Consider the following 140,134-nt stretch of genomic DNA (forward strand, 5'->3'; position numbering starts at 1 on the left):
GGCTTCCTCAGGAGGTGGTGGGCTCTCCTTCCTTGGAGGTTTTTAAACAGAGGCTAGATTGCCATCTGACAGCAATGAAGGTCCTGTGAATTTAGGGGGAGGTATTTGTGAGTTTCCTGCATAGTGCAGGAGGTTGGACTAGATGACCCTGGAAGTCCCTTCCAACTCTATGATTCCAAGTACAGGAGAAGAATTCTGGCTCACCATCACCATCCACAATTCTTGAGGCACCAGTCTCTAGCTAAAGTTGACCACAGTTCTCAAGATTCTGTAGTGTAGCTGATTTCACATCTCCTCATGAAGGAGCTACAGAAACTTGAGGACTGTGTGTTTTGATGAATTACATACAAATTGACTGTTGTATACAAAATATTAGGCTGATGAAGATTGCCTATTCTAAACATTGGCCAGATCTGCCAGTGAGTAGCATCAGCTGGGCAGTTTCAGTGAACGATTTATTGGCATAACTGCACCAGCTTGCAATATCTAAGATTTGGGCAGCTTTAGGAATGATGATTATAGCTGAAGCCCATTGAACTGATGTTAGCATAAGGAAATTAGGTTCTGTTGACATTTAGTATCGGATCCGGAATGGTCCCATGACGTATGTAATGAATATGGACTCTCAAATTAGCATTTGTCCTTATCAGAAAAGGTTTCCATCTGTCAGACCTGCTCTAATTCTCATATGCAGAAGTATTTTGAATTAGATCAAAAAATGATTCAAAGGACCTTTTAAGTAATGCACACCCAAGGGACAACTCAGAACAACTTCTCCTTGCTGGAAGAGCTATAGCAACCTAATGACTAGTTTTCTTAAATCATTAAATGGTGCAACTTGACTCCTGCTTTGTTCATTAAATGCATCTGTCTCTGCTAACTCTCAGCCAATTGGTGAGATTGTTTACAGTAGCATTCAGCAACTGGCAACACCTTGGAAGTGTTAATCCTGTGAACAAGGCAAAAGCTCAAAAGGGAGAGGATGAAGTAAAAAGCTCAAGAAAGTGATGAGTAAGCACAAAGGACTCCATGGAGTTGGAGAGGGTTGGTGGCTCAGTGGTAGAGCATCTCCTTGGTAAGCAGAAGGGTCCCAGGTTCAATTCCTGGCATCTCCAACTAAAAAGGAATCAGGTAGTAGGCATGAAACACCTCAGCGTGAGACCCTGGAAAGCCGCTGCCAGTCTGAGACAATACTGACTTTGATGGACCCAGGGTCTGATTCAGTAGAAGGCAGCTTCATACGTTCGTATGAGTGCTTGCAGTTTTGTTCTGTTTTTCTTTTCTTCAGAGTGCAAGAAAGGAAAGAATACATCCATTATGCTTGGGTATCCTCAGTGTTTCCAGACAGTTTATTAGCTGACAGTGTTTTAAAAAAAAAATTATATCCATACTTGTGTTAAATTTTTAACTTGCAATATTAAAAGACGTAGAAACTTTTGTATTGTGGGTAGAGGAATAGTTTTTAACCTTTAATCTGATGTTTGATGTTTCCCTTTGGAGCAAGGGTGGCCAAACTTGCTTAACGTAAGAGCCACATAGAATAAATAAATGCCAGATGTTTGAGAGCTGCAAGACGGAAGGAAGGAAGATAGAGAGGGAGGAAAGGAGGGAGAGGTAGAAAGGAAGCAACTTTGAATGTGTTCTCTAAACTGAGGCTGGCTTGGCTTGGAGAAGCGATTTAAAGAGAGAAATGCCTTCTCCAAGCTGGCTGATGGGGTGGGGTGAGGCAGGCTTCGAAAGCCACACGATGTGTGTGAAAGAGCCACGTGTGGTTCCCGAGTCACAGTTTGGCCACCCCTGCCGGGGTACGAAATATTTTTTAAAAACAACTCTCATTGGATTCTCCCTTTGAAGTTCCGTTATAGGAGGACTGCAAATTGAGGTTTTTGTTTTGAAGCAGCCCCCTTTTGTAACACCTTTGTGTCACACATATCCATCAGCCTGATGGATTTTTTCCTCCAGTGCATCTGATTAAAATCTCTGACTGACTCACAAAGGCTTATTCTGGATTGAATTTGTGTTAGTCTTCCGGATGCCATGGTCCTCTTTTTATTCTGCTGCCGGAGACCAACAGGGCTACTCATGTGGGAATTTGCAATGAGGGTTTTGGGAAGGGAAGTAAAGGTGGCTCCATTTGCTGCCTTTCTGCTCACAGTGGGGCAGCAGCTTTCTCAAAAACAGAATTTCATATCTATAGCATCAATAGCTTTTCCCGTCTCGCAGAACATCCTCACTCTGAATATATATTCATCCCCTTCAGGTGCCAGGGCTGCAGGAGGAGCTGTCTGCTGATTTTCCCATCTCAGACCTGAAACCTCCAGAGAGCCTGAAGATGGCGTTCCCTATAGAGGTCAAGCAGGAGGGTGACTGGGAGGCCAGTTTGCTAGGTAAGATGTTGTGTCCCTTGGTTAGTAGACAGTCAAGAGACTTTGTGATTATAGTTACTCTGGTGCAGTAAAAAACCCACCAGTCTGCAGTGACGAATTCTGGAGAAAGGACTGAGAATGCAATTAGAACTGTTGTGAGTGGGAACGTGCAAGGACTTGTAGGAGGCATAAGGACATAAGAGAAGTCATGTTCGATATGGCCAGTGGCCCATCCACTCTGTGTCACACAGTAGCCAAAACCCAACTGTCATCAGGAGGGCCACCGGTGGGGTCAGAACTCCAGAAGGTCTCCCAGTTTCCCCCACAAGCACCAAAAAGACAGAGCATCAGTGCCCCAGACAGAGTGCTCCATGTATATCTTGTAGCTAATAGCCGCTAAGAGACCTCTGCTCCATATATTTATCCAGTCCTGTAGCTGCCACCATTTCCTGTAGCAGTGAATTCACATGTTAATCACTCTTTGGATGAAGAAGGACTTCCTTTTCTACTGATCATCCGTTTCACTGAGTTCTTGTACTGTGAGAAAAGAAGAAAAGTAATTCTTTCTCTACCTTCTCTATCTTATGCATAATTTTGTAAACCTCTATCGTGTCACCCCTCAAGTCATCGTTTCTCCAAGCTAAAGAGCCCTTTCTTCATAGGGAAAGTGTTCCTTCCCCTTAATCATTTCAGTTTTTCACTTTTTACAGTGCTATAGTATCTTTTTTGAGGTGCGGCGACTAGAACTGTACACAGTATTCCAAATGAGACCTCATCATAGATTTATACAGGGGCATTATGATACTGGCTGATTTGTTTTCAGTTCCCGTCCTAATAATCCCCAGCCAGGGCCAGCACATGGGAGTAGGCCAAGTAGGTGGCCGCTTAGGGCGCCCCTTGGCCTAGGGGCACTACAAGGCACCCCTTCTCCCCACACCGCTGCCATCCTGACTTTGCCGAGCTCTCCCGAGGCTCAGGCCTCAGTAAAATTGGGGTGGGGGGATGTGACATCATAATGATGTAATCAGAGCGTGCACGGAAAAAAGAGGGGGTGCAGTAGCAGGGTCCGCTAGCACTGGGCCTGTCCCCAGCATAGCATTTGCCTATTTTATTGCAGTTGTGCACTGAATCGACATTTTCAGTGAGTTATCTACCATGACTCTAAGATCTCTGTTCTGGTCAGTTACCATAAGTTCCTAGGCTTTTAGCTCCCTATTTCCTCTTTTTAACTGATCCTCACCAAAGAAGAGCATTCATGCTGGCTAGATTTATTGCATTACCATCGGCCATCCTTTTCGGAAGATACCACAGAATCCCCCGCAATCTTAGACGATGCCCTTGTAGTCAAGGAGTCATCGAAACGGTCCCTCATGTTCTTTTGGACTGCCCTTTTTATAGCAGTCCACGTGCAAGATATCTAGATGCACTGCTTTCTGACCATCAAGACCTTTCTGACAATGCCAAGGTTCGTTTTTTACTCCACGGGAAACACAACTTTGTCACTACTCACGTTGCTTGCTTTTTACAGGTTGCGATCCAAATCAGAGAGGCTTTTACTCATGCATAGCCTACTGCTATTTTATGTCATTTAACTTTTGCTGTTTTTTTAAGGTTTTATTATATTCTATAGTGTCACTGTTGGTTTTAAAGTATACTGTATTCTTGTATTAATGCCAATAAAGGTCTATGGTATGGAATAAGAACAGAGTACCCCACCAAAGTGTATGTATTTTATTTTATTTATTTTATTCGATTTTTAGCCTGCCCTTCCCATAGCTCAGGGCGGTTTACAGTTGGTATTTTTGCCTCCAATGTGAATTACTTTGCACTTGTCCACATTGAACCTCATTTGTCACGTTGATGTCCACTTGTTCAGCCTTGACAGATCCCTCTGGAGCACCTCACAGTCCTCCTTGGTTTTCACTCCCCTGAACAACTTGGTGTCACTTGCAAGCTTAGCCACTTCACTGCTTCCTCCCAACTCCCATCATTAATGAACAAGTGCAAAAGCAGTGGACCTAGTACCGAGCCCTGTGGTATCCCACTGTTTACCACCTTTCCCTGAGAAAACTTCCTATTTATATGTACTCTGTTTCCTGTTAATTAACCAGTTTTTAATCCACAAGAATAGTGGTCCTGTTATCCCATGATTGCTGAGTTTACTTAGGAGCCCTTGATGAGGAACTTTTATCAAAAACTTTCTGGAAGTCTAGGGGAGAAGCATCCATTAGGTCACCCTTGTCCACATGCTTGTTCACCCCCTTCCCCGCAAGAACTCTAAAAGGTTAGTGAGACAAGATCTTCCCTCACAGAAATTTGCAGATGATACTAAATTGGGAGGGGTTGCAAACACAGAAGAAGACAGAAACAGGATACAGGATGACCTCGACAGGCTGGAAAACAGGGCTAAAATCAATAAAATTAATTTTAACGGGTAAATGTAAAGTTCTCCATTTAGATAGGAAAAATCCAATCCATGGTTATAGGATGGGGGAGACTTGTCTTAGCAGTAGTATGTGCGAAAAGGATCTAGGGGTCTTAGTGGATCATATGCTGAGCATGAGTCAACAGTGTGATGCGGTGGCTAAAAAGGCAAATGCAATTTTGGGCTGTATCAACAGAAATATAGTGTCCAGATCAAGTGATGTGATGGTATCTCTTTACTCTGCTCTGGTAAGACCTCACCTGGAGTATTGTGTTCAGTTTTGGGCACCACATTTTAAGAAGGATATAGACAAGCTGGAATGGGTCCAGAGGAGGGTGACGAAGATGGTGAGGGGTCTGGAGGCCAAGTCCTATGAGGAAAGGTTGAAGGAGCTGGGGATGTTTAGCTTGGAGAGGAGGCGGCTTGAGAGGTGATGTGATCACCATTTTCAAGTACTTGAAGGGCTGTCATATAGAGGATGATGTGGAATTGTTTTCTGTGGCCCTAGAAGGTAGGACCAGAACTAATGGGTTGAAATTAAATCAAGAGTTTCCGGCTCAACATTAGGAAGAACTTCCTGACTGTTAGAGCGGTTCCTCAGTGGAACAGGCTTCCTCAGGAGGTGGTGGGCTCTCCTTCCTTGGATGTTTTTAAACAGAGGCTAGATGGTCATCTGACAGCAATGAAGATCCTGTGAATTTAGGGGAAGGTGTTTGTGAGTTTCCTGCATTGTGCAGGGGGTTGGACTAGATGACCCTACAGGTCCCTTCCAACTCGATGATTCTATGAATCCATGCTGATTCTTTCTCAATCGCTATTGTTCACCAGTGTGCTTACTAATTTTGTTTTTAATAATGGATTCCACCAATTTACCCAGTTTTGGCACTAGACTGACCGGCCTGTGATTTCCTGGATCTCCTCTGGAACCTTTTTTAGCTGCCTTCCAGTCTTTGGGAGTGGAAGCAGATTTTAGTGACTGCGTATCTTTGTCAGAAGATCCACAAGTTCACATCAGAGTTCTTTCAGTACACTTAGATATACACCATCTGGGCGTGGTGATTTATCAGTTTCTAATTTGTCCATCAGCCATAGGACTCAGGTCTTCCCTTCCAAGATTGGCAGTTGTGGAGTGGGCAAATCTTCCCTTAGTAATCCTTTTACCACCACCACCCTGGGTCATCCAACGGCCTCACTACCTCCCCAGCTAGTTTCCAGCTACTAATTTATTTGAAGAAATTTTTATTAGTCTATGTTTTTTGCAATATGTTCCTCATAGTCCCTTTTTGCCTGTCTGTTCACCAACTAGTATTTTATTTGCCAAAGACTGTACTCTTTTTTTATTTACCTCACTCAGACTAGCCTTCCACAGCTTAAAGGAGTCTCATTCCCCCCCACCCCGCACACACACATGGTTTCCTCTTCCCCTTTCTTCAAAGACCTCATTGTCTCTCTTCTTTTGCTGGTTCCTTCTGTCCTTCTAGGGTTTTCAACTTCCAGGTGGGGCCTGGAGATCTCCTGGAATCATAACAGAGCTCCCAACTACCATCATCACCCCCCCCCTTAGGATTGCCAACTCCAGCTTGGGAAAATTCATGAAGATTTGGGTGTGGAGCTTTGGAAGGGCTAGGTTTGGGGAGGGAAGCAACCTCAGCAGGTATAATGCCATAGAATCCACCCTCCAAAGCAGCTGTTTTCTCTCAGGGAACTGGTCCCTGTCGTTTAGAGTTCAGCACCAATTCCAGGTGGTCTCCAGCTCCAAGATGGAGGTTGGCAAACCTAGTTCCCATTGAGGATATGAAGTCTATGGCGTTATACTCTTCTAAGGCCCTTCCCATCCTTAACCCTCCTCTCAAATCTCTAGAAATTTCCTAACTTGGAGTTGGCAACCCTGTTTCCTTCCTACCCAACAGTCAGCCTACCTTTATCTGCCTAAAATCTCGATAACCCAAAGAGGAGTGCTGGATCAATGATCTGCTTCTCCTTGTGTCCAAGGAGAGCCTTTGTCAGCTTCTAAACCCATCTGCCATAGTGGTAATCACAGTAGGAGTGGATTTTTCTCTCAGCATGCTATGTGATTGACTCAAGGTGCAATTCTGCTTTTATTCTGGCAGGTCATGGAAAAATGAGTGAGGAGGAGAATCGTCTGCAGGGAGGACCAAAGCAGAGTGAGCTCAATGGGGTGTCAGTTGCTGCAACAGAAGGAGTTGTGTTACGTGGAGCAGAACTTCGTGAACTACGTAGCAGTTGGCAGAAGCCAGAAAGCTGTGCTAATTTTCGTCCAGTCACCACACAATCTCTTTTGAGAAACGAAAGTTCAGTTGAAGCATCCTCCTGTGGGAAAGAAACGGGAGACGCTCAAGGTGGGGAAAATATCGGTCAAAGCTCCATCTTTCTGAAGATCAAGCCAGCCCGCAAAAAAAATAAAACCTTTGTATGCCTGGAGTGTAGGAAAAGCTTTGTTTCAAATTCGGCTCTTTCTGACCATCAGACCACCCATACAGGCGAGAAGCCACATCAATGTACAGTTTGTGGGAAGGGCTTTGGATATAAAGTGCTTCTCGTGAGACATGAACTATGCCATGTGGACGAAAAGCCGTATAAATGTTTAAAGTGTGGGAAAACCTTTGGTACCAGTACCATCCTCTCAGACCATGTAAGAATCCATTCAGGAGAGAAACCCTATACTTGCATAGAGTGTGGGAGAGACTTTGTTAAGAGACATCATCTTCTGAGACATGAGAAGACCCATACAGGAGAGAAACTCTATCCATGCTCAGTGTGTGACAAAAGTTTCAGTTGTAGGTCCAACCTTACAATCCATGAGAGGACTCATACTGGAGAAAAACCATACAAATGCTCCGAATGTGGGAAAAGCTTCAGTCAAAAATCACATCTTGGAACTCACAAGAAAATCCACACCGGAGAGAAACCACATACCTGCTCACAGTGTGGGGCCAGTTTCTGTCAAAGATACAAGCTTCTTCTACATGAAAGAACACATACAGGAGAGAAGCCTTATCGATGCTCAGAATGTGGGAAAAGGTTCACTCAGAGTGCTCACCTTTTTGTACATGAAAGAATCCACACTGGAGAGAAACCGTACAGATGCTCGGAATGTGGGAAAAGCTTTCGCTGGGAGGACAGTTTGACGATGCACATGAGAAACCATGCTGGAGACAGACCATACCTCTGTTCACTTTGTGGCAAAACTTACAGTAAGTCATCCCACCTTATACGGCACAGGGAAACCCATACAAGAGAGAAACCACAGCAGTGCACAGACTTGAACAAAGTCCACCCAGAAGCACCAGGAGGTCCTATACAGAAGAATCCGTGCAAGAAAGACAGTCCTGCAATGCACAAAATGTGACAGTTTTTCATTTGGAAAGTAGCCTTTAAAAACATGAGAAAAAACGAACATGGTGGAGAAAACCATATGAGTGCTTAGCCTGTGGGGAATTATTTTAATTTTTTAAAATTCTTTTCATTTATGGAACATAAAAGACTGCACATAACAGAAGACATAAATATGTAGGCTCTGGAGCAAGTTTTCGCTGAACATGTTGTTAATCTGTCAAAGGATATGCACAGGAAAGAAATAAATATGATCAGGTTGTGGGAAAAGCCTCAACTTCAGTCCATAACACACATACAAGAATGAGCACAGGTAGGGGGAAACAAGGGGAAACTCTGAGAAGGGGTGTGAAGGAAACGCCTTGCCACTACGTTTCTAATAAGGGAACAAAGTTTGAGTCCAGTGCCATACTTCATCAAATGCACACAAAAGCACACATCCAGAATTAAACTTTTTTATTATTATTATTATTATTGAGAATTTTTGCATTACAGAGAAGAAACAATCCAAAAACTAAAAAGAAAATCTACAAGCAGTAAAATCTTATTACAAACATAGAACCACATGACCTAACTTATCAGGGAACATCGTGACTCAATATGAGCACATCTTATGAAATATCTATAGTATAGATGAATCAAAAGAGAAGGGAAATCGCACCTTACAACATAAGCCACACTCTATATTCATTATTTCTAGGCAAAAATTTATTTTCGCTGACATAATCTACGACAGGATTCCACACTTCCTCAAACAACTTCTTATCTAAAGGGAGGACCGATGCAACAAAAAATGATTTCGTACTTGTGACGGAACCGGCCTGATTCTGCCTTCAGACCCAGTCCCGTCAACTCCCTATTGAGTCGCCAACTCCTGGAGGGAGCTATTTCTCCTTCAGCCACTAGGGCTCGCTGCCACCACCTGCTCAGTCTACGGGTTCGGATTGAGAGGAACAGGACTCCCAATCCCCCTCTCCAGCTCTGAGGCCAGGCCTCGTCCTCTGCCACCCTGTACTTGGGGTTCACGGAGACCACAGCACTTCTTCGGGGAACCCCTGGAGGATTGGCACCTTATCCAACCACAGGCCTTTCCCCGGGGCCCCCTTCATAAAGCGTGGTCTAAAGCAGTTGGGGATCTATGTGGTACAGAGTTTGACTGCCAGCATTCAAAACAGTAAAAATATTTAATTAAAAGAGAACAAGAAAAGAAAAGAAAAACAAAACAAAAACAGTTGCATGTAAAAGTTTAGCACAGCACAGCAGAGCAACCAGCATGACAAATAAAAGGTTGATTTAAACGCATCCTACTGTCCCTGGTCTAAGCTTGCCCTTCCTTGTGGATGACTTACTCGGTCTGCCTGCCTGGGGTTCTTTTCCTCTTGAGTAGGCCTCTCCCACAGGCAGGAGCCCCACACTAGCCACCTCTTCCTTTTGAGCGCCAGCTGAGAACTGAACTTTTCCCACCTCACTCCAATAAAACAAAAGAACTTCCTGCCCCTCTAGGAGGCTTTCCCCCTAGAGTTGATGGTTTAACTCCAGAAGGGAGGGGGGGGGAGTAAAGGGAAGACTAGGCCGCAAAGCCTGCCTAGCAGTTTCATGTTCCCTCCCAACCAAGCATCATCATGAACTAAGATGGCATTTCTCCACAGTACTATTTTATCCACGAAACAGATTTCCCATATTTTCCCTTGCCACTTTTCTACTGTTGGACCTCTAGAATCTTTCCAGCATGATGCAATAACTAAACAGGCTGCCGCTTAGAATTAAACTTGTTGATCTTCTTCGTGGTCTCTGTGCAGTCCCACACATGAGCTTAACCATCTGAGTAAACAACAAATCAATACGGTACGACACTCTGTGGGTTGCTCCTCTAGGTCTATGGCGGCTGCGGTGGCACTATGCAGGCATGCTTGGTTATGCTCATCAACCTTACAACCAGACATAAAGGTTAAGATTGAAGACCTTCCTTTTGACGGGCAAGGACTCTTCAACGCAACCACTGATGACATCCTAACTACAGTGGACGGCAGCAGAAAAAGGGCAAAAAGGCTGGGAGTCAATCAGCAACAGCCTTAACCCAATAGACAGAGGCCTTGGAAGACACCTTTCTTCAAACGTCCTCGTTCTCCTAGGCAATCAGACTACTGGAAGCGTAAGGCACCTCCACCTAAACAGCCCTTCCATCAACGCCAACGACCTCAGCCAACCAAGAAGACTGCTACGGCTACAAAGCAGTCTCTGACTTGGTTACCCTGCCACCACCACCACAACATCCAACTGCATCCAGACTCCTCCCCTTTCTTCCTGCATGGGAGTCAGTAACAACAGACTCTTGGGTGCTAAATATTATCCACAAAGGTTACTCCATAGAGTTCGTTTCGCCCCCGAAGAACCTTCACTTCATACCTACCCCCCCCCCCGGCTCTACAGGAAGAAGTCACCACCCTTCTGGCCAAACAGGCCATAGAGCCAGTTCCACATCAATACCATCGCACGGGATTTTACTCCCGATACTTCCTAGTTCCGAAGAGGGATGGGGGACAGCGCCCAATATTGGATCTTCGCGAACTCAACAAACACATACAATACAAAAATTAGTGCCACCGCAGCCGCCATAGACCTAGAGGAGCAACCCACAGCGTGTCGTACCGTATTGATTTGTTGTTTACTCAGACGGTTAAGCTCATGTGTGTGACTGCACAGATGACCACTCGAAGATCATAAGTTACAGGTAAGCAACCTGTTTGTCTTAAAGGTGCCAATAGACCCCCAAAAATTTTTCTTGCGTTTCACCAATACAGATACCCACCTGAATTTATAATAAGGACTACAGCTCTGTTTGGTAGCACCTATTGCAGGAGAGCCAGTTTGGCGTTGTGGTTAAGTGTGCGGACTCTTATCTGGGAGAACTGGGTTTGATTTCCCACTCCTTCACTTGCACCTGCTGGAATGGCCTTGGGTCAGCCATAGCTCTGGCAGAGGTTGTCCTTGAAAGGGCAGCTGCTGTGAGAGCCCTCTCAGCCCCACCCACCTCATAGGGTGTCTGTTGTGGGGGGAGAAGATATAGGAGATTGTAAGCTGCTCTGAGTCTCTGATTCAGAGAGAAGGGCAGGGTATAAATCTGCAATTCTTCTTGTCCTGAATTAGGGACTGAATTCAAATTCTGCATCTTCATAAATGGACTCTCTACAGTCTCAGACTATTTCTGCCTCTGTGAAGTTCTTTTGAAGGAACAGTAACCTTGAAATATGTCACTGGGAGGTTGAAATGTTCCCCCAGTGGTCTCTGAAGTGATTTTATTGCCTGCCTCGTGTCCATTTACGCTTTTGCAGAGAGGCTGTTGTATTTGTCCAATGCAGAAGAGCAATGTTGACATGATGGTGTTTATTAGGATGAGTAAATGGATGGCCCCAAAATGGTGGTGGTAGAAAGTGTTGTCAAGTTGCAGTTGGTTTATCATGACCTCATGGCGTTTCCAGGCAAGAGATATTAGAAGGTGGATTGCTATTGCCTGCCTTTGCCTAGCAACCGGGGTGGAATTCTAGCAGGAGCTGCTTTGCATATTAGGCCACACACCCCTGATGTAACCAATCCTCCAAGAGCTTACAAAAAAGAGCCCTGTAAGCTCTTGGAGGATTGGCTACATCAGGGGTGTGTGGCCTAATATGCAAAAGGAGCTCCTGCTAGAATTCCACCCCTGCTAGCAACTATCTACTCTCCCATCTAAGCACTAACCAAGGTGGGCCCTGCTTAGCTTCTGATTAGATTGGGCTAGCCTGGGCTGTCCAGATCAGGACAATCAGAAGAGAACCAGGATTTCGTTAAAGTGTGCCGACCTTGGAATGTATCAAAAGTTTCTGTTCGCAACGAATTGTACTTGTTCCTTTTCTATAAATTGATTTAGACCTTGACCTTGTGACTCTTAGATAACTGCCCAGCTCCGGGGGAGTGAAACAGTGCCTACCTTGACTCCTTTTGGGTTCCTAGAGCCATGGTGTCTAGCAACCAGGTAGTTGCAATCCATTCAAGTAGAGTCCTTGATTTGCTCCTGGTGAACATGGGGAAGATGAACTTCAGCTGTCTCTGCATCCTCACTTTAGCCTGACCTCAAGTCATCTGCTTAGATCACCATCAGTTGACATAATCCATCTGAGATCTGGTTGGTCTAAGGGCCCCAAAATCATGTTGGATCTTACCAGTAAAGAAATTTGCTTTTTGCTTTGTTACTAAGTTTTTGAGCTTCCTGCTGTTGAGCTTCAACCTTATTAACATAAGAGAAGCCATTTTGGATCAGGCCAATGGCCCATCCAGTCCAACGTTCTGTGTCACAGTGGCCAAAAAAATCAGACACCATCAGGAGGTCCATCAGTGGGGCCAGGACACTAGAAGCCCTCCCACTGTGCCCCCCAACCACCAAGCACCAAGAATACAGAGCATCACTGTTCCAGACAGAGTTCAAACAATACACTGTGGCTAATAGCCACTGAGGGTGGCAAAAATGGTGAGGGGTCTGGAAATCAAGTCCTGTGAAGAAAGGTTGAAGGAGCTGGGCATGTTTGGCCTGGAGAGGAGGCGGCTGAGAGGTGATATGATCAGCATCTTCAAGTACTTGAAGGGCTGTCATATAGAGGGTGGTGTGGAATTGTTTTCTGTAGCCCCAGAACCAATGGGTTGAAATTAAATCAGAAGTTTTTGGCTGAACAGTAAGAAGAACTTCCTGACCACTAGAGTGGTTCCTCAGTGGAACAGGCTTCCTGGGGAGATGGTGAGCTCTCCTTTCTTGAAGGTTTTTAAACAGAGGCTAAATGGCCAATCTGGCAGCAATGAGGATCCTGTGAATTTAGGGGGAGGTATTTGTGAGTCCTGCATTGTGCAGGAGGTTGGACTAGATGATTCTGGAGGTCCCTTCCAACTCTTTGATTCTATGCTCTATATGTTTATCCAATCCCCTCTTGAAACTGTCCATGCTTGCAGCCGCTGCAATCTCCTGTGGCAGTGAATTCCATGTGTTAATCACCCTTTGGGTGAAGAAGTACTTCCTTTTATCCGTTCTAACCAGACTGCTCAGCAATTTCATTGAATGTCCAGCTTCATGCTGGATGGCGTATTGCTGATTGCTATTGGTCTGTGCTGACTTGGGACTTTGACTGCTGATACAACCTCAGCTTCTGGAATGTTTAACATCTGATAACTTTTGAGCCAGTATCTTTACTGTATAGGAGTGGGGAATCAAACCTGGTTCTCCCAGATAAGAGTCCATGCACTTAACCACTACACCAAAGTGGCTGGAAGCTGGGGGGGGGGGGGGGGCGGCAGTGGTCAAGCAGGCACGTGCAGCAAGGTGTGTGTGGTCAAAGTTGTCAAGAAACAGGAAATGGCTATAGGACATGGCTAAGAGGCTGAGGTAAAATTGTGGGGGAGGGCATGGCAGAAGAGGTGGAGAAAGAGGAAGCACAGTGTTTTTCCCCTCAGAGCAGCAGTCTGCCAATGAAAGGACAGGGCCAGAAGTGGAGAGAGAAGGGCCGGTGCATTGAGTGGAAGGCAATTGGGCTGTCTGTGTGCAGCTCAGATGGGAACCTTGGAAACAAATGGAAGGTAAGAAGGACTCCTTTAAGCTGTGGAAAACCAGTCCAAGTGAGATTAATAAAAGGGAACACAAGCTGTGGCAAATCAAATGCAAGACTGTGATCAGGCAGGCAAAAAGGGACTATGAGGAGCATATTGCAAAAAACATATAAGACCAACAATAAAAATTTCTTCAAATATATTAGAAGCAGGAACCCAGCCAGGGCGGCAGTGGGGCCCTTGGATGACCAAGGGGTCAAAGGATTACTGAAGGAGGATAGGGAAATGGCTGAGAAGCTGAATGTATTTTTTGCCTCCGTCTTCACTGTGGAAGGTGAGAAGTGTTTGCCTGCTCCAGAACCACTTATATTGGAAGGGGTGTTGAAACACCTGAGTCAGATTGAGGTGACAAGAGAGGAGGTCCTACAACTGATAGACGAATTAAAAACTAATAAGTCACCAGGTCCAGATGGCATACATCCAATGGTTCTGAAAGAACTCAAAGGTGAACTTGATCTCCTGACAAAAATATGTAATCTTTCATTGAAATCTGCCTCCGTTCCTGAGGACTGGAAGTAGCAAATGTCACCCCCCGTCTTTAAAAAGAATTCCAGAGGAGATCCAGGAAATTACAGGCCAGTCAGTCTGACTTCAATACTGGGAAAGTTGGTAGAAACCATTATCAAGGACAGAATGAGTAGGCACATTGATGAACACGGGTTATTGAGGAAGACTCAGCATGGTTTCTGTAAGGGAAGATCTTGCCTCACTAACCTGTTACATTTTGTTAGGGGTGAACAAACATATGGACCAAGGAGACCCAATAGATGTTGTTTACCTTGACTTCCAGAAAGCTTTTGATAAAGTTCCTCATCAAAGGCTCCTTAGAAAGCTCAAGAGTCATGGAGTAAAAGGACAGGGCCTCTTGTGGATCAAAAACTGGCTGATTAATAGGAAGCAGAGAGTGAGTATAAATGGGCAGTCTTTGCAGTGGAGGACGGTAAGCAGTGGGGTGCCGCAGGGCTCGGTACTGGGTCCCGTGCTCTTTAACTTGTTCATAAATGATTTGGAGTTGGGAGTGAGCAGTGAAGTGGCCAAGTTTGCAGATGACACTAAATTGTTCAGGGTGGTGAGAACCAGAGAGGATGGTGAGGCACTCCAAAGGGATCTGCTGAGGATGGGTGAGTGGGCGTCAACGTGGCAGATGAGGTTCAATGTGGCCAAGTGCAAAGTAATGCACATTGGGGCCAAGAATCCCAGCTACAAATACAAGCTGATGGGGTGTGAACTGGCAGAGACTGACCAAGAGAGAGATCTTGGGGTCATGGTAGATAACTCACTGAAAATGTCAAGACAGTGTGCGATTGCAATTAAAAAGGCCAATGCCATGCTGGGAATTATTAGGAAGGGAACTGATAACAAATCAGCCAGTATCATAATGCCCCTGTATAAATCAATGGTGCGGTCTCATTTGGAGTACTGTGTGCAGTTCTGGTCGCCGCACCTCAAAAAGGATATTATAGATTTGGAGAAAGTGCAGAAAAGGGCAACTAGAATGATTAAAGGGTTGGAACACTTTCCCTATGAAAAAAGGTTGAAACGCTTGGGGCTCTTTAGCTTGGAGAAACGTCGACTGAGGGGTGACATGATAGAGGTTTACAAGATAATGCATGGGATGGAGAAAGTAGAGAAAAGTACTTTTCTCCCTTTCTCACAATACAAGAACTCGTGAGCATTCGGTGATATTGCTGAGCAGTCAGGTTAAAATGGATAGAAGGAAGTACTTCTTCACCCAAAGGGTGATTAACATGTGGAATTCACTGCCACAGGAGGTGGTGGCTACAAGCATAGCCAGCTTCAAGAAGGGATTGGATAAAAATATGGAGCAGAGGTCCATCAGTGGCTATTAGCCACAGTGTGTGTGTGTGTGTGTGTGTGTGTATATATAAAATTTGCCACTGTGTGACACAGAGTGTTGGACTGGATGGGCCATTGGCCTGATCCAACATCGATTTATACAGTACTCCAAATGAGACCGCACCATCGATTTATACAGGGGCATTATGATATTGGCTGATTTGTTTTCAGTTCCCTTCCATCAGTGGGGCCAGGACACCAGAAGCCCTCCCACTGTGCCCACCCACTGCAAGCACAAGAATACAGAACATCACCGCCCCAGACAGAGAGTTCCAACAATTCGCTGCAGCTGGGGATGAAGGAGGAGAGGAAACAGAGACCAAGAGAGTGATTGTAGCTGTTTAGGTTTTGAGGCCAGGAGTATGAAAAACTACCCTATTTACTTGCAAGGAAGATGACTTGTATCCTAAAGGTGCTACATATAAAAAAAAAAGTAACTAATTTGTTATTGAAATGTAAGATACCCTCCTTGGGGGCAGGGGAGCCCTAGTCTTGCATAAGACTAAATACATTTATTGGGCCTTTTGTGTATTCCCCAGCAGATCAATTGCTTTTGTTTATATTTTGAGTGAAAAAAATTGTTATAAAGCTTATATTTCTGGTATCTGGCATTACATTTTATGGCATACATAGCCTGGCCTGGCCAAGAGAATTTATGTCAGATCCGGCCCTTGTAACGAATGAATTTGACACTTCTACAGGGTTACCATTACCTTCAAGCCTCTTTCAGGTGTGCAGTACACAGCAATGTACGAGCCGCCCTGAGCCCGCCTTCTGGTGGGGGAGGGCGGGATATAAAAATAAAATTTGCTTTGCTTTGCTTTGCTAGCAATGGCCGCCTCCTCCAAACCTCAGTATTCTGTCTGCTTTGATCAAATCACTACAATAGAGCCCTTTCTCCTTGCTCCCAAGAATTTTGTCATCTCCCCTTCTCATCCCACTGACCAGGTCAGGCTAGGTCAAAGAAGCTTTTCCTGAAGTCATGGAGCTCTATCTTTACACTGCGGTTGATTGGCACCTGTTTGGGGTTTTTTGGCCACTGTGTGACAGCGTGTTGGATTGGATGGGCCATTGGCCTGATCCAACATGGCTTCTCTTATGATACTTGAAAGAAGCATAAAGTTTTGAGCAAGAGATAGCACAGCAGACTTAAAGACTGCATGGGTTCCTCCTTTGGGCATCCTTTGGAGTAACTTTCAGTTTACAAGTGGTTACAGTCCAAGCTGCAGTACTGCAGTCCTAGCTCTCTGCTCACGACCTGAGTTTGATCCCGGCAGAAGCTGGGTTCAGGTAGCTGGCTCAAGGTTCACTCAGCCTTCCATCTTTCCGAGGTTGGTAAAATGAGTACTCAGCTTGCAGGGGAGGGGGGTGTAGATGACTGGGGAAGGCAATGGCGAACCACCCCGTTAAGTCTACTGTGAAAACGTCATGATGCGATGTCACCCCAGAGTTGGAAACGACTGGTGCTTGTACAGGGGACTACCTTTACCTTTACAGTCCATATGTGGAAGAAAATCATTGAAATGAAGATTAAAATTCCAGGTTCTTCATAGGACTTCAGGAGCTTTTTGGACTATAATGGACTTATAATGAATTTCAATTCAACTGAATACTACTGAATGTTTCACAACTGGGGAGAGAACTGGACCATCCTATTGTCTCTAGCTAGACCTATCAGCATTTCTGAAAAGATGGCTGAGGGGAGGCTGGAAAGCAATTGATCTGACTTCCCCATTCCTGCATGTTCTCTGCCCTGAGAGGAAAAGCTTTTTAAAATGATTAGTGAATGTTTTACTCAATTCAGACCTCCATACAGAGAGGCATTTCTTCACATCTCCCCTTCCCAAGATTCAAGCAGAAGGCACCCTTTTACAGCAATTTGCCCTGCAGCAAATCCAAACACATCAGATACAAAATACAAAGCTTCACATTAGAGAACTGACATGCAAGCACATCATCGCACACAGGAATTAGTTGCCTTTAAGAGTCTGTCCTTCCTGCAAAGAAAATCGGCAACCACATCATTGCACCCAGCAACGTGTTCAATTTTGTGTTCAACTCCTGCATCTTCCAAGACCACTTCTGAAGTTTGGTGTTTGAGTTATTCATAGTTTGCAACCATTGCAAGGATGAGTGCTCTATTAAGAGGGAGAAATTTTGCCCCAGCAAATACAATCCAGTGTCTACAAAGTTGCATAACCCAGAAAAACCCTCCAAAAGCCCCAACCTGCCTCTTGAGTCTTTAGGAGATCCCCATTCTGGATTGTCTCTACTTTGTCCATCATCAGTGAGATGTTCCCACAACCCTCTCTGTGTCTTTCTCTGGCATTCCAAACTGCCATTTGATGGCTACAGGAATTGGATAGATTCATGTATGATAGATGGGACTAGGCAAAGTGTCTAAACAGAACCTCCACATTCAGAGGAGGTCGCTTTCTGAGCCAGTAGGCAACATCAGGGGAAGGCCTCAGCCTCTATGCCGTTGTTGGTCCTCCAGAGTAACTAGTTGACCACTTTGTGAAACATTATGTGGCACCAGATGGACCACTGCTCTGATCTCCAGCAAGGGTCTTCTTATATTCTTATGAAACCATGGCTGCTGCCTCTTCCACTGCATGTACTCTACAAAATGGGTCACGACAAAAATGGAGCTAGAACATACCATAGTCCTCAATTTTTCAAAAAAAAAAAATTTTTTTTTTCATTCTTCTCTTAAATGCAGCCAGATCAGTTCATTTTTTCATTTTTGGTGGGAATGTCCTAAAAGTCAAAAATTTTGGAGGAAAATATTTGAAAAGATAAAACATCAGTGGGTATACTATTCCACTGCGACCTGAAATTACTCTATTAAATCTGTGGGAAGGTAGCAGGAGTGGGGAATCAAGCCCATTCTTCCCAGATAAGGGTCCGCATACTTAATCACTACACCAAACTGGCTCTCAGTAAAAGTCACCTCGGTGGGACGTTCGTGTGCTACATCCAGTTTGGTGTAGTGGTTAAGTGTGCGGACTCTTATCTGGGAGAACCGGGTTTGATTCCCCACTTCTCCACTTGCACCTGCTGGAATGGCCTTGGGTCAGCCATAGCTCTGGCAGAGGTTGTCCTTGAAAGGGCAGCTGCTCTGAGAGCTCTCTCAGCCCCACCAACCTCGCAGGGTGTTTGTTGTGGGGGAGGAAGGATAAGAGATTGTGAGCCACTCTGAGACTCTTCGGAGCGGAGGGTGGGATATAAATCCAATATCTTCATCCAATGAAACAAACACAGGGATCCCCAACACAATGCCCGTGGGTGTCTGGGTGTGTACCATCACCTTTGCTAATACAAATAAAGGGAGCCAGTTTCGTGTAGAGGCTGTGTGTGGACTCTTATCTGGGAGAACCAGGTTTGATTCCCCACTCCTCCACTTGCAGCTGCTGGAATGGCTTTGGGTCAGCCATAGCTCTGGCAGAATTGTCCTTGAAAGGGCAGCTGCTGTGAGAGCTCTCAGCCCCGCCCACCACACAGAGTGTCTGTTGTGGGGGAAGAAGATAAAGGAGATTGTAAGCCGCTCTGAGACTCTGATTCAGAGAGAAAGGCAGGGTATAAATCTGCAGTCGTCGTTTTCTTCTTCTTTTAAATTAGTCAGGCCATGCAGAGCTTCTGCCTGAATGCCTACAAGTATCTATTTCAGTCAAGTGAAACCTAACTGCATTTTTGTGATTGGCTCCGTCTCCTGTGGGCTATTCCTTATTAAATCAATGGTTAAACAACTTGTGGGAATAAATCAAGGACCAACTATTAACAGTGGAGAATCCACTGTACCAATCTGTTTTCTTAGAAAGGTGGTCCCTTTTGGACTTTATTGAGATAAAATGACAAAATAGACGATTCCAGAAAAAATTTACTGTTATAGCACTGTATTAGTATTTAATTGTATAGTGCTCTATCACTGTTTCTGTTTATTGTTTAGTTATGTTTAAGTTTATTCTGATATTGCTATGTTATGTTTTGTAAAACTTTACACAAAGTTTTCAAAATGGATTCTCATGCACACTGCACATTGAACTCTGCTTGAAGCATTTCCCACAGATCTCTGACCATTGATACGATTCTCTCCAGTGTGTACCCCTGGGTGGAGTTAAGAGTGTAGATTTAATATCAAAGTTTTTTTCAGAGTCCAGACACCTGTATGGTTTCTCACCAACATGTGTTCTCTCATGCCTAAGCAGCTGCAATTCCTCATAGTCTCTTCATCTACAATCTGACGATTTATGTGACTGCTCTATTTTGTGCATCTCTTTATGTGTTTTTAGCGCTCGGTTAGATATAAAGCATTTCTTACACTCTGAGCACTTGTACGGTTTCTCTCCCGTGTGTATTCTTCTGTGGATTCTAAAGCTGCCTTCCCAACGAAAGCTTTTCCCACAATCTGTGCATTTGAACGGTTTCTCACCTGTATGGATTCTTTTGTGTAGAGAAAGGTCACTATTTTGTGTGAACCTTTTCCCACAAACCAGGCACTTGTATGGTTTCTCTTCTGCATGGCTTTCCCTGTGCCTACCAAGATGGGACAAGGTACTGTAGGTTTTGCTACAAAGGGAACAGGCATATGGTCTATCTCCAGCATGGTTTCTCAGGTGTATCTTAAGGCTACTTTCCCAGCGAAATTTCTTGCCACACTCTGAGCATCTGTATGGTTTCTCTTCAGTATGGATTCTTCCATGTACATACAGCTGCGAGCTCTGGCTGAAGTTTTTCCCACATTCAGGGCAATGGTAGGGTTTCTCACCTGAGTGTGTTCTCTCATGTAGAACAAGATCATTCTTTTGGCGGAAGTTCTTCCCACATTCCAAACAGCTGTGTGGCCGCTCTCCAGTGTGGATTCTTTTGTGAGTTCTCAGATGTGATCTCTGACTGAAGCTTTTCCCACATTCGGAGCATTTGTACGGTTTTTCTCCAGTATGACTTCTCTTGTGAATGGTAAGGGTAGTCTTACAAATGAAGCTTTTGTCACACTCTGAGCATGGATAGAGTTTCTCCCCTGTATGGGTCCTCTCATGTCTCAGAAGATGGCTTCTTTTGATGAAGTCTCTCCCACACTCTGTGCAAGTATAGGGCTTCTCCCCTGTATGGATTCTTACATGGTCTGAGAGGATGGTACTGGTACCAAAGGTTTTCCCACACTTTAGACACTTGTACGGCTTTTCGTCCACATGGGATATTTCATGTCTCACAAGAAGCGCTTTATATCCAAAACCTCTCCCACAAACTGTACACTGATGGGGCTTCTCACCTGTATGGGTGGTCTGATGGTCAGAAAGAGCTGAATTTGAAACAAAGCCTTTTCCACATTCCGCGCATATATAGTTTTTCTTTTTTTTGCGGGCTGGCTTAATCTTCCTAAAGGTGGAGCTCTGTCTGACATTTCTCCCACCCTCAGTATCTCTTGTTTCTTTCCCACAGGAAGATGCTTCAATTAAACTTTGGTTTCTCAAAAGAGATTGTCTGGTGACAGGACAGAAATCGGCAAAACTTTCCAGCTTCTGCTGACTGCTTCGTAGTTCACGAACTTCTGCTCCATGTAACACAGTTCCTTCTGCTGCAACTACTGATACCCTATTGGGCTCACTCCAATTGTCTTCCTCACTGACTTTACCATCACCTGCCAGAATAAAAGCAAAATTGTGCCTTGAGTCAATTGCATATCATGCTGAGAGAAAAATCCACTCCTTCGATTCACACACCATTACCACTATTGCAGGCAGATGGTTTTAAAAGCTGACAGGGGCTCTGTTTTGACACAAGGAGAATCAAGTTGGCTGTGACATAATGGCTTTTTCCACCTCCACCACATCTGGTATTCAGATATACTGAACACAGAGGTTCCATTTAGATAAGCTGACAGAGACTTGGCTCGTACTTCTCTGTAAAACATCTAAATTAGTGCCAATCCCCACAGCTTTGGTTACTGATTTTTCCTACCTCATGGGAAAGAAAAAACTGGGGGGGGGGGGGGTGGATTAGATACCTCAGAATAACAGACTTGGAAGGGACCTCCAGGATCATCTAGTCCAACCTCCTGCACAATGCAGGAAAATCACAAGTACTTCTCCCTGCCTTTCTTCTCACGATCTGCCTAATTCACAGAATCAGCATTGCTGTCAGATGGCTATCTAGTCTCTGCTTAAAAACCTCCAAGGAAGGAGAGCCCACCACCTCCCGAGGAAGCCTGTTCCACTGAGAAACTGCTCTGTCAGAAAGTTCTTCGTAACATTTAGCTGGAAACTCTTGATTTATGTTCAACCCAATCGTTCTTGTCTGACTTTCTGGAGCAACAGAAAACAACTCCATACAATCCTCTATACCAGGGGTGGCCAACGGTAGCTCTCCAGATGTTTTTTGCCTACAACTCCCATCAGCCGCAGCCATGCTAACCAAGGGACACAACATTTTACCTAACCATCTACTAACCATCTACTAACCAAGGGACACAACATTTTACCTAACAAACTGGTCTCTTTGTCACCCTCCTGCTTGATCTCCACAGGGGACTCCACCTTCAGGGTCTCTGGAGGATTCAGGTCTGATGTGAAGAAATCAGCAGACATCTCCTCCACCAGCCCTGGCACCTGAAAGAGATCAGTGCATATTTACAGTGAGGATATTTTGCAAGGTTGAAAAGCAATTAGTGCTGTAGATACAAATAACAAAATCCCATGCTTTAGTGAAAGCTGCTGCCCCATTGAAAGCAGAAGGGCAGCAAATGGAGCCAACTTTACTTCCCTTCCCATCCTTGTTTAAAATCCTGTAAGTCTGTAGCAGCAGAATAAAAGGATCATGGCACCATGAAGACTAACACAAATTCACTCCTTTTGTGAGTCAGAGCTGTCTATCAGATACATAGGAGAATAAATCAATCAGACCAATGTATGCATTCAACAAAACAGTGGGAGAGTGGAGATGTTACAAAAAAGGGGCCAGTTCAAAACAAAAACTCACTATCTTCCTGGAAAGGAACTTCAAATGAAGAATCCAATGAGAAATGGCTGAATTGGAATCCATTAGCAAATTCATGAGAATGTATGTCCCACAGTTTAACAGGGACCTGGATTTCATAACACACCAGAGGTCCTTACATCTCACCTATCCATTACAGATGTTAGTTACTTCAGCTAAAGATCTTTAATTTCCTATTGTGTCTGCTTATCTCATTTCATCTTTCATTAGGTGTCTGCCTGTGTAAGAACAGTTGGACATCTCACCCATCCCAAGAGAACTGAATGTAATGTGTTGTTAATAATTAAAAATGTACATAAAAACAGCATAAAGCCATTTAAAATGAGTCTCAAAAAAGTTCTCAGGCTTAAAAACAGGCAATAAAACTGTTAAAACATCAACCCCTGAGTTGAGGCCTGGGCAAAAAGACAGTTTAGGCCTGGTGCCTGAAAGAGAGTCGGGGAGCCTTTGTGGGAAAGCTTTTCCATAGACCTATGTGGCATTATTTATTTACTTCATTCATACTCTGGCCTTTCTCCCCACTGGGGACCCAAAGTGGCTTACCCTGTTCTCATCTTCTCCATTTTATCCTCACAACAGCCCTGTGAGGTGGGCTAGGCTGAGAGTGTGTGACTGGCCTAAGGTCACCCAATGAGCTTCCATGGCTGGAGTATGGATCTGAACATCGATCACCCACAGGGGTGGAATTCTAGCAGGAGTTCCTTTGCATATTAGTCCACACCCACCTGATGTAGCCAGTCCTCCAAGAGCTTACAAAAAAGAGCCTTGTAAGCTCTCGGAGGATTGGCTACATCAGGTGGGTGTGGACTAATATGCAAAGGAGCTCCTGCTAGAATTCCACCCCTGTTCACCCAGATTGCTAGTCCAACATTCTTAACTACTACACCACCCTGGGAAGGCATGAGGGTTACAGTCTGCATAATGTGAGTGCCTCTCCACTTGGATTTCTTCCGGCTACGCATTTAGTAAAGTCCCAGCTGAGAAATACAAAGCACTGCAGGGTTCACCAACTCCAAAACAAAGAACAGTCCGATGACACCTTTAAGACCAACAAAGCTTTATTCAAGTGCACACACTTCCTCAGATACACTGAAATGGAAGATAACAAGAGAGAGACAGATGCCTCTACACAGGCAAACAGCAAATTAGCATACAACTTAATGATGTCTTGACATACATATGCAAAGGCCAAACGGCAATAACAAGCGAGGGTTATACGATCACCGGGTCACCATGTGTTTGGATTTAATTAGGAAGTAAAAACCAGTAGCACCAAAACAAAGAATTCGTGTTGTGAGCTGACTAATACATCTGCAAAACATAGACAGAAGAGCAGAAGGCATGTCAGAAAAAGGACACAAAACAGAGGAGGCTGGAAAACTTTACCTGCTCTGGAGAGAGGCAGAAGGGGAGGGCGGTGCTGAATCGGCCCCGTAGCTAGGGGCCACAGAGGGAGGGGCCAGAGGGGGGCCACTGGGGAGGGGCCCATGCGGGTGAGTGCAGAAAGCTGGAGAGGCTGGGGGCCATCAGTCTCCCTCCTGTGTAATTTAAAGAGCATGCCAATCAGCTGATTGGTGGGCCTTTAAATGGCATGGGAGGCACACTGGTGCTATTCGAATCACATAGGAGGGGGTGGCCATGGGAAGGGGGTGAAGGCCCCCAAAATCCTGTCAGGGGGCCAGGCCCTGTGGGCCCCTTGTTAGCTACAGTCTGGTAATGCTGGGGGCGGTGTTGCCAGGGCTTCCCAGCAGGGGATGGGGGTGTCTGGGTAATGTTAGGTCCAAGGTAGGAAATTCCTGGAGGTTTGGGGTTGGACAGGGCGGGAACCTCAGTGGGGTGCAAGCCCATAGTGTCCACCCTCCAAGTCAACCATTTTCCACAGGGGAAACTGATCTCTCTGTAGTCTGGCGATTAACAGCACTGCTGGTGGATTCCCCGGTCCCACCTGGAGGCTGGCATCCCTAGCTGGCTGGGGGCCACAGACAAGAGAGGGCTACTCCTTGCAGAGCCTCCTTTGTGGGGTGCCTGCCTTAGGAACGAATGGAACATCGAACAAGCATAGCCAGCTTCAAGAGGGGATTGGATAAGCATATGGAGCAGAGGTCATAAGAACATAAGAGAAGCCATGTTGGATCAGGCCAATGGCCCATCCAGTCCAACACTGTGTGTCACACAGTGGCCAAAAAAACCCCCACACAAGTGCCATCAGGAGGTCTACCAGTGGGGCCAGGACACCAGAAGCCCTCCCATTGTGCCCCCCACCCCAAGCACCAAGAATACAGAGTATCACTGCCCCAGACAGAGAGTTCCATCAATACACTGTGGCTAATAGCCACTGATGGACCTCTGCATGTTTACCCAATTCCCTCTTGAAGCTTGCTATGCTTGTAGCCGCTGCCACCTCCTGTGGCAGTGAATTCCATGTGTTAATCACCTTTTGGGTCCATCGGTGGCTATTAGCCATAGGGTATAGATGGGACTCTCTGTCTTGGGCAGTGATGCTCTTTATTCTTGGTGCTGGGTGGGGGGGGGGCAACAACGGGAGGGCTTCTAGTGTCCTGGCCCCACTGAAGGGCCTTCTGATGGCACCTGGTGTTTTTGGCCACAGAGTGTTGGACTGGATGGGCCATTGGCCTGATCCAACATGGCTTCTCCTATGTTCTCAAACGGCCCCAGGAGACATGTCCTGAGCAAGCCTTGTCGGAGCCTTTCCAGATCTAGCTCCTGAGCAATGCAGCTGGAGCTGGCGGTCCGAGTCCGACCCTGGGGAAGAGGAGCCAGTCAGCTCTCCGCCTACAGAGCCGCTGCTTCTTTTTCCCAGCCAGCCGCAGGTCTCTCGTCTTTAGCGCCGCTATTTCCCTGCTCCCTCCGCTGCCCGTCCCTCACCTGCTCCCTGCAGCCTTCGAGCGGCCCCTTCCCTCCGGCCAAGCCGCACCTCTTGCCCAATTTGCTGCGAGCCGCCAGTTGCAAAGGCTGGCCGGGAATGCGGGATTTGGGGAGCCTCTCTAGAAGGAAGCACAGCTCGGTGCCTTTAACCCCTTCCCGCTCCTCCTGGGGAAGTCATCAATAACCGACTGAGGGCTCTTGGGTTGCGCCCCAGCAATTCCTATCCTCTGGCTGCAGGGAAACGTTCAGAAGGAGGACGGCAGCCAGCGCTGGGCGGGAAGAGCTGCACCAGCAGGATTTTGCCAAAGGAGGAAGAGCAGGAAATTCACTCTCCTCACCTTTCCAAAGTGGAACACAGTAGGACTCAAGTAGTACCTTTAAGACCAGCAAAGTTGTATTCAGAATGGAAGCTTCCCTATGCACACTTCTTCAGATGAGGGGATAGGGAGAGCACAGTGGGCTGAAATACATGTAGCTGGTGGGTTAAGAGTGTAAACTGATACAGTTAGGATCAAAGCAGGAGTCAAGTTTCACCTTTAAGACCAACCAAGTTTTATTCAGAACTTAAGCTTTCGTGTGCTCTCTAAGCACACTTCATCAGACGAGGGGATCGGGTATTGTGGGCTGAAATACAAGCAGTTTGTTGATTAAGTATGCGGACTGATCATATGGTAAAACCAGTGTGGCTTGGCTTGGCCATTTGGTCTGGATAGCCATAAAAGATAATAAAGTCCTCTGCCAATTGGTGTTTCTGTAAATCTAGATGAATCACAAAAGGACGTGTATTTCCTAGTTGTAGTCCACCTACGGTAATTTACTTATCAGCATCAGTCTATACATTATAAACATCATTCTAGTCTGCCATTAGAAAACATACCAGAATACATAAAATGAAAATGGGTTAAGTATATGTAATGAGATAAATAGCCAATATCCTTTATTTGAGTATGTCAATATAAAACATTATTCTGATACACTATTACAAAAGAGAAATACATTGGAATACTGTGGATGTATAGCTATACTCACTGAGAGTGGGTTTAGCATATGTAATGAGATAAAAAACCAATATCCCTATTCAGTCCCGGGGAGGTGTTTGTTCCAAGTTTCATAATAATTTGTAATTCATTAGGGTTTGTAGAGTCTTTCGGGATCAAGTGCCGTGTTCTACTGGAAGGAAAACTTTCTCCAGTAGAACACGGCACTTGATCCCAAAAGACTCTACAAACCCTAATGATGTTACCAGCCGTGAAAACCTGAAATCTTTGATAATTTGTAAATCAGCAATTTCTCCATTCTGTTCTTCAAGTTCCTTTGCAGTAAAAGTTACCTTGAAGTCACCCATTGAATGCTCTGGAAGATTAAAGTGTTCTCCCACAGATTTCTCTGTTCTGTAATTCCTAATGTCAGATTTGTGTCCATTTATCCTTTGGCGTGTAGTTTGTCCTGTTTGCCCTATGTAGAGAACTGAACAAGTGAATGAGCCTGAAATGGTGTAGTTAATACTGTCAAATAGTACCTTTAAGACCAGTAAAGTTTTATTCAGAATGGAAGCTTCCGTATGCACACTTCTTCAGATGAGGGGATAGGGAGGGTACAGTGGGGCTGAACTACATGTAGTTGGTGGGTTAAGAGTGTAAACTGATACAAAGTTAGGATCAAATGGCGAAATAGCATAATAAATTGGAAGGCCATTTGGTCTGGATAGCAATAAAAGGTAACAAAAGTTGCCTGTTAATTGCTGTTGCTGCAAGTAAGGTAAAACAAAAGGACATGTATATATGTCCTTTTGTTTTACCTAGACTTGCAGCAACAGGGTTGCTACGCAGAGTCAGGCAATGATAAACCGCTTCTGAATATCTTGTCTTGAAGCAGTAAAAAAGAGCAAGAGTCCAGTAGCACCTTAAAGACTAAAGACGCTTGCTCTTTAATATTGCTACAGACAGACTAACACAGTTCCCCATCTTGTCTTGAAAACCCTCAGGTGTTACCATCTGTCAGCTGTGACTTGACAACACTTTCCACTACCGCCATGTTTGTCTGTAGTACTGAAGTAAAAGAAACCTCCAGGGTCTCCTCAGAGATTAACAAAATGTTACAAAATGCTGCTCTGCTTTTCAAAGCTCCCCCTCCCCATCGCCTCTCTAAAACTCATTTCGCTAGGAGGAAAGATGTCTTTGAGGTGAGATTTGTTGGTCATCAAAGGGTGGCGGGAACAGTCCTGCTTTGGTCTCCAGGCCCTGTTCTACCCTGCTTTCCGACCGAGAGCCAGCTGGTGTAGTGGTTAAGCGAGCAGACTCTTATCTGGGAGAATCAGGTTTGATTCCCCACTCCTCCACTTGCAGCTGCTGGAATGGCCCCTTGGGTCAGCCATAGCTCTCGCCGTTGTCCTGGAAAGGGCAGCTTCTGAGAGAGCGCTCTCAGCCCCACCTACCTCACAGGGTGTTTGTGGTGTGAGGGAAGGGGGGGGAAGGAAAAGGAGATTGTGACCGCTCTGAGATTCAGAGTGTATATAAATCCAAGATCCAATATCTTTACCAATACCTGGAGGGGCTTTTCTCTCTCTCTGGTCAACCACTGCCACCTGTGGGAATTGCCCACTGGGAGGATCGTGACTCCCAGCTTCCCTTCCATGTTCTGAGGCCTTGCCTCTGCATGTCCCGCAATCCAGCACCTGGTTACCACGAGGACAGCTTGCTGCCATGTGCCCCACTGCGAGAGCAGCCATTTGCCCACTGATTGCCCTCCCCTTCCTCCTGGCGCTCCTTTTAAAATAGTGTGTCCAAATTGGTGGAGGTCTATGTGGCACAAAGAACTGCTACCAGGATCAACAGTTATAAAGTATTTATTACAAAGAAAATGTTTACAAGCATACTCGTAGCACAGCACCAGTTTAAGCAAAAGATTAAAGAGTACAACACAATTCCTCCGTCTTTGCCTCTATACATGCCCTGGCAGAAGATACATATAAGGCAGGCTCCTTAGCTTAGAAAGTTACACATGTTCTACAGGGTTGCCATTACCTTCAAGCGGGGCTTTTTTGGTATCAAGAACGCCTTTGCAAATTAGGCCACACACCCGTTGTAGCCAATCCTCCAAGAGCTTACAGGGCTCTTAGTCCAGGGCCTACAGTCAGCTCCAGTAGGATTGGCTACATTAGGAGGGTGTGGCCTAATATGCAAAGGAGTTCCTGCTACAAAAAAAGCCCTGCCTTCAAGCCTTTTTCTGGTGTGCAGGCCAGCACATGAAATGGCCGCCTCCTTTAGACCTAGGTTACAAGTCCTGTCTGCTTTGATGGACAGAAAAGGAGAGTCCTGAGTTCCTTTTCAACAGCTGCCTGAGCATGACTAGTTTAGGAGACATCAGGGCAGATACAAGATTATTAAATTCTCTTGTGAACAACTGAACTGATGAAATGGCTAGAGCAGGGGTGTCAAACACGCAGCATGGGGACCAAATCAGGCCTCCGGAGGGCTCCTACCAGGCTCCCAAGCAACTGGCTGTCATCTGCTTCCTTCTCTCTCTCTTGCTTCTTTCTGCATCACAGATTGCTTTGCCAGGCTGGCTCAATCACACAGAAGCTACAAAGCCTCTATTTTCTCCATTGGCTGAGGCTCCTCTTTTGGGGAGGAAGGGAGAATAAAGGGATAGCTTGCTTTGCCACAGGCTCTCTCGATCGCACAGCTGAACTACTGAACCAACCCTCTCTTCCTTCTATTAGCTGAGGCTCCGCTCCCTCCTGGTCCCCTGGGGAAGGAAGGAAGGAAAGAGCCAGAGCTTCCTTTGCCAAGTTCCTGGAGAAATACAATGAAAGCACCTTTAAGACCAACAAGCGCTAATGTTTTAAGTTTTTTTTTAAAAATCGTCGTGTTTGTCTGTGAACCTTATAAAGTTTATATCTCTACTACCTCATCATAAATAGGTACACACAAGGTCCAGCCCAATCCAACATGGCTCGGCCCAACAAGGTCTAATTTATTTCAGATTCGACCCTCATAACAAATGAGTTTGACACCCGTGGGCTAGAGTAAAAGCCGCTGATAGGCTTGAAGAGCTGGTTTGAGGTGGCCTGTAGGTAGAAGGGAGACAGGAGGACTGCTTAAGATGGACCTCTTTCCCCAGGGAGACAGGGTTGTTCCCCACAGTAAGAGAGAACAAAAATTTCCCCCCTGACTGGGAAGAATACTACTGGAGGAGCCCTGTGAAAGCCAGTTTTGAACATGAAGATCGAGGGGGGGGGGTTAAATTCAACTGTGTTTTAAGGAAGTTATGTTTCTAAAAAAAGGGGGGGGAAGTCCTGGGTACTCTCTGCCCAGCCCCGCCCCCCCCCCCCCCCCCACATCTAGAACCTGCCTCACTTTGACGTCTGGGCAATGGAGATCATTTCAGACATCAGGTTCCACTGTCTCCTGCTGCAAGGCAATTGTGCTTCCTTCCATGGCTGAAAGACAATGAATAACAGGACAAAAAGGGAACAGGACAATAAGGATATACATATGGAGCAGAGGTCCATGAGTGGCTATAAACCACAAGGTGTAGAGGAAACACTCTGTCTGCGGCAGTGATGTTCTGTCTTCTTGGTGCTTGGGGGGCAACAGTGGGAAGGCTTCTGGAGAGTTCTGGCCCCACTGGCAGACCTCCTGATGGCACCTGGGTTTTGGTCACTGTGTGACACAGTGTTGGACTGGGTGAGCTATTGATCTGATCCAGCACAGCTTCTCTAATGTTCTTCTGGGCATCCAATGAAGTTGATGGACACTAGATTCAGGACAAACGAAGAGAAATACTTTATTGCACGAGTAATTAAAGTGTAGATTAAAATTGCCAGGGGACATAGTGAGGGCCTCAGGCACAGATAGTTTAAAAAGGGATTAGAGAGATTCCTGGAGGATAGGGGGCTATAAAACATAATGATTCAGTCAACCTCTGAATCCCAGAGCCAGGAAACAACAACAGGAGGCCTCAACCTCTATGCCTTTGTTGGCCCTCCCGAGAAACTGGTTGGCTGCTTTGTGAAACAGTATGTGAGACTAGGTGGACCACGGCTCTGATCTCTAGCAAGGGTCTTCTTATATTCTTATGAAACCATGGCTTGCTGCCTCTTCTGCAACATACACACTACCAAACGTGTCAAGATACAAAGACAGAGCTGGAATGCGCCGTAATCCTTGAACAATTTTTCAGGATTTTATTTTCAATCCACTCCTGAATGGATTCTCATATGCGCACTGCACACTGAACTCTGCTTGAAGCATTTCCCAAAGACTGAGCATTGATATGGCTGCTCTCCAGTGTGTACTCTTCAACTGAGTTAAAAGTGTAGATTAACATCAAAGTTTTCTTCAGAGCCCAGACACTTGTAGGATTTCTCAGCTACGTCGGTTTTCGGGTGCCTCAGCCGCTGGGATTCCTCATCACCTCTTCATGTACAATCGGAGGGTTTATACGACTGCTCCATTTTGTGCATCTCTTTATGCGTTTTTAGCGCCCGGTTGGATATAAAGCATTTCTCACAGTCTGAACACTTGTACGGTCTCTCTCCCGTGTGTATTCTTTTGTGTATTCTATAGCTGCCTTCCCAACGATAGCTCTTCCCACAATCTGTGCATTCAAATGGTTTCTCGCCTGTATGGATTCTTTTGTGTTGAGAAAGGTCACTTTTTTGCGTGAACCTTTTCCCACAATCCTGGCATTCATGTGGCTTCTCCTCCGCATGGGTATCCATGTGCCTGGCAAGGTGGGCTGACTTGCTGTAGGTTTTATCACAAAGCGAACAGGCATATGGTCTGTCGCCAGCATGGTTTCTCATGTGCACCTTAAGGCTGCCTTCAGAGCGAAAATGTTTGCCGCACTCTGAGCATCGGTATGGTTTCTCTTCAGTGTGGATTCTTTCATGTACATACAACTGGGAGCTCTGTCTGAAGCATTTCCCACATTCTGGGCAACGGTAGGGTTTCTCGCCTGAATGCATTCTCTTGTGTAGAACAAGATCATTCTTTTCGCGGAAGTTCTTCCCGCACTCCAGGCAGGTGTGCGGCCTCTCTCCGGTGTGGATTCTCCTGTGAGTGCTAAGATGCGATCTCTGACTGAAGCTTTTCCCGCACTCGGTGCACTTGTACGGTCTCTCTCCGGTATGAGTCCTCTCGTGGATTGTAAGGTTGGATCTACAACTGAAACTTTTCTCACACTCTGAGCATGGATAGAGTTTCTCTCCCGTATGAATCCGCTGATGGCTTACAAGATGGCTTCTCTTGGTAAAGTCTCTCCCACACTCTACGCAAGTGTATGGCTTCTCTCCTGTATGGATTCTTACATGGTCTGAGAGGATGGTACTTGTGCCAAAAGTTTTCCCACACTTTAAACATTTGTATGGCTTTTCATCCACATGGGATATCTCATGTCTCATAAGAAGGGCTTTATATCCAAAGCCTTTCCCACAAACTGCACACTGATGCGGCTTCTCGCCTGTATGGGTGGTCTGATGGTCAGAAAGAGCCGAATTTGAAACAAAGCCTTTCCCGCACTCTGTGCATAAGAAGGCTTTCTTTTTTTTGCGGGCTGGCTTGATCTTCAGAAAGGTGGAGCTTTGCCTGACATTTCCTCCACTTTGAGAGTCCCCGGTTTTGCTCCCACAGGAAGGTGCTTCAGTTGAACTTTCATTTCTCAAGAGAGATTGCGTGGTGACTGGACGGACATCGGCGCAGCTTCCCAGCTTCTGCTGACTTCTCTGTATTCCACGAAGTTCTGCTCCACGTAACGCAATTCCTTCTGCCGCAGCAACTGATACCCCGTTGGGTTTAGTCAGCAGATGGCTCTCCTCATTTGCTTTTCCATCACCTGCCGGAATAAAAGCAGAATTGTGGCTTGAATCAATTGCACACCGAGCTGAGAGAAAAATACACTGATTCATGCAGCATCACCGCTATTTTAGATGCTGACAGGGACTCTGCTTTGACACGAGGATCAGACCTGCATGTTTTCTTAGCAGTAGCCAGCCAGATACCTCCGGGAAGCCTTGGAATGGAACGTGAAGACAACAGGCACCTGGTGTTCAACCTGGATATTGCAGGCTAGCCCAATCTTGTTAAGATCCAGGAAGCTAAGGAGGGTTGGCCCTGGCTAGGATTTGGAGGGGAGACCACTAAGAATGGTCAGGGTCCCTGTGCTGAGGTGGGCAATAGCAAACCACCTCTGAATGTCCTTTGCCTTGAAAACCCTACAAGGTTGCTGTAAATTGGCTCTGTAAAGTGGTTCTTTCCACCTCCGGTATTCTGATATACTGTCCCAGAACACAGTGGTTCCATTCAGATACGCTGATGCAGACTTGGCTAGTACTTCTCTGTAAAACTTCTAAATTAGTGTCCCACAACTTTGATTAGTGAGTTCTCCAACCTCATGAAGAAGATGATACTAGATTTATATCCCATCCTATACTCGGAATCTCCTTCTACCTTCCCCCTCTGCCACAACAGACACCTTGTGAGGTGGGTGGGGCTGAGAGAGCTCTTACAGCAGCTGCCCTTTCAAGGACAACTCCTACGAGAGCTATGGCTGGCCCAAGGCCATTCCAGCAGCTGCAAGTGGAGGAGTGGGGAATCAAACCCGGTTCTCCCAGATAAGAATCCGTGCACTTAACCACTGCACCAAACTGGCTCTCACAGTTTAGAAGATTTCTGGCTCTCACAGTTTAGACAATTTCTCTCCCAGTTCTGCAAAAACCTTGCCCAGCCAGGACAATAAACAACAACAAAAATACATAATGCACAGCTAGTTTAAAACCTGAGCATGGTCTATTAAATCCCAACAATAAAATTGTTCAACGGCTTTAAAAGTTCATTAAAACAGGCAGCATTAAAAGGTACAGAGGGGCAGGCTGTAGAGAGTGGGGTTGAAATGCCAAAAGTAAGTTTAATACTAATCCAAACCCCTGGCTTCAGAGCTGTGTTTTCAACTGGTGCTTAAAGGTCAGTAAAGCAGATGCCAGACAAACTTTAGTGGGGACAACTTTCCCCAGTCAAGGAAACACCTCTTGAGAAAGCGCCGTCTCTAGCTGCCACTTGCACTGTCTGTTCGAAAGAGCACAGAGAGAGGGCGAGAATGGCTACTTTAACTGGGAAACAGAACAGATTTATATAATAAAATAAAAGAATTGTTCTAATGGAATTCCCCGCCCTTTCTCCGGAATTTGCCACTGCAAACTGGTGGATATTTTTTACTGCAGCAGAGTTAAAAGTGGAGGAAGGAAAAAGGGAATTGTATTACCACAAGGGCTCTTAATCATCTGGTAACCGAGGAACACAGCATCTTACCTATGAAACTGGCCTCTCCATCAGCCTCCTGTTTGATCTCCACAGGGAACTCCACCTTCAAGCTCTCTGGAGGTTTCAGGTCTAATATGGGGAAATCACTTCCAGTAGCACTGGAACCTGAAGGAGATCAATGCATATTTACAGTGAGGACGTTTTTGCAAGGCTGAAAATATCCCAAATTCCACACCTTAGTGAAAGCTGCTCCCTCACTGTAAGCAGAAAGGCAGCAAGTGGAGCCAACTTAACTTCCCTTCCCATCCTTGTTTAAAAGTCCCGTGTGAGTAGCCCTGATAGCCTGCAGTGGCAGAATAAAAAGAGGACCTTGAAGACTAACACAAATTTATTCCAGAATAACCTTTTGTAAGACAGAGCTATCTATCAGACCCACTGGAGAATAAATCCATCAGGCTGATGTATATGCACAACACAAAGATGGGCCGGTGGAGATGTTACAAAAACAACTTACTGTCCTTCTAGAAAGGATCTTCAAAGGGAGAATCCAATGAGAAACTAGAACTAGAACTCATTACCATATTCATGAGAATTTAACACACCAAGGCTTCATAGGGACCTGGATTTCCTAATACACCAAAGGTGCTAATATCTTGCCTATCCTATCTATTATAGATGCTAATTAGCTATGCATCTTTAATTTCCTATTGTATCTGCTTATCTGATTTCATCCTTCATTAGTTATATGCCTATGTAATAACCATTGCATATCTCACCCATCCTGAGAGAACTGAAAGTAGCATGCTAAACGTTAATAATTAAAATAAAAACAGACAAAGAATTAAGAAGCTTAAAACGAATCTTAAATCCTTCCTCAGACTTTAGGCAATAAAACTGTTAAAACATCAACCCCTGAGTGGAAGCCTGGGCAAAAAGACAGCTTAGGTCTGGTGCCTGAAAGAGAGCCAGGTAGGCACCAGGAGGTCAGCCTCTGCAGGAAGTGTTTTCCATAGGCCTGCGTGGGATTACTTATTTACTTCATTTGCATCCTGGCTCTTCTCCCCAGAGGGGACCCAAACTGGCTTATGCTCCATTTCCTCTCCTTCACTTCATCCTCACAACAACCCTGTGAGGTGGGTCAGACTGAGAGAGCATGACTGGCCTAAGGTCATCCAGCGAGCATCCATGTTTCGAGTGGGATTTGAACCCAGGTTGCCCAGATGCTAGTCCAACACTCTCAACCACTACCTCACCCTGGGAAAGCATGAGGTGGATAAGGTGAGGGCCCCTCTATTTGCTCCTGCTACACATCTATTCAGGGCTTTTTTTTTGTAGCAGGAACTCCTTTGCATATTAGGCCACACACCCCTGATGTAGCCAAGAGCTTACAGGGCTCTTAGTACAGGGCTTACTGTAAGCTTCAGGAGGATTGGCTACATCAGAGGGGCGTAGCCTAATAGGCAAAGGAGTTCCTGCTACAAAAAAAGCCCTGCTCCCAGCTGAGAAGTACAGAGCCGAGCAGAGCCCATCAACAGTAATCCCAAAACAAGGAATTCATGCTGCCTCTGCAAAACACAAAGCAGAAGGAAAGTCAGAAAAAGGACGCAAAGGGAGGAGAGGAAGCTGGGGATATTCACCTGTCCTGGAGATAAGAAGACCTGGGGGAGGGGAGGGTGGAGACTGAATGTATAAAATCCCATTCTTCTTCTATTCAAATACCGAGTCCTTGAACACAGATATTCCAATCAGATATGCTGGCGCTAGATGTGACAGTGGCTACTGGGCCAACTTGTGACTGTTGGCACCGTTTTAAAGGAATATTTAAACGACTGCAAGCATCAGTCGTTTTCGGCTCTGGGGTGACGTTGCTTTCACGGCAGACTTTTTACGGGGTGGTTTGCCATTGCCTTCCCTAGTCATCTGCACTTTCCCCTCAGCAAGCTGAGTACTCATTTTACCGACCTCGGAAGGATGGAAGGCTGAGTCAACCTGGAGCCGGCTACCTGAATCCAGCTTCCGCTGGGATCGAACTCAGGTCATGAGCAGAGGGCTCCGACTGCAGTACTGCAGCTTTACCACTCTGCGCCACGGGGCTCTTATAAAGGAACATTTAGCTATATTTACAGCATAAAGGGCCTTTAAAAGGGGGGGCTGCTTCTGCTGCCTTCTGCTAGGCAGAGAAGTCTCGCAGGGGAGGCAGCCTAGGAGTGAGGTCGAGCCGCCACTTTCCTCCGCCCGTTGGGCGGGGGAGGCCACTCTCGGCAGCTGCCTACATGGCCTACTCCCACATGCCAGGCATGGCCTGGCCGCAACAGAAGACCTTGTTTTGCTTTAAAGCAATGCAACAGGTGTTGTTTGACATTTCAAAAGGCACAGGAGGAGGGAAAAAAGATCACCTGCTGCTGTGTTTCAGGCCTATCCACAATCAGGACCTTCGATCATTTTTTAAAAATGCTGAATTCTCCTCTCTAATGGCATCTGGAGCCACTGGTTCTCTCAAGGCTGCTGTCACAGCTCCTTTGTCTCTCGCGGGCCTATTTGAATTTGGCTAATACTTTCTGGTAAAATGTCTAAATTAGTAACTATCCCTAAAGTTTCAGGTAGTGAATGCTGCCACTTAATGGGGCTTTCTGTAAATATCTATTCAGGTGTGGGTAGCTGTGTGAGTCTGAAGCAACAGAGCAAAGTTTTATTCTGGGTCTAAGATTTCACATGGACACACACTTCTTCAGATACGCTAAACAGATGTCACCAGCCTTTACATCTAGGTAGAGGGTGGGGAAGGTGTTGCCAGGAAGGGCTGATTAGAGTCAAGATGCATAAATAACTGAGCAGTAAATACAGCTAAGACTAGATGAAGGCAATTGGGCAAACCTATGAATTGCAGCCAATTAGCATAGAGCATAATAAAAGGAGTTCACAAACGGATGCGAGAACTGAATGACATTAGCATGTGTAATGAGATCAGAAACCAGTATCTCTGTTAAGCTGTGGGGGGGGGGTTCCATTGTAACTCAGCAATCTCTTGTTCTAGTCTGCTTCTGAAATTCCTTTGCACTAAAAAGCTACTTTCCAAGTTCCCCACTGAATGTCCTGGAAAGCTGAAGTGCTCTCCCACAGGTTTCCCAGCTTCGTGATTCCTGATGCCAGATTTGTGTCCGTTTATTCTTTGACATGTTTGCCCTGTGCAGACAACTGAAGGGCGTCTGATCAGTGCCCTGTGCTACAAACAGAAGCTGATCAAGGAGAAACTCTCTGAATGAAACATTTCTATAAGGAATCAACCTCCTTGGCCAAACTGCCACAAGAAACCATAAACTATCTACTGCTCTCCAACGGAGATCCAATGGAGTTGCCGAAAAAAACAAAAACTCAAAAAGCTCTCTACACACACACACACACGATCTTAGCAAAAAGGCTGAGAAGTGAGTTTGAGTCCAGTGGTACAGCTCTCTAACCTGCATGCTGCTAAGAAGGCCTCATTTTGGGCAGGAGCTCACAGGAGTGGAGCTCCGAAACCTCTACATTTTATTGTGCTCTTACTTCCTTATCCTCATCCCCAAATACTTGCTTCTGGGTTCCATTGTTCAACTCCCCTGTGAAAATTTTGCTGAACTTTAAGATTTGACAAACTTTCTAATATTTTTCCCCACACACACACAAAAGGAAAATAACCCAAACATATAAAGCGGACAGATGGAAATCTTCATCAAGCCACTGTGGCCGCATAGGAGAAAGTAATTTTAAAAGTATGATGGGAGTAAGGTTTTATTGTGACAATTATAACTCAAAAAGCATTTTAAGGCAGCTGTTGAGCTGATGTAATTTAGTCCATCTTCTGGTGATGTCAGGGGTGTGTGGCATAGGCAAATGAGTTGTGCTAATGAGCTCCACCACCTCTTTTTCTACAAAATGACCCCTGCTGCTAATCCAAACAAGAACTCCTCCAACAATTATTGTTAACCTCTCAGTGCACAGACTCAGACCAGCAGAGGAATCAGTAATCTACTGGAGAACAGCCAGCAGCCCCCCCAGCCCACCAATAAACAAGACACTGACCACCAACTGCCATCAAAACAACTATACAAAAAAAGAGACTCCACAAAGACCCCTCTTGATGGTTGCAATGCGACATTGGATCTCTACAGTTGGAAAGCCAGTTTGGTGTCGTGGTTAAGAGTGCAGACCCTAATCTTGGAGAACCAGGTTTGATTCTCCACGCCTTCTCCACATACAACTGCTAGGTGACCTTGGATTAGTCACAAGTTCTCTCAGAGATTAGAAGTTGCTCTGAGACTCCAAGTGAAGGGTGGGGTATAAATCGAGTCTTCTGTTCTACACAAATGCTTCTGCCATAGTCAATAAATATCATTGTGTACAACAGAATCTCAAACACACAGGAAGAAGGGCCATAGACAATCTCAAGAACAACCCAGATATTATAATTGAAGACAAAGGTAGAGCCATTGTCATCATGAACAGAAGGCTCACTCTCAAATACTTCTTTTTATAAACAACTTTTCTAAGATCCCATACAGGAATACAAAAGAGAACTTAACAAGATTGTAAAGGAATTACCCCTGCACAATCAGGAACAAATCATTTCAAACACACCACAAGAACCTCCACCAGGTACCTGTTATCTTCTCTCCCCACATACACAATCCCTGCAACCCAGGGCACGACGTTATCTCAGGCACTATCAATGTGGGGATAGCTGAATACAAAGATGTTATCCTAAGACCCTATGCCATCAACGCTCCTAGTTATGTGCATGACACCATAGGTTTTCTGAGGCAAATGCAATCTTTGAACAGCCTTCCAGAGAATACTATTTTAGCCATCATCTCTGTACGCTGGCATCCCACACCAAGATGTATTACAAGCCACAAGGAACATGATTTCAGACAGCACCACAGCTGCCACCAAACTCGGCCATTTTGTTGTCACCCATAACCCCTTCAAATCTGATGACAAATTGTTCCTTCAGATCAATGGTACAGCCACAGACACCCACATGACCAGTGTTCCCTCTAAGCTGATTAGCGTGAGCTCACACATTTTTAGCCTCCAGCTCACACATTTTTGTCTTAGGAAGGATGCCCCCAGAACACAATAATTTATGCAGCAGCTCGCAACTCTTAACACCAGTAGTTCACAAGGTTCTGCAGCTTAGAGGGAACACTGCGCATGACCCCCCAGTTTGCTAACATCTTCATGGCCAACTTGGAGCAACACTTCCTAAATGACCCATTCACACCACTCTTAGACCTGCAGTATACTGATGACATCTTTATTGTCTGGACACACTGTAAAGAAGCCCTGGACAAATTCACCAGGCATTCAATGACTTTCACCTTACCATCAATCTAATAATGAACCAATCTATGCTAGAAATGCATTTTCTGGACACTGCTGTAATAATACATGATGGGTGCGCATAGACACCACCTTATACTGAAAACCGAAAGCCCAACAAACATATCTACATGCCTCCATCTATCATTCTAAATATACCAAATAATCCACTGTATACAATTAGGCTCTATGCTACAGCTGCATCTGTTCCAATCCTACAGAGATTCTCAACCAAGGAAATCTACAATGAGCGTTTCTGGAACTAGTTAAGTATCAACCTGACGAAGGTGAGAAACAGATTAACAAGTCAGAATGGTACCCAGGAAAAAAAACCTGTTGCAAGACAGGCCCAAAAGACAATAACAGAACACCACTAGTAGTTAGATACAGCTCTCAACTCAAAACAGATCAATACATCATCAAAGACTTAAAACTTCTAAGGGAGAATGACAGTTCTCTTTCACAAGTCCTGAGGACAAACCTTTTCTTGCCTAAAGACAGCCCCCCATCTTAAATAACTCCTCATCCTCAATAATGCAACATCTAATTTGAACACGAACACTGGAATCAGAGCTTGCAATAAACCCAGAGGCCAACTTTGCTGTCCTATAAACCCAGACAAAACAAACACTGACCCTAACAACATCTACACCATCTCAGAGTCATTCACCTGCTCATCTTCTAACACTGTATATGCCACTAAATGCCAACAGTGCCCTTCAGTTCTCTACATAGGGCAGAAAGGTCAAATCCTATGCCAAAGAATAAATCAACACAAATCTGAAATCAAGAATTACACAATTTAGAAACCTGCAGGGAGAACATTTCAACCTCCCAGAGGACTCAATAGGGGACCTCAAAGCAGTTTAAAAAAAATTGTGGAAAAAAAATTCAGACACAGACTGGAATGGGAGATACCTGATTTTACAAGTTATTACAACACTCAGGAGGACAATGAACCCCCAGGGCTTAACAGAGATATTGATTTCTTATCTCACTACACATGAGAATGTCACTCAGTTCTCACAGCTGTTTGTAAACTCTTCTATTATGCTGTATTCTATTCTGCTGCTATTCGCATGTCTTACCAATCCAGTCTTAGCTACATTTTACTGCGCATTTACTTATGCATCTTGCCTGTAATTGGTCCTTCCTGGCAATCTATATATAATGGTTGGTGACTTCAGTTTCAATGTATCTGACGAAGTGGGCACATGAAAGCTTACACCTAGTTTAAAACAATTAAATCCGATCTTGTCAGATATCTGAAGCTAAGCAGGATTGGCCCTGGTTAGTACTGGACAGGAGCGATGTTCCCTCTAAGCTAAGTTAGTGTGAGCTAGCTCACTTTTTTAGACTTCCATCTCACACAATGTTGTCTTAGCTCAAGAAAAATGGCCGCAGAGCAAAGTAATTTATGCAGTAGCTCATAACTTTAAAGCCAGTAGCTCACAAAGTAGAATTTTTGCTCACAAGACTCCACAGCTTCGAGGGAGTATTGGAGAGGCCACCAATGAATCCCAGGGTTGGTATGTAGAGGCAGGCATGACTTTTTTTGAGCAGGAACGCAGTTCTGGCTGGCTTGGCGATGGGGTGTGTGGCCTAATATGCAAATGAGTTCCTGCTGGGCCTTTTCTATGCAAAGCCCTGTGTGAAACAATGGTGATGTCAGGGGTGTGTGGCCTAATAGTCAAATGAGTTCCTGCTGGGCTTTGTCTACAAAAAAAGCCCTGGAGGCAGGCAATGGCAAACCACCTCCGTCCCTTGCCTTGAAAACCCTATGGGGTCACCACAGGTCAGCACTTTACACTCACAAATGATCCACAAAATCCCAATAATGAAATTGCTCTCCCCCATCTGAGGCATACAAAATCTTACCTAAGAAATTGGCTTCTCTGTCATCTTCCTGCTTGATCTGCACAGGGAACTCCATCTTCAGGCTCTCTGGAGGTTTCAGGTCTAATGGGGAGAAGTCAGCAGACATCCCCTCCTGCAGCCCTGGTGCCTGAAAGAGATTGATGCCAATTCTGTAAGGCTGGAAAAGTGATTAATGCTACCTTAACAGATATACCCAATTCCATGCCCTGGCACAAGCTGCTACCTACGCTGTAAGCAAAAAGGCAGCAAATGGAGTCACGTTACTTCCCATTCAGATTAAAAGTCAGTTCACTTGCAGGAAAACTGAAGAAGGTCCAGCATATGATTACAAAGAGTCAGAGCTCCCTTCCTCAGGTGCACTGAGGAATCAATTCATCAAGCCAATGTACATGCACAACAGAAAGGTGAGAGGGTGGAAGAAGAAGAAGAAGATAATATTGGATTTATATCCTGCCCTCCACTCCAAAGAGTCTCAGAGTGGCTCACAGTCTCCTTTCCCTTCCTCCCCCACAACAGACACCCTGTGAGGTGGGTGGGGCTGGAGAGGGCTCTCACAGCAGCTGCCCTTTCAAGGACAACCTCTGCCAGAGCTATGGCTGACCCAAGGCCATGCTAGCAGGTGCAAGTGGAAGAGTGGGGAATCAAACCCGGTTCTCCCAGATAAGAGTCCGCACACTTAACCACTACACCAAACTGGCTCTCCTAGTGTCAGAGAGTCCAGTTCAGCACTGTGTAAGAGCAGCACTGTGTTGCTAAAAGGAACTTCAAAGGGGGAATCCGATGAGAAATTGCTGAATTGGAGAAAGAATTTCCCAGACTTAGCAAAGGCCTGGATTTCCTATGCCTTATACTCAGGGGTCGTTTTGTAGAGAAATAGGTGGTGAAGCTCATCCAGGGATTGTTATGCAGCTGCACCTATTATTCAATGGGCAAGGTGGGGAGGAGGAAGGGGAACCCTCAGAAAGGTTCAGGAGTTGCATTCCTGTGAGCTCCTGCTGAATCCGAGGCCTGCTTATATTGAATTAGACCTTTGATCCATCAAGGACAGTTTTGTCTACTCAGACTAGCAATGACTCTCAAGTGCTGCTGATGGGCGGGGGGGGGGGGGGGAGTGCCACTGAACCACAGCTCCTGTAATAAGAAGTCCTAAAAATACTAAAATTCTAGTCGAGTAGCAACTTAATAGATCCACAAACCATTCCCAGGCAGTGTTCCCTCTGAGTTAGTGTGAGCTAGCTCACGGATTTTTAGCCTCTGGCTCACACATTTTTGTCTTAGCTCAGGAAGGATGACGCCAGAGTACACTAATTTATGCAGCAGCTCACAACTTTAATGCCAGTAGCTCACAAAGTAGAATTTTTGCTCACGAGACTCCAAAGCTTAAGGGGAACATTGTTCCCAGGTACAACCGTTCCTCAGGCAAACCTCACTCTGTGAGATAACGCAACAAAGGTGCTACTATCCATTCCAGATCTTAATTATTTCTGCTACATCTCTGCAACTTTCTATTGTATTTGCTTATCTCATTTACAACAATGCCCTCCTGACCATTCTTGTTTTATTCAAACGTGTGGGAGCCTTCCATTCCTAAACTCCTCAGGCAGGCCATTCCACAGGTTGGGGGCTATGGGCTAGGGTTGCCAACCTTCAGGTGGTGGCTGAAGAGCTCCTGGGATTACAACTGATCTCAGGTGACAAAGGCCAGCTCCCCTGGAGAAAACAGCTGCTTTGGAAGGTAGACTCTGTGGCATTATTTCCTGTTACCCAAACTGGACCCAAAGAAAGGGAAATTAGAATAACGTAAAGTTGGAAGGGACCTCAAGGGTCATCTAGCCCAACCCCCTGCACAGTGCAGGAAATGCACAACTACCTCCCCCCCACAACCCCAGTGACCCCTGCATCTTACCCATAAGATGGCAAAAAATCTCCAGGATCCTTGGCCAAACTGGCCTGGAGAAAAATTGCTGACTGACTCCAAAGTTGCGATTAGCACTACCCTGGGCATGTAAGAAAGGGTCATGAGAACTAAACTCTGATGCAACCCTTCTTGTCCTTCTCATGATCTGCCTAAGTTCCCAGAATCAGCATTGCCGTCAGATGGCCATCTAGCCTCTGCTTAAAAACTTCCAAAAGTTAGTTTTAGAGGGTCGCTAGAAAATTAGCTTTAAAGGTGCTCCAGAAAAGAATAACACAGGACTTTGATTTGTGTATACCAGGGTATATCTTGGTTGGGGTATCCCACAATCAAGTTATGAAGAGAGTGATTATAGACACAAAACTGTTTTACTGTATACCAGGCTCATAGCTACAGGGGTCCCAGGGGGCCAGACCCCACAAATCTCCTCCCCCCCCCCGATTTACCTTTCTGGTCCCTCCACTGCTCGCCCGCTGCCTTTCTCGCCTGCTTTTCTCTCCTGCCCACTGCCTTCCCAGCTCACCTCTCACCTTTCTCGCCCGTCTTCCTCGCTCACACGCCACCTTCCTTGCCTGCCTGCTGCCTTCCTTGCTCACCTGCCGCCTTCCTCGCCTGCCTTTCTTGCTTGCTACCTTCCTCGCCCACCTGCCACCTTCCTCGCCCGCCTGCCGCCTTCTTCACCTGCCTTCTTGCTTGCTCGCCGCCTTCCTCGTCTGCCTTTCTTACTCGTCCACTGCCTTACTCGCTCGCCTGCACCCCCCATCGAAAATTTTCTGGCTATGGGCCTGCTGTATACAAAACAAAAGAAGTAAAAAATGTAAAGATCAGTTCCCCTGCAGAAAATGGCCACTTTGGAAGGTGGACGCTATGGCATTCAAGTCCCTCCTCTCCCCAGATCTGGCTCTTTTCAGGCTGCGCACCATACTCCATATCTCCAGGTATTTCCCAACCTGGAGCTGGCAATTTAAGCTGCTGGGTGGCACTAGTGGAAGGCCCTGTTCCATTGAGTTAAAGTGTCACAGGAAGCTGCCCCAAGACAGTGATCGGTTTGCGGCAAACACCAACGAGGATTCCTTTACGCGGTCCGGGATGGACAAGAATTTAGAGCACACTTGGTAGCTTTCTTGGAGTCCTTGGATCCTGTCCATACCCATCACAGTAACCAGGCCAAGATGACACCAGGACAGCCCAACCTTCAAGGTGCCAAGGACTCCTCTCTCTCTCTCTCTGGTGTGTGTGTGTGTGTGAAGTACTATCAAGTCGCAGCTAACTGCTCCTTTCAGAGGGGACCCTTAGAGCCTTCCCTATCCTGCGCCTGAGCTTAAGAAGGGGAGGGGTCCGATGCTGGAGGAGCTGCCCAGCAAGGGTTGTCAGATTCAGGCTTGTAAACTCCTAGAGATTTGGAGACGGAACCTAGAGAGGGCAGGGACTTCAGTGGGGTGCAAGGCCATAGACTAAAGCATCCGTTTTCTCTAGGGGAGCTGATCTCTCTGTAGTCTGGAGATGAGGTGTAAATCGGGGGGGGGGTCTCACCTGGAGGCTGGCATCCCTACCCGACCCAGCTCAGCCTGGGAGGAGACTTTGGGCTGGCCACGTGCAGCGCCCTCTCTTCCAGCCAGCCCGGGGTCTCTTTTTCAGACCCTCCACTTCCTTGCGGCCCGCTGGCTTGCACTCACCTCCTCCATGCGGCCTTCGCCTCTTGCCTAATTCATTGCAAGGAGAGAATGGGGAGGGCAAGGGGCGGACCGAGAAGACAAGGCGGCTCTCACTCCGGTGGCCTCTCTAGGAAACACAACTCGGTGCGCTTAACCCTTTCCGGCCTTCCCTGGAAAGTAATACTGGCCTTTGTTAGAGCCAAGGGCCGCCGTGTTGGTCTGAAGCAGTAGAACAAAACAAGAGTCAAGTGGTCCCTTTAAGACCAACCAAGTTTTATTCAGAATGTAAGCTTTCGTGTGCTATAAGCACACTTCATCAGACAACAGGATGGAATGGCAAGCAGTCCAGTTAACATAAACTAACAAACACCAGACCCCAATTTGTGACTCTCTTTTAATCTGCTAAAAAACATTTCCATGACTCTGCATACTAGCTCACTGCCCGCTTTCTCTATATTTAGGACTGCTTGCCATTCCATCCTGTTGTCTGATGAAGTGTGCTTCTCGCACATGAAAGCTTACATTATGAATAAAACTTGCTTGGTCTTAAAGGTGCAACTTGACTCTTGCTTTGGCCTTTGTTAGGGTTGTCAGCATCCCGGTGGGGCCTGGAGATATGCTTTTGCAACTGATTTCCAGCCAGCAAAGATCAGCTCCCCTGGATAAAAATGGCTGCTTTGAAGGGTGTCGCATTGTGTCATGCTGAGGCCCCTCCCTTCCTCAAACTCTGCCCTCTCCCGGATCCACCCCCAAAGTCCCAGGTATTTTCCAACACAGACCTGGCAGCTCTAGGCCCACTGACAAGTGGGGGGGGGGGCAGAGATGAGGGTTGCTAACCTCCAGATGGGGCCTGGAGATCTACTGAAATTACAGAGATCAGTTCCCCTAGAGAAAATAGCAATTCTGGGATTATGAGATTATGCTCTAAAGCATTATATCTAATGGTGACATCTGGGGGTGTGGCCCAAAATGCAAATGAGCTCCTGCTGGCTTTTTTCTACAAAAAAAGCCCTGACTCTGTGGCATTATACCCCCTGAAGCCCCTCCCTTCCCCAAACCCCACTGGGCCCACCCACGCGGGCCCACCCCCCAACACTGCAGGAAATTCCCTACCCGGAGATGGCAAACTTTACCTGACAGAAACTCTTTCTTGCTCCTTGGGGTGGAACAGAAAAAATTCAGCCGAATGCAACGATTCCTTTGCCTCCCTGTGGCAGGAAAAGTTACACCGGCTGAATTTCTGCCTGTCCCGATGCCCAGGAAAGGGACAACAGGGAAGGTTGGAGGACAGTGCACAGCTGGACACTCCAAGTTTAGTTATTGCTGAATAAACGGACAGGAAAGAGGTGCTGGGACTAGCAGCACCCCCTCACCCTGAAGCTTTGCCTGTCTTACCTTGCAATTCTAAACCCACCTACCCCAGAGTGAACTCCATTGAGACCAATGGGACTTAGTTCTGGGTAAACACATTTAGAATTAGTTAACTGAACAGAAAAATGCTTATTGCCTTACTTCATTTCTACACTGCTTTTCTCCCTCCTGAAAACATCAAGCAACTTACCCTGTATTCCAACCTCTAGTTTATTTAACAAGGAAGAAAGGGGCAGTTGGCACATGCTCAGAGGTGTGCTTTATTTTATGCTTCCATGGGACATGAAATTCAACAGCTGAGACCTGGCTGTGGTTGATGGTGAGCTTGGGGTAACCCAACACAAAAACCCTGAGAATCCCTCCTTTGGAACCATGTTTTTTTGCTCCTGTGGCACCACAAAGCCAGGATGCATGGTTTTTGCTATACAATATGTGGCTATACAATAAGTGATCTGATAGTGAGTGTAGGATGAAAAAAATGAGGATCTGTGCGTTGGAACTGTGTTTTTTCACTATTGTGGTGTCAAGAATCCGTGGAGGCGTGATTTTTGTGGTGCTGGGATGGCCAAACTTACTTAACATAAGAGCCACATAGAATCAATGCCAGATGTTTGAGAACCTCAAGACATGAACATCAGATGCTTGAGGGAGGGAAGGAAGGAAATAGATGGGAGAGGAAGGAGAGAGAAGTGGAAAGAAAGTAATTTTAGCTATTCTCCAAGCTGCTGGCTGGCTTGATGAAGTGATTCAAAGAGGCAAATCCCTTCTCCAAGCTGGCCAATGGGGCCATGGCAGTTTTAAAAGCCCCGCAATAGGTGTGAAAGAGTCACATGTGGCTCCCGAGCCACAGTTTGGCCACCCTTGGTCTACAGCAGGGGTGGCCAAATTGTGGCTGGGGAGCCACATGTAGCTCTTTTATGCATACCATGTGGCACTCGAAGCCTCCACCACCCAGTTGGTTGGCTGGGAAAAGGCATTTCTCTCTTTAAATCACATCTCTGAGCCAAACCAGCCCATGGTGTGGAGAATGCATTTAAAGTTAAAGTTGGTTTCTTTCCACCTCCCCTCCCTCTTTCTTCCCCCTCATCTATTTGCCTACCTTTTTTCCTTCCTGTCTTGCAGCTCTCAAACACCTGATGTTCATGTCTTGCGGCTCTCAAACACCTGACCTTTATTCTATGTGGCTCTTACATTAAGCAAGTTTGGTCACCCCTGGTCTACAGTATGATGGTGGTTTAATTTTGTTTCTGTGTAAAAACTCCTATGAATTCATGAGGATCTGTGCTATGGAACCACATTTTTGCACTGTTGTGGTGCTACTAATCAGTGGGTGCATTTTTTTTGGGGGGGGGGGGAATGCTACCTATAGCCTGAGACATGTTCTCTGCAGTATGATGGTTTTATTTTGTTTCTATGTAAAAACCATATGGATTCATGAGAATCCATTTTTTATTTATATGTATATTTTATTATTATTATTCATTATCCATTTCTCTACATACTTTCTGATATCCATTTTACATTTCCCCCCCCAACCCATCCCCCCTTAGTCTATACATCCTCTTCTTCTTCCAGCCAGCGGCAAAGGACTTGAAGCTTCCACTGAATGTCCACTCTCCTTTCTTCCTTCGCCCATTTCAGGTAGGTCCGCCACTTTTCCTTAATTCTTGATCTTCTTTCCTCCCATGATTCTTCTTGAGACATTATAGCAGCTATATCTGACTGAACAAAATCAGAGAGATATGCCAAGTTCTTTCCTTCCATTTACTTTTATCCTTCCATCCTGCCGCTAATACCGCTTTACCCGCTGATATCATTGCTTTTAGTAAATCTTGATTATTCTTCCCTATTGTCTCATTCCCTAATACACTCATCTGCATTAATTCAAAGTTAATTCTCGGCTCTACCTGAAAGAATTTCTTTATCATTCCCACTACCATTTCCCATAATTTCTTGGCCTCAGGGCACTCCCACCACATGTGGGTGCACCATCCCTTCTCTTTCTTACAGTGCCAACACTTATGGCTCAACCCAGGAAACATATTGGCTAAAGTAGCCGGAGTTCTATACCATTGAGTGAAAAATTTCAGTTCCATTTCTCTAACCTTATGAATCTTAACTTTTTTTAAACCTTCCATTAACTTCTCCCCTGTTCGTTTCGTTATTTGGCCTTCTGAATAGATAGATAGATAAATTTATTGTCATTGTTCTCAACAAAAAGAGAGCAACGAAATGAGGTGCTCTTCCACAAACATACCAACACATCAAACACACATATTCATAAACCATTTAAAATACATCTAAAACCATTTAAACCATTAAAACCATTAAAACCATTTAAATACATCTAAAACAGATAAACATTCATAAAACCATTTAAACCATTTAAACCATTTAAATACATCTAAAACAGATAATCCTTCATAACCCTGCATTTAACCTAACCACAGCACTTGGATAGAAACTGTCCTTAAATCTGTTTGTCCTAGCCTTCAACACTCTATATCGTCTACCTGACGGTAAGATCTCAAATAGCAAATGGCCCAGATGTGAAGGGTCCCTTAGGATCATTTGTATCTTCCTTTTACATCCCATATTATACAGATCCACCAATGAGGGGAGAGAACATCCACAAATCTTTTGTGCTCTTCTCGTCACTCTTTGGAGCACCCTTCTCTCTGCTTCCGTGCAGCTCCCAAACCACGCGCAGAGGCAATAAGATAAAATGCTCTCAATGGAACTACAATAAAAGGCAACCAGCAGACTCCCTGACAGTTCAACTCCATGTCCGTTGAAGGTAGCTTATTGCTCCTTCGTTGCCTGAATTCATACTCCTGTATAAGATGCTTACTATTCCATGAGAATCCATTTATAAAGTAATCTAGATCCAACTTTTGCCCAGACCCCCCAACAAACACGCACAAAGTTGGCTTGCTCAGCTGCCTGGTGTGTGAAAAGGAACAGGAGAAGCTTTCCCCCACCCAGTGCAAAGCCCAGGTCCCTTAATCAGCAGCAGACTAACACAGGCGCTCCTTGCTACTTTTGAGACCAACGAAGTTTAATTCTGAGTGTAAGCTCTGGTTTGTATACATACTTCATCAGATGAAGTGTGCAAGCGGATGAAAGCTTATACCCAGAATAAAATTTTGTTGATCTTAAAGTTGCCACTAAACTCCCAACGTTGTTCTGTTGCTTCAGGTGAGGGCTGCCGATCCCCAGGTGGGGGCAGGAGATCCCCTGGTTTGGAGGCCCTCTCCCTGCTTTAGGGTCATCAGAAAGTGTGTGTGGGGGGGAGGGAAATGTCTGCTGGGAACTCCATTATACTCTATGGAGACTGATTCCCATAGGGAATAATGGAAAATTGATCCATGAGTATCTGGGACCTTTACAGGGCTGTTTTTTGAGGCAGATGCACCAAATTTTCAGCATAGCATCCAGTGCCTCTCCTAAAAATATTCCCCAAGTTTCAAAAAGATTGGATGAGGTGGACCAATTCTATGAGCCCCCAAAGAAGGTGCCCCCCTTCATTATTTACAAAAGGAGGGAAGGCATTTTAAAAGTATGCAGTCCTTTTAAATGTGCTTGTTACACCTTTGCTCCTGGCTCCACCTCCAAAGTCTCCTGGCTGCACCCCCAAAGCCCCCAGATATTTATTGAGTCGGACCTGGCAACCCTACTTCAGACCAGCATGGCTGCCCACCTGAATCCACAGCTGTTCCTCTTGAGACTTCCCCTCTGTTTCTTTCAGCACATCCACTTCTCCTTCTAGGCACAAAAGAGCAAAGGCCAGTTCCAAAGTTGGCAACCCTCCACTCCAGCCTGAAGATTTACTGAGCCACCAAGGCAGGCAACAGGGCAAGGAAATCAGCTCTTCTCACTTTTCCAAGATGTTCTATAGATTCACAGGAACTTCTAACCTCTTCCCTTAAGGGTGAGAAGTTCCAGGGGCAGAGAGCTACCTGGATTTGCTTTACTTAGGATCAGAGAACATTTGAGACTAAGAGCATTTCCTAGCCAAGGCTGGCTTTGTTTACTTTCATGCAAGGAGGCTGTGGGCCAATTCTGCACTAGACCTTGAATCCTGGTTCAGCCCTGTCTGCAAACCAACATTCTACACTTGAATCATGAAATCACAGAAACAGACAGGATTGCCTTCATGCTGGCCGTAGCACGATTGGAGGTTGCTGCACACTGGAAAGACAAGGCTCTGCTTTCAATACTTGGAGAACCCAACTGTGGGATTATTTCCTACTAAGCAAAATCTCAATTTATAGTGCTGATGCTCTGACAGAATGTACTCAAGAAAAATTCACTGTGTTCTGGTTCCAAACATCATATTCTCCCAAAAACCTGTTTTTATCATGATATGCTCTATTTATAATATGTTCTGGGCTCACTTTCTCTCCTCTGGTCTGAATACAAAAAACGGTGAGCTCTAAATAGTTGAGTTTGATTAACTGGATTTCTTAAATTAATATTGGGACAGTTGTTTGTACATTCCTACAGTAGAATCAGTCAATAGAATGTATTTTCACCATATCCTCTTCAGTGTAATTGCGTGACTGCTCCTTGGTTCTCCGTTTTATAGATCACTCTTTCTTTTTTAAAAAAATTTGATTATATCCTCACAAAGGATGCATTATTTGAGGTGATAGAGTGCAGTGTTCTTTATTGTAAACTGAAAATGTTAAAAAATCTGATTTAAAAAAAATCACAGACACCAACTCTATAAATTTATGGTTCTAGTATAGAAAATCAGTCTGGGGGACAGGGCTGAACTTGGATTAAAGGTCTAGTGCGGAATTTGCCAATGTGGAGGGGAAAATGCGCTTCCAGACCCGGAGACCGGATGTTTTCTTCATGGTCTCCTTCAAAAGAAAAGCCTCCACTGTCGTTTTTCTGCCCGTCGGCAGTGTTTCCCGCCTGTTCTTCTCGCCCCGCCCACCTCCCCATTTTTGGTCGTGTGCGCTAGGATTGGCCGGCCAGCCAAGGACGGGAAACAAGCGCCCAATCATAGCCGCTCCCAGGCTCGTTCTGTTCGACGGAGCGCACCAGAACGCCCGCGCTCTCAAGATTCTGGGCGCCTGCCGCGTGCCGGTCCCTTTTTCGACCATGCAGTCGGAAGCCGATCCTGAGGCTGCCGCAGCGGAGATGCCCTGGACGGAAAGGGAGACCAGGGCCTTCGTCTCGGTCTGGTTGGAGACGCTGCTGGAAAAATCCGGCTTCCACTGGGTCGCGGAGCAAATGGCCATCCGGGGCCACAATCACTCGGCGCTGGAGTGCTGGGCAAAAATCACGGAGTTGCGAACGGAGTACAGGAGGGTTTGTAGACGCAACCTGGAAGGCCTCGACGAGCCCCCCCAAACCTGCCCGTTTTATTCGGAGCTCGATGAGATTCTACAGGGCGACGGGATCAGGAAACCCTCGAGGACTGTGCAAAGCTTCGGCCTCCAGGTGGAAGAGGGAGGCGCCCTCGCGCCCATGAGCGCCGACGAAGCCAGGGGCTCCAGTTCTGCAACTTCAGGTACGTGGGGCCAGTAATACCCTCTCTAAACTGTGGAATCTTGTGAGCAAAACGTCTACTTTGTGAGCTACTGACATTCAAGTTGGGAGCTACTGCATAGATGAGTTTGCTCTGGGGTCATTTGTGAGCTAAGGCACAAATGGATGAGCTGGAGGCTAAAAAAACTGTGAGCTAGCTCACACTAACTCAGCCTAGAGCAGAGGCGGCCAAACTTGCTTAACGTAAGAGCCACATAGAATAAACATCAGATGTGCGAGAGCCACAAGACATGGACGTCAGATGTTGGAGGGAGGGAAGGAAGGAAAATAGATGGGGGAGGGGGAGAGGCAGAAAGAAAGCAACTTTAATTTTAAATGCCTTCTCCAAGCCAGCCAGTGGGGTGATGGGGGCTTAAAGAGCCACACAATATGTGTGAAAGAGCCACATGTGGCTCCGGAGCTATAGCTTGACCACCCTTGATATGTGGTTTTTATCAAGAGGTGGACCTCCTTATGGCCACTGTGTGACACAGAGTGTTGGACTGGATGGGCCATTGGCCTGATCCAACATGGCTTCTCTTATGTATGTGGTTGATATTTGCCCTTTCTTCCCCCCACCTTGCCTTTTGTGGCTGCCTTCCTCTCTTCTGCCCTTTTTGTTGGTATCCCATTACTGGTGGTGTTAAAAGTAAGCGCCAAAGCAATGGGGCTTCCACATGGCAGGTCCTGCCCCAGTCCCCTGGGATTGCTGGAAAGGCCAGTTTATCCCTTACGCGCAATAAGCACTGTTTCTCAGGCCCAGGATATTTTTAGGGGCTCACAAAAGTCTTTTTAATTTCTTTTAAAAGCAGAAGGGGGAAAGTGAATGCTTAGAAAGAAAATGTTTTGATTTTTTTTCTCACATCAGGAAAAAACAAAATGTTTAGGACCCACAAATGTGTTAAATTTTGCCTAAAGCACACACAAAATGTTCAAGTATTTAAAGTTATATGAAAAATTGTACTCCCATTTCTGAATAATTCTTAATAAAACAAAATTATACCAAAAATAAGTTTTGATATTTTTAATATTATGATGGGAAGGCAAAAGTGCCTAGGGTCCGTAGAAGTCACAGTGCAGCCTCACTTTTCTGGGCTGAATTTAGATTTAAAAAAAAAAAAAGTTCTGAAGAAGAAGAGATTTGATTTATATGCCGCCCTTCACTCAGAGTGGCTTACAGCCTCCTTCCCTTCCCCTCGCTACAACAGAACACCCAGTGAGACTGAGAGAGCTCTGACAGGAACTACTCTTGAGAGAACAGCTCTGAGAGAACTGTGACTGACCCATGGTCACCCAGCAATTGAATGTGGAGAAGTGGGGAATCAAACCTGGTTTTCCAAATTAGAGCCCATCACTCTTGCCCACTACACACTGGATTTACTGGAGTATTTAGAACTGGTCTGGTGTTTAAGAGTATTGGAGACTGGGAAGTCCAGGTTCAAACCCCCACTCTGCCATGGAAGCTTGCTAGGTGACCTTCAGCCAGTCAGCCTAACCTACCTCAAAGGGTTGTTGTGAGGAAAAAATGGGGAGAGAATTATGTAAGTCAGTGTGGGTTCCATTGGTGAGAAAGGCAGGCTATATATGAACTAATTAAATAACTGCAAATATTAATATACTGTTATCAAGATAAATGTACTAAGAACATAAGAGAAGCCATGTTGGATCAGGCCAACGGCCCATCCAGTCCAACACTCTGTGTCACACAGTGGCAAAAAAATTTATATACACACACACACTGTGGCTAATAGCCACTGATGGACCTGTGCTCCATATTTTTATCTAAACCCCTCTTGAAGGTGGCTATGCTTGTGGCCGCCACCACCTCCTGTGGCAGTGAATTCCACATGTTAATCACCCTTTGGGTGATTTTCTGAATTCTCATCTTTCATTGAAAAGGTAAGTTTCCCTTGCAGAGATTCACATCATTTATTGTAATTACTGAGCAGCAGGCTTAGAACAGATAGAAGGAAGTATTTCTTCATCCAAAGAACCATTAACTTGTGCAGTGTGCAGCTCCCCCTCATTGGCAGTTTTTAAGCAACAGCTGGCAAACACCTGTAAGGGATGTTGTAGGCCAGGGGTAGCCAAACTTGCATAACTTAAGAGCTACATAGAGTAAACATCAGATGTTCAAGAGCAACAAGGCATGAATATCAAATGTCTAGGAGTCACAAGAGAGAGGAAGGAAGTAAAATAGACAAGGGAGGGAGGGTTGGAAAGAAAGCAACTTTAACTTTAAAAGCAGTCTCCATGCTGGCTGATGGGGTGGTGGGGGCATTGAGAGGCAAACGATATGTGTGAAAGAACCACATGTCGAGAAGCAGGAGGTGGGAAAAACTGCTTCCCAAAAGCACTGAACTCAGGACAAACACTAGTGGGGAAGGAAGCTATGGGAACTGAAAAAGAAGAAGAGTGCAGTTTTATACCCCGCCCCTCTCTCTGTATCAGAGACTCAGAGCTGCTTACAATCTCCCATATCTTCTCCTCCCACAACAGACACCCTGTGAGGTGGGTGGGGCTGAGAGGGCTCTCACAACAGCTGCCCTTTCAAGGACAACTCTTGCGATAGCTATGGCTAACCCAAGACCTTTCCAGCAGCTGTAAGTGGAGGAGTGGGGAATCAAACCTGGTTCTCCCAGATAAGAGTCTGCGCACTTAACCACTACACCAAACTGGCTCGTTTGAAGAGCCCAAGAAATATCCTGTAACGCTGGTCTGTCTTAAAGAACAGTGAAATCCCCTCTGAATATTCTCTTTCCGTTGTAGTTCCTTTAGAAATTCCCATCTCAGAAACCATGACTACCAATGCAGAGGAAGCTAACAAAACTAACCAAAGAACTGCTGGAACGTGTAGGTAATGCACATCCCAGCATTTGGAGGGGGTGCCACATGTTCATGGGCATCAGTGATTGGTGGGGGAGGTCCCCATCATTGTTTGTTGTGCCTGGGAGTGGTACACAATACATGACTTCTTTTCCACCTGAAACTTGCATGCTGCCAATATATCAAAACAGCAATCTGTTACACAGGCAGGCCTCATTTTGGGCAGGAGCTCACAAAAATGGAGCTCCAGAACCTCTTTCTTTCTTACCACCTCCCTCCCCCCAAAAAACCCGCTTGCTTCTGGGCCCCATTGTTCAAACCCCCTGTGAGAATTTTGCTGAATTCCAAGATTTGATAAACTTTCTAATATTTTTTCTCTGCACAAAAAGGGGGAAATAACCAAAACATATAAAACAGACAGATGGACATCTTCATCATGCCACTGTGGCCACATAGGAGAAAAGTATGGTGGGAGTAAGGTTATGACAACTATCATTCAAGAAGCATTTTAAGGTAGATGCTGAACTGATATAATTTGGTACACCTTCTGGTGATGTCAAGGATGTGTGGCATATGCAAATGAGTTGTGCTAATGTGTTCTGGCACCTCTTTTTCTACAAAATGACCCCTGTATATGTGCTAATAATACTTTGGAAATTTCCATGATGTCAATTTTAGCGGGGGAGGGCAGCAGTCCTACCTTTACTGACAAAGAACACAGTGAGGGACTTTTTCCCAAGGAAGCTTCCACAAGATCTCAGTGAAGAGAGGTCTTTCTTTCTCTACTGGAAAAGAAAGGGGGGCACTTCCAAAGAAACACTCATGGGTTCTGGGTTCACCCTGGCAAAGAAAATGGTGAAATACTTTTTCACATGGAAGTTTCTAAGATGTGGGTTGGTGGGGGGGGGCATGGTTGGCTGCCTGTGTTTGGGAGGCACTTCCTTTTATAATAGGAACAAATTACGATTGCTTTCCTTTCTCATTTTTCAGAGTCTCCAAACAGACGTGAGTGTCAAAACACTCCAGCCCCACCTACAAGGAATGAGCAAGAAGGTAGAAATCACTGCTATAGTTTTATCTGCTTCTCAAGCAAACCATTTCTAATGTTTTCACTGGTGCCCAGGAACAAAAATACCTCAGAGAACTAATTCTTAATGTTATTTGTATTTGTTTTTCCAGTGGAGGATGGTGAGGTGGGTGTTGCACAACTCTCACCCACCTCTTGTCCAGCTAATCCTGGGACAAAGAGGAGATGTGTCTCTGGACCACAGAGCATAGCAGAGTGTATGGTGGCACCGCCCAGCAAACGGCATGAGGAAAAACCTGTGGGGAAAAGTGTGAGGAAGAGCCAGAGGCTCGCAGGAAGAGGGGGTGCAAGAAAGCGGGAAGAACTGTGAGGGGCAGATGCACTGCCATGAAGAAACGATGGAGGAGGTGAGGAGTGACCATCAGCTTCTACAAGAAACACTGAAGAGAAACTCAACTGTCTTGGTGGCTGCATAGAACACTTTTTAAGATGTTCTTGTCACAGCAGCCTCCTGTCCTCATTGGTACTACTCAGCAATGCTCACACCACAGCATGTGTCCACTCATCAGCCTGTAGAAAGTGGACACCTCATGCCCCCTGCCCCCACTTAACCAGCAGCACCTGCACATCAAGCCCATGTAGGGTGCCACAAACCAGGACATGATTTTGTCTTGACACTGTTGTGGCCAAAAATAACAACAACTGTGGTAAAAAAAACACATTAAGTTGGAGGTTTGTTAACACAGCTGTAGCTTCTTTATCCCAGGACATCTTGTCCCTAAGCTACCAGTTGCACCTGATGGCTATTATAGCCCATTTTAATTATTATTGAGAATCTTCATTTACGTTACGGCGACATTGGAAGAGTTCGTTTCCAGTTGCATGAGCTGGTGGTCAGTGACATTATTGTACTGCAGAATTCTCTGGCATAAAAAGATTTATTGAAATAATTACTAAATAAGATACAGTTTGTGAGAATCTGTATTTGAATTGTATAATATACAGTGTTTTGGTTTGCTTTTGTCTAATTTTGACACCATTTTTCAGTGTTTTGGTTTGTAGTTGCATAAAGAACACTGAGGCAGAACACACCCTCTGAAGAAAGAGCTGGCAACATTTCTCAAAAGGCGGGAATGCCATCTCTAGGCAGAAAACATAGAAACATTTTCCTTAAACAGATTGAAGCAGGAGCAGTTTAGACTCTCTTTTGCTCACTTCAAGGCTTTCCCTACCCTTATCTGGTGACCTTTTATTCTTTATTTACTAATGAAGCTTTGTTCACTTCCAAAATGGCCACTACTTTCTAGTTATGGTTCACTTTCTAGTTCTTGTTTTCAACTAGAATACCTGTTCAACATAAAAATTGTGTTTTGAGATAACTGTTGCTGATGTAAGCAAATAAACTTTGGGCCATCCCTATTTAAAATCAGATGTTTGTATTGCATTTAAAATCAAGCCATTTGAAATAACTTCAGCCATTTAATAACTCACACTGAGGGTCCTGCTCCGTTTTCTGTTTCTCAAGCCCCCCAACTGGTAATCAGTTCATTCCCAGCTATTTTCCACAGTGTGTGAATAGCACTGCTTATTAGAGCTGAGGTAAATGAACATATATAGGGCCCCATGGTGCAGAGTGGTAAAGCTGCAGTACTGCAGTCAAAGCTCTCTGCTCACGACCTGAGTTCAATCCCGGCGGAAGCTGGGTTTGGATAGCTGGCTCAAGGTTGACTCAGCCTTTCCTCCTTCTGAGGTCAGTGAAATGAGTACCCAGCTTGCTGGGGGGAAAGTGTAGATGACTGGAGAAGGCAATGGAAAACCACCCCGTAAAGACTGCCATGAAAACGTGATACGACGTCACCCCAGAGTCAGAAACAATGGTGCTTTACCTTCTAAATGAACATATATTGTTGCAACAGTATGTATCTTTATCCAACACAGACTGTCATGACAAAAATGCACATATGACCTATGTGTGGACATTGTGTACTGTTCAAGAACACAGATGCACTCTGCCACAGAGTGACAAAAATATATATTTAAATTGTTCTTTTCATACGGTGAGCTGAAGGGAAATTATTAGCCCACTGTTGGAAAGGTTCCCTGGCAGATCAAATAAACTCAAATTAGATTATCTTCTGTCAGACAGGAACCACCAAACAGCAAGACAGGTGGTTAGGTTCTGTTCCCAGGTTTATGAAGAACTCAAAAAGCGAGCCAAATAGGCCAAACTGTAAATCTTTTAACAAATTTTAAAGTGACTTTTCAAGATGGTTTAAAAGATTAAATAATCTTTTAAATTCTTTTTTTTACTGTAATAACCCTCAAGTCATCAGATTTTAACGTGCAGACTCTTTGTGGGACTCCTTATAAGGTACTTTTAAGATTGTTCTAGATGACTAAAATGTTCTGGTTCATGACTGTAATAATAAACTGAACTGAACCATCCTGAGCCTGCTTCGGTGGGGAGGGCGGATATAAATCAAATCAAATAAAAATAAATAGAATGAACTGATTGTCTATTTGCATTGCCAGAGGCAGGCAATGGCAAACTACCTCAGTTAGTCTCTCATCTTGAAAACCCTATGGGCTCACCATAAATCAGCTGCAACTTGGCAGTGTCTGCCTTCTGAGTCTCTCTTCAGCATAAGGGACAGCAGCTGAAATGCTAGGGAGATGGAGATCACCAAGGTGCCCAGGGAAGAGGAAGCTGGTTGCGGAGAAAGGGGGGGGGTAAAGCAACCCCCCATTGTGCCCAGCTTTTCCCAGGTGGCTGTCATGATGCTGTTTGTTGTACTCTTCTCTGTGAGGCAGCCAGGTACACCTCTGTGAGGCTGTTCCAGAACAGTGGGGCTGCCACTGAAGAGGAAATGGGGTTTATGCCTTGCCCATCACTCAGAGTGGCTTACAGTCACCTTCCCTTCCTCTACCTCACAATAGACACCTTGTGAGGTAGGTGGGGCTGAGAGAGCTCTGAGAACTTGGGACTGACCCAAGGTCACACCAGTAGGTGCATGTAGAAGGGTGTGGAATCAAACCCGGTTCTTCCAGATAAGAGTTCATGCACTTAACTGGCTCTCTCGTTGAAAAGGCCTTTTCTCATGTACCCCGCTAAATGAGTTTGATGGATGGGACAGTCAGGAGGGCCTCTCCCTATGATTGATCTGAATATCTTTCAGATTTATTGGGTAATTGTGCTTAGAAGAGCCTTGGGTGACATGTCAAAGCCAGTTTGGTGTAGTGGTTAAGTGTGCAGACCCTTATCTGGGAGAACCGGGTTTGATTCCACACTCCTTCACTTGCACCTGCTGGCATGGCCTTGGGTCAGCCATAGCTCTGTCCTTGTAAGGGCAGCTGCTGTGAGAGCCCTCTCCAGCCCCACCCACCTCACAGGGTGTCTGTTGTGGGGGAGGAAGGTAAAGGAGATTGTGAGCCACTCTGAGACTCTTCGGAGTGGAGGGCGGGATATAAATCCGATATCATCATCATCTTCAAAGAGCATATGTGACTACAAAGCCACTGAGTACCACTAGTCTATAATTTCCCTACGCACAGTCTTTTTTTGCAAAGTACACACAGCAAACATACAACTCCTCCAGCAGCTGACTGAACTTCCACTAAATTTGAAAGTGAACACACACACTCTACCAATGCATCCAAATAAACAATTTGCAAGCATACAATTTTGTGATCTCACTGGGGCAATTTACTCAGTGGAATTGCTAAATGTAACCATCTGCTGTATTTCAATCAATTTATTAAGACTAAAGAAGAAGATGATATTGGATTTATATCCCGCCTTCCACTCCAAAGAGTCTCAGAGCGGCTCACAATCTCTTTTACCTTCCTCCCCCACAACAGACACCGTGTGAGGTGGGTGGGGCTGGAGAGGGCTCTCACAGCAGATGCCCTTTCAAGGACAACCTCTGCCAGAGCTATGGCTGACCCAAGGCCATGCTAGCAGGTGCAAGTGGAGGAGTGGGGAATCAAACCTGGTTCTCCCAGATAAGAGTCCGCACACTTAACCACTACACCAAACTGGCTCTCCAGTAACATGAAAGCAGAGCAGCTCCAAACAAACCTACATCTGATGAAGAGCACATACACACGAAAGCTTAAGCCCAGAAATAAACTTTGTTGGTCTTAAAGGTGCCACTGGACTCAAACTTTGTTCTGTTGCTTCAGACCAACATGGCTGCCCACCTGAATCCACAGCAGTTCCTCTGAGACTTCTCCCCTGTTCCTTTCAGCACATCCACTTATCCTACTAGGCACAAAAGAACAAAGACCGGTTCAGAAGCTGGTAATCCTCCACTCCAGCCTGAAGATAAACTGAGCCACCAAGGCAGGCAACAGGGCAAGGAAATCACCCCACTTTGCCAAAATAAAACACTATAGATTTGCAGGAACTTCTGCCCTCTTTCCCGATGTGTGAGAAGTTTCAGGAGCAGTTATCTGAGTTTGCTTTATTTAGGATCAGAGTAACAATAAGGTACCTACAGAGTACGGAAGTTACATTGAAACAGTGAAAATAACCAAAAAACTCCCCAAATAAAGAAATGCTATTGTAATAATAATGGGAAAGTATATGTTGGGATCCCAGAATCATATAGTAGGGCTTACATAATTCTTGGGTTCTGTGATTTGTTACTTTCCCCTTATTATAACAATAGCATTTCTTTAGAGAGGATTTTTTAAAATTATTATTTAGGATTAGAGAATATATTGGAGACTGAGGGCATTTCCTAGCAAAGGCTGCGTTTACTTTTATGCAAGAAGGGAATGAGGTGTTCCATCCGTGTTTTCTCCATCCGTGTTTTCCTCCCAAAAGTCCACTGCGATTTCTCCTCCAGTCTGGAACGCTTCCCGCCGTTTCCTATAGCTCCGCCCAACCTGACTACATTTGGTCGTGTGTGCGTGCTAAACTGGCCAATCAGCAAGGACGGGAAACAAGCAGCCAATCCTAAAGGCTCCCAGGATCATTCCCGCGCTGTCTTCATGCTCCCGGCGCGCGCTGCCTGCCCAGTTCCTTTTTCCTTTCCGATCATGCAAGCGGGAGGCGCTGGGGCGCCCTGGACGCCCCGGGAGACCGGGGACTTGATCTCGATCTGGCACGAGAAGCTTCTGGGAACGTTCGGCGCTTCCCGTCGGAAGATCGTCGTCGACGGCTTCCAAAGGATCGCGGAGCAAATGGCCGTCCGCGGCCACAGGCGCTCGGCGCTGGAGTGCTGGACAAAAATCGGGGCGTTGCGGGTGGAGTACCGGAGGGCTTTCAAACACAACGCCTGGCGCTTCCGCGGGCCCCCCCGAACCTGCCCGTTTTACGCACAGCTCGATCGGATTCTGCACGGCGACGGGATCGATAAACCCCTGTGGATTACGCAAAGCTGTAAGATGCGAATGGTACCCGCCGCCCTGCCCAGAAACACCGGCGAAGCCAGGGGCTCCAGTTCTGCAACCTCAGGTACCTGTGGCTGATATTGGTCCCGCCCCCTACACTCGTGCCTTTTGTGGCTGGCCCCCTGCCTCTTTGGGGAGAGGGCCCTGGGGTCTTTCCCATTGCTGGTGCGGTTAAGATTAAGCGTAACCGTCGGGATGGCTTCCCCATGAACATAAGAGAAGCCATGTTGGATCAGGCCAATGGCCCATCCAGTCCAACACTCTGTGTCACACTGTGGCCAAAAAAACCCCCAAGTGTCATCAAGAGGTTCACAAGTGGGACTAGAAACCCTTCCACTTTGTCCCCCCCCCCCAGGGAATACAGAGCATCAATGTCCCAGACAGTTCCAATAATATACTGTGGCTAATAGCCACTGATGGACCTCTGCTCCATATTTTTATCCAATCCCCTCTTGGCAGGTTTTCCTGCTCCTTCCCCAGAATCGCTGCTGTGGCCAGTTTATTCAGTAGGCACAGTGCCTGGGCCCCAGGGTTGTTTTGGGGGCCCACAAGAATCTTTTAATTGTTTTGGGGGCCCACAAGAATCTTTTAATTAAGAATCTTCTGTTGCAGAAGAAGAAAAGTGAATTTTTGTGGTTGAAGAAAATGTTTTAATTTTTTTTTCTCGCATAAAAAAAAAATTGGGTCCCATGAGAATCTAGTAAATTTTGCCTTAAACACGATCACACAAATGTTGAAGTATTTAAAGTTATATCAAAGGAAAATAATGTTTGATATTAATGTTATTGTGATGGGAGGGGTCCAAGAAGGCAAAAGTTCCTAGGGCACAGGAAAGTCATAATATGGCCTTGGTCATTAACCCCACTTCACTGAATGTACTGGAATATTGTTAGAACCTGTGGGGACATGTAGTGATTAAGAGTATTGGAGCAGGGACTGGGAAATCCAGGTTCAAATTTCCACTCATGCTATGGAAGCTCACTGGGTGACCTTGGACCAGTCCCGCCCTCTCAGCCTAACCTACCTCACAGGGTTGTGGTGAGGTTAAAATGGAGGAGAGGCGAATGATATAAGCCAGTGTGGGTTTCATTGATGAGAAAGCAGAGTATATAGGAACTAAGTAAATAAATACAAATATTGATATACTGTTGTCAAGGTAAATGTAGTAGGTTCTCTGAATTCTTATATTTCGTTTTTAAAAGTAAGTTTCCCTTGCAGAAATTTATTTTATTTGTTTACATCATTTACAGAAGTTAAGGAGCAATAGGCTTAGAACAGGCAAAAGGAAGTACTTCTTAACTCCAAGGGTGGTGGTGGCGGCTACAAGCACAAACACCCTCAAGAGGGGATTGGAGAAACATCTGGGCCGGAGTTCCATCAGTAGCTAGGTATAGATGGAACACCAGGTCTGGGGCAGCGATGCTCTGTCTTCTTGGTGCTCAGGGGAGCAACGGTGGGAGGGCTTCTGGAGTTCTGGCCCCGCTAGTGGGCCTGCTGATGGCACCTGGGTTTTGGCCACTGTGTGACACAGAGTTGTTGGACTGGACAGAGACCACTGGCTTGATCCAGTATGGCTTCTCTGGTGTTCTTTTCTACATTCTTTCTCACTTGGACTCACAGCAGACTATGCAGTGTGAGTAACTACAGTCGACAGAATAGTTGCCACGCAGTTGCCAATCGACCCACCCACACATTCTTGCAGTCTCCCAAAACTTTGGAGCAAACCAAGTTTGAGAAGGATTGGAGAAAAGCTGGGAAATGTACCACGATGCTGTAGGGAAGAATATTGCGGGGGGGACTGCTTCCCAAAAGCTTTGAACTCAGGACACATAACGAGCAGGGAAGATCCAGTGCATAAATAGTTGACACCACTAGTAAGGGGTTCTTTTTCATCTGGGGAAGGAAGCTTTGGGAACCAACATTTGGAGAGCACAAGATGTGTCCTGTACTACTGGTTTGTCTTAAAGAACAGTGAAATCTCTCAGAATATGCTCTTTCTGTTGCAGTTCTTGTAGAAACTCCCGTCACAGAAACCATGACTGCCAACACAGAGGAAGCTAACAAAACCGTAACCGAAGAACTGCTGGAAAGCGCAGGTAATGCACATCCCAGCATTGGGAGTGGGAGCCATGTGTGCACGGGCATCAGTGATGTATGTGGAGATGGCTGTTCACATAAGACACAAGAATGCACAGACTAGGGATGCCAGCCTTCAGATGGCACCTGAGGGATTCCCAACATTGCAGCTCATCTCCAGACTACAGAGATCAGTTCCCCAGGAGAAAATGAATTCTATGACATCACATCCTTGCTGAGCTCCAAACTCTGCCCCTCCCCCACTTCCACCCCCAAATCTCCCAAGAATTTCCCAATCTGGAGCTGGCAGCCAGGGGAGACCTGGCAACCCTACCACAGAGAGGACTTTCTGGCTCAGGGAAGAGTGCATCTGTTGGTCTGGAAGGAAGGGAAACGGGGGACACCTCTTTCCTCAAGGACCTTTACAGGGGTGGTGTGCTTGACTTCTTTTCAAACTGAAATTGACATACTGCCAATATATCAAAACGATGATGATGACGATATTGGATTTATATCCCGCACAATGCTCTGAATCTCAGAGTGGCTCACAATCTCCTTTATCTTTTCCCCGACAACAAACACCCTGTGAGGTGGGTGGGGCTGAGAGAGCTGTCCCAAAAGATGCCCTTTCAAAGAAAACTCCTACAAAGCTATGGCTGAGCCAAGGCCATTCCAACAGCTGCAAGTGGAGGATTGGGGAATCAAACCCGGTTCTCCCAGATAAGAGTCCACATATTTAACCATACACCAAACTGGCTCTCATCTGCTACACGGGTGCTAATAATTTCTTGGAAACTTCCATGATGTGGTTTTGGGGAGGGGGGAACCTGCCTTTTCAGGCAAAGAATGCTGTGAGGGACTTTTTTCCAAGGAAGCTTCCAAGATCTCAGCAAGGAGAGGGCTTTCTTTCTCTACTGGGAAAAAGGAGAGTGCTTTCCATCAAGGAAACAAGCACAGTCTTGGTCCTAGCCAGGGAGGAGGGGGGTAATCTGTTTGCCACTACTGGCAAAGAACATGGTAGAACAATTTTCCCATGGAAGTTTCTAAGATGTGGCTTTGAGGAGGGCAAGAGCCCTGTGGCGCAGAGTGGCAAAGCTGCAGTCCAAGCTCTGCTCCCGACCTGAGCTCGATCGCGGCAGAAGCTGGGTTCAGGTAGCCGGCTCGAGGTTGACTCAGCCTTCCATCCTTCCATGGTCGGTAAAATGAGTACCTAGCTTGCTGGGGGTAAAGTGTAGATGGCTGGGGAAGGCAATAGCAAATCACCCCGTTAAAAAGTCTGCCATGAAAATGTTGTGAAAAGCTTTAAGGAGGGCATACTTGGCTGCCTGTATTTGGGAGGAATTTCCTTTTTAAAGAGAATTTTCCTTCTCTTCAGAGTCTCCGAACAGACGTGAGTGTCAAAACACTCCAACCCCACCTATGAGGAATGAGCTAGAAGGTAGGAATCATTGTTATTGTTTTATCTGCTTCTCAAGCAGACTGTTTCTGATGTTTTCACTGGTGCCCAGGAAAAAAAGCACCTCAACTCATGTTATTTGCATCTTTTTTTCCAGTGGTGGATAGTGAGGTGGGTGTTGCGCAGCTTTCACCCGCCTCTTGTCTAGCTAATACTAGGACAAAGAGGAGATGTGTCTGTGGACCACAGAGCACAGCAGAGCACTTGGTGTCACCACCCAGCAAACAGCGTGAGGAAAAGCCTGTGGGAAAAGGTGTGAGGAAAAGCCAGAGGCTCACAGGAAGGGGTGCAAGAAAGCAGGAAGAACTGAGGAGCAGAAGCACTGCCATGAAGAAATGATGGAGAAGGTGAGGGGTGACTATCAGCTTCTACAAGAAGCCCTGAAGAGAAACTCCACTGTCCTGGTGACTGCACAGAACACTTTTAAAGATGTTCATGTCACAGCAGCCTTCAGTCCCCACTCCTACTACATGCAAGACTTTCTCCACAGTGCTAACACCACAGCATATGTCCACTCAGCTGTGAGGGTGCCACTTTACTCCCCCTGACCAGGACATGATTTTGTGTTGACACTGTTGTGGCAGAAAATAATAACTGTGGTAAAATTTAAAAAGCTGGAGGTTTGTTAACACAGCTGTAGCTTCTTTATTCAGGACAACCTTTCCCTAAGGTACCAGTTGCACAAGATGCCTATTGTACCCCCATTTTAATTATTATTGAGAATCTTCATTGATGTTACGGCTACATTGGAGAGTTTGTTACCAGTTGTGCGAGCTGGTGGTCAGTGACAACGTACTGCACAGTTGTTTGTCATAAAAAGATTTGTTGAAATAATTACTAAGTAAGATGTAGCTTGTGAGAATCTGTATTTGAATTGTATAATATAGTGTTTTTGGTTGTTTTTTGTCTAATTTTGACACTATTTCCTTGTGCTTTTGCTTATAGTTGCATAAAGAAAAAACACTGAGGCAGAACACACCCTCTGAAGAAAGAACCGGCAACATTTCTCAAAAGGCGGGAATGCCATCTCCAGACAAAAAACATATAGAAACATTTTCCTCAGGCTGAAGCAGAAGTAGTTTAGACTATATTTTGCTCACTCCAAGGCTTTCCCCTTCCCTTATCTAGCGATCTTTTATTCTTTATTTACTAATGAAACTTTGTTCTCTTCCAAAATGGCCGCTACAACACACTGAATTGAGGTTCACTTTCTAGTTCTTGTTTCAACCAGGTTATGTAGAACCTTTTGTTCTACATAAAAGTTCTGTTTTGAGATATCTGTAACTGATGTAAGTAAATAAACATTGGGCTGTCCATATATAAAGTCAGATGTATGTATGCATTTAAAACCAAACCATTTGAAATAACTTTAACCATTAAATACCTCACATTGATGGTCCTGTTCCATTTTCTGTTTCTCAGCGCCCCCCTCCCAACAATCAGTTCATTCCCAGCTATTTTTCACATTGTGTAAATGGCATTGCTTATTAGTGCTGAGGTAAATGAACATATATTATTGCAACAGTACATACCTTTACCTAACACAGACTGTCATAACAAAAATGGACGTGTGACTTATGTGTGGACATTGTGTACCGTTCAAGCACATGGAGGCACTCTGACGCATCAAAGTGACAAAAAAGATTGTACCTTGAGGTTTCTGAGGATTGTTCTACTACTATAAAAGTAGGAAGCTAAGCAAGGCCTGATCTGATGAGTGCTTGCATGGGAGATGAAGGAAATCCAGGGTTGCTACACAGAGGCAGGCAATGGCAAACCACCTCTGAATATCTCTTGCCTTGAAAACCTTATGGGGTCACCATGAGTCTGTCGCAACTTGACAGTTTCCTCGTCTGCCTTCCAGCTCTCTCTTCAGCATAAAAGGCACAGCAGTTCAAGTTCTAGAGAGACAGCGATCACCAAGGTGCCCAGAGGAAAGGAAGCTGGCTACGGAGAAAGGGGAGTAAAAGACACCCCGCATTGTGGCCGCCTTACTCTTTTCCCAGGTGGCTGTCATGATGCTGTTTGTTGCACTCTTTCTTCTCTGCAGCCAGCTTGCTCTTCTCCCAGTGGCTGCCTAACTGTTGGGAAGCTGTGGAGAAGAAAAATAATTTTCAGCTGCTTCCAAATAATTGAGGTAGCCAGGTGTACCTCCTTGGGGAGGCTGTTTCATAATTGTGAGGCTGCCACTGAAGAGAAGAAGAGATTGGATTTATACCCCGCTCTTCACTCAAGAGTCTCAGTACAGCTTACAATCTGCTTCCCTTCCTCTCCACACAACAGACGCGCTGTGAGATAGATGAGGCTGAGAGAACTTGTGACTGACCCACGATTACACCAGCAGGTTGCTTGTGGAGGAGTGGGGAATCAAACCTGGTTCTCCCAGATTAGAGTCCACGCACTTAAACACTACACCAGATTGGCACTCTCACTGAAAAGGCCCTCTTTCATGTACCCCACTAATTGAGCTTCTTTGACTGATGGGACAGCCAGGAAGGCCTTTCCCTATGTTCTTAGTTCCCAGACAGGAACTTACTTGAGACTATAGCCCTTCATATCCATTGGGGAGGGACGGTGGCTCAGTGGTAGAGCATCTGCTTGGGAAGCAGAAGGTCCCAGGTTCAATCCCCGGCATCTCCAAAAAAGGGTCCAGGCAAATAGGTGTGAAAAACCTCAGCTTGAGACCCTGGAGAGCCGCTGCCAGTCTGAGAAGACAATACTGACTTTGATGGACCGAGGGTCTGATTCAGTATAAGGCAGCTACATATGTTCATATGAGTAATTGTGCTCAGAAGAGCCTCAGGTGTCAAAGAGCCACTGAGTATCACTGGTCTATATTTCCCCCCCACACACACGTTTTTGCAAAGTGTACACAGCAAACATACAACATACATTTGTTCCCACTTCAAGCCCTGGATCTCTCTCTGTGAGATTCATACTGCTGAATTAACTGGCCCCAAACCACCAGTGTCAATAAAGTAAGAGATGGGGAGGGACGGTGGCTCAGTGGTAAAGCATCTGCTTGGGAAGCAGAAGGTCCCAGGTTCAATCCCCGGCATCTCCAAAAAAGGGTCCAGGCAAATAGGCGTGAAAAACCTCAGCTTGAGACCCTGGAGAGCTGCTGCCAGTCTGAGAAGACAATACTGACTTTGATGGACCGAGGGTCTGATTCAGTATAAGGCAGCTTCATGTGTTCATTTCATGTGTTCATTTCTAGATAGCTGAACAAAAAACCCAGGAGAAATGTTTATTTGCTCTTAAGCAGCACCTCTCCACATCTCCTTCCTCTACCTCCCTGAGCACAACAAAATATCCCTCTTATGTTTGTAACAACTTCTGATTTTACAACAGGGAGCTAGCAAAAGTAAAAAGGCTTTTACATTTGGCCAGAAAAGAGTTTTTGACCAGCTAGCTGCAGAATCACACACTTAAGCGATAATGAGCGCATTAAGATGGTCAATCAGGAATTGCTTGCTTTATAAAATTGTAGAGAGCATTTAGCCAGAAAATCCAGAAGGCTTGTGCATCTGGTAAGGAAAGAGATTGTCTGGCCTGCTACAAAGAGCTTTTTTGTCATCAAAAAGAAAGGCTTGCTCTTATTATAAACAGTGCAGAGAGCATTTTGCCAGCAAAATTCCAGAAGGCTTTTGGATCTGGTTAAAAAGTTTAGTGACTGGCTTGCCCTCATAAATATTAACACTTAAGTGGTGCTGAGAGGATAAGTTTTGAAGAAAGTAAAGACACTGCAGGAAGCATTAATGATGGAATAAGGCTGATAACCTTGGAGGAAATAGGAATACTCCCGATACTCCTGAGGAAATCTTTGGACATGACGCAATGAGCTTTTTCCTCACCGAATGGACCATGTTGTAGAGTTGCATCTCTTTAAAATGCATATAGTATATCTACATGACTTTTAAAAGTTTTATTAAACACTGTTAGCCTGTGCATCACAGTTTTGCTTTTTTGTATTGTCTACAACAGGAATCCCATAAATTTGTAACAACTTCTAATTGTATAACAGCCTTTTTGAGATTGTGGGGACACTTGGAATTCCCACACAGGGTGGTGCTTAATCTAATTGATAAAAAGGCGTATTACAACTCACAAGGGAGACTGAAAGGAAACAGTTGGTCAAACCACTTTCAGGACACCATAAACAGCTTATCCTGGATGTGTAAAAGGACACAGTGGAAAAGAACAAAAGTCCAGTAGCACCTTAAAGACTTAACAAAATTTGTGGCAGGGTAGGAGCTTACATGAGTGTCAATTTCTGGTCAATTTCTTGTTCTTTCCTTAGACATAGAATTAAACTTTGATTCAGGCTTTTTTGAACATTTAAGCCCAAAGGAATGTCAGCAAATCACTTTTGTATCTTTGGAGAAACACTTCTGGAACCAAAACATCAAGTGTTTCCCAGGATAGCACTGAAAAAGTCAGAACTTTTTTGCTTCCTGACAACCTTCCAATCCATGCTGTGATTTATACAGAGATTCTAGAAAACTCCCCAGGAGTCATCTGTGATAACATGGTCATGTAAACAGAACTTCAAAGTTCTGAGTTTTGTGTTAGCTGAAGGGCCCAAAGCTGATGCAAATTTTGAACCTTTAAGAGGCTAGCAATTCTGTTGTTCTGCTGTTAGTTGAACAGTTTGATTCAAGCTGGTTTAGGACTTGAAATGATTGCCTGCATTTGCTCCAGAAGCTTCACTGGTAACTATGCCTAGGCCAGGGGTGTCAAGCATGTGACACAGGGGCTGAATCAGGCCCTCAGAGAGCTCCTACCAGGCCCTCGAGTGACTGGCTATCTGCTTCCTTCTCTCTCACTTCCTTCTGCATCTCAGCTTGCTTTGCAAGGCTTGCTCAATTGCACAGGTGCAATAGAGCAAAGCCTCCATTTTCTGAGGCTTTTCCCTTGGGGAGGAAGAGAGAAATAGCACCCCTTCCCCTCCTTAAGTTCTTTTCTTCACATGGTCCTTTTCACAGTTTGGGTTTTAAAGTTCTAAGTCGAGTGCTATAACACTACACCAAAGTGGCACTTCAGTTTTATTGCAAAGGAGTTTCAGAAACAGACTGGAGCGGGAGATGGTTGAATTACAAGTTATTACAACACTCAGGACAATCGAACCCCCAGGTTCTCCCATGGGATCCAGGGAGCGGGGCAAAGGAGGCTCTGGCTCTTTCTCTCCCTCCCCAGGGGACCAGGAGGGGGAGGAGCCTCAACCAATGGAGAAAATCGAGGTTTTGCTCTGTAGCTCCTGTGTGACTGAGCAAGCCTGGCAAAGCAAGTTGAGATACAGAAGGAAGCAAGAGAGGGGGAGAAAGAGGCAGACAAGAGCCAGTTGCTCGGCGGCCTGATAGGAGCCCTCCGGGGGCCTGGTTTGGCCTTCAGGCCGCATGTTTGACACCCCTGAGCTAGAAGGCCAAAAAGAGTGGGGCACAAGAAACCATGGCTGTGGCCTCTCCATGTATGCACTACAAAAGAGAGTCAAGAGGGCCTCTTGCCATTATGTATTTTTAACTGCTGACTGGTAGTAACCTTTGGGGTTCTACGTTGGCCTATCTGTGTCCGTAATGTGCATAAATATTTTCTTCCCAAGCTAGACAGGCCAAGCTCAATTGTCCGGTTCTTGTGATGTGCTTGCACCTGCTTTCAGGGGGCCTTTGGGTATGAACTCTGGGGGGCAGGAACTGCACTTTGGCACCTAATGCTTTGAACTGTATAACGGTTATCCCAAGGTATACGTAGGGGGCATCTGCCTGCCATTTTCAGTTTTCGCAAGAAGCATCTTGCCTGAAGTGTCTCAGTATTTCAATAAAGCTTCTTTTACCAAAGAAGGAGTGTGTTGGTGTAGTGGTTAAGTGTGCGGACTCTTGTCTGGGAGAACCCGGTTTGATTCCCCACTCAGAAGCCTTCCCACTGTTGCTTCCAACCCAAGCAGCAAGAAGACAGAGCATCACTACCCCAGATAAAGCGTTCCATCTATACCTTGTAGCTAGCCAGTTTGGTGTAGTGGTTAAGTGTGCGGACTCTTATCTGGGAGAACCCAGATAAGATTCCCCACTCCTCCACTTGCAGCTGCTGAAATGGCCTTGGGTTAGCCATAACTCTTGCAGAGCTGTCCTTGAAAGGGCAGCTGCTGTGAGAGCCCTCTCAGCCCTACCTACCTCACAGGGTGTCTGTTGGGGGAGAGGACAAAGGACATTGTAAGCCGCTCTGAGACTCTGATTCAGAGAAAGGCGGGGTATAAATCTGCAGTCTTTTTCTTCTTTTAAGGACAAAAAGGGCTAGCTTTTCTCCATTACAGGCACATTTATATTTTCCTTTTCAGGAAACAATATAATGGACTTTGTATAATACTAAAGCTTGGTGCAATGGACACATCATCTCCTTTATTTTAGCAAATTCTCATTCGTTGACCAAAAGTCTGATCTCCAATGACAAGTATATTTATTTAGCTTATTCATAGACCACCTTTCTCAAGTATGCCTGTGTCACACTGCAGAACAACAGAGTATTTGTCAAATGCCCAGCAGGCTACCGTACATGGTTAGTGACTTGCATTCAGCAGGTGGATCACAGATCTTCTGACCCATTTTAGGCCCCCCACAGAAGAAGTCAGAATGGAAGATGGTTTCTGCGTGGCATGGCAGTCAGAAATTACTCTCCTCTCTCAGAGAGAAACCTTGGATTCCTGAACAAAACATTTCGGCCACATTCCGAGCCGTTCTCTTCCTCAGTGAGAGCTATCTTGCAATGAACAAGGCTCACCCTACCCCAAGAATCTGTCCCCCTCCCAACTTAATCACTCATACTTTTCTCCTGGGCGTACCCTGTCAAGACCTTTAGGGGAGGAGGGGCCAGGGACAGATCTCCCCCCTTTGGAGCAATGACACGGTTTCTCCCACCCACCATTGGTTTTTTCACGCACAACAAAGTGCAGTTTCCCAACACAACATAGCCCACCGCAGGAGTGTTCAAATGACTTCCCTTCCCACAGGTTTCCCTCTCGTGCTGGACCAAGGAGGCCCTGCGCCGGTAACTCTTTCCACAGTCTTTGCAAATGTAAGGCCTCTCACCCGTGTGTACACTTTTGTGTTGGCTGAGGTTGGAGCTGGTGCTGAAGCTTTTCCCGCAGTCTGTGCACTTGTGGGGCCTCTCCCCCGTATGGATCTTCACATGCCTACGCAGCTGAGACTGGCATGGCCACCTTTTCCCACAGTATGAGCATTCGTAGGATTGAGTCTTTGGAGGCAGTCCAAGGTCCGGACTCGGACTGAAGCTTTTCCTGCCCTCAGCCGCGTGCTCGGGGAGTTTCACTCTGGAAGAGCGCTCATTTAAGCTTCCGCCATCTTCCTCCCTGCAGTCAAAATCCCTCTGCAGCATCTTCCCTAGAGAATTCTCTGGGGGTTGTTTTGACCCCCGATGTCTTCCCGGTGCTCCATCCCCTAAAGGAACATGGAAGAGGGTCCTCTGGGGCTTTTCCAAAGAGAGTTCACAGCCTTCCGCTGGTCTGGCTCCCTCCGGTGGATGGTTCTGTCCTTCCTTCTCACTGTCTCGGACAAAAGCAAAATCCTGATGAAGTTTCCCTCCTGCCCATTCTGTCAGCTTCATGCTGTCTTCCACATGCTCAGATTCCTTGGGAGGAAGATTCTCTGCCTCATTCTCAATCATCTGCCTATCGCATACTGGAATGAAAACAGAAAAACATTAGCTTTTTCTTCTTCTTCCACCCCACCCTTCTTTTAAAGATCTCAGGAAAAACAGATAGGATCTATTCGCCCCTCCTCATTTAATCCTCACATCAGTCCTATGATGTACCTCAGGCTGCGTGGATTGGATTGGCCCAAGAAGAAGATATTCGATTTATACCACCATCCCCCTTCACTGAATCTCAGAGTCTCAGAGTGGTTCACAATCTCCTTTACCTTCCTCCCCCACAACAGACACCCTGTGAGGTAGGTAGGGCTGAGAGAGCTCTCACAGAAGCTGCCCTTTCAAGGACAATCTCCTCTATCTTCCCCCTGCCCCCAACAGACACCCTGTGAGGTAGATGGGGCTGAGAGAGCTCTTACAGCAGCTGCCCTTTCAAAGACAACTCCTACCAGAGCTATGGCTGACCCAAGGCCATTCCAGCAGGTGCAAGTGGAGGAGTGGGGAATCAAACCTGGTTCTCCCAGATAAGAGTCTACGCACTTAACTTTACCAAACACACAGGAACTTGTATTTTTGGATGGGCATTTTTAATCGGTGTCTGGAGCGTCTTCAAGCACTGGGCTAAGAGCAAGTTCAATCTCCGCTCTACCATGGATGCTTGGCTGGGTGACCTTGGGCCAGTCACTGTCTCTCAGATTAAACTCTCTCACAGGGTTGTCGGGAGGATAACATGGGGGAAGGGAGAATGAGGCAATAAGCTGCTTTATTTATTTCATTTATGCCACCATCTTTTCCCCCAATAGGGACCCAAAGTAGTTTACAGTTTATTCCCTTTGCGTCTCCCACCAGGGAGAACACTGGGGCAGTGACGCTCTGTCTTCTTGGTGCTTGGAGTGGAGGGGCAAAAGTGGGAGGGCTTCTAGTGTCCTGGCCCCACTGATGGACCTCCTGATGGCCTGTTTTTTTTTGGGGGGGGGCACTGTGTGACACAGAGCATTGGACTGGATGGGCCATTGGCCTGATCCAACATGGCTTCTCTTATGTTCTTAAGTGACACAGAGTGTTGGACTGGATGGGCCATTGGCCTGATCCAACTTGGCTTCTCTTATGTTCTTATGTGACACAGAGTGTTGGACTGGGTGGGCCATTGGCCTGATCCAACGTGGCTGCTCTGATGTTCTTAAGTGACACAGAGTGTTGGACTGGGTGGGCCATTGGCCTGATCCAACTTGGCTTCTCTTATGTTCTTATGTGACACAGAGTGTTGGACTGGGTGGGCCATTGGCCTGATCCAACGTGGCTGCTCTTATGTTCTTAAGTGACACAGAGTGTTGGACTGGATGGGCCATTGGCCTGATCCAACATGGCTTCTCTTATGTTCTTAAGTGACACAGAGTGTTGGACTGGATGGGCCATTGGCCTGATCCAACTTGGCTTCTCTTATGTTCTTATGTGACACAGAGTGTTGGACTGGGTGGGCCATTGGCCTGATCCAACGTGGCTTCTCTTACATTCTTAACATAGCCCTAATCTGACCTTGTATTTGCTACTCAAAATGTATTGGCTTTTTAAAATTTATTAAAATATTTATCATAGAATTACAGAGTTGAAAGAGACCTCATTTATATAATGTTTTTCTTATTTGTTCAAGGCAGCATAACAACAAAGAAGGAAATGCCTTCTTTTTGACTCAGGTTTATTAGCAATAGAATAATTAACAGGCATTCTCACATTCTGATGTGTTACTGTTTTATGGTTTCCCATGCTAATGCAACCCAGATCAAAGGTTTTCTGAATTTGTTAATTTTACTATTCTGCTATTGGATTTTAACTTTGTACCACTTGGCATTCCAAACCCCACCAGCTATACGTGGCTCTGCTTACTGCACCTCATTCCTCGTCTGAAGAAGTGTGCATGCACACGAAAGCTTACGTTCTGAATAAAACTAAGTTGGTCTTAAAGGTGCAATCGACTCCTATTTTGTTCTACTACTTCAGACCAACACGGCTGCCTACTTGGCTATAACAGCAAGGAGTTTTTGAAGAAGGGTCTCCTTTTTTCCTTCACTATCTTGTACCGTGAGATGGTGGAACAGAGTTCCACCAGAAAAGGCCTCTGGAGGACCATGGAAAGACATGGCAGCTCTTACAGTTATCAAAACATTTATACTTTCATGGCTTCAGGCAGTTTTGAATGGAACAGTATGAACACATGGTTCAAGGCAGTTTTGAAAGGGATACTACGAGAGCATGCCTAATCCGGTCTACTCAGATATAACTCCCATTTTATTCAACGGACTTGCTCCCGGGAAACTGTTCTTGAGATTGCAGCCTGCCACACAGACAAACCTAGAGAGCCTGTGCGGTGTAGTTGTTAAGAGCAGTGGACTCTAATCTGGAACGATGGGTTTGACCCCCCACTCCTCCTCCACAGGAAGCCAGCTGGCTGACCCTGGGCCAGTCACAATTCTCTCAGCCCCACCTGCCTCTAAGGGTGTAGGGAAAGGAAGAGAATGTGATCGTAAGCCACTGTAAGACTTCTTAAGGAAGAGGAAGGCAGAAACAACCCTAGAAGGGGAGGGTTGTTAGGTTCATGCTGCCTTCATCATCTGCTGTTTTTTTCTGAATCCTAGGAGAAGCAGCCAAGTCCCAAAAAGTCCTCGCTTTGGCCTCCTGCCCTAAACTCAATGTTAAAGTTGAAGTACTGCAGTCCTAAGCTCTGCTCACGACCTGAGTTCGATCCCTGGCAGAAGCTGGGTTTTCAGCCAGCTCAGGTTGACTCAGCCTTCCATCCTTCCAAGGTCGGTAAAATGAGTACCCAGCTTGCTGGGGGGGAAGCGTAGATGACTTTCATGGCAAACCACCCCGTAAAAAGTCTGCCATGAAAACATTGTGAAAGCAACGTCACCCCAGAGTCGGAAACGACTGGTGCTTGCACAGGGGACCTTTCCTTTTTCCTTTCCTAAACTCAATGGCTGGCTTTACAAAAGCTGCTCTGCTCCATGGGATTAATAAAGCTGGCCTACTGTAAGGATAACAATTGACATATGTGAAGTGCCCTGAACCCCAAAAGCTGTATAATTGCTAAATAATCATCATATATATGCACTAGCCACAGGAACCTTCCATGTCGATTTTTTTTTAAAAAATCCATATGGGAGGGTGATTCCTGGGGAAGAAATATGGGTTTCTGCAAAAATATAAAACCTTTAAAAAGTAGGATTAAATAAAAGTTTTTAAAACCTTCATAATGCTCTGGAGACTACCTCATGAGATCTCCAACTGCCAACTGTTCTTGTCCCCCCAGAACAACTTTGCCAAGGCCCTATGTCAAGAAGGAAGAAAACAAGGAGCGGTTGGGATTGGGGAGGGGGGTAGATTTTTTGCAGGTTCCCCTTCTTGTAAAGTAATATATTATCATTGTGGTTTGCAGAGCCTGAGCTCTGAAGATCCAGCTGTAGTAACTAACAGTAGAAGTATCTTATTTTACTATCTGGGAAAGAGTGAGGGAGTGTGAGAGCCAGAGATTCTCCAAGATCTGTATGCATAATGGCAAATCGTACGCCATCATTGTCTGAACAGAATGCCTACAAGAGGGGACTGGATAAACACATGGAGCAGAGGTATAGCTGGAACACTCTGTCTGGGGCAGTGATGCTCTGTATTCTTGGTGCTTGGGAGGGGGCAACAGTGGGAGGGCTTCTAGTGTCCTGTTCCCACTGGTGAACCTCCTGATGGCACCTGATTTTTTGGCTACTGTGTGACACAGAGCATTGGACTGGATGGGCCTTTGGCCTGATGCAATATGGCTTCTCTGATGTTTTTATGTTAACCTCAGAAAACCATTTGCACAGTCTCACCCTATGGACACTTACCAAACAAGCTGGCACTTGCCTCGCCCTCGTGCTTTGCCTCCCCAGATAGCTGCATCTCCTCACCATCCGACAGATCCTGTTCTTCCTTAGGGGAATGAACAACCACCTCCTCAAAAGGCTCCAGCTCCTGAAACCAGAGAACAGAGGTGGAGAAAAGTCACAACAGGAAGGAAAGGGCAAGTGCCTGCCCCATTCTATCAGCAACGAAAGCAGTAAAGAAGCCAGCTTCCATTCAAGAGTGCCACTTCTCGAGAAGGTCAACGATGAAACAGGGTCACATTCAGATGCTCATCAACTTACTACAAAAGCTCTTTTACAGCATCATAAGGATGGGACTTTTCTAATTTTTGTGACACAACTTAGTGTGAGATTTTTCTGTTAGTTCTGTGATATGTAAGGACCATTTGTGTTTTTATGAACTATAAAATATTTTATGAACTATAAAATATAGAAGCCACAAATCATAGATTGCTTGTTATTCTTAGTCTGAGCACTGGTCCATCTCGCTGTCATTTTACACCAACCGCCAGCAGAGGTCCAGGAGGTTAGGCCAAGAAGGCTCCTTCCCAAAAGGTGCCAGGGAGCGAACGTGGGATACTCAGCCCGCAAGGTGGATGTCCTGCCCCCAAGTCACAGCCGCCTCCCCATTTGGACTTGCCCAATGGCAACAATGCACTCACCTGCCTCCCTTGTCTCTCTGCCTCCTCCAGCCTCCGCAAGAACGCCTCAGCCAGGGTCACTGCCTGAAGGCAGCTCTCAGGCCCTCCTTCCCGCACCCAGCTCTGCATTTCCTCTGGCAAGATGCTCAGGAACTGCTCCAAGACCAGCAAGTCTAGGATCTCTTCTTTGGTCCGTCTCTCTGGTTCCAGCCACTGACAACAGAGTCCCTGGAGTTGCTGGCAAACATCCTGGGGCCCTTTGGCCTCCCAGTAGCAGAAGCGCCTGAACCGCCGGCAGTTCACCTCCAGGCCAACATTCTCCTCCTTCAGCCTCTCTTCTTTCACTGTCACAGGGGGATCTGGGCTTCCCCAGGCCTTCCGGGGTGCTTTGTGGAGGCCTGACGGGGTCTTAGTCTCAAGCTCTCCTCTAGGCTGCTGGCTGGCACGTCTCACATCCCTGAAGGAATCCTGAAAAGACTTTGTATCCTCCCACGACTGCGGCGGAGGCATCAGTGGGCTCCGCCATCCTGAGTGAGGGAACTCCACCGTCTTCAGGAACTCCTGCCATTGGGAGTCCCACCGCTGCTGCAGCCCCTCCTCAGGTTCCTGCTTAATTTCCTTTGGAGCCACCCCATTTGGGAGCTCCCTGCTGGTTCCTACTGGGGCAGCGCTAGGGTCCCTTGCTCCTTTTAGTGGTCCATCCGGATCCAGCTTCTCCATCTTGACATCCGCACGCTCTGTAAATGACAGCGCAAACAAGAGTTTCTGCCTCTTGCCCCAGTGATAGTCAGATCATTTATTATTACATTTCTAAACGGCTAAGCAGCTAACTAGCTAGCTAACATCTAGCTAACTGATTGGTACTTTGATCATTGGTCAAAATTCCAATCTGTTTTCAGAATTTTCCCTTCTATGCCCTGACCTGGGACAGCCCAGGCAAGCCCAGTCCCATCAGAACTCGTAAGCTAAGAAGGGCCGACCCTGGCAAGAACTTGAGATAGGAGACCAAAGAATGATGAACACGTGGAATTCACTGCCACAGGACGTGGTGGTGACTGCAAGCACAGCCAGCTTCAAGAGGGGATTGGATAAACATATGGAGCAGAGGTCCATCAGTAGCTATTAGCCACAGTGTATTGTTGGAACTCTCTGTCTGGAGCAGCGATGCTCTGCATTCTGGGCGCTTGGGGAGGAGCTATGATGCTCTGCATTCTGGGTGTTTGGGGAGGCGCTAAGGCTCAGCGGTAGGGTACTTCCCTGGCATACCAATGGTCAGGAGTGGAATTCTAGCAGGAGCTCCTTTGCACAGTGGGAAGGCTTCTAGTGTTCTGGCCCCACTGGTAGACCTCCTGATAGCAACTGGGGTTTTTTTGGCCACTGTGTGACACAGAGTGTTGGACTGGATGAGCCATTGGCCTGATCCAACATGGCTTCTCTTATGTTCTTATGAGACCTCCAAGGAATATTATGGCCAGGATGCAGAGGAAGGCAAACAAGCCACATCTTTGAAACATCCAAATCCCACTAGCAGTCACCAGAAGTTACCCACAACTTCCAGGCACACATGTACACAAATACACACACACAATACAAAAAAAAAAAAAGAATTCCCTTCTAGCAACAAGAAGCAACAGCTAAACGTGGCTGGAAGGGCTACAAAGAAAGCCATGAATATTTTCTGTCTGCATTTTTCACCAATTTGCTTTTGGTTTAGTTTGAATGTTTGGGGAGGAACTATGGCTCAGCAGTAGGGTGCTTGCCTGGCATACCGATGGTCAGGAGTGGAATTCTAGCAGGAGCTCCTTTGCATATAAGGCCTCACACCCCTGATGTAGCCAATCCTCCAAGAGCTTACGAGGCTCCTTTTTGTAAGCTCCAGGAGGATTGGCTACATCAGGAGGGTGTGGCCTAATATGCAAAGGAGCTCCTGCTAGAATTCCACCCCTGCCGATGGTCCCAAGTTCAACCCCTGGCATCTCCAGTTGAAGAATCTCAAGCCCTTTGTGTTAGGGAAAACACTCTGGAGAGCCACTGCCAGTCAGAGGAGGTAAGACTGGGACCATTGTTATCATTCTCTTTGTTTATATTGTATTTATTCAAAACATTTACTAACTGCCTTTCTTCCATGTAGAGCTCAAGGCTGCTTATAATACAGATAATGCACATAAGATAAAAACACATTAAAAACAGAGGCATTAAGATTTGAAATCACAATTAAAAACATAAGAGAAGCCGTGATGGATCAGACCATCAGTCCATCCAGTCCAACACTCTGTGTCACACAGTGGCCCAACCCAGGTGTCACCAACAGTCGGGCCAGAACTCCAGAAGTCCTCCTACACCACCCCCCAGCACCAAGAAAACAGAATATGTCTGTCCCAGACATACTGCTCTATCTATACCCTGTGGCTAATAGCCACTGATGGACATCTGCTCCATATGTTTATCCAATCCCCTGTTGAAGCTGGCTATGCTTGTAGCCACCTGCCATCACTTCCTGTGACAGGGAATTCAATGTGTTAATTACTCTTTGGGTGAAGAATTCAGGACTGCTAATAAAGGTAACCAAATTCAGCTCAAAATAAAAACTGTCTTCAGCTGCCTCCTAAAGACTGTAAGTGAGTAGGGCAGATGCACCTCTCTACAACTGTTACGGCCCCTCCTCACTGAGCTTCAAGGCCCATTACAAAATATGAAAATCAAATCCCCCTCAAACAGCAAAGACGCTGAATGCAAAAGAATTAAAAATCGGACAGGCCATTGGGGAGGGCGGCAGGTTTACAGGGGGGCAGAATTTATAGGGTTGCCTGCTCTGGGTTGGGAAATTCCTGGGATTGGGGGAGAGTGGGGCTTGAAGGGGAGGAACATCAGCATGGAGTCCACCTTTCAAAGCAGCCCTTATCTCCAGGGGAATTGATAGCTTGGAGATCAATTTCATTCCAGAAGATTTCCAGTCACTGCCCGGTGGCTGACAACCAGTGTTCCCTCTAAGCTGAGTTAGCGTGAGCTAGCTCACAGATTTTTAGCCTCCAGCTCACAGATTTTTGCTTTAGCTCAGGAAAAAAGGCCCCAGAGCACACTGATTTATGCAGTAGCTCACAACTTTAATACCAGTAGCTCACAAAGTAGAATTTTTGCTTACAAGACTCTGCAGCTTAGAGAGAACATTGGATACCAGCAGTGTTCCCTCTAAGCTGAGTTAGCATGAGCTAGCACACAGTTTTTTAGCCTCCAGCTCACACATTTTTTGTCTTAGCTCAGGAAGGATGATCCCAGAGCACACTAATTTATGCAGTCGCTCACAATTTTAATGCCAATAGCTTACAACTTTAATGCCAGTAGCTCAGAAGGTAGAATTTTTGCTCACAAGACTCTGCAGCTTAGAGGGAACATTGGATACCAGCACCTTTTTTTGGGGGGGGGGGGGGCTTTTCCATGTCCTGAGGAGGGAACTGGTGGAAATCAGTACAACCTTATAGATCATAGAATCATAAAGTTGGAAGGGACCTCTAGGGTCATCTAGTCCAATTCCTCTAGATGAATGCTGACACCATTTTTGTTGCTGTTGCTTGTTTACACACACACACACACCACAAAAAGCACTGGAACTGGAAACGATCCAACCAAAATGTGGATTGGGATTAAAATGTGGGATTTGCTGCTTGAGAACGCAATGATGGCCACAGGAATAAACAGCTTTAAAGAGGGATTGGATAGATTTATGGAGGATAAGTCTATCGGTGGCTATTAGCCATGGTGACTCAGGGAAGCCCTCACATTCAGAGGCACTAAACCTTTGGATCCCAGAGCCAAGAGGCAACATGGAGGAAAGGCCTCGGCCTCTATGCCCTCTTGGTAGCCATCCAGAGAACTGGTTGGTCGTTGTGTGAGACAGGATGCTGGATTAGACAGACCACTGGTCTGATTCAGCAAAGCCCTTCTTACATTCTTGAAATTGTCTAGGAGGCAATGAAAAGAATCCAAGCCAACAACCTCGCGCTTTTATGTATGCGTGGAGTGTATTTGCTCAGCAATGCATTTGGGCGCTATCTGGGCTTCCACGCTTGGAGAAAAACCAGCATTGAGACACCTTCTCGCCGTCCCCGCCCCAAATCTAGAGGCAAGCTTGGAGGTTCCCCACTTTTGCAACCCTGCACCCTCTCTGCAGAGCTTTCCATCTTTCCTCCACCTTCATGGTAACCGCCTGTTCTCTGCTGGAGACTCACCCTCTCTTTGCATGGCACCCCCTGTGGCTAGCAGCCGCTCGTCTGAAGTTGCTTCCCTGGCTGGGGGAAAGAAACACAAAATAACAAGTCCAAAAGTCAGGTTCTCATTAGGGATTGGGAGGGGGGCAGGAAGCCGGAAGGCGCCCTCTTGCTTTCTGGCACGGGTGCTCCCATGGAGCTGCTTGGACTCTCTAGGATAGGACAGCTCGGTGCCTTTAACTCTTTCCGCCACGCTTAGGTGTGAGGAGCATAGAGAGGGCAGCAAGGAAGCAGACCACCTGCCAATCCCCAGGTGGAGGCAGGGGATCCCCCGGTTTGGAAGCCCTCTCCCCCCTTCCGCGTCAGGGTCATCAGAAAACAAGGGGAGGGAAATGTCTGATGGGCACCCCATTATTCCCTATGAATACCACTTCACATAGGGTATAATGCTGATTTGATCTGCGGCTATCTGGGGCTCTTTAGGGTAGCTGTTTTTTGAGGTAGAGGCACCAGATTTTCAGCATAGCATCTGGTGCCTCTCCCCAAAGTACCCTCCAAGTTTCAAAAAGATTGGACCAGGGGGTTCAATTCTGTTATTGCAACAAAAATATTATTGCAGAAGGAAGCTTTCTTTATCCACAAATTCCGGACCATGTCTTCTTGGGGCTTAAACGCCTCCCTGGATCTATCGGTACTCGCTTGAAATTGTGTAAAAAATCATTGTAAAATGGATGTATTACTTTGTTTGGGAAAGTGTGTTGAATCTCTGTAATTGTAACAGCTGTGTTAGACCATTTAACGCATGCCCAATGAGGCTTGGTATGGAGAACCGATCGTGCAAACAAGAAATGTAAACTATTGCGTGTGAGCCGTTGCCTTAGCACAGGATAAGAAGTTATTTCTGAGATCAATGTATATAAATACAGGTTTATTTTCATATGTTTTGGAGGGTATTATATTAATCATTTAATTTTATGGTAAGTTCCTGACAAAAATGCAGGCGGCCAGTGGAAGTGGCAAATGAAACATGAATAGAGACTTGAATTCGTGTAGCTGCACCTGTTGGATGCAGGACTGCTACCGCTACATTATTCAATTATTATGGTACACCTGTGTCTGTCAGGAAACGGGATATACAGACAGCAGGATACTAATTTATTACAGCATTGAATATGAACTTTTTTTACAACTAGTGAAATAATTTCTGAACATTGAGCTTGGTTGAGTCACTTGAATTTTGTTTAAAAGATATTTTGGAAAGTTCTAATGAATTGAGTATTTCAGAAAACTGTGCATTTATTCAAAGCTTGTTAATTTCACAGTGTTCTTTCTTTTTTCTATCAACAGTGTTCTTTCTTTTTTCTATCAATCTATACACTGTGGTTTCCGGTTTGGTCTTATTCCCACCTGGGGATTGGCAACTGTATTGTCAGGTCCATGTTGGGAAACTCCTGGAGATTTGGGGACTGAGCCTGGGGAGCTCGGTGAGGTACAGTGCCCGAGAGTCCACCCTCCAAAGTATCCATTTTCTCCAGGGGAGCTGATCTCCATAGTCTGGAAATGAGCTATAATTCCAGGGGATTCCTAGGTCACACCTGGAGGCTGGCACTCCTACATGGCAGTCCAACCTAGCTTCTGCATTCTTGGAGGAACAGTGGGATAAAAGTGTACTTCACAAAGAGAGAGAAAATAGGAGTGTAGTACTAAGTATTATAATTACAAGTAGGTGGCAGCCCTCTTCACCAGATGGATTTCTTGTCTGTCTTGCGGCTGTCAAAAAGCACAGAGCTGCTGGTGGGGTGGGAGTCAGCCACCTGATGAACAGAGATTCTCTGAGCAGACACAGGAACTTTCACAGGACCTGAATACTCGTGAACTCGATGCTTTGCGAGGTAGTTCACGTGCCGAGTGAGAGGATGCTCACAACAGCCTGGAGCTCAGCCAAAGAGAAGGAAAGTGTCCAGGGTTGGAGGCTTCCAGAATGCTACAGGCCCTGTTACTATGGGTAACCATCACAATGGAAGGCCAGATACCAAGGTGATGGCAGGGAAAGATGGCAAATCCAGGAGTCCAAAAGGAATAAGCAGTGTAAAAATGGCCTGACAGAGCTTCATGAGATGTTTGTTTACATCCAGGCCAGGAAAAGCTTCAGCGGCCCATTTTCACATATCTGTTAATGGGACAGGACATTATTATCTAGGCAAGTTGTCTAGAGAACAACAGCCCTACCTCCTGGGATTAAGAACATAAGAGAAGCCATGTTGGATCAGGCCAGTGGCCCATCCAGTCCAGCACTCTGTGCCACACAGTGGCCAAAAAACCCCAGGTGCCATCAGGAGGTCCACCAGTGGGACCAGAACTCTTCAGAAGCCTTCCCACTGTTGCTTCCACCCCAAGAAGCAAGACGACAGAGCATCACTACCCCAGATAAAGCGTTCCATCTATACCTTGTAGCTAGCAAGTTTGGTGTAGTGGTTAAGTGTGCGGACCCTTATCTGGGAGAACCGGGTTTGATTCCCCGCTCCTCCACTTGCAGCTGCTGGAATGGCCTTGGGTCAGCCACAGCTCTCACAGGAGTTGTCCTAGAAAGGGCAGCTGCTGTGAGAGCCTTTTCAGTCCCACCCACCTCACAGGGTGTCTGTTGTGGTGGGAGAAGATATAGGAGATTGTAAGCTGCTCTGAATCTCTGATTCATAGAGAAGGGCAGGGTATACATCTGCAGTCTTCTTCTAGCCACTCATGGATCTCTACTCCATATGTTTATCCAATCCCCTCTCGAAGTGGCCTATGCTTGTAGCCACCTCCACTTCCTGTGGCAGGGAATTCCACATGTTAATGACTGTTTGGGTGAAGAAAGACTTCCTTTTATCTGTTCTAATCATACTGCTCGTTAATTTCATTGTGAGAAAGGGAGAAAAGTGTTGGAATTCTGAGAATTCTCCACCTTCTCTATTCCATGCATACATTTGTAAACCTAATTTTTGTTAGAAAGAGAAAGAGAGATGGTATCACTTGATGGGACATCACCACATCAAGTGATGCTCTAGGAGTTCCCCCAATCTCAATATTATTTAGCATAGAGATTGGGGGGAAATTCCTAGAGTGTGATGGTAACATTGCCTCCAGGTCTTCACCCAGAAGAGGTGCTGTCGTATCAAGCAATGATCCCTTTCCCTATTCCCCTCTCCCCCCTCAAAATTCCTGGCATAAACCTGGCAGATAGGCAGGATATAAAGTTTGTAAAACAAAATAAAATAAACATCGCACGTGCACTGAGTATGTACTATGGAGCACACAATTTAAATTATACATTTATCTAGGAAATATTGGCTGTTTCTTCCATAAGTGCAGGATGTATGCCTGTTCCCTGTAATGTGTGTATGGGGCTCCTTAGGACCTATGAAGCAAAGTAAACGCAGCTGGGGTTTTCCAGCTTCCGGGCCTCTGTAGCATCAGCCTTTCCACATGGGTTATGGTCAGGGGTCTTTTTGTAGAAAAACAGGTGGTGGAGCTCATTAGCATAACATGAAGCTGCCTTATACTGAATCAGGCCCTCGGTCCATCAAAGTCAATATTGTCTACTCGGACTGGCAGTGGCTCTCCAGGGTCTCAAGCTGAGGTTTTTCATGCCTATTTGCCTGGACCCCTTTTAGTTGGAGATGCCGGGGATTGAACCTGGGACCTTCTGCTTACCAAATAGATGCTCTACCACTGAGCCACCATCCCTCCCATTAACTCATTAGCATATGCCGCCCCCCCCCCCCAAGCCAAAAGCAACCTGAAGCAAGAAAGGAGAGTCCTGGGTGAGCGAGGCCTGCTTCAGCTGGCTACAGATCCAGCCAGCCCAAGCAGGTCTCACTCACCTGGGGCTCTCCTGGGTCACACACCCCCAGTCAAGAGACCAGCAGGCCACCCACACCCAGAATCACATAAGAAGTCGAGAAAGGGTGGCATGGGCTTCTCCAAGGGTTAATGAGGGCTGCTGGGGCGTGGCAAAGCTCCTGGTGGCTGCCCACTCTCCTAATCCAGGGATTGTTATGCAGCTGCACCTACTATTCAAAGGACAAGGTAGGTGGGGAGGAGGAAGGGGGAACCCTCAGAAAGGTTCAGGAGCTGTGCTCCTGTGAGCTCCTGCTGAATTCAAGGCCTGGTTATGGTCCAGGTTTAGTGTTATTTTTCCCACTTTCTCACAGTACTGTGGTGCATTCTTGTGCCTCCTGGGGTTTCTCCGCCTTTCTTCCTTCTTTCTCAAACCCGCTTTGCTGCAGAGTTTGGAAAAAATTGCTGCAAAGCTTGAATGGCTGTTGTGTGGGTGGAAAAATTCAGTTTTCAATTGTTCTGTCTGAAAAGCAGCTATTTTCCCTACCTTGCAGAAGCCATTTCCTTCCCTTGCCAAGAAAGCCTTTTAGGTGTTTTATGGCAAGTGACTGCCATTGTATCATACAGAGATATAACTACCTGTATCATATTCTCTAAGTTCCAGCTTTTGTTTTTCAAAAAGTAATTGTCAAGACCTTTTCATTGCAAAGATTTCAGGGGAAAGACATATCTTTGCAGTAAAAATGGTAAGAGACTTTTTAAAAAATGAAAGCTGGGAATCTGGCACACAGATTGTTATATTTATTATTATAATCAGGGGTGGAATTCTAGCAGGAGCTCCTTTGCATATTAGGTCACACGCCCCTGATGTAGCCAACCCTCCTGGAGCTTACAGTAGGCCCTGTACTAAAAGCCCTATAAGCTCTTGCAGGATTGGCTACATCAGGAAGGTGTGGCCCAATATGCAAAGGAGCTCCTGCTAGAATTCCACCCCTGATTATAATGATATTCTTTTGCTGCTTTTTATTTAAAAATTAAAGACCTGCTGAGGCAGAGGTTATGTATGTGTGTAATGGCAGAGACAGGGGCACAGAAAATGTAGGAGAACCTGCCATGTGGAAGCTCTGTTGGAAACTGTAGCAGCAATGGGAAAAGCATGAAAGACAGTCCTTGTGTTGAAAATGCTGTCATGAGTCAAAGCAGGGGTGGAATTCTAGCAGCAGCTCCTTTGCATATTCGGCCACGCCCCCTGATGTAGCCAATCCTCCAAGAGCTTACAAGAGTCTTTTTTGTAAGCTCTTGGAGGATTGGCTACATCAGGGGTGTGTGGCCTAATATGCAAAGAAGTTCCTGCTAGAATTCCACCCCTGATCAACAGATTAGTCCCATCTGTTCTCATACCTATTTACACAAGGCAGGGATTCCCAATATGCTGCCCTTGGGCGCCATAACACTTAACAAGTGTCTTTTTAAAAAAAGTGGGTGGGGCTAGGTGCGACTTTTGTCCAGCAAGACTTCTGATTGGCTATTTGGGTCAGTAATATTGTCCATAAATTGCAGACTTTGGGGTAAGCAGGCCAAGAAAGAAAGACATCCTTCACCCCTAGTGGGCTCTTGGGAGATGGAATATCTGGATGAGCATCATCTCTTAAATAGTACACCATAAGAGGAGGGAGATACAGGAAAAGGCCTTTCACAAGGTATGCAAGCTAGACCTTTCAACTCAGCCTATAAGGCAGTTCTGTTCTTAAACAAGCAGTGGTTTGCTTAAATTCAGAGTCTGCAGTCAACCATATTTGTAAAACCATACATTTTCCCATGCCTGTGAACATTAGCCGCAAAAAGGTGCTGGAATCAGCATGGCTTCTTAGCCACGTGGAGTTTCTGATGTCGAAGAAGGCCACTGCGACGGGTGAAACATTTCTGGCACTCTGCACATTCATACGGCTTCACTCCTGTGTGGGTTCTCTCATGCTGAATGAGGTACGACCTCCGGCTGAAGCTTTGTCCACACTCTGAACACTCGTAGGGTTTCTCCCCCGTGTGGATTCTTTCGTGTTCTGTAAGGACCGAGCTGTAACTGAAGCTTTTCCCACACTCTGAGCATGTGTAAGGTTTTTCTCCAGTATGCATTCTCTGATGGATGAGGAGATGGGATTGCCTGCTAAAAGTTCTCCCGCACTCGGAACACGTGTGCTGATTCACTTTGGCGTGGATTTCCTGTGGTCTAGAAACTTCACAGGGCTGAGTAAACCTTTCCCCAAAGTCTGACCATATAGAAGGTCTCCCTGTGGCATGTGTTCTTCCACGCATATTAAGATGCACTTTCAGCTTAAAGCTCTTGCCCCACTCGGGGGGTTTGTATGTTTTTTCTCCTGTGTCTATTTGCTGAAACTCTAGAAGGTTCAAACTCTGGCGGAGACTTTTCCCGCTATCAGCACCTGCCTTTTTCCTCTTACGTCTGCCCACTCCCTCTTCAAAGGTCCTTTTGGGAAAACGTTTCCCAGCTCCCTCACAAAGAAAAGTTTGTTCTGTTGTCTTCCTCAGATGGTTTTCCTGGTAATTTTCAGGTCCAGCCAAACTTTTGCGCATCTGCTCCCACTCAGGAACTTGGGAAAATTCCCCTTCTTTACCTTCCCGTGATGCTCCAGGGGCGCCCACTTCTTTTGGTCCTTCCAGCTGAAGATCCACCTCTTCCTCCTTTACAATGACATGCCAGTCATCTGCTGGAAGAAACAAAATCTTTAGGAATCCAGTCATGATTGGAGCAAAGGAAATAGGAAGCTGCCAAACACACCCACAACAAACTAAGAGCTGGTTAAGCAAACTAGGACCACGTTAAGAAAAGAAACAGTCCATGGCAGGGCTGCCTGAAATAAAGTGAGTTCAGCCAGCTCTGAATCAACCAAGAACACTTTACTGCAAGAAGAAACAGTCACAAACAGCGCAGGCACTTGTTTGTGTATCCTTCGGCAACTCATTATATACATTCTGGCCATGGTTAACCATGCCCCCCTAGCAGGCAACAGTTACTCCTACTGGCTTACCCCAGAATCTTTCATTTACATCTCTTTGTAACAAATTGTTACATGCCTAGCATCCTAATTGGCCATTTCTTCCAGGCTTCAGGATCCTGGTTTGCAAGGAGTGCCTGTCTCAAGTTCAGGCAATAATAACCCAGTGAGATGCAATATGATTATATTATATTAATGATTAATGTTGCAAGTACCTGAATGCTTTGTGGCAGCCTTACCAGGAAAAGTGGTCTCTCCACTGTCCCCCTGCCTGGGTTCCATAGGAAGCTGACTTTTTATGGTCTCTGATGGATCTCTTCCAGTTATCCTTGTGGCCTGAAACACACGGTCAGGGTACAATTTAGGCATGAAGATAGGTCAAGATGGCTAGTCATTTTAGTCTGTCTGTAGCAGTAGAAAAGAGCAAGAGTTCGGTGGCACCTTCAAAACTAAAACAATTTGTAGCAGGGTAGGAGCTTTCCTGAGTCACTGCTCGCTTTTTCATAATACAGCTAGAATGTGAGTCCATCTGTTCTTATACATTGGAGAGATTTCTGATGCCAAATGACAATAGCAGGTATGATTGGATTAGGTGTGATATGCAGAGGGGTAGTTGGCGTGGAGAAAAATCAGCAGTGGTAATGAGACAGGAAATCTGGGTCTTTATTCAGTCCAGAAGGAAACATCGTCTTGAGCTTCACTATCAGTTGCAAATCAGCAGTCTCTCTTTCTAATCCCCCTTTGAAATTCCTTTGTAAGAGAACTGCTACTTTTAGGTTAGCAACTGAATGTCCTGGAAAGTTAAAATGTTCCCTCACTGGCCTTTGAATGACATTAGCAACCACAGCATCACTCTACTCTCCAATTATAAGGACAGATGGAATCCCATTCTAGCTGTAGCCGAAGAAATAAGCAGAGACTCACAAAAACTCCAAGCCACACACAAGTTTTGTTAGTGCTTAAGGTGCTACTGCTCTCTTCTAGGCAGGAGCTGGGAGATAAATCCAGCTATTGCTTTGCTTCTGACAGATTTGGCACCAGGAGCAAAAAAACAAAAGCCACATACACACAAGTAAACCTTTCCTTTCTCCTTCTGCATCTTATTTATTTACTTCATCTGCCGTCTGTCTTTCTCGCTGAGACTTACAGAGTGCAAATCAGTGCAAGGAGTAGAAGGACAAATTTAAGAAGCCACACGATAAGACGAGAGTTCGGAAAGCTGAAGCAGAGCCTGACGTATTAGACAACAGGATACGTTAAAAAATGTGATCACAGGCTTAGCAGTGCAGTGATGCCATACTAAATTATTCAGAACTGATTGTGAGCTAATTTGACAACTCTAGGTTGGGAAACTTCTAGAGATGTTGGGAGTGGACTCTGGAAAACAGAGTCTGAAGAGGGACATCGTTGGCGTATAATGCCATACATCCCACCCACCGAAGCAATCATTTCAGGGGCACTGAACTCTACTGTCTAGCAGTCCTCCAGGCCCTGCTTGGAGGCTGGCAACCCTTTTTGCTGCCAAGTCATAGCTGACTTAAGACACCCCATGGGGTTTCCAAGGCAGGAGATGTTCAGAGGTGGTTTGCCAAAGAGTTCTCCTCCAAATTGCTGGAGCATCCCTGCATGAAACCATGGAGTTTTCTGTGATTTCCTAGAGCGTCTCCCACACTATGCGTCTGCGTAACACGTTGCTTCCGGATGATGCCATTGCGCCACATGCACTGCACGCACAGGGGGGAAAAAAGTCCCCCACCGGCAGCCAGTGGTAACTTGACAATCCTACAAAGCTAAAGGCCCATCCAGACCCAGAGTAGTCCTCACATGATGCCAACTCACACCACTGGCTCACTTAGCCCTCTAGAGCCGGCATTGTATCTGAGACCCTGCAGATCTACTGCCAGTCTGAGCAGACAATGTCAACTTTGGTGGACCAATTATCTGGTTCAGTATAAGGCAGCTTCCAGGGGTTTTTTTTGGCAGCAACTGCTCAGGAACTTAGGCACAGAAAGGTCTTTCCCAGCACCAGAGATCCTGCAGAGGCCAAGGATTCATTCCTGGGTAACACCTGCTTTGAGTACAAACCTAGCCCTACACCGTAGTCCTGTCCTGTTGCCTACAACCCCCAAAATAGGAATCTGTTCCAGATTTCTTCCCCGAAAAGTTCTGTTTCTGAGGGAATACAGAAGCATCCGTTCCACATTCCGAGCCAGTCGCAACAGCCCCCCACCCCTTACCGGCTCTTTGCAGCTCTCGGACTCCTTCAGCATCAACAGGAAATCTTCGGCTAGGGTCACTGCCTGGCTGCATGTCTCCGGTCTGCGTTCCCTGACCCAGCTCTGCATTTCCTCTGGCAGGATGGTCAGAAACTGCTCCAGGATCAGCAGCTTCAAGATTTCCTCTTTGGTGTGTCTCTCGGGCTTCAGCCATCGACGACACAGCTCCCAGAGTTGGCTGAAGACCTCTCGAGGTCCCTCGGCCTCCCAGTAGCAGAAATACCTGAAGCGCCGGCGCCAGATCTCCGATCCAACAGGGTCATCATCTGTCGTCTCCATCAGCACTACGTTTCCAGATAGATCCTGGCTTCTGTCAGCCTGGCGGGATGGCAGTGGAATCCCCCACTCCTCACAAGGCCATCGTTCAGCACTTCCTGACCCTTCGAAGGAGAACTTCAGCACCTTGGCATTCTCCTCAGACTGGGACTGACTTGGTGGCTTTGGGTTTTCCCATCCTTGTTGAGGAGACTGCGTATCCTTCGGCAGCTCCCGTTCTTGGGCTTCCCAACAGTGATGTGACTCTTCCTGAGGTTCTTGCTTAATCTCACGTGTGACTGCTTTGGCCAGAAGTGTTCTGCTTGCCTCAACCTGGATAATGTGAAGGTTTCTCTCCGGTCTCTCCTCTGATTCGTCTTCTGCTGGATCTTGTTTTTCTACCTTGATTCCTGGTGTGGTTTCTTGCTCTATCAATGAAATAAAGCAAAACAAAAATACAGTGCTGATAAGCCTCACCATGTGGAGAAATAAACCCCGCTCACAATTTTTGAAAGCTTCTAAAAGTGACCAGCATAACCCACAGGTGACAGCCAGCATGGTGTACTGCTTGAGATGAGAACTGTAGAAATAGAATAGTAGAATCACAGAGTTGAAAGGAAAGGCACAAACAGGCATAAGAAAAGGCCTGCATGGTTAACAAACAAAGTAATGGAAGCTGTAAAAGGTAAGAAGGACTCCTTTAAGCGGTGGAAAACCAGTCCAAGTGAGATTAGTAAAAGGGAACACAGGCTGTGGCAAATCAAATGCAAGACTGTGATCAGGCAGGCAAAAAGGGACTATGAGGAGCATATTGCAAAAAACATAAAGACCAACAATAAAACTTTCTTCAAATATATTAGAAGTAGGAAACCAGCCAGGGAGGCAGTGGGGCCCTTGGATGACCATGGGGTAAAAGGATTATTGAAGGAGGATAGGGAAATGGCTGAGAAGCTGAATGCATTTTTTGCCTCCTTCACTGTGGAAGATGAGAACTTTTTGCCCGCCCCAGAACCACTAATTTTGGAAGGGGTGTTGAAAGACCTGAGTCAGATTGAGGTGACAAAAGAGGAGGTCCTACAACTGATAGACAAATTAAAAACTAATAAGTCACCGGGTCCGGATGGCATACATCCAAGAGTTCTGAAAGAACTCAAAATTGAACTTGTGGATCTTCTAACAAAAATCTGTAATCTTTCATTGAAATCTGCCTCCGTTCCTGAGGACTGGAAGGTAGCAAATGTCACCCCAATCTTTAAAAAGGGTTCCAGAGGAGATCCGGGAAATTACAGGCCTGTCAGTCTGACTTCAATACCGGAAAAGTTGGTAGAAACTATTATCAAGGACAGAATGAGTAGGCACATTGATGAACACGGGTTATTGTGGAAGACTCAGCATGGGTTCTGCAAGGGAAGATCTTGCCTCACTAACCTGTTACATTTCTTTGAGGGGGTGAACAAACATGTGGACAAAGGAGACCCGATAGATGTTGTTTACCTTGACTTCCAGAAAGCTTTTGATAAAGTTCCTCATCAAAGACTCCTTAGAAACCTTGAGAGTCATGGAGTAAAAGGACAGGTCCTCTTGTGGATCAAAAACTGGCTGAGTAATAGGAAGCAGAGAGTGAGTATAAATGAGCAGTCTTCGCAGTGGAGAACGGTAAGCAGTGGGGTGCCGCAGGGCTCGGTACTGGGTCCCATGCTCTTTAACTTGTTCATAAATGATTTAGAGTTGGAAGTGAGCAGTGAAGTGGCCAAGTTTGCTGATGACACTAGATTGTTCAGGGTGGTGAGAACCAGAGAGGATTGTGAGGCACTCCAAAGGGATCTGTTGAGGCTGGGTGAGTGGGCGTCAATGTGGCAGATGCGGTTCAATGTGGCCAAGTGCAAAGTAATGCACATTGGGGCCAAGAATCCCAGCTACAAATACAAGTTGATGGGGTGCGAACTGGCAGAGACTGACCAAGAGAGAGATCTTGGGGTCGTGGTAGATAACTCACTGAAAATATCAAGACAGTGTGCGTTTGCAATAAAAAAGGCCAACGCCATGCTGGGAATTATTAGGAAGGGAATTGAAAACAAATCAGCCAGTATCATAATGCCCCTGTATAAATCGATGGTGCGGTCTCATTTGGAGTACTGTGTGCAGTTCTGGTCACCGCACCTCAAAAAGGATATTATAGCATTGGAGAAAGTCCAGAAAAGGGCAACTAGAATGATTAAAGGGCTGGAACACTTTCCCTATGAAGAAAGGTTGAAACGCTTGGGACTCTTTAGCTTGGAGAAACGTCGACTGCGGGGTGGCATGATAGAGGTTTACAAGATTATGCATGGGATGGAGAAAGTAGAGAAAGAAGTACTTTTCTCCCTTTCTCACAATACAAGAACTCGTGGGCATTCGATGAAATTGCTAAGCAGTCAGGTTAAAACGGATAAAAGGAAGTACTTCTTCACCCAAAGGGTGATTGGCATGTGGAATTCACTGCCACAGGAGGTGGTGGCAGCCACAAGCATAGACAGCTTCAAGAGAGGGTTAGATAAAAATATGGAGCAGAGGTCCATCAGTGGCTATTAGCCACAGTGTGTGTGTATATATAAACATTTTTGCAGAAGGAAGCAAGAGAGAGGGAGAATGAAGCAGACGACAGCCAGTTGCTCAGGGGCCTGATTCAGCCCCCAGGCCACATGTTCGACACCCCTGATCTAGTCCAACTTCCTGCTCAATGCAGGATTAGTTTAGAGCAGGGGTGTCAGACATGCAGCTTGAGGGCCAAATCAGGCCCACAGAGGGCTCCTATCAGGCCCATGAGCAACTCACTGTCATCTGCTTCCTTCTCCCTCTCTCTTGCTTTCTTCTGCATCACAGCTTGCTTTGCCAGGCTGGCTTTATTGCACACAAGTGACAGAGCAAAGCCTCTATTTTCTCCATTGGCTTATCAACACATGAAGCAACTTATGTACAAAAATTGCTATGCCCAGTCATTTCATGTTTTCCCCTGGGCCTTAGACTCAAAGCATTGACCATGAGATTTCTGTAATGAATGTCAATTAATCAAAAGTAGGTTTGCAACTTACAGACACACACCTGAACAATACCTGAACAGCATACTCAAGATTGCTACAGCACAGACATTGTCTCCAGAGTTTGATGCAATAATTCAGAGCAAGAGTGTCAGTTATCAGAAACTATTAAATAAATAAAATATTGCAAGAGTGCTAATATTTTAAGCATATTTTAATTTTTTTAAAAAAAATCTTTAATCTTGTTTGTGTCCTTTATAAAGTTTATATCTCCGCTAGCTGGCACTAGCGGACTAGATGGACTGCTGGTCTGATCCAGCAGGGCTCTTCTTATGTTCTCTCAAGTGGTCACTGGAAGGAACAGGGATTTCAGAAGGGCCACGCTGCTTTCTAGTCATGGCCAGCAGCTTTTACCAAGGAAGATCCTCAGTCCCTCTAGCTCAGTTTTATTCTCTCTGATCGGCAGTAGCTCTCCAGGGTCTTACAGTCTGAGAATAGCTATAGCAGGAGATGTGAGAGACTGATCCTTTGGCAGGTGACGCCCCAAGCCCCTCCTCGCCCATTCCAGTCCAGTGGGTTGATCCAATTCAAATAATCAGTGCGGTTCACACTGGTAGCAGACCAGGTTTTTCTTATTTTTGAACAACCAGTGGCAGAATCCAAAGGTGCCAACTTGGGCGGGGAAGGGGTACTGCCCTCTCAGCAGGTGGCAATTTTTCACAAGCTGATGTCAAAGGCACAGGGGTGAAAGGTTGGCTCATCAGAGGCTCATCTGTGTATAATACTTTGCCTCTGGGTTATGGTTTTTTTCATGGACTGTCATTTCATGGCTGCCCCCCAGGTAGCTGCCACTCTGAAGGTGCCAGATATATATCTTTCCAATGGATACAAACCCTCCCAGCAGTGACATCCCATAAATCTCTTTTCTCCCCTGCAGATTTTCTGCTTCCAGCCAGGCCTTGAACTCACCTTCTCCTTGGGGCTTTTCCATCGCACTCCTGGGAATAGGCTCCAGATCTTCCCAAAGAGGGGAAAATCCAGTTTTCTAAAAGGCAGGCTGAGAGGAGGAGGGACACAAAGCCAGAGCATTGACACTGGTCCTTCTCAATTTCATAGGCCTCTCTGGGCACAAAGCTCTATTTGTTTAACCCTTTCATCACCACCACCATTGTCTTTGTATTTTTAAAAAGCCACTCAGAAGTTGAGTCTGAGAGGGATGAAGGAAAAGCAACCAGAGATGCATTGGGAAATAGCCAGCTTTTTCTTCTCAGGAGAAGTTACAGAGTGGGGAAGTTTTTCTTCTCAGCTGGCTCACTGATCCTCATCAGCAAGGGAAATCAGTGTTTCTAGGCCTCATGGCTGTGGGAGATGGTTGGTTGGGGTTTTGTCACCCTACATTAGCACAGGGTTTTATTTTTTATTTTTTTGTAGCAGGAACTCCTTTGCATATTAGGCCACACACCCCTGATGTAGCCAATCCTCCTGGAGCTTACAGTAGGCCCTGTACTAAGAGCCCTGTAAGCTCTTGGAGGATTGGCTACATCAGGGGTGTGTGGCCTAATATGCAAAGGAGTTCCTACTACAAAAAAAAGCCCTGAATTTCTATTTTTCTCTTTCTCTTAGGATTGCCAACTCCAGGTTGGGAGATACCTGCATGGGGAGAGGGGGAGAGCCTGAGGAGGGTGGGGTTTGGGGAGGAGAGACTTCAATGGAATATAATTTTTGGGATATTTGGTTAATATAGCAGAGTTTTGCCCAGTCATAGAAGCATGATATTGAAGGCAGTAAATAAATCTCCCAATAAGTATATTGCAAAAAAAAAAATAAACTTGCATCTGTTCAAGTAGATCTAGTTCATATTCAGGTTGCAGTCGAAACGAGAGAAAGAAGCCCGATCTAAAGAGTACTCATTTGTCCGGCATCATGCGTATATGAGTATGAGGGCATCGTTTTGACAGGAGAGACCTGCAGAGACGTGTCTCCATGAACAAAGTTTGAGTCCAGTGGCGCCTTTAAGACCAAGATAGTTTAATACTAAAAAACTAAGATCATGGCATCTGGCCCCATCACACCTTGGCAAATAGAAGAGGAAGACATGGAAGTAGTGACAGACTTCACATTTCTGAGATCCAAGATCACTGCAGATGGTGACTGTAGCCATGAAATTAAAAGAAGTTTGTTCCTTGGGAGGACAGCTATGGCGGTCCTGGGCAGTATAATAAAAAGAAGAGACATCACCCTGCCAACAAAAGTCCGTATAGTCAAAGCGATGGTATTCCCAATAGTAATGTACGGCTGTGAGAGCTGGACCATAAGGAAGGCCGAGAGCAGAAGAATAGATGCTTTTGAGATGTGGTGCTGGAGAAGACTCTTGAGAGTCCTTTGGACTACAAGAAGATCAAATCAGTCAGTCCTAAAGGAAATTAACCCAGACTGTTCCCTGGAAGGTCAGATGCTGAAGCTGAAGCTCAAATACTTTGGCCACCAAGTGAGAAGGGAGCACTCCCTGGAGAAGACCCTGATGCTGGGAAAGATAGAAGGCAAAAGAAGGGAATGGCAAAAGATGAGATGGCTGGACAGCGTTGCTGTGACAAACACAAAATTGAGCAGACTTCAGGGGATGGTGGAGAACAGGTGGGCCTGGCGTGACTTTGTCCATGGGGTCTCAAAGAGTTGGACTCGACTGTGCGACTGAACAACAACAACGGTTTAATTCTGGGTATAAGTTTTTGTGTGCATGCACACTTCTTCAGATGCTTTGGTCAAACTTTGTTCTGTTGTTTCAGATCAACCTGGTACCCATGTGAATGTGTTTCCATGCAGGGGCAGCATGTAAAGTGAGCGAGAGGACAAGCAAGAGAGGAGGGGTCAGAGGGCAGCTCCCAGGTGAAGACAAAGAGGCATCCCATTCTAGGAGATAGTACCTATACCTGGGGTGGCCAAATTTACTTAATGAAAGAGCCACATAGAATAAATGGCAGATGTTTGAGAGCCACAAGACAGGAACAAACATTACACATGTCTTTCTTAAAATCCTTAATACTTTATTTGCACAGAAAGATAAAATATATATGTATGCACTTGAAAACATGACCATTCTAGAAGGACACTTTTAAAAAAAAACAAAGGCTGGGACTACCAGTCCCCATAAGACCAGCATAGAAAAAGGTTAGGGAATTATTTTTGGCACCAGTGAGAGAAGGAAACACACATATACTACATAAATCACTGGTCACAGTTTGCACCATTATGCATCTCTCTTTTGAAACTAAGGGGGAACCCTGAACTGCCCTCTTTAATTCCTTCCAGTAGCTACCTTACCTCTTGCGTTTTCATTCCCCACTCTAGATCTACAGGCAACCTCTGTGGTGGAAGAGAAAAGCTTGCAAGACTACCTATTCCGCCTCCCAATGCTAAGCATAGTTATTTGAGAGTAAGCCTGCATTCAATTCCTCCTTGATCTCTGGGAGCTACACAGTATGTGTGAAGGAGTCGCATGTGGCTCTTTCCTTCCTGTCTTGTGGCTCTGAAACATCTGACATTCATGTCTTTTGGCTCTTGAACATCTGACGTTTGTTCTATGTGGCTCTTATGTTAAGCAAGTTTGGCCACCCCCTTGGTCAGTGGCTGCCAGTAGGAAAAAAGGAGAGATTAATAGTATGACTTCAGGAGACTTCCGAACAAGTGAACATATGAAAATATGAAGCTGCCAAGTCCAATTCAAGAAATATCTGGGGACTTTGGGGGTGGAGCCAGGAGCAAGGTTGTGACAAACATAACTGAAATCCAAAGAGTGTTCTGGCAACCACATTTAAAGGGACTGCACACCTTTTAAATGCCTTCCCTCCATTGGAAAAAATAAATAGGGGCACCTTTTTGGGGGCTCATAAAATTGGACCCCCTGGTCTAAACCTTTTGAAACTTGGAGGGTATTTTGGGGGGAGGCACTGAATGCTATACTGAAAATATGGTGCCTCTACCTAAAAAAAACAGGCCCCCCAAGAGCCCCAGATACTTGCAGATCAATTCTTCATTATACCCTATGGGAATCGGTCTCCATAGGGAATAACAGAGTGCCCAGCAGCCATTCCCCTCCCCCCTCCCGCTTTCTGATGACCCTGAAGTAGGGTTGCCAAGTCCAATTTAAGAAATATCTGGGGACTTTGGGGGTGGAGCCAGGGGACTGTGGGGGTGGAGCCAGGAGACATTAGGGGTGGAGCCAAGATCAAGGCTGTGACAAGCATAATCGAACTCCAAAGGGAGTTCTGGCCATCACATTTAAAGGGACGGCACACCTTTTCAATGCCTTCCTTCCATAGGAAATAATGAAGGATAGGGGCACCTTCTTTTGGGGCTCATAGAATTGGATCCCCTGGTCCAATCTTTTTGAAACGTGGGGGGTATTTTGGGAAGGGGCACTAGATTCTATACTGAAAATTTGGTGCCTCTACCTCAAAAAACAGGCCCCCCAGAGCCCCAGATACCCGCAGATCAATTCTCTATTATTTTCTATGGGAATAAATCTCTATAGGGAATAAAAGAGTTCCCAGCAGACGTTTCCTTCCCCTTCCCCCCCCCCCCCGCTTTCTGACGACCCTGAAGCCGGGGGAGGGCCTCCAAACCGGGGGATCCCCTGCTCCCACCTGGGGATTGGCAACCCTACCCTGAAGAGGGGGGGAGGGCCTCGATCCCCTGCCCTGTGCCCACCTGGGGATCCTCTACCCCCACCTGGGGATTGGCAACCCTAGGCTGGCAGCCTTACACGGCGGGGTGCGGTCGCTGGCGTTCCCTTTGCCTGATGACAGATTTTTTGCGTTCACTCTGAACCTCTTTCCGTTTCAAAGTCCAGAGTCCTGCACACACACACCCCCACCCCCGGCTAGAATTTTACAAGTGTGTTTCCGAGGCTCGGCGACCCTCCTATTCGCTGCATCAGAGTAAACCCCGCCCGCTGCAGTCCAACCAGTTGATCCTCGATGGCTCCGAAGGGGTTAAAGCAACCGAGTTATGCCTCCCAGAGTGGCCATATGGGAAGGAGAGGAAAAGAAAGATTCCTTCCTGTCCTTTTGGGGCAGGCAGCTGTTTGCATAGTTATTTTGCATTTTGCAGCGGGAGAGGCGGTTCTGGTTCCCGGGGATTGCCGGCAGGGGAGGCAGAGAGGGCAGGTGAGCGGAAGCGCATTCGGGAGAATGGAAGATGCTGCAGGTGGGCTCGGGTTGCTTTTATTCTCGTTCCCCCAGGCTCTGAGTTCTGGGAGGAGGCTTGCCTAGAATCGCGGAGCAGTGACTCACGAAAGCTCCTACCTGCCACACATTTTGTTAGTCTTTAAGGTGCTGCTGGACTCTTGCTCTTCTCTTTAACATGGGTAGGCTTCGGTTAAAATTGCAAGCCGCAAGCCTCTAGAATCTGTGTCGCATGATTTACTCTATCTATTTATCGGAGTCTATCAGTGCAATCCTAAGCAGGTCTACTCAGAATTCTGCTAAAGTCTGCTCAATGGGACTTACTCCCAGAAAAGTGTTCTTAGGATTGCACTGTTAGTCACTTGATTTTATCTATCATCTGTCTATCTATCATCATCTATCTACCTTCTAGAGTCTGTCACTTGATTTACTCTGCCTACCTACCTACCTATTTAGTGTCTCAATTTTTTTTCTAGTTTCACCCATTACATTGGCATACATATTTGTGTCTCAATTTCATAAGAAAAGAGAAGCCATGCAGGATCAGACCAATCACCCATTCTGTCCAGCATGCCCTGTCACAGTGGCCAAAACCAGGTGCCAAGAGGAGATACACCAACAAGGTCTGAACTCCAGAATCCCTCCCACTGTTACCCCCCCAAGCACCGTGAATACAGAGCATTACTGCCCCAGATAGAGCATTCCATTAATACCTTGTGGGTAATAGCCATTGCTGGACCTCTGCTCCAGATGTGTATCCAATCCTCTCTTGAAGCTGGCTATGCCTGTAACCGCCACTACTTATTGCAGCAGGGAATTCCACATGTTAATGACCCTTTCTTTCTGGTTATGCCCATTAAATTGACAAAGAGATGCAGACAGCAAGCTTAAACATGCTGAATCATCATCAATTTGGTGTAGTGGTTAAGTGTGCAGACTCTTATCTGAGAGAACTGGGTTTGATTCCCCACTCCTCCTCTTTCTGCTGCTGAAATAGCCTTGGGTCAGTCATAGGTCTCACAGAGTTGTCCTTGAAAGGAAAGCTGCTGTAAGAGCCCTCTCAGTTCCACCACCTCACAAGGTGTCTATTGTGTGTATGTGTGTGTGTGTGGGGGGAAAGTAAAGGAGATTGTGACCACTCTGATTCAGAGTTTAGGGTGGGATTAAAATCCAATATCGTCTTCTTCATCATCACCACCACCATCATCATCAGAATTTATAAACTTCCCTTCCCCAAAGGGCTCAGGGCAATGAACATCAGCATAGGGCATGCAAACAGTAAAAATACAATAGATAATAAATAAAAGCAATAAACGTCTTCCAGATAATCCATGACAAACATAAGATTTCACTCTCTCCATTGGTAGATTGTGGACCAGACTTGGTGAAGGCCATTTTGAGAGTCCATTGCTGTAGGCCTGGTGGAACATCTCTGTTCTACATGCCCTGCAGAACTGAACTAGGTCCCGCAGAGCATAGATGTCACTAGGTAGAGAGTTCCACCAGGCCAAGGCCAGGGCTGAAAATAATACTCTTTAGTATTTACAGATATTCTGAAGTAAATGCAATAATGGCATTCACTGGAAGCTTAAGAAGGGCATTTGTGATTTAATCCAGGATCCTGTTTCCCATAGTGATTCCCCTAGGTGCCTCCAGGAAGCAGCCAGCAGGATATCAAAGGGATTATTCCTCCCTTGCTGCTATCTCCCAACACCTGGTGCTCAAGGGCACCCTGCCTCTGAAACTGGGGGTTCCATTTAGCCACCCTTAGCGATGCAATTTATATGAACTATCTAATTAATTTCTCTAATGCCATTTTAACCCCCTAAGCAGGTAGCTATTGCTGTATCATGACACACAGAATTTTTAGGTTTCACTCCAATCAACCATATCTCTATAATGGTTTTCTTTTGTCTCCATTTTTTTCCCTTGGTCCCAGAAAAGTGTAATGTTATCTGGAAGTATCATCTGGTTCCACCATTTGTTGAAGAGCCCTGATGCTTTGACAAGATCCCACCAGCCTTGCTGGATTAGCCTTTCATCCTGATGGAGCTTCAGGGGTGCTGTGAGAAAACCAAGGATTACCACAAGGGATGGCGATAAGGGGCGTGCATTTGTCTGCGCACCACTGAGGGGTGGAACTGCCTCTTGGGGAAGGAAATGGCTGCGACGCAAGAGACGACAATCACTCAGGAGTCGCTAAAGCAGGGGAATCAGATCAAAACAGAGGAACAGGAGTCAGTTGACTCTGAACCAGAGGAAGAAATGGAAGAAGCTGATGGTCTCACAACAGGGAGGACTGGTGAAGTTCTGCTGGAGGAATCTCCACAGCTCGTGAAGCAAGAGCCAGAAGAAGAGCCATCCCGAAACTGGGATGCCCAGTTGCAGGAATTCCTGAAGACACTTCAGGCTCCTCCTTCTATAGGGGATGGCCTACAATTGCCTGAACCAAGGCAATGGAATGACTGTGGAACATCTCCAGTGCCTTCCAAGGGCGTGGCAGAGGCCACCAAGTGGCCTGGTGGATTGTGGGCTTCCCAACCCCAGCTGATTCCCCTTGGAGAAGTAAAGCAAAACCACGAGGCTGAGTGCTGTGGGAAGGAGAAAGTCCAAACTGGAGATACTGTTGGGGCGGAGATGTGGCGCCAGCGCTTCAGGAAGCTCTGCTATCGAGAAGCTGAGGGCCCTCGAGAGACTTGCAGGCAGCTGCAGGAGCTTTGCTGTCAGTGGCTGAGGCCTGAGAGATGCACCAAGGAGCAGATCCTGGATCTCCTGATCCTAGAGCAGTTCTTGGCTGTCCTGCCGCCAGAGATGCAGTGCTGGCTCAGGGAGAGTGATCCGGAGAACTGCACCCAAGCGGTGACCCTGGCGGAGGATTTCCTTCAGGCGCAGCAAGGTGGCAAGGGATGGGAACGGCAGGTGAGAACAAGACCACCCCCCCCCCCATTTAAAAAAAAGAGATTGTCCCACATGAAGTGAAGGTCCCTGGGGAAACGAACAAAACTACAGTAAAGTGAAGTATAAAGTCAGAACAAAGTTTGAGACGAGTGGCAACTGTAAGACCAACAAAATTTTATTGTTTGTTGGTCTTAAAGGTGCCACTGAACTTGGACCTTTTTTTTTGCTGCTTCAGACCAACATGGCTACCCACCAGTTTGGTGTAGTGGTTAAGTGTGCAGACTCTTATCTGGGAGAACCGGCTTTGATTCTCCACTCCTCCACTTGCAGCTGCTGGAATAGCCTTGGGTCAGCCATAGCTCTCACAGAGTTGACCTTGAAAGGGCAGCTTCTGTCAGAGCTCTCACAGGGTGTCTGTTGTGTGTGGGGAGGGGGGGGAGGTAAAGGAGATTGTAAACCACTCGGAGACTCTTTTGGAGTGCAGGACGAGATATAAATCCAATTATTTCTTCTTCTTCCTCTGATATCCAGCAGTGCACCTCTAGAATATGATATAACTGTGCAGCCCTGGAATGTGACACAGCAATGCCCACCTGAACTGGGATGGTCTCTTTTCCACAGAAGAGAGGCAAACCCAATCCAGTCTCTGAGACCCTAGGTAGGCCGGCATGACACGAAGTCTGGTTTGGTTAGGCTTGGCAGACATTTTGGCTGCACTGAAGGGCTAAGAGGCATCCATTTTCTGATCCTGGGAATGAAGACACTCAGGCCCAGAGATGGAAACATTGCGGGCAAAGCAGGAACATTAGTTCCCACTTACCTCACCTCTTGCATAAGCCTACCATTTTGATTTAAGGAAAATTAATATTCCCCAATAAAAAGCTGGTTTTCTCTCTTCCTCTGTAAAATCAGAGCACTCAGTTTGGGGGGTTGTGTAATAGACAATAGCCCTGTCTTGGATAGCCCATGCTAGTGAGAGCTCATCAGACCTTGGCAGCTAAGCAGGGTTTGACCTGGCTAGAATTTGTATAGCAGTCCACCAAGGGGATCCAGGGTCATTACACGGAAGCAGGCAATGGCGAGCCACTTCCGAATGTCTCTTGCCTCGAAAACCCTGTGGGGTTGGTGAAATTCATCTGAGACTTGATGGTGCTTTCCACCCCCATCCTGTAATAAGGCTCTAATGCCCATGGTTGTTGGGAAATAATGCTGGTATAAAATGCCCATACGAAAAACTCCTTGTTAATGCAGTTCCCGCCAAATAAATAACCCACAAGGTGGTTAAAGTTACATGTGAAGCTGTCTTATGCTGAACCAGGAACCTAAAAGGTTAATATACAACTTAAAGACCCCAAAATTAAAAGCAAAATATAGAATTAAACCATAAGCAAAAATACATCTCTTTATTATAGAAAGTTAAAAACATTTAGCGGCCTATCACTAGCCTCCTTATGAACATATATGAAGCTGCCTTATACTGAATCAGACCCTGAGTCCATCAAAGTCGGTATTGTCTGCTCAGACTGGCAGCGGCTCTCCAGGGTCTCAAGCTGAGGTTTTTCACACCTCTTTGCCTGGACCCTTTTTAGTTGGAGATGCCAGGGATTGAACCTGGGACTTTCTGCTTACCAAGCAGATGCTCTACCACTGAGCCACCATCCCTCCTTTGTAAAATAAAACAACAATGGGAAACCACTTGACCTGACATGTTTCAACCTAGAATAGTCTTCTTCAGAGGTCAAACAAGCATATACACATACAGGCTCATGATGCATGCTGTACTTTTTATTACTAAGTCAGTAAAGTTATTTGGATTGGATTGGCTCATGATACAAAATACAATAAATCAATAAACCAATGATGGACCAAAAAGAAAGTGTTTTAATACAGTGTCAGAGGCTTAAAGATGTAATTGAGGCCTCTTATAATGCAGCCTTATGTCCTATTCAAGGGTATACGTGTCACATCATGTGTCTTATTGTATGCCTCACCAGAATGGTCCAGAATTAATCCAAGTCATTGTCAGATCAGAGCCAGTATGCCAAGAATTGTGTGTATTGAATCAGGTCATTAGTCCATCAAAGTCTGTATTGTCTCCTCTGACCAGCAGGGACTCTTCAGGAGTTCATGAAGACAGGCCCTGCCCAAAAGAGGTCTTTCCCATCACCTCCTGCCTGGTCCTTTTATTTGGAGACACTGGGGATTGAAACCTGAAGCTTTCTGCATGCCAAGCAGAGGCCTTCCCTCTGAGCCACAGCTTCTCCCCAATTTCCAAATCGTTGTGCAGACTGAGATACTTTTTTATTTCCGTAATTTATGGTCTGCTTTTCTCACTGAACTCAAAGCGAATTACACTGGGCGAGTCAGTACTATCAACAGAATGGGACGTTCAGTAATAATGAAGTAGGATCAGAGAAGTCTGGAACTGATCGACCAATAGAATTGAATTTGTACTACTGTGTATTGGAGTTTGCCAGATGTACCCCCCCCCCTTTTATCAAAACAGTTCTTTGTTGCTTCCTGATTTCATTTTTAATTGCCACCCCTCCCCCTTTCAGATTAAGGGCTCTTCAGAAGACATGTTTGTAAATCTACCCAAGACAAGCAAGGAATTGCTAGGAGCAGCAAAGAGACAGTGTTTCATGGAAGCCAAGCAGTGCGTTGATGGAAGTGCAAATGTTTCAGGTAAGAGAACATGAGAAGCCATGTTGGATCAGGCCAATGGCCCATCCAGTCCAACACATCCAGTCAGTATCATGCAGTGGCCAAAACAACAACAAAAAAAACAGGTACCATCAGGAGGTCCACTAGTGACACCAGACCACTAGAAGTCCTCCCACTGTTGCCCCCCCTCAAGCACCAAGAATACAGAGTATCACTTGCCCCAAACAGAGAGTTCCATCTACGTATTGTGGCTAATAGCCACTGGTGGACCTCTGCTCCATATGTTTATCCAATCCCCCGTTGAAGTCATCTGTGCTTGCAGCCGCCGCCACCACCTCTGGAAGTTAATTCCATGTGTTAATCACCTTTTGGGCAGGGCCTGTCTTCATGAACTCCTGAAGTTGTTACAGCTCTACCTGTAGTGCTGCTTTGAACTGAATGGGCCCTTTTCCAGGTCTGTGGACAGTAGTAGCAGTTATATGTTTCTGAAATTGCCCAGAAAGGGATTAACACCTGTCTCTTCTTTGCCTACTGCCTGTCTGGATGTTTCTTTTAGTCATTGGCTGACCTGCCATGATGTCATGGATGGCTAGGGATGCTACCAGGAACAGCATATTTCTTTCAAGTACTGTGTCTTTTGCAATGGAAGCTGCTTCTGCTCTGGCTGTGTATCTATATTAGCAAAGCTTGAAGTTAGTTTTCTGGGGCATACCAGGGCAAAGAGCAACAGAAGCAGAATTACTTAGTTGTTGAAGGGGAATCTTCCCCTTATCCCTCTCCCTCCCCCTGGCCTGGTGTAGGCAGACGGTTGTAGACAGCCAACAAGGCATGGAGGCCAAGGCCTTCCCCTGATATTGCCTTCTGGCACTGGGATTCAGAGGCTTAGTGCCCTCATTCACTATGGCTTCTACCCACTGATAGATTTATCTAATCCCCTTTTATAACAACTTAATAAAAGCTCTACAGGATCAGACCATTAGCCCATCTACTGCAACATCCCGTCTCCCACAGTGGCCAACTAAGGCCAACAACAAGGCATAGAGGCCGAGGCCTTCCCTTGATGTTGTCTCCTGGCTCTGGGATTCAGAGGCTTAGTGCCTCTGAATGTGGAGGTTCTCCTCAATCACCACCAGGACTTTTATTGTAGCAGGAACTCTTTTGCATGTTAGGCCACACCCCTCTTATGTAGCCAATCCTCCAAGAGCTTACAGGGCTCTTAGTACAGGGCCTACTGTAAGTTCTGGGAGGATTGGCTACATCGTGGAGGTGTGGCCTAATATGCAAAGGAGTTCCTGCTACAAAAAAAGCCCTGGTCACCACTGATAGACTTATCCTACACAAATCTATCTGATCCCATTTTAAAAGTTCAGGACAGACAAAAGGAAATACTACATTACACACTGTATCTGAAGAAGTATGTTTGCACATGAAAGCTTATACATTAAATAAAACGTCATTGGTCTTAAAGGTGCCACTGGACTCCAACTTTGTTCTGCTTTACACAGAGGATGATTAAAATGTGGAATTCACTGCCAAAGGATGCAGTGATGGCCACAGGAATAAGCAGCTTTTAAAGGGGATTAGAGAGATTCACGGCGGATAAGTCTTTAAGTGGCTCCTAGCCATGGTGACTGAGGGGAACCTCCATATTCAGAGGCACTGATCCTCTGAATCCCAGAGCCAGGAGGCAACATGAGAGAAAGGCTTTGGCCTCTATGCCGTGACGTTGACCCTCCAGAGGAACTGGTTGGCTCCTGTGTGAGACAGGATGCTGGACTAGATGGACCATTCATCTGATCTAGTAGGACTCTTCTTACGTTCAGGATTTGGAGATCTTCTTCGGCCCTCGCCTCTAAAAGATGCCAGAACTATGCTAAAAGGGGATGTTGACACCCACAGATCATGTTCAGAAAGAATCTTGAACACTGTTTCCCCTTTATCCCCTTGAACACTGTTTTCCCCTTTATCAAACAATAGGTGGCCCATCAATTAGTCTATTGACCATTGGCGACTGATGGATTTTGGCCAGCATGCAGATTTCATTAATCTCAAGTACCATCACCTAAATTTACTTCTGGATTCTCCCCTTTTCCTATTGGCAGATAGGCAGGCCCTATATGGTCTGCCTATCTGCGGGACCACGTTTCTCCATATGTTCCCCAGAGAACACTGCACTCAGGAACACAAAATCTGTTATTTATGCCCAGACCAAGGGAGGCCAGACTGCTCTGCACGAGCTAGGGCCTTCTCAGTGGCAGCACCAACAATGTGGAATGCCCTCCCAGAGGCCATAAGGGCCCTGCGGGATCTCTCCCAATTCTGCAGGGCCTGTAAAACTGAATTGTTTCAACAGGCCTTTAATATCTAACAGAACTGCCACTCTACACAGCTGAGCAACGTCATTTATGAAGTATTATATCCACCACAAGATCACTGTCAGAGGAAAGAAAGTTATGATCCCACTTATACTGAACTTTGAGTAGAAACATGAAATGTATTTTGTTAATTTTATTGTTTTAAATTGTAATTTTAAATTGTTTTTTGATTGATGGTTAGCTGCCCTGAGTCTGCTTGTGGAGAGGGCGGGATAGGAAACTAAAGAAAATTTAAAAAATAAAATTTTCTTCCAGCAGGCAATGGGTGGATGAGCGAACCTGAGGAGGAGCTGAAGCCTTTCTTGGAAAACCCTGAGGAAGAGGAACCACCAAAGATGCTGTTGGAAACATCCAGAGAGAATGATTTCTCACGTGGTAGAAAAGGGGATGAGAATCCATGCAGGGCAGAGAGTCAGAACGGAAATAACAGAGAGACGGAAGCCGCTGGGCCTGTTTTTCCTGAAGGCACTGATAAAAGTCTCACTGAAGCCATAGCCCTGCCGCAGGTGAGCAGCATGAAATGTGAGGCGCACAAGGAAAGCTTTGGTCAAAATCCGCTCCTTTTGACTTCTGAGAGGAGCCAGGCAGGAGAGAAAACTTATACGTGCTGGCATTGTGGCCAAAGCTTTGGTAGCAGCTCAGATCTCGTGTCCCATGAGAGAACCCACGTGGGGGAGAAACTGTATAAATGTGCCCACTGTGGAGAAAGTGAGAGAACCCACACAGGGCAGAAGCCCCATAAATGCTCACACTGTGGGAATACCTTTGGGTGGAACTCGCAAGAGGGAATCCATGCTGGCGAGAAGCCTTATACCTGCTCTGAGTGTGGGAAAAGCTGCAGTCAGAGATCAGATCTCCTTAAACACCAGAGGACTCACACTGGGGAGAAACCTTACAAGTGCACTGTGTGTGGGAAAAACTTCACAAACATCTCAGGTCTCAAAGTCCACCAGAGGATCCACACGGGCGAGAAACCGTACAAATGCTCGCACTGCGGGAAATGTTTCAGTTGGAGCTCACACTTCATGTCGCATGAGAGAATCCACACGGCGTTGTGCTCGTACTGTGGGAAAAGCTTCAGCCAAAATTCGGACCTCGTTGAGCATGAGCGAACCCACACAGTGAAGGAGTCATTTGCGTGCTTTGCCTGTGGGAAAGCTTTTGATGTCAGTGCAGAACTGGTTGCGCATGTCCGGACCCACAAAGAGAAGCCTTTTGAGTGCTCGGTCTGTGGGAAGACCTTCCGGAACAGCTTGCAACGAATTGCCCACCAGAAAGTCCATACAGGAGAGAAGCAACATAAATGCTCCCACTGTGGGAAAAGTTTTAGCCAGAAGCAGAGCTTGATTATTCATGAAAGGATCCATACAGGAGAAAAACCATATAAATGCTTAGTCTGTGGGAAAAACTTCAGAAACCTGCCAAATCTTAAATCGCACGAAAGGACCCATACAGGAGAGAAACCATACAAATGCTCCTACTGTGACAAAAGTTTTCGCTGGAGCTCTCATCTGGTGCTGCATGAGAGAATTCACACAGGAGAGAAGCCCTATAGATGCTCAGACTGTGGGAGAGCCTTTGACCGGAGGTCAAACCTTCTTGTGCATGTGAGAATCCACACCGGGCAGAAACCTTACAACTGTTCCGACTGTGGGAAAAGCTTCACCTCCAATTCTGTTCTTCTTCGACATCAGAAAATCCACACAGGAGAGGAACCTTGTACGTGCTCTCAATGCGGGAGAATCTTCTGGCAGCGGTCAGACCAGACTGACCAAGCTGGAGAGAAGGGCTCGAAATGTTCGGAGTGCTTGAGAAGCCGCTACCTGAGTTCTGACCTGGTGGTACGGGCGAGAAACTGTGTGGGGGAAAAGCTGTTTGAATGCTCGATCTGTGGGAAGAGTTTTCGGAATAGCTCCCACCTCCTCAACCACCAGAGCGTCCATACAGGTGTTCAGCCATATCAATGCTCAGACTGTGGGCGGAACTTTGTGAGAAGGCCCAATCTGTTAGCTCCTGTGAGCAACCCTGCAGGGCAGAAACCGTACAAGTGCTTGGATTGTGAGAAGAGCTAGATTCGGTGCTTGGTCAATCTCAGGAAAAACTGGAACCGTTCTTGTCAATGTTAATACCTTGGCACCGGCTGTCAGTGGGGGTAGTGGCTAGCTACGATGCTCTTGGGTGACCTCGGGCCAGTCTCTCTTGAACATTATTATGAGAATAAAATGAAGGAGTGGGGGACTGCATATACCAAACTAAGCTCTTTGGGTTAAGCTAGCTACTTTTCCTTTCAGCGTCTCCTTGCCTTTTGAAATCCCTGTTTAACCTCCTTGGGGCAGGAATCCATGTTTCGTTTACGATTCTCTCTAAAGCGATGACTCTAAAAACGATAATCACATGTGAGAGAGAGAAAACAGATTTTAACCAGAGGGAGTACCTTCAGCCTGCCTTGGAGTTTTCTTTTTCTGCATAGAGGCTTGGGGTTAGGGAAAGGGGTGGTTTCTGACCGCTTTTATGGAGGCACATGCATGTGGTTTTGGGCGAATGGCTGATTTGTGTGACATTGTTCCTACTGTTCCATCCCACATGTCTTTTTGGAGACTGGTAAAAGGTCACAAGCAGGCCTCAGATTCAGCAGCAGCTCACAGGAATGCAGCTCCTGAAGCTTTCTGAGGGTACCCCCTCTTCCTTCCCACCTACCTTGTCCATTGAATAGTAGGTGCAGCTGCATAACAATCCTTGGATTAGGAGAGCAGGCAGCCAGCCAGCCACCAGGAGCTTTCCCACGCTCCCTTCAGCCCTCATTAACCCCTGGAGAAGCCTGCACCACCCTTTCTCCACTTCTTTTGTGATTTTGGGTGGTGGGTGGCTTGCTGGTTTTTTGACTGGGGGGGGGGGTGGCCCAGGAGAGCCCCAGGTGAGCGAAGCCTGCTTGGGCTGGCTGGATCTCTAGCCAACCCAAGCAGGCTTCACTCACCCAGGGCTCTCCTTTCTTGCATTAGGTTGCTTTTGGCTGGGGATAGTGGCATATGCAAATGAGCTCCGCCACATATTTTTCTACAAAACAATCACAGGTATAATCCAGAACTTCCAAAGTTCCTTTGGATTTGGTGGGAGCAGAGAGGGAAGCTCAGACACCTTTTAAAGTCTTGTTCATTACAATGGAAGAATGAAGTGCTTATTCTGGGTTGTATTTGGCTGGCTGTTTTACTAGAGAAAGGAGAGCAGTCTTCGAAGAGATCGCTAAGTTTGCTTTTATTTGCTGAAAAGGAGGTATCTCTGTCAGGGACTCCTTTTCCTACATAAATGAACAGGGAGCAACTTTAAAAAAAAAAAATGACCAAGGAATTTCTTGTTTTGTGGTTTTTGGACTCTACATCCAACCCCAGAATGCTCATTAATACCTTGCATTTATTCCTGATTGTTGGGATTTGTGTGTTCAGTATCCTTTATTATTTCAGTCAAGATTTGATTAAAATTGAATTGTGGTATGTGTTCGTGGTCTGTATTAGGTTTTCTGAACCTGAGTATCCACAATCCACTAGATTGGTTGGCTTTAAAAAGGGTCTGGATGAACCACATTTAGCATTTAAGGCTGTTATCTGTGACTCAGTAGACCTCCATTTTTATAAACAGTATATCTGAATACCATGTTGTTGTGGATGTAAAATGGGGAAAGCCTAATTTAATTATTTGAAAAAATTCTACACTGCCTTTCCAGGTTCCCTGCCCAAGTTGGCTTACAAAATAAAATACAATAAAAACATCAAACGTCAAAAAGGAAATAGCTTTCTGTCCTGGTTGTGGGCTTGATGGGGAAACAAGGTGCTGGCCTAGCTTGAAATTTGGTCTGCTGCAGCAAGGCTTAGATAAATTCATGATGGACAGCAGTGAATCATTTTTCCGGAGTGGACTCAGAGGTTAGAACGCTTCTGGTTGCTGGGAGCTGGGGGGCAGACAACAGGCTCTATCTGTGGACTTCTCTATTGTCTCAGCCAATGGGGGAGCCTAAGCCAATGGAGAAAATAGAGGTTTTGCTCTGTAGCGCCTCAGCAAGCCTTGCAAAGCAAGCTGTTATGCAGAAGGAAGCAAGAGAGAGGGAGAAGGAAGCAGATGACAGTCAGTTGCTCGGGGGCCTGATAGGAGCCCTCCGGGGGCCTTATTTGGCCCCCAAACTGCATGTTTGACATCCTTACCTTAAACATTAAGCTTATCTATAGGGGCAGAAGCTTTCACAGACTAGTGCCTGCTTCCATCAGACATGTGACAGACTCTTAGCTAGCAAGTTTCTCAGTGTTAGAACATCTGCTTTGCATGCAGAAGGTCCCAGATTCAATCCCCAGCATCTCCAATTAAAAAAAAAAACAAGCAGGTGATGTGAAAGACCTCTACCCAAGACCCTGGAGAGTGGCTGCCAATCAGAGTAGATCACTTGAATCTTGATGGACTGAGGATCTAAGGCAGCTTCATATGTGTTCACTACACAGGCATAGAAAGTAAAGGTAAAGATAGTCCCCTGTGCAAGCACAAGTCGTTTCCGACTCTGGAGTGACACTGCATCACGTTTTCATGGCAGACCTTTTACGGGGTGGTTTGCCATTGCCATCCCCAGTCATCTACACTTTTCCCCCCAGCAAACTGGGTACTCATTTCACCGACCTCAGAAGGATATAAGGCTGAGTCAACCTTGAGCCAGCTACCTGAGCCCAGCTTCCGCCAGGATCAAACTCAGGTCATAAGCAGGTTTGTACTATTTTACTAGAGTTGACAAAGAGAATTTTTTTTCTCCCTCTCAGTTTAGGACAGACAAAAGGAAATACTTCTTTACACAGAGGTAATTAAAATGTGAGGTTTGCTGCCAGAGGATGTAGTGATGGCCACCGAAATAAATAGTTTTATAAGGGGATTAGACAGATTTATGGAGGATAAGTCTATCAGTGGCTACTAGCCATGGTGGCTGAGGGGAACCTCCACATTCAGAAGCAGTCAGCCTCTGAATCCCAGAGTCAGGTGGCAACATCAGGGGAAGGCCTCAGCCTCTATGCCCTGTTGGCCCTCTAGAGGAACTGGTCTCTCACTGTGTGAGGCAGGATGCTAGACTGGGTGGACCACTGGTCTGATCCAGTAGGGCTCTTCCTATTGTCCTGCTTACAAACAGTCACTGTGTGCATACCCGAGTTGCAAATTGTACCCCTTACGTTTTAAATCCCTCTGATTGCATTATTTACCTCCGTGCCCATGTATATTTATTTCTGCCAGCATTTCACACATCTAATAAAGTCCACAAAAGTCTCTGCCACAATAAACGCAGTACGTATAGCAGTGCCGCTATTATCCTCCCGCTCTTCTGCCAAGTAAATTGCAAAGTATTAAAATGCATACCTGTACATGGCAAATTGTCCCGGCTCCTCCCAAGCTGGTTTCACTCACCTGTTCTTTGTAGCCATGGGCTAGAAAATCTGAACTGGGCAATTTGCATCAGCGAGGTGCCAAGACAGGAACACTTGCTCTGTTCCTATTTCTCTCTAGAGGTCATATGAAATGCAGCTATATTAATACAATACTTCTGGTTCCCTGTTCAATATGCTCTCAGGTGGGGCAGCCAGTGCACAGAAATGCTAGCCTATAGGGAAATTTTGCTCCCATCTCTATTATGCCTCCGTTCCTCATAGCCTAGGGAAGCATTCAAATGAAAACCTGAAGTGAGGATTGATCCAGGGGGGCAGCTGTGTTGGTCTGAAGCAGTAGAACAAAGTAGGAGTCCAGTAGCACCTTTAAGACCAACAAAGTTTTATTCAGAATGAAATTGTTCAAGTGGACTTTTTTTTTTTAATAAAGTGAACAGGACTCTAAATTGAGAACACAGTTCGGTTCCAGTGCCACCTCAGTTTTATTCCCCTCAGGGGCAACACAGTTTTATTCAAGGTCTTTTGTGTGCATGTGCACTTCTTCAGACACCTGAATAAAACTTTGTTGGTTTTTCAAGGTGCCACTGGACTCAAACTTTGTTCTGTTGCTTCAAACTAACATGGCTACACAACCAGGACTCTAACTTGAATGTATGAAGTGTCAGGCAGTTTTTGTCTTGCATTGACCATGATGACGACGACGCTGGATTTATATCCCATCTTCCACTCCAAATCTCAGAGTGGCTCACAATCTCCTTTATCTTCCTCCCCGACAACAGACACCCTGTGAGGTAGGTGGGGCTGAGAGAGCTCTCCCAAAAGCTGCCCTTTCAAGGACAACTCTGCCAGAGCTATGGCTGACCCAAGGCCATTCCAACAGCTGCAAGTGGAGGAGTGGGGAATCAAACCCGGTTCTCCAAGATAAAGAGTCCACACACTTAACCACTGCACCAAACTGACTCTGTTATGTATCATGCTTTGGATATGTTTTCTGATTTTGTACTCCAAGGTTTTCTTCTTTCAGTGTTAGTACGTATTAAACAGTTTTCATTGTGTTGGCTTCTCATTCTGTAATTTGCCTTGAGTCTCAATGAGAGGACAGCGTATAAGTGAAGTAAGAAATGGTTCCAGACAATTTTTAAAAATGTTATTTACTGTGCCTTTCCAGGTAGGAAGACTTGTGCCTGTAAGAGTGAAAACAAAGGCAGATGTTCAACAGGTGCAGCTCCTCCACACCCTTTGTTCATATCTATGAAACATACCCTCTGATTCTTTTACATCTGAATGTAGGACTGACAACAACTTTTTTTCCCAGGCAGGGTTCATGTGCACAGTAACCAGAAGTTCGACTGGTAAAGTTTCTCCCCTCACGGAAGCTCTACTGCTGCTAAGGAGCACTGCTAGGAGGAAAGCTGGCAGCCCTATTAAGAGGCCCTATCACCCAGAATTAGATGTAACTATATCCTCAGGTGAACAAAAGGCATTCTATTCATGCTCAGATACACTCTTGCTGCTTTTAAATGTTTCATTTTTTCTAGCAACCCTACAAGCAGCTTGATGGTGCCTTTTCACAGGAAAAACAACACAGGTGGGAGTGTTTAAAATCTCCTTACTCCTACTGATCCCTCTCTAAGTCCACTATTTCAGAAACTGCAAACTGTAGGGGGGGTAGGTGGGTTGAGGAAAGACACCAGTTAATATGCTGAAAATTTGGTGCCTCTATCTCAAATAAACAGCTCCCCCAGAGCCCCAAATACCCATGGATCGATTCTGATAACCCAGCCTCCAACTGGGGATTGGCAACCCCATGAGATCTTGAAAAACCCACCAATCAGAATTTTGGATGGGCGTGCTGGGCGATTATATATGAGAACCAGCTTGCTGTAGAAGAGCAGTGAACTCTATTTTGGAGAACTGGGTGTGAATCTCCACGCCTCCATATGCAGCCAGCTGGGTGATTTTGAGTCACACGGTTCTCTCAGAGCTCTCTCAGCCCCACCTACCTCACAGGGTGGTTGTTGTGGGGAAAGGAAGGGAAGGTGATTGTAAGCTGCTCTGAGACTCCTTCAGGTAGTTAAGAGCAGGGTATAAAAACCAACTCTTCTTTTTCTAAAGCCCAAGGCACTACCAGTGTGATGAATGACCAGTGTTTTCAGAGCACTAATTGTAACTGATATTTTTAATACCCAATTTTTCTTGTTTTTAAAACAAGGCTTTTATTTTTGAATGGACATTCTCATGTCAGAAAATAAAAGGGTGTTGTTTTTTTTAATTGCACTTGGGTACGGCAATGCAACTCACAGGTCACTTCCTGGCTGTGGATCTGATTCAAGCACACTGCCTGTCAGTGGAAGCAATGCACATTCTGCTGAGAACAGTGTGAACCACTCAGTCACCAAGTTGCGAGATATCCAGAGCTCTGGAATATGCAGAGATTAAAAGATTCAGCTGAGATTGTGAGGGAGCACAGGAGAAGTCGCCATTTTAAGGCAGTGTTCTTCAAACGCCTAACAGCTTTCATGCTGTTTTTCATGAAATTCAAATAATAGAAAGTATTATAAAGAGCAATAGGAAGTATTACAAAGAGCAGAACTTTGCTCAGAACTAGAAACATCACACAAGGCTTCCTTCTGAGCCAGACCCTCCTTCCATCAGGCCGGCACTAGCCCTCCAGGATCTCCAGCTGAGGCCTTTCACCTCATGTGATCCTTTTTTACGGAATACGCCAGACCCTGGAACCAAGGACAATTTGCACAAAAACAAACATTACAAAAGTGAATCTCAGGATAGTGAGCAGAGACATCCAGTTTAGTTTCAAGAAACATGTTCTCTCAAGTCAAATGGTTCAAAAATGGTTTATTTTTAAAATTAGGAAATGACTATGTGCTTTGTTCCTCAAAGGCCTTTCTTTAACCTGCACCCTTCTACAGACAGGATCCAATGAGCACTAACCATAGAGTTGCCAACTGACTTAGCACTAGCCAGGCCTGTCCCTTAAAAAACCCTTTGTCTGGAAGCTAGGCCATGAGGGCCCAATCACCATGACAACAAAAGGAAATTCTACTTTACAGAGAGCGTGATTAAAATGTGGTATTCGCTGCCAGAAGATGTAGTGATGGCCACAGCAATAAATGGCTTTAAAAGAGAATTAGATAGATTTATGAAGGATAAGTCTATCAATGGCTACTAGCTGTGGTGGCTGAGGGGAACATCTACATTCAGAGGCACTAATCCCAGAACCAGAAGGGAACCTCAGGGGAAGGTCTCGGCTTCTGTACTCTGCTATTGGCTGCCCAGAGGAACTGGTTGGCCATTGTCTGAGATGGGATGCTGGATCAGATGGACCATTGGTCTGATCCGACTTAGCCACACATATCAGGGGAGAATGATGGCTGTGTGGCTAAGTGGAAGAGAATCTACTTGGCATGCAGGTCCCAGGTTCCATCCCTGGTACCTCCAGTTGAAAGCTTAAATTAGTAGGTGTTACAAAAGACCTCTGCCAGAGACCCTGGAGAGCCAGTGCCAGCCTAAATGGACAAAACTGACTTCTAGGGGCCAAAGTCTGATTCAGTATAAGGCAGCTTCATGTGTTCATGTGTAGGGCACCCAAGCTCTTTGCAGAAGGGCAGTATAAAAAGATGATAGATTGGGTAGAAAAGACGAGTTGAGGAGTGGTAAAATTTACCTCACACCATGGCTGGCAACCTCCCCCGCCTCCTCCTTCCCCACAAGCATGAACAGTAGATCAGCATTAACCCAAAAGTGTACATTTAAAAAAGAGGCCTTCTTGGTTCAGTGAAAACCCACCATAATCAAGAATCATCCATGAAGTAGTTTGCCAGGGCCTCTCGCACCAAGTTCCCGTCCTGTGTGTCCTGGGCAGATGTGGGGAACTTCAAGTGCCCCTCAGGAGGTTGGTCCCACACTCCATCTTGTGCCCACGGCCCATCGAGCAAGGCATGCCCACGGTTCTCACAGATATTGTGCAGCACGACCGAGCCTACCACCACAGGGATGATGTTTTCCTCCGCGACCTCCAAACGGGTGGCCAGGCACCTCCACCGCCCCTTCAGCCGCCCAAAGGCATGTTCAGTCACCTTCTTGCAGTCGTTCAGGCGGGAATTGAACCGCTCTTCATGAGGATTGAGGTCGCCTGTGAAAGGTCTCATGAGCCACTTCTTCAGAGGGTAGGAATCATCACCCAAGATCAGAGGTGGAATCTCCACATCACCAAGGGTCATTGTAGGGTTCCCAGGGACGAATGACCCCTGGTCCATTGCCTCGCAGAGAGCCAAGTTTCGAAAGAAGGAGCCGTCCTTATCTTTTCCGCACCAGCTGAGCTCAATGTCAATGAAACGGCCCCTGTGGTCCACTGTCCCTTGCATCGACATGGGGAAAAAACCCTTCTGGCTGACATTGGTTCCCTTTCGAACAGTGCAGATGATGGGGATGTGGGTCCTGTCTATGACCCCCACACAGTTGGGAAACCCCATTTCTGCAAAGCCCTCCATAACCTTCAAAATGAAAAGATTGAGAAATTAAGACATTTTCTAACGGTCCCTCTATTTTCTTAGTGCTGTAGTCTTTGAGCTTTTCATTTTGGACTTACATTTAACCCTCACATGGGGACTAAACTATTTTTTTTAAATCCTTTTGGTTTTAATCTGCTGCTGCTTTGAGATGCAGGGGTTTTAATTTATATACGGTATTATGTGCTGTGTTCCCTCTAAACTGTTAGCATGAACTAGCTCACAGATTTTAAGCCTCCAGCTCACACATTTTTGTCTTAGCTCAGGAAAAATGGCCCCAGAGCACACTAATTTATGCAGTAGCTCCCTTCATGCCAATAGCTTACAACTTTAATGCCAGTAGCTCACAAAGTAGAATTTTTGCTCACAAGACTGTGCAGCTTAGAGGGAACATTGATTATGTGCTATCCTTTTATACATACTCTCGTAGAATCATAGAGTTGGGTCTTCTAGGGTCACCTAGTCCAACCCTCTGTACAATGCAAGAGCTTTAGAAGTACCTCCCCCCACACCTACAGTGACCCCTGCTCCAAGCCCAGAAGATGACAAAAAAAAAAAAACCCCACCAAACCTCTCCAGGATCCCTGGCAAAACTAGCCTAGAGAAAAATTGCTGCCTGACAAAGTGGCAAACACTTCTTTCCCTGGGCGTGTAAGAAGCAGCCATGAGAACTAAGCACTGATGCAACCCTTCCTGCCTTCACTGTCATGACCTGCCTGAGTTCACGTAATCAGCATTGCTGTCAGATGGCCATCCAACCTCTGTTTAAAAACCTCCAAAGAAGGAGAGACCACCACCTCCTGAGGAAGCCTGTTCCACTGAGGAACTGCTCTAACAGTCAGGAAGTTCTTCATAATGTTAAGCCATAAACTCTTTTGATTTAATTTCAACCCATTGGTTCTGGTCCAACCTTCTGGGGTAACAGAAAAACTCTGCACCATTGTCTATATGACAGCCCTTCAAGTACTTGAAGATGGTGATCATATCACCTCTCAGTTGTCTCATCTCCAGGCTAAACATACTCAGCTTCTTCAGCCTTTCCTCAAAGGACTTGGTCTCTCATGTTCATAATATTTTAGTCTGCTGCTTTTTGTCATTTCTTTGCCCTGAACTGGATAGCTTAGGCTAGCCCATTTTTTGTCAGCTAAGTCATGTTGGCCCTGCTTAATACCTGAATAATCGATCACCAAGGAAGTCCAGAGCTGCATCGCTGAGGCAGGCAAACCCCATCTCAAGAGATGAAAGCAGTGGTTTGCCATTGCCTGCCCACGTCTCTCACCTGAATACCTTGTCACTGTAAGTCACCTGGGACTTGGCAGCACTTTACACACACAAGGTTAGCATTCTGTCATTTGCTGCTGTCATTTGACAGTATGTGTATTAGAGTGTCAAGACTTAGGATCTGAGAGACCCAAGTTCAAATCCCCATGAAAACTTGCTGTGTGACTGTGGGCCAGTCAAATCATTCTCTCTCAGCCTAACTTGCCTCAGAGGGTTGTTATGAGGGTAAAATAAGGGAGAGGAGAACAAGGTAAGCCCCTTTGGGTCCTTACTGGGGAGAAAGGCCGGGGTACAAATGAAGTAAATTAAACAGTATATGTATATCTGAGTCACCTTATGTTTTGTGTCATGCTTTATTGGTTTTTAAAAAAAATCCACTTGTGGATTCTCAAAGAGAAAAGTGGGAAATGAATTTCTTTTAAAAAATTATTGCATTGTGGGATGGAATTGCCATTTGGCCTATAGGGAGAGATCCCAGTAGGCCACTGACTTGGAAGGCCACTGACAGCCAGGAGCAAGCAGCACCAAGCCCTAATAGCTCTGCCCATGCTCAGGAACCACCCAGACTTCACCAACTGTGCCAATGGTGGGTGCTGTCTCAACTACAACCTCCTCTTTGGGGATGCAGTGGATGAGCTGATACTTATTGCTGGCAGGGTCTAAACTGAGTGGCCCCTGCAGCCCTTAGCTTGTAGCGCTGTCATTGGGGCCAGTCTCCCTGATTCACTCCTTTGTGTCATCATTTGGCAGTAGTAATACAATACAGCTCTTCCCAGCCTATAAAGTTCTTTGACAATGTTTTTATTTGTGGAGCCCAGATAGAAAAGCGGGAAATTCACTTCCTATATCCAGGGTTCCTAAACTTTTTGAGCCTGAGGACACCTTTGCAATACTGACACAGTGTGGTGGGGGCAGTCACAAAATGGCTACCACAGGATGCAGAGTAATTGACAAATTGGCTGCTGCAGCTTACCTTCAGTCACACTCTGAAGACCCTGGTGCTGTGGTGGCAGCTGCCACCAAAGCAACATTAAAAAAAAAACCCTGCAATCCCAGTCTCATCAGATCTCAGAAGCTAACAGGGTCGACCTTGACAAGAACTTGGATGGGAGACCTCCTTGGAATACCAGCAGTCGGGACGAGAGAGGCAGTCTTTATTCAGCCACCTCTCCAGATACCCTCCTGAAGTTACCAGAAGTTGCCATGACTTCCAGGTGCAGAGGTTGCCGAGGCTTTTTTGTAGCACAAGCTCTTTTGCATATTAGGCCACACACACCCCGATGTAGTCAATCTTGCTGGAGCTTACAGTAGGCACTGTACTACGAGCCCTGTAAGCTCTTGGAGGATTGGCTAAATCAGGGAGGTGTAGCCTAATAGGAGAGCCAGTTTGGTGTAGTGGTTAAGTGTGCGGACTCTTATCTGGGAGAACCGGGTTTGATTCCCCACTCCTCAACTTGCACGTGCTGGCATGGCCTTGGGTCAGCCATAGCTCTGGCAGAGGTTGTCCTTGAAAGGGCAGCTGCTGTGAGAGCCCTCTCCAGCCCCGCCCACCTCACAGGGTGTGTGTTGTGGGGGAGGAAGGTAAAGGAGATTGTGAGCTGCTCTGAGACTCTCCGGAGTGGAGGGCGGGATATAAATCCAATATCTTCTTCTTCTTCTAATATGCAAATGAGTTCCTGCTACAGCCAGCAGCAAGCAGAACCAAGCCCGGGTAGCTCTGCCCATGCTTGGGTCCAGAGGAGAGCGATGAAGATGGTGGTGAGGGGTCTAGAGACCAAGTCCTATGAAGGAAGGTTGAGGGAGCTGGGTATGTTTAGCCTGGAGAGGCAGCAGCTGAGAGGTGATATCATCACCATTTTCAAGTACTTGAAGGACTGTCATATAGAGGATAGTGCAGAATTGTTTTCTGTGACCCCGGAAAATAGGACCAGAACCAATGGCTTGAAATTAAATCAAAAGAGTTTCCATCTCAACACTGTGAAGAACTTCCTGACCGTCAAAGTGGTTCCTCAGTGGAACAGGCTTCCCCAGGAGGTGGTGGGCTCTCCTTCTTTGGAGGTTTTTGAGCAGAGGCTAGATGGCCATCTGACAGCAATGAGGATCCTGTGATTTTTAGGGGGAGGTGTTTGTGAATTCCCTGCATTGTGCAGGGGGTTGGATTAGATGACCCTGGAGGTCCCTTCCAACTCTATGATTCTGACTTCCAGGTGCCTTCCTAGACAAAAGACCCACCTAGCCATACCCACTTTCTAAAAACACTTCATGGGTGCCAGTAAAGGTGTCGCCAAACACCATGGTGCCAACGAGCACCACGTTGGGGACCTCCCCTGCTCTAAATTTAAAAAAAAATGTATTATTAACATCAGCACAAAATGCTGGAGCCCATCCTCCTGACGCAAAAGGGCGTACCTCTTTGGGGTCTTGGAGAGCCACCACGTCCTTGAAGAGCAGCTTCTCAATGGCCAGGCAGACCTCGATGAAGACCTCCCCGACGGTGGAGCGCCCGACGCCGAAGTGGGCGGCCACGGAGCGGTAGCACTCGGTGGTGGCCAGCTTCCAGAGGGCGATGCCCACCCGCTTCTCCACGCTGAGCGGGGCCCTCATGGTGGTGGTCTGGCGCTGGAGCTCGGGGCGCAGCTTGTCGCAGAGCTCCAGGAAGGTGGCCTTGGTCATGCGGAAGCCCTGGAGCCACTGGCGGGGCTCCCACGTCTCCAGCACCACCCGTTCCCACCAGTCCTGGCTGATCTGGCGCGACCAGAAGCGGTGGGGCCCGGCGCTGAGCTCTTCCACCAGCAGCCGGGTCTCGTTGTCCGGGCAGAGGTCGGGGAGGAGCTGGTGCAGCAGGGCCAAGTGGTTGGCCATCACCCGCCGCATGGTGCGCCGGGCCCGGGAGGCGACGGCGGTGCGGTGCAAGTGCAGGCGCACCAGGTTGTGGGTGGCCAGGATCACCAAGATGATGGCTTCGAGGTTCTCCATGACGCACGGAGGCGCACGGCAGCGTCGAGGTCTTCCTAAAAACTGGGGAGGGGGTTCTCTTTCAGAGACACGCCGGCTTGTTGATTTCTGACCGCCACTTCCCCTCTCCCCCCCCCCCAAAAGTCTCAGATCAGCGCCATAAATGAGTATTTTTTCGACACCAAAAATCGGTGGCCAATATTCATGCCTCCGTTCACTGTACCGGATCTCCTCGTCTGATGAAGTGTGCTTAGAGCGCACGAAAGCTTACATTCTGGATAAAACTTGGTTGGTCTTAAAGGTGCCGCTTGACTCCCACCTTGTTCTATAAACCTGCCGTGATTGACGGCTAAGGGCAGGCAAACCGGGAACGCCGCACGCACCGAATTCTGCAACGAATGCAAATCTAAGCCTTCGCAGGAGGGAATCCGGCAAAAGGATTCCCAAATCCCAATCCCGCCCTATTTTCTCTTTTTAAAAAATGCCGCTTGCAGTTCCTTTCAAAAGAAAGAGAAGAACCGCGTCGCAAAGAAGTTGCCGAGCCGTTTTCCTTCCCTCGCCTCTCTTCCTGCCAAGCTCTCTGGGCGTCTTTTTTCCGTATCGTTGCCTTGCCTCGACTCACTGCAGTTAGAGAGCTTGAAGGGTTAACGCCATAGAGTGCTCGTTTCCTAGGAGGGTTCAAAAACATTGCAAGGGAGGGAGGGCCGGCTGATTTGGTAAGGTGGAGTGACGTCATTGTGTGACCCCCCCAGCCTCTCTGTGGGGGGGGGAGGCAATAGTGAATTTTTAATTTGCTCTGACAGCTGCCGAAATTCACAAAGCTGATCAATTTCATTGCATTTATACCAAGTAACTTTTTTTTTTTGCATTATCCTCCCCACCCCCAGCCAGGTTTAAGACTCCAACTCTATTACCAGCTAAGCTGGAAAGGCTACTCCAGCTGAATCTGCAATGCTTTCATTAACGGAATAGTGAACGCTTTAATTAATGGAATAGATTCAGGTGGGTAGCCATGTTGATCGTAAACAACAGAACAAAGTTTCGAGTGTACAGGGGCACGTTTAAGCCCATCAAAGTTTTATTCTGGGTATAAGCTAAGTACATACTCTTTCTTCAGATACAGTGTCGGAAGAAGCATGCCTGCAGACAAAAGCTTATACCCAAAATAAAACCGTTGGTCTTAAAGGCGCCACTGCACTCAAACTTTGCTCTGTTAATTTATAGAACTTTCTGCAGTAGGATAGGATGATGTATCTGACTCTGGGGTGACATTGCATCACGTTTTCATAGCAGACTTTTTTACAGGGTGGTTTGCCATTGCCTTCCCCAGTCATCTACACTTCCCCCCCAGCAAGCTGGGGACTCATTTTACTGACCAGGAAGGATGGAAGGCTGAGCCAGGAAGCTACCTGAACCCAGCTTCCGCTGGGATCAAACTCAGGTCGTGAGCAGAGAGCTTAGACTGCAGTACTGCAGCTTTACCACTCTGCGCCATGGGGCTGCTTATAAAATGATGACGACTACCAGCTTAGGATAATTCGAATCTTACGACACTGCCACAAGGCAGGCCAAATGCTAGGGAATTGGAGATAGGCTGTGAGAAATGCTTTGTGAAATTCTTTGCAGATAAGGTCTCGTCGCTCCGCCACAACCTTCCCGCCACATTGGATACAATATGTGAACTCCAGGCCTCGTGCCTGTCTTCTAGACCAGTTTTGGATTGCTTCAACATGCTCAGCATTGAGGAAGTTGACACAATCCTCTCCACTGTACGCCCTACGATTTGTGATCTGGACCTGTGCCCCTCCTGGCTAATTAAAGCTTGCCAGAGGGAGCTTAGATGTCCTGTACGGGACATCGTAAATAGATCCCTCTTGGAAGGGCTTTTCCAATGCCTCTTACTTATTTATTTATTTTATTCCACTTATATCCCGCCCTCCCCGCCGAGGCGGGCTCAGGGCGGCTCACACAGACATCCATGTGCATGATTCAACATAATAATACAGCATTAAAATCATAAAACATAGAGTAAAATAGACATAAAACACAATGTTTTGGTACTATGATCTCACATTTTCCAATTTTATAGTTCTCTGTATAGCCGATCTTAAATTATCCTCTCTGCAACTGCTATACAGCAGATTGCTGGTGGTGGTTCACATGTTGCTATAAACTGCAGTGGCCAGCAACCTAGTTCACAAATGCCTGGTGGAAGAGTGCCATCTTACAAGCCCTGCGGAACTGTATGAGCTCTCGCAGGGCCTTTACCTCTTCCGGCAACTGATTCCACCAGCTTGGGGGCCACTACAGAGAAGGCTCTGGCTCTAGTTGACATGAGCCTGGCCTCCTTAGGGCCGGGGATTGTAAGTAGATTTTGTGATCCAGACCGAAGTGCTCTCCGGGGAACATGTGGGGAAAGGCGGTCCCTCAGGTATGCAGGCCCCTGGCCATATAGGGCCTTAAAGGTAAGAACCAACACCTTGAAACGAACCCTCTTAAAGAGGCCATGGTCCGCCCTCTCTTGAAAAAAGCTACATCAGATCCGACTGAATTGGCAAATTATCGACCAGTCTCAAACTTACCCTTTTTGGGCAAAATTATTGAGAGGGCAGTAGTGTTACAGCTACAGAGTTTTCTGGATGACGCTTCCATTTTAGACCCCCACCAGTCTGGCTTTCGCCCAGGACATGGGACGGAGACACTGCTGGTCGCCCTGGTGGATGACCTCCAGTAGCATCTGGATCGAGGTGGCTCAGCAGTGCTGATGTTGTTAGATCTATTGGCTGCGTTCAACACAGTCAACCATCAGCTACTGATGCACCGCCTCGCCGGCGTGGGGATCCAGGGGTTGGCCTTGCAATGGCTTTCCTCATTGCTTGATGGTCGGGGACAAAGGGTGACGATTGGAGGTGAACTGTCTCGGAGGCACCCACTTAATTGTGGGGTGCCACAGGGGGCGGTGCTCACCCCGATGTTATTTAACATCTATATGTGTCCCCTTGCCCAGATTGCCCAGATTGCTGATGACACCCAACTCTATCTACTGATGGCTGGGTGGCCTGTGTCCCAGAAAATCTGGACCTGGCATTGCAAGCTGTGGCAGCATGGCTCAGACTGAGTAGGTTGAAGTTGAATCCAGCGAAGACAGAGGTCCTTTGCCTGAGTCAGGGCGGTCTGGAAATCCCCCTACCAGCATTTGATGGTGCGCCATTGAAAATGGCGCGCAGGGTCAAGAGCTTGGGGGTGCTGCTGGAGCCTGCCCTGGCAATGGAGGCCCAGATAGCAGCCACTGCTAAATCTGCCTTTTTTCATCTTAGGCGGGCGAGGCAGTTGATCCCCTTCCTGGAGCACAGCAACCTGGCAACAATGATCCATGCAACAGTCACCTCGAGGTTGGACTACTGTAATGCCCTCTACATGGGGCTGCCCCTGTGCCGAACCCGGAAACTACAGCTAGTGCAGAACTCAGCAGCCAGGTTGTTATTCGGGCTCCCTAGGTGGAAGAACATACAGCTGGGGCTGCGGGAACTGCACTGGCTGCCAACAGTGTACCGGATTCATTACAAGGTGCTGGTTATTACTTTTAAAGCCCTATATGGCCAAGGACCTGCCTACCTTAGGGACCGTCTCTCCCCATATGAGCCCCAGAGGGTACTACAATCTGGTTCTCAAAACCTATTGGTAATCCCTGGGTCGAAGGAGACCAAACTGAAAGTCACCAGAGAAAGGGCCTTCTCGGTTACAGCTCCCCACTGGTGGAACCAGTTACCAGAAGAGGTGTGGGCCTTGTGAAACCTTGCCCAGTTCTGCAGGGCCTGCAAGACTACCAAAATGAACTTAGATGGTTTTAATGTATATGGTTTTAAATGTATGATTTATAATATGAACATATGTAGCTGCCTTATACTGAATCAGACCCTCGGTCCATCAAAGTCAGTATTGTCTACTCAGACTGGCAGTGGCTCTCCAGGGTCTCAAGCTGAGGTTTTTCACACCTATTTGCCTGGACCCTTTTTTGGAGATGCCGGGGATTGAACCTGGGACCTTCTGCTTCCCAAGCAGATGCTCTACCACTGAGCCACCGTCCCTCCTCCCACCGTATGTATGATTTATGATTTTTAACAACTGAAGTGTCTTATATTATGTTATGCTATGTGAGCCACCCTGAGCCTGCTTCAGCGGAGAGGGCGGGATAGAAATTAAATATTATTATTATTATTAGCTTAATAAAAATTTATCAGGAAAGATGCGTCTGGCTTGTTAATGAGTGTGAGTCACAATAATGGAAGAAAGCCTCCATGTTTGGGGAAAGTGTACCTCAGCTAGTTGTGAGGCTTAATGAAAGGTAAAATATGGCTTTTGGAACTAAATCTGAGCCCAGCGGCACCTTTAAGATCAACGAAATTTTATTCATGGTATAAGCTTTTGCGTGCAAGCACACTTCCTCAGATACTTTTGGGTTTATCCAGTTATTATTCATGAAAAATATAAATAAAATCTCTAGGTACAGAGGCAGTATACCTCAGTACCTGGAACAGAACCATAAAGATGGCTGCCAATACCTGAAGGAAAAAAAATGACCTATCAGGAAATGAAAAGGGTAGCTGTAGGAATCACCAGAAACTCTATGGTAAAATCAGAAACACTTACTATAGTGTCTGGCAATTCCTAGATCTTACTCTTTTCACTTCTGTGTAGCTTGAGAAATCACCAGGAATTCTATGATAAGAACTCCCTGTAAATAGGCAAGGCCTTGTTTTTCTTTTTCTCCCACAAGCAGAAGACAAAGGGACCTGACAGGCCACTAGGGGGTTGGTAGCCCTATTTTAAAGCTGAAGAAGAAGAAGATATTGGATTTATATCCTGCCCTCCACTCCAAAGAGTCTCAGAGCAGCTCACAGTCTCCTCTACCTTCCTCCCCCACAACAGACACCCTGTGAGGTGGGTGGGGCCAGAGAGGGCTCTCACAGCAGCTGCCCTTTCAAGGACAACTTCTGCCAGAGCTATGGCTGACCCAAGGCCATTCCAGCAGCTGCAAGTGGAGGAGTTGGGAATCAAATCCAGTTCTCCCAGATAAGAGTCCCCACACTTAACCACTACACCAAACTGGCGGGCTTTACATCTCACAACACTTGAGTTCCATATATTTCTGCACATGGGTTGTGTGAAGAAGTATTTTCCTTTGTGTTTCCAACTCTACTGCACCGGGGGTGTCAAACATGCAGCTTGAGGGCCGAATCAGGCCCCTGGAGGGCTCCTATCAGGCCCCTGAGCAACTGGCTCTTGTCTGCTTCCTTCTCCCTCTCTTGCTTCCTTCTGCATCCCAACTTGCTTTGCAAGGCTTGCTCAATCACACAGAAGCTACAGAGCACAACCTCAATTTTCTCCATTGGTTGAGGCTCCTCCCCCTCCTGTTCTCCTGGGGAGGGAAGGAAATAGCCACAGCTTTCTTTGCCCAGTTCCCTGGATCCCATGGGAGAAATACAAAGAAAGCACCCTGAAGACCAACAAGTGCTAATGTTTGAAGCATGTTTTATTCTAAGTTTTAAAAAACCAAAAATCCTTAGTCATGTTTGTGTCCTTTAAAAAGTTTACATCTCTGCTACCTAATCTTAAATATTGAGCCCGAAAGATTCTACAAACCCTAATGATGATGCCAGCCGTGAAAACCTGAAATCTTTGATAATCTTAAATAGGTACATACATGGCCCGGCCTGACACAGCCCGGCCTGGCCCAACAAGGTCTCATTTATGTCAGATCTGGCCCTCATAACAAATGAGTTCAACACCCCTGTACTGCACAGCAGTTTCACCAGGCGAACCCAAGTGTGTGTGTGTTTTTAAAACATTCACTGATATTCATTTTCTAATTTTTTTATTTACAAGGGGGGGAAATAAACTTTCCCTGCATGACAAAAAAACCCTGCTTTTCTCAATTCCCTATGGAGGTGTCCTCACATATCAAGATCCAATTGGAAAATAAAGCCCAATGAAGCCCTTCCTTCCAAATCAATGTGAATGGGGCCAGGGCCGAGTACAACAATCCCGTGCACAGTTCAGAGTCAAATGCCCTTATAATGTTTCTCTCCCGGTGTGAGTTTTTTCGTGTTTCGCAAGGTTTCCCTTCTGGCTGAAGCTTTTCCCACACGCGGAACATTTAAACGGCTTCTCTCCAGTGTGGATCCTCTCGTGTATCAGCAGGTTTCCCTTCTGGTTGAAGCTCTTCCCACACTCGGAGCATATAAACTGCTTCTCCCCCGTGTGAACTCTCTCGTGCCTACTGAGGTTGGAGCCGTCCGTGAAACTTTTCTGACACGTCGGACACTGATACGGTTTCTCCCCGGTGTGGATCCTCTGGTGGTCTCTCAGTTTCGTGGCTCGGCAGAAGTTCTTGCCGCATTCCAAACATTTGAAAGGTTCCTCTCCAAAGTGGATTTTTTCGTGCATCGTCAGGGTCCCCTTCTGACTGAAACCCTTCCTGCACTTGGAACACTTGTAGGGTTTCTCTCCCCGGTGAACTCGCTCATGGGCAACGAGGCTGGAGCGGTCGGCAAAACTTTTGGGACACCCAAAACACTTATACAGTTTCCCTGCTGCGTGGAGTTTTTCGTGTATGGTGAGTGTCCCCTTGCGGCCAAAGCTCTTCTCGCACGTGGAACACTTGTATGGCTTCCTGCCTTTATGGATTCGCTCGTGCACAATGACGCTGGAGCCGCTCGTGAAACTCTTTGGACACAACGAGCATCTGAATGGCTTCTCTCCCAGGTGAATTCTCTCATTTCTCTTAAGACCTCCTTTTTGACCAAAAATCTTCCCACGCTTGGTGCATTTATATGCTCTGCCCGATCGGGTACACTCGTGCACTTGGAGATCTGAGCTCCATCTGAAGCTTCTGCCAGAAAGGTGGATGTTTTGGCTTGTTCTGCTTCCCGTCTGATCACATTTACCTTCTGCTTTGTCTACTACACCTTCCTTTTCATGCTCTAATTCACTCCCACCACAGAACTGAAAAACCTGGCTTCGTTCTAGCCGTGCAAGTCTCGATTCCATTTGCTCTGGGTCACCCTGCTGAAATCGATCCTCACAGGTCTGTTCAACTCCTGCAGGAATAAACAGAGAAGCTGGACATAAGAATGTAACAAAAGCTGGACATAAGAATGTAACAAAAGCCCTGTTAGATCAGAACAGTGGTCCATCTAGTCCTGCATTTAGATTCACGCAGCAGCCAACCAATTGCCCTGAAGGACCAGTGAACAGGGCAAAGGGCCCACTGTTTCCCCTTGATATTGCTTCCAAGAGAACGTAAGAGAAGCCATGTTGGATCAGGCCCATCCAGTCCAACACTCTGTGTCACGCAGTGGCCAAGCTCCAGGTGCCATCAGGAGGTCCACCAGTAGGGCCAGGATTCCAGAAGCCCTCCCACTGTTGCCCCCCCAAGCACCAAGAATACAGAGCATTGCTGCCTCAGACACACTGTTCCCTCTTTGCCTTCTAGCTAATAGCCACTGATGAACCTCTGATCCAGATGTTTCTCCAATCTAAGCAAGCATGGCAAGGAAAAGGTCCCAGATAAAATTTCCAGCAAAAAAGGGTTTCAGGATGCGGAGGGAAGGTGGGGGAGAATCTCCATCCCAGACCCATCATTGAAGAAATGTCTACTAGTGGTTGAAAACCATAAAGGAAGCATCTTCATCTAGCTGTGGAAACATCAGACAACCGTAGGGAGGGCACTTGTGGCTCAGTGGAAGAGCCCTTGTCTGGCATGCAGAAGGTCCCCGGTTCAATCCCTGACATCTCCAATTAAAAGGCGTCATAAAAGATCTCAGCCTGAAACCCTGAGACAATACTGACACTGATAGACCAGTGTTCAGTATAAGGCAACTCCATGTTTGTTCATAGTTTGTTGTCCAGTCTCACAGTCGAGTGCGACTCTTTGCAACCCCATGGACCAAGTCACGCCAGGCTCTCCTGTCTTCCACTATCATATAGGAGTGGCCAAACTGCATCTCAAGTGCCCCATGTGGCTCTTTCACACGTATTGTGTGACTCTTGAAGGCACTGCCCCTTTGACTCGCTCGGAGAAGACATTTCTCTTTTTAAATCACTTCTCCAAGCCAAGCCAGTGAGCGGCTTGGAGAACGCATTTGAAGTTGCTTTCTTTCTCTTTCCCTCCTCCCTTTCCCTCCATCCTTTTGCCTCCCTCCCCACCTCCCTCCCAATTTGGGGTAGTGGTTAAGCAAGTGGACTCTTATCTGGGAGAATCGGGTTTGATTCCCCACTCCTCCACTTGCAGCCGCTGGAATGGCCTTCGGTCAGCCATAGCTTTCGTAGTTGTTCTTGAAAGGGCAGCTGCTGTAAGAGCTCTCTCAGCCCCACCTACCTCACAGGGTGGGTGTCTGCCGTGTGTGGGGGAAGGTAAAGGAGATGTGACCGCTCTGAGACTCTGAGATTCAGAATATAGGGCGGAATATAAATCCAATATCATCATCTTCTTCCTTATCTTGTGGCTGTCAAACATCTGACGTTTATTCTATGCGTCTCATGCATTAAGCTAGTTTAGCCTGATATAGAGGGTTCCCTTATTAGCAGCCAACGTTCACTTGGTAGAACACTAGGGATTACACAGCGATTCAGATACCAACAAATCCTTACCCAGTGATTCTGCCTCTCCAGCTTCCTCCTGCTTGGCTTCCCTGCAGAGGTGCTGGGTCCAAGAGGTGGGTGGTGGAACCTGCAATGGTGGGAGAAGAACACATAAGAACATCAGCAGACCAGTGGCCCACCTGGTCAAGCATCTGCTTCTCACCAACCAGTTGACCTGGAAGACCAACAAAGGGCACAGAGGCCAAGGCCTTCCCTGATGTTGCTTTCTAGTAGTGGTATTCAGAGGCGAATTGCCTCAGGACATGGAAGTTCCCTTTAGTCACCAGGGCTGGTAGCTACTGATGGAGTTCTCCTCAACAAGATGGTGTCCTGATTAGACACACACTGGCATGACACTCCTGCCTATATTGTGGGTTTAAGATATTTATTTTACTCTGAGCACCAAATTTTGACAAAGTACAACTGGCTTAAATTTTTTTCCTCATTTGTAAGAATCCAGAGGTTTCCAGACTCAGGCTCCCTCTCTTCGGTGACTTCTTATCTTATCTTCACAGACTGGAATTTGCAGGCAAGTGAGAAACCATGCATTGACTCTAAGAACAATTATAATGTTATTTGTGCTAGTCTCTGGTCATTTGACCTGGCTCCAACTGCAACTGTCAATACAACTATTGTAAAAGCTGGAGAGTACCTAAATATAAATTTGAAGGAAATACTGGGCATTCCATTATTGAATTCAAGGCTTTACCTAGTATACTGCAGCCTGAAGGTGAATGAAATGGATAGTTACCTAGCTGCTGTTGCTGTGACATCAACCTTCTATTGTAATTTTGCCAGTGTTGTTAAAATCTGGCATCTAGTGTGTAGTGTTTTTCTGTCAATAATACTGATGATTTATTTCTTGGCTGCTTCTGATAGAATCTGTGGCCCCACCTGTTTTTCTCCTGTTTCTCCTCCTGTTCCTGCCTGACTGGGAACGCTAAAGTTGCCAGCACAGTTCTGTGACTGTTGGAAGCAGAGCCATGGGGTGAAAAGGAGAGAAGGACCTCTCCTCCATGGCCTTTGAGAGGCGCAGTGGCGGACTGGTCAGGGTGTCAGCTTGCCTGATGGCAAGGGGGTCCCTGATGAAGTGCACCCCCTTAAATATTAGACAATATGCTAAAAATGTTAATGTCCTTTTAATAGCTTGAAAATATAATAGAAGTCCCAATATTATTCCTGTAATGCAGCTACAATTTTTATTGTCTTGAGGGTTGCCAGCCTCCAGGTGGGGCCTGGGGATCTCCTGCTTTTACAACTGATCTCCAGCTGGCAGAGATCAGCTCCCCTGGAGAAAATGCAATCTGTATTTACATTAAGTATCTACTGTGTACTGCCAGTAAAATGTACTGTATATGTACACTGTAATTACACACACACACTTATTTCGCAACAGTTTTAATTGTACCTTTTTTCCACACGTATTTTTTTTTTAAAAATTATGTATTTCATATAAAAATTAAATGATAGCTTTATCGTTGTGGGTGGGCCCCCTTTGTCTCCTGGCAACCAATATTTTTAGACCCAGTCCGCCACTGGAGAGGCCTCTGGGCTTGGGACCATCACTGCATTCCCTGGCACTGAATTCCACTGTTTAAGAATTCACAGCTAATATCTTCCTGTGCTGCTACAACTGAAATGGAAACGAGACTCAACCCCAGTCAGGAAAAGTGATGTTTCCAGGCAGGCTAAGCCTTGTCTCTAAGAACAGATTCCTACAATGATGCACTTTCCCAGGCTAACCGGCTTTGAAAACTCCAACCAGTCCACTTGGATCAGTGTGGTGTAAGTTGTTGGAGCAGGGTGGGGGACGTCAGGCCTGAGGCCTCGAGATCACTTGGTCTGGCCCTTGGGGCTTGCTGGACTGAGCACCCCCCTCTCTCATGGGCATTGTGAAGGACTGCTGCTGGGGTATGTGGGTGCCTTTAAAGGTCTGCTGGGAGCAGCTGAAGAGAGGGAGGGGTGGCAGGGGTGGGAGCCAACTACTACCAGTTCAATTTGCACGTGGTTATCTCAGATGGTGTGGCGTAATATGCTAATGAGTGTGTGACCTAATATGCTAATATTAGGGGATGTGGTCTAATATGCTTGTACCTAGGCATTTGCCTAGAGCGGTGGGTCGGTGTGTGTGTGTGCTGAATTAGGCTCTCCCCATGTGACTTCAAATAGAAAAAGAATTCTTTGCATTAATTTTGCTGGCCTGAATCGTTCTCCCTTGGCGGAGCACTGTTTTTTAAGCTGGTAATTTTGTATGGCCTGCGAATAATGCTATAAATATCCAAATAGCCCTTGACAGAAAAAAAGGTTCCCCACCCCTGCGTTGGAGTATCAGTTTAGCATCTGAGAGAGCCAGGTTTGAATCCCTACACTACCCGGAAAGCTTGTTAGGGGATAGGGTTGCCAGACTCCCTGGTGGAGGCAGGGGTTCCCTGCCACCAGGCCCCATCACCCTGCTCCCGATTAGCAGGCTGGCGGGGGGAACCTACCACGAAAAACAGGGAGATCCAGCCAACATCCAGCAATGTGCCTACATCACTGTCCATGTGACCCAGAAGTGACATCATCATGTTGGGGTAACACTCTGGTATTTCATCACCATAGATTTTTTTGCCCAAATACCCAAACATCATGCCGACATGAAGATGTCACTTCTGTGTCACATGGGCAGTGATGTAGGCATGTCACTGCTTGTCAGTTGGGCCTCCCTCCTGCTCCTGGGAAAAAGAAGAGGAGGAGGAGGAGATTATTGGATTTATAGCCCACCCTTCATAACCCAAACGAGTCTCAGAACAGCTTACAATTTCCTTTCCCTTCCCCTCCCCATAGAAGACACTTTTAATATTTTACTGTCTGATATTGCTGATAATGTCTCTATGAATTCTGATAACGTGCTGGCTGCTATGAGAACTTTTGTTCCTCTTTTATGTACAGTTAATGACTGTAGAATTAAATTATGTATGTACATATACAACCTCTGAGGTAGGTGGAGCTGAGAGAGCTCTGACAGAAACTGCTCTTGAGAGGAACAGCTCTGGGAGAACTTGTGACTGACTCAAGCTCACATCAGCAGGTGCATGTGAAGTGTGGGGAATCAAACCCAGTTCTCCCAGATAAGAGTCCACACACTTAACTACTACACCAAATGGCTCTCAGATTGAATTTATACTCTGTTCTTCACTCGGAGTCCCAGAGCGGCTAACAATCTCCTTCCTTTCCTCTCCTCCTAACAAACACTCTGTGAGGTAGGTGGGGCTGAGAGATCGCTGAGAGAACTGGGACTAAGCTAAGGTCACCTAGGTGGCTGCATGTGGAGGACTGTGGAATCAAAACCAGTTCTCCAGACTAGAGTCCGCCACTCATAACAACTACACCAAACTGGCTCTCAAGTTCCCCCTCATCCCCGCCAATAGCTAGGAGGGACCTGGCAAGCTTACTGGGTGAACCTTGAGCCAGTCACACACTCTTGGCCTAACCTACCAGAAAGGGCTGTTTGGAGAATAGAATGAAGGACAGGAGAGCCACATAAGCCACTTTGGATTCCCACTGGGGAGAAAGGCAGAGTATAAATGTAGCAAATAAGCACACAAACGGGGACAAACCCTATGGCTGAAACCACAGGGGAAATCGAGCCTATGTGGCATTTAATCCCTGCAAAAAACCTGGCACCAGTGGATTTCTCATGATGCAACCAACACAAAAAGCCAAGAATGCAAAAGAAGAATTGCAGATTTATACCCCTTCTCCCTGAATCAGAGAATCAGAGCGGCTTACAATCTCCTATATCTTCTCCCCCCACAACAGACACCCTGTGAGGTGGGTGGGGCTGGAGAGGGCTCCCACAGCAGCTGCCCTTTCAAGGACAACCTCTGCCAGAGCTACGGCTGACCCAAGGCCATGCCAGCAGGTGCAAGTGGAGGAGGGGGGGAATCAAACCCGGTTCTCTCAGACAGAGTCTGCACACTTAACCACTACGCCAAAAGCTGTCTGAATCTTACCAATAGCACCTTCAGACCTTCTCACCTGATCTTTTAGTCTTTCCATGTCCACCTGCCTTACCAGGAAATTCTCTGCCAAGACCACTGCTTGCATGCAGGTCTCAGGGGTGCATTCCTGGACCCAGTTTTGCATGTCCTGGGGCAGGATGGCCAGGAACTGTTCCAGAACCAGCAGTTCCAAGATCTCCTCCTTGGTGTATCTATCAATGTTCAGCCACTGACGACAAAGTTCCCAGAGGCAGCCATAAACTGTTCTTGGCCCCTCTGCTTCCTGATAGCGGAACTGCCTGAAGCGCTGACGCTGCCTCTCTCTGGTGATGGCCTCTCTTCGGAAAATGGCCGCCTTCACCTTCCCATAATCCTCTCTGTCCTGCACACCAAGGCTGTTGAAGGCCTGCTCAGCTTCCCCACTGAGGGCTGGTAGGAGAAGCATAGCCCACTTGTCCCGAGGCCACTGACACGCCAGTGCAACTTGCTCAAAAGAGGCCAGGAAAGCCTTAGCGTCTTCCCATAGTGTGGGTTTATCGGCCCCCTGTGGGTTTCCCCGTCCTGAGCCAGGGGCCTGCAGCCTCTTCAGAAACTCCTGCCACTGGGCCTCCCAGCGTTCCTGCAGCCCTTCCTCTGGTTCACATTTTATCTGATGCGGAGCTGCTGCTGTTGGCAACTCTCCAATATTCCCTACATGTAGATTGTGAGGGGGCTTTGCTCCCTCTAAGTCTGCCCATAATTTGAAGTTGGGGACAGTTTCCAGCCGTGTGGCCATCACTGCTCCTTCCTCTACAGACATGTTCACCTCCACACGCAAGGTCTCCATCACTCAGTTGAAACATGGAAGAAGGAAATTCAGCTCCTGAAGGACTCCGCTTCAAATCAAGCGCACAATCACGCCGAGAATCTTTTGCAAAATGGCTGTTCACATGTAAATTTATTTCTTTATGTTAACTTGTATTCTGTCCTTTCCCCGCGAATGGGCTCAGCAGGAGGTAAGTAGTGCAGTCCTCAGTGAAGAGAGATGAGCTTCCCCTCTGAGGAGAAAAATAAGATATTGGATTTATATCCCGCTCTATACTTGAATCTCAGAGTGGTCACAATCTCTTTTACCTCCCCCCCCCACAACAGACACCCGGTGAAGTAGGTGGGGCTGAGAGAGCTCTTACAGCAGCTGCCCTTTCAAGGACAACTCCCACGAGAGCTATGGCTGACCCAAGGCCATCCCAGCAGCTGCAAGTGGAGGAGTGGGGAATCAAACCCGGTTCTCCCAGAAGAAAAAAACCTTCATGGCAGAGAAAGGAACAGCCAACGTGAGGCAAAGCAGCCCATATCCCTGCTTTTTCACAAAGTGGGCACTTCTTGATTTATTAGCTCTCTAAAGAGCAGGGAGCTTTTTGACACAGGAGTCTGGAGTTTCCTGAATTGCTAACTTTCCAAATGCAGGGAGCTCTTTCAAGTATCTGCACAGGTAACTTTCCCCACACTCTGAATGGTACAATTCTCTTTCAGTTCTCTCTATGAAAAATATCGCTTCTCACATGTTTCATTTAACAAGGTATAAACGCTTTCATCAAATATATAAGTAAATGAAATCCTTCCCACTTGTGATGCAGGACTAATTTCGCACTAGACCTTTAATCCTGGTTTATCTCTGTCCCCAAGCTGACATTCTACACTAAAATCATAGAATTCTCTCTCTCGGCTTGGCTTCGCGAACGAAGATTTAAGAAGGGTGCAATAGTCCACGTTTGCTGCAGGCTCGCTGGTGGCTGACAAGACCAATGCAGGACAGGCAGGTCCGGCAACAGTGGCTGCAGGGAAAAGTCTGATTTGGGGTTGGTGCTGTAGCAGTGCGATTCTTCCTCAATCTCCTTTTGTCCTCAAGACCAGCTATGCGTGCGTTCTCAAAGGAAGAGACAGCCTGGTGGATGGTGTGCCTCCATGCTTTGCGATCTGAGGCTAGGTCAGACCACTGGTGATGGTTGATGTGACAGGTGCTAAGGGATTTCTTCAAGGAGTCCTTGTACCTCTTCTTTGGTGCCCCTCTATTTCGATGGCCGGTGGAGAGTTCGCCATACAGGGCAATCTTGGGAAGGCGGTGGTTTTCCATCCTAGAAATATGCCCTGCCCAGCGCAGCTGCGTCTTCAACAGCAGTGCCTCGATGCTGGTAACCTCTGCCCGCTTGAGGACTTCAGTGTTGGTCACAAAGTCACTCCAGTGGATGTTGAGGATGGTGCGAAGGCAGCGCTGATGAAAGCGCTCAAGGAGTCGCAGGTGATGACGGTATAAAACCCACGATTCGGAGCCATAGATGAGGGTTGTCATCACAACCGCTTTGTAAACATTGATCTTTGTGCCTTTTTTCAGATGCTTGTTGCTCCACACTCTTTTGTGCAATCGGCCAAATGCACGGTTTGCCTTTGCCAGCCTGTTGTCAATCTCCTTGTCGATCTTGGCATCTGAGGAGATGATGCACCCCAGGTAGCTGAACTGCTGGACTGTCTTCAGAACTGATTCACCCACAGTGATGCAGGGAGGGTGATAATCTTCCTGGGGTGCAGGCTGGTGGAGAACTTCTGTCTTCTTCAGACTAACTTCTAGGCCGAATAGCTTGGCAGCCTCTGCAAAGCAGGACGTCATATGCTGCAGAGCTGATACCGAGTGGGAGACGAGTGCAGCATCATCAGCAAACAGTAGCTCTCGGATGAGTTTTTCCATTGTCTTGGAGTGTGCCTTTAGTCGCCTCAGGTTGAACAGGCTGCCATCGGTGCGATAGCGGATGTAGACACCATCGTCCTCATCTAGATCTACTGCGGCTCTTTGAAGCATCATGCTAAAGAAGATCGTAAAGAGAGTTGGCGCAAGAACGCAGCCTTGCTTTACACCTGTGCCTATTGGGAAGGGCTCCGAGAGGTCGTTGCAGTGTCTGACTTGGCCTCGCTGGTCTTCGTGTAGCTGGATGATCATGCTGAGGAACCTTGGGGGACATCCTAAACGTTCCAAGATTTGCCACAGGCCTTTCCTGCTAACGGTATCGAAAGCTTTGGTAAGGTCGACAAAAGTCACATACAGGGCCTTGTTTTGTTCCCTGCATTTCTCTTGGAGCTGCCTGAGAACAAATACCATGTCGGTGGTGCTCCTGTTAGCTCTGAAGCCGCACTGGCTCTCTGGGAGGAGTTCTTCTGCAATGGTGGGCACCAGTCTGTTCAGGAGTATTCTGGCAAGGATTTTGCCTGCGATGGAGAGCAGGGTTATCCCCCGGTAGTTGGAGCAGTCTGACTTTTCCCCTTTGTTCTTGTATAGGGTGATGATGATTGCATCGCGAAAGTCCTGTGGTAATTTGCCTTGTTCCCAGCAGGTGACAAGTACTTTGTGAAGTGAGCTATGTAGTACTGTGCCCCCATGCTTCCAGATCTCTGGTGGAATTCCATCAACTCCTGCTGCCTTGCCACTTTTCAGTTGCTTGATGGCTTTAACAGTCTCTTCTAGGGTGGGGATCTCATCCAACTCTGTTTTCACCGGTTGAAGTGGGGTGAGGTGGATTGCTGAATCTTGAACTACGCGGTTGGCACTGAAGAGAACCTGAAAATACTCCGACCACCGGTTCAGTATGGATGCCTTGTCTGTGAGGAGCACTTGGCCGTCTGCACTATGCAAGGGACTCTGAGCCTGATAAGATGGACCATATACTGCCTTCAGGGCTTCGTAGAACCCTCTTAAATCACCAGTGTCTGCACACAGCTGGGTTCTCTCTGCAAGCTTGGTCCACCACTCGTTCTGAATGTCTCGAAGCTTGCGCTGGAGGTTGCTACATGCAGCGCGAAAGGTTGCTTTTTTCCCAGGACAGGAGGGCTGAGCAAGATGTGCTTGGTAGGCAGATCTCTTTTTTGCCAGTAATTCTTGGATCTCTTGATTGTTCTCATCAAACCAGTCCTTGTTCTTCCTTGTGGAGAACCCGAGGACTTCTTCAGAGATCTGCAGGACGGTAGTTTTTAGGTGTTCCCAGAGTGCTTCTGGAGAAGGGTCTGTGGGGCAACTGAGGTCCTCAATTCTTGACTGGAGTTTTGCCTGGAAGGCAGCTTTAACTTCGGCTGACTGGAGGCTGCCAACCTGAAACTTCCTCCGAGGGATACCTCCTCTCCTGGGTGTGGGTTTAAAGTGAAGACGGAGATTGCAGCGTACAAGACGATGATCCGTATGACATTCTGCGCTGGGCATTACTCGGGTGTGTAAGACATCTCGAAGGTCTCTCTGGCGCACCAGAATGTAGTCGATAAGGTGCCAATGCTTGGACCGTGGGTGCATCCAGGTTGTCTTCAGACTGTTCTTCTGCTGGAAGATAGTGTTGGTGATGGTGAGCTGGTGCTCCATGCAGAATTCTAGCAGGAGGCGCCCGTTGTCATTGCAGTTGCCAATGCCGTGTTTGCCAAGTACTCCTTTCCAGGCTTCCGAGTCTTTACCTACTCTGGCATTGAAGTCGCCAAGGATGATCACCTTGTCCTCTGTAGGGGTCTTCCGTACGAGGTTGCGTAGATCAGCATAGAACTTGTTCTTTTCTGCAGGATCTGCTTGAAGGGTTGGGGCATACACACTGAAGAGTGTTGCATGCTGCTTGTTTTGAAGTGGGAGGCGCATGGACATGATGCGATCTGAGTGACCTGTTGGAAGGTTTTCGAGTTTGGAGGCAATGGAGTTCCTGACCATGAAGCCGACGCCAGAAAGGCGGCTCTCAGCCTTTGACTTACCCGACCAGTAGAGGGTATAGCCAGCACCGTGTTCTTGAAGACTACCTTCCTCAGGGAAACGGACCTCACTGAGAGCTGCTATGTCGATATTCAACCTGAGAAGTTCGTGGGCAACTAGAGCAGAGCGTCGTTCAGGGCGACCACTGCCTACTGTGTCAAGCATGGTTCTGATGTTCCAACACGCAAGCTTTAGTCTTTGCACACTTTGTGAGGCAGGTGCATGCCTTTTCTTTGTTGTTATTTTTCGACCGCAAGTAAGGATGCCCGTTGACCGCGGCTAGCCAACTGGGGTGGGGGAGACGAGCTTTGTTTAGGCCACCTTTTCTAGGCCCCTCTCCGTGTGGAGCAAGCAGTGCTGTCCCTAGATAAGGCTGCTTGGTCGTTCAGGGTGCTGCCGAAAGATGCTTTCGTCTCCGGGTTAGCATCAGGCGACCAATATCCTGAACCGCCTACATGCAGGATCGGGACTGCGGCTTCCAGTGGCACCTTCCACCTGCCGTTTCGCCCCTTGCCTATCGCTGCAGGACTTGATGCGTTGTGGATATGCCCTTCAGGCCTGCGCAGAGGAATTTTTTAGGTGAAGCGCAGTGTGCGCGGTACTGGCTCCACCCTTTCACCTGGGGGTCATCTGCCATGGCCCAGTAAGCCGGGACGCCGGCAGTGAGTCCTCCAGGTGGTAGGTGTTACATTAACGAGCTCTATCTGCCCGGGTTTGATGTTAGAGTTTTCCTTCTCTTAGGCTGACGAAGTTGGTGGGCCCAGCCTGCCCATCCGGTTATACCGCCGGACAATTCGGTCGCACCATGACGTAGCAAACTCTGTGAAAACGGGGGGGACCAGCGAGAAGGTGTTGCTACGGATGCAGTAATGCAGGAGAGGCCATTGCAGTGACCATCTGCCAGGCATAGCCAGACAGTGACCACGCGGCATTCACTACACCGGGAGAGGAGAGGCTATGTATTGCGCATGCACTTTCCCTGGGGGGGTAGGATTCCCAGAGGGAGCCCACCCCCCACCACCCCCCAATCATAGAATTACAGAGTTGCTTTCTATCTGATTCTATTATTCTAGTGCAGAATGCCAGTTTGGGGACAGGGCTAAACCAGGATTAAAGGTTTAGTGCGAAATTGGTCTGTGGTTCTCACTCCTGCAAGCTGTGTCCTATGAGGTTTGGAATCAACAAGTGTAAGACTGCTGAACTCTAGGGACATGATGTGCTTAACATCTCTTAACTGAGGCGGAGTTCTGGGGGGGGGGGGTGTTACCAAGACAGCAATTCCAGCTGTTACAAACAGTTCCTCAGTTCATCTTGTATACTTTTGAGTTTCTTAACTTACATATACTTTGATAAATCCATTAATCTTTAAAGTGCCACAAGACACCCGCAGGGGGCTTTTTGTGTGTGTTTAATTAGGGTTACCACGTCCTCGTTTTCCTTCTTTTGTGTGTGTGTGTGTCCTCCTTGGGGCTATTTTTTTTTTTAAAGTGATGAAAAATGTTATCTTTTTGGGTTGGAAGGTTAGCCTCGTTAGCCATTATTACAGCTTAAATGAGATTTGTCTCCTCTTCTTTAGCTCCTCTTCTTTTTGCTTTTCAGCCTAACGGTAACCCTCGTTTAATTGCAGCATCTCAATCTGCTTTGAGAGGGAAAAGTCCAGAGGAACCGAGTCGAGCTCGGGCACGTGCGAATCCGGGTTGCGCTTTGGCGTCCGCTTGCCCCAGCCGCGTAGCAGGAGACAGGAATGGCTTTCCGCGTTGGGAGAGCGGCTGCCCTCGCGGTTCCGCATCCCTCATCTCTTCCCCGCCTCTCCCCGCTCTGGAAGATAACACTCACCTCTCCCTGCAGGGTAGGCACCGCTCCACTCCACCCACCCCTGGCTCGGGAACCTGGGCCGCGCAATTGCTGCTGCCGCCTCCCCAAAGCTAAAGAAAGACGTCAAGACTCCCGTTTCCAAGCCGCCTCCTTGCTCGCGTCTCCTCTTCAGCTGCCTCTCTAGACGCCGCTCAGTGGGTTTAACCCCTCAATACACGTCTTTGAACGCGCTGTGCTGCCCTAAGACAGCGAATGGGGACTTTTGTGCTCCCTACCCTAAGAGGATGGAGGGGGAAGTCACGTCACAAACTACACTGTATCCCATATTTCCGTTTTCCCCTCACCATTGTCCTCCCCTTGTTGGATAGGGACGGTGGCTCAGTGGCAGAGCATCTGCGTGGGAAGCATGAAGGTCCCAGGTTCAATCCCCGGCATCTCCAAAAAAGGGTCCAGGCAAATAGGTGTGAAAAACCTCAGCTTGAGACCCTGGCGAGCCGCTGCCAGTCTGAGAAGACAATACTGACTTTGATGGACCAAGGGTCTGATTGAGTAGAAGGCAGCTTCATATGTTCATAATCTTTTCATGGACTTGCAGTTTATAGGGGAAGTC

At 46.5% G+C, this 140,134-nt stretch overlaps 9 protein-coding genes across 14 annotated transcripts in view; 4 read left to right on the forward strand and 5 right to left on the reverse strand.

The window, feature by feature from the left end:
• Positions 1 to 8,415, forward strand: part of LOC132572203 (zinc finger protein OZF-like) — a 16,386-nt gene extending 7,971 nt beyond the window's left edge. For 3 of the 4 annotated variants that reach the window (XM_060239039.1, XM_060239041.1, XM_060239040.1), the window contains exons 2-3: positions 2,261 to 2,387; positions 6,903 to 8,415. In XM_060239039.1, the coding sequence (XP_060095022.1) occupies positions 2,333 to 2,387; positions 6,903 to 8,161 (1,314 nt within the window). In that variant the 5' untranslated portion in view covers positions 2,261 to 2,332 and the 3' untranslated portion in view covers positions 8,162 to 8,415. Of the gene's footprint in view, positions 1 to 970; positions 1,076 to 2,260; positions 2,388 to 6,902 lie in introns of those variants that run through there. The other variant, XM_060239042.1, reaches the window with a different exon arrangement.
• An 11,023-nt stretch (positions 8,416 to 19,438) lies between these two features.
• LOC132571822 (zinc finger protein OZF-like) lies at positions 19,439 to 27,543 on the reverse strand. Its single transcript, XM_060238615.1, has 4 exons — positions 27,538 to 27,543; positions 25,510 to 25,674; positions 22,109 to 22,235; positions 19,439 to 21,268 (listed from the first exon to the last, which is right to left on the reverse strand). The coding sequence occupies exons 1-4, from the start codon at positions 27,541 to 27,543 to the stop codon at positions 19,857 to 19,859; spliced, it is 1,710 nt and encodes a 569-aa protein (XP_060094598.1). The 3' UTR covers positions 19,439 to 19,856.
• Positions 27,544 to 30,276: 2,733 nt separating this feature from the next.
• LOC132571824 (uncharacterized) lies at positions 30,277 to 80,870 on the reverse strand. Its single transcript, XM_060238616.1, has 11 exons — positions 80,687 to 80,870; positions 76,482 to 77,197; positions 75,802 to 75,928; positions 71,078 to 71,958; positions 60,265 to 60,753; positions 55,015 to 55,096; positions 50,942 to 51,229; positions 49,648 to 49,712; positions 41,007 to 41,133; positions 33,819 to 33,935; positions 30,277 to 32,346 (listed from the first exon to the last, which is right to left on the reverse strand). The coding sequence occupies exons 1-11, from the start codon at positions 80,697 to 80,699 to the stop codon at positions 30,932 to 30,934; spliced, it is 4,320 nt and encodes a 1,439-aa protein (XP_060094599.1). The 5' UTR covers positions 80,700 to 80,870; the 3' UTR covers positions 30,277 to 30,931.
• Positions 50,994 to 56,770, forward strand: LOC132572206 (uncharacterized). The gene is made up of 4 exons (XM_060239046.1): positions 50,994 to 51,471; positions 55,305 to 55,367; positions 55,494 to 55,748; positions 56,404 to 56,770. The coding sequence occupies exons 1-3, from the start codon at positions 51,060 to 51,062 to the stop codon at positions 55,709 to 55,711; spliced, it is 693 nt and encodes a 230-aa protein (XP_060095029.1). The 5' UTR covers positions 50,994 to 51,059; the 3' UTR covers positions 55,712 to 55,748; positions 56,404 to 56,770.
• LOC132572205 (uncharacterized) lies at positions 60,368 to 65,594 on the forward strand. The gene is made up of 5 exons (XM_060239045.1): positions 60,368 to 60,802; positions 62,745 to 62,834; positions 64,190 to 64,252; positions 64,368 to 64,617; positions 65,216 to 65,594. Exons 1-4 carry the CDS (start codon positions 60,385 to 60,387, stop codon positions 64,607 to 64,609), a joined length of 813 nt encoding a protein of 270 aa, XP_060095028.1. The 5' UTR covers positions 60,368 to 60,384; the 3' UTR covers positions 64,610 to 64,617; positions 65,216 to 65,594.
• Positions 80,871 to 86,143: 5,273 nt separating the features above from the next.
• Positions 86,144 to 94,081, reverse strand: LOC132572204 (zinc finger and SCAN domain-containing protein 23-like). Its single transcript, XM_060239043.1, has 4 exons — positions 94,016 to 94,081; positions 89,736 to 90,457; positions 87,738 to 87,834; positions 86,144 to 87,210 (listed from the first exon to the last, which is right to left on the reverse strand). The coding sequence occupies exons 1-4, from the start codon at positions 94,035 to 94,037 to the stop codon at positions 86,339 to 86,341; spliced, it is 1,713 nt and encodes a 570-aa protein (XP_060095026.1). The 5' UTR covers positions 94,038 to 94,081; the 3' UTR covers positions 86,144 to 86,338.
• A 6,291-nt stretch (positions 94,082 to 100,372) lies between these two features.
• LOC132572207 (zinc finger protein 271-like) lies at positions 100,373 to 108,577 on the forward strand. Of its 3 annotated transcripts, none has more exons than XM_060239047.1 (3): positions 100,373 to 101,148; positions 103,686 to 103,812; positions 106,422 to 108,577. In XM_060239047.1, the coding sequence occupies exons 1-3, from the start codon at positions 100,390 to 100,392 to the stop codon at positions 108,236 to 108,238; spliced, it is 2,703 nt and encodes a 900-aa protein (XP_060095030.1). In that variant the 5' UTR covers positions 100,373 to 100,389; the 3' UTR covers positions 108,239 to 108,577. The 3 variants fall into 3 exon arrangements, with proteins under 3 accessions (XP_060095030.1, XP_060095031.1, XP_060095032.1); XM_060239048.1 differs by having other exon boundaries at positions 106,425 to 108,577; XM_060239049.1 differs by having other exon boundaries at positions 103,692 to 103,812.
• Positions 108,578 to 114,649: 6,072 nt separating this feature from the next.
• LOC132572210 (uncharacterized) lies at positions 114,650 to 120,373 on the reverse strand. Its single transcript, XM_060239053.1, has 2 exons — positions 119,791 to 120,373; positions 114,650 to 116,085 (listed from the first exon to the last, which is right to left on the reverse strand). Exons 1-2 carry the CDS (start codon positions 120,355 to 120,357, stop codon positions 115,384 to 115,386), a joined length of 1,269 nt encoding a protein of 422 aa, XP_060095036.1. The 5' UTR covers positions 120,358 to 120,373; the 3' UTR covers positions 114,650 to 115,383.
• Positions 120,374 to 126,194: 5,821 nt separating this feature from the next.
• LOC132572209 (zinc finger protein ZFP2-like) lies at positions 126,195 to 139,705 on the reverse strand. Its single transcript, XM_060239051.1, has 4 exons — positions 139,546 to 139,705; positions 133,000 to 133,999; positions 128,989 to 129,067; positions 126,195 to 127,436 (listed from the first exon to the last, which is right to left on the reverse strand). The coding sequence occupies exons 2-4, from the start codon at positions 133,786 to 133,788 to the stop codon at positions 126,409 to 126,411; spliced, it is 1,896 nt and encodes a 631-aa protein (XP_060095034.1). The 5' UTR covers positions 133,789 to 133,999; positions 139,546 to 139,705; the 3' UTR covers positions 126,195 to 126,408.
• Between the last annotated feature and the right edge of the window lie 429 nt (positions 139,706 to 140,134).

The sequence above is a fragment of the Heteronotia binoei genome, chromosome 5 (assembly GCF_032191835.1).
Source record: "Heteronotia binoei isolate CCM8104 ecotype False Entrance Well chromosome 5, APGP_CSIRO_Hbin_v1, whole genome shotgun sequence".
NCBI classification, from domain to species: Eukaryota; Metazoa; Chordata; class Lepidosauria; order Squamata; family Gekkonidae; genus Heteronotia; species Heteronotia binoei.

Bases quoted from the DNA above. Each gene is read 5' to 3' on its own strand.
- LOC132572204 (XM_060239043.1), bottom strand. From the start codon at position 94,037: ATGGAAAAGCCCCAAGGAGAAG. The intron at 87,835-89,735 runs GTAAGGGGTGGG...CGTGTGTTTCAG, and splicing joins CCGAGAGCTGCAAAGAGCCG to GCCACAAGGATAACTGGAAG. The intron at 87,211-87,737 runs GTAAGGCTGCCA...TGTTTCTTCCAG, and splicing joins TGGAGAGACCACTTTTCCTG to CAGATGACTGGCATGTCATT.
- LOC132572210 (XM_060239053.1), bottom strand. From the start codon at position 120,357: ATGGAGAACCTCGAAGCCATCATCTTGGTGATCCTGGCCACCCACAAC. The intron at 116,086-119,790 runs GTACGCCCTTTT...TTCATTTTGAAG, and splicing joins CTCTCCAAGACCCCAAAGAG to GTTATGGAGGGCTTTGCAGA.
- LOC132572206 (XM_060239046.1), top strand. From the start codon at position 51,060: ATGCAGTCGGAAGCCGATCCTGAGGCTGCCGCAGCGGAGATGCCCTGG. The intron at 51,472-55,304 runs GTACGTGGGGCC...CTCATTTTTCAG, and splicing joins CTCCAGTTCTGCAACTTCAG to AGTCTCCAAACAGACGTGAG. The intron at 55,368-55,493 runs GTAGAAATCACT...TTGTTTTTCCAG, and splicing joins TACAAGGAATGAGCAAGAAG to TGGAGGATGGTGAGGTGGGT.
- LOC132572207 (XM_060239047.1), top strand. From the start codon at position 100,390: ATGGCTGCGACGCAAGAGACGACAATCACTCAGGAGTCGCTAAAGCAG. The intron at 101,149-103,685 runs GTGAGAACAAGA...TCCCCCTTTCAG, and splicing joins GCAAGGGATGGGAACGGCAG to ATTAAGGGCTCTTCAGAAGA. The intron at 103,813-106,421 runs GTAAGAGAACAT...ATTTTCTTCCAG, and splicing joins TGGAAGTGCAAATGTTTCAG to CAGGCAATGGGTGGATGAGC.
- LOC132571824 (XM_060238616.1), bottom strand. The intron at 71,959-75,801 runs GTAAGTGTCCAT...TTTTCATTCCAG, and splicing joins GGCAAGTGCCAGCTTGTTTG to TATGCGATAGGCAGATGATT. The intron at 55,097-60,264 runs GTTTAGCACGCA...CTTTTCCAGTAG, and splicing joins CCGTCCTTGCTGATTGGCCA to AGAAAGAAAGACCTCTCTTC.
- LOC132572209 (XM_060239051.1), bottom strand. From the start codon at position 133,788: ATGGAGACCTTGCGTGTGGAGGTGAACATGTCTGTAGAGGAAGGAGCA. The intron at 129,068-132,999 runs GTGAGAAGGTCT...CCACCATTGCAG, and splicing joins TGGAAAGACTAAAAGATCAG to GTTCCACCACCCACCTCTTG. The intron at 127,437-128,988 runs GTAAGGATTTGT...TTATTCCTGCAG, and splicing joins TGGAGAGGCAGAATCACTGG to GAGTTGAACAGACCTGTGAG.
- LOC132572205 (XM_060239045.1), top strand. From the start codon at position 60,385: ATGCAAGCGGGAGGCGCTGGGGCGCCCTGGACGCCCCGGGAGACCGGG. The intron at 60,803-62,744 runs GTACCTGTGGCT...TTTCTGTTGCAG, and splicing joins CTCCAGTTCTGCAACCTCAG to TTCTTGTAGAAACTCCCGTC. The intron at 62,835-64,189 runs GTAATGCACATC...CCTTCTCTTCAG, and splicing joins AGAACTGCTGGAAAGCGCAG to AGTCTCCGAACAGACGTGAG.
- LOC132571822 (XM_060238615.1), bottom strand. The intron at 22,236-25,509 runs GTGAGGGACGGG...GATCTCTTTCAG, and splicing joins TCGAAGGCTGCAGGGAGCAG to GTGCCAGGGCTGGTGGAGGA. The intron at 21,269-22,108 runs GTAAAATGTTGT...TTATTCTGGCAG, and splicing joins CAAAGAGACCAGTTTGTTAG to GTGATGGTAAAGTCAGTGAG.